Source organism: Ambystoma mexicanum, chromosome 5q, assembly GCF_040938575.1.
Source record: "Ambystoma mexicanum isolate Mex_15411 chromosome 5q, UKY_AmexF1_1, whole genome shotgun sequence".
NCBI lineage: Eukaryota > Metazoa > Chordata > Amphibia > Caudata > Ambystomatidae > Ambystoma > Ambystoma mexicanum.
The window spans coordinates 549321520-549465698 of NC_090933.1; positions in this window are offsets into that span (position 1 = coordinate 549321520).

Below are 144179 nucleotides of genomic sequence, written 5' to 3' on the forward strand. Positions count from 1 at the left end.
AGTATTACTCTAGCCGCGGGCACCATTATTGGAATGGCGGTTGATGACCAACATTTCTCCATTGATTTAGGAAATGAACTGGTAGGACCAATCCCCAAGGACTGTTTTGATGGTGACAGGGATGACAATACAACACCAGACAGGATCTTTACCCGGCATGGGGGGAACTTCCTGGTGTACACTTCCTGCCCTTATGGTAAGGAAGATGTGACTTGTGACTTCAGGAGGGATGAGGTGATTTTCCAGGTCCATGAGGGCTGCCTTTCCCACCTGAAGCCTTCAGTCCAAATCAGTTCTCTGACCAGGGACTTCTCCACCCAACTGGAGGAGGCCGCTGAGATAGCCAAACCAGAAGTCTTTCCAGGCTTCAGGCAGATGGTGGAAGAGAGAGTCAACCTAGCTGATGCCTGTGTGACTCTGGAACAGAAGCAAAAGTTGAAAAAAGTTTTCTTGGATGTCCAAGATCTCTTTGCGGTAGACTCATATGACTGTGGTCGCACCGACATCCACACAACAACAATTCCAACGGACCCTGGCATGACTCCAGTGTTTGTGAAGCAATATCGCTTGCCTCTCGCATCCATGGAGTCCCTTACTGAAATAATTAAGAAACTTGAGTCCCGGGGAATAATCCGTCCAGTTCACAGCACCTTCAATAATCTGGTGCTGGGAATATTGAAGCCAAACGGCCAGTGGAGACTCTGCGCCGACCTTAGGGAGCTCAACAAATGGGTCCATACTTCCGGATGGCCTCTGCCCTACATTGACCAAGGGCTGGCCCAGATTCAGGGGTCACAGGTATTCACTGCAATAGACCTGACCAATGGATACTGGACCATGCCTGTCAGTAGGGAGGACCAATACAAACTGGCTTTTACCTTTGGGGGCCAGCAGTACACATGGACCCGGACTCCCTTCGGATACCTCAACTCCGGCAATGAGTTCAACATTTTCCTACACAAAGCCATGCCCGACCTGGGTGCGAGGGGTAACCTGGCTTATGTAGATGATGTCCTCATCAAAAGTTCACCGGTGGAGGAACATATAGCGGAGATCTGTTATGTTCTGACACAGTTTAGGGCCGCCGGAGCAAAACTTTCCTTTCAGAAAGCACAGTGGTGTAGAACCCGTGTTAATTTCTTGGGGCATGAGATTACTCCTCAGGGTCTCTGTCCCCAGGAAAAGAAAGTGGAAGCACTCCAGAAACTGAAAGACCCCACAACTCTGCGGGAACTAAGGAGCCTCTTTGGACTGACTAATTACAGCAGAAAGTTCATTGAGGGCTACACAGAGATCACCACACCCCTGATTCATCTCTTGAAGGGGGGGTCAAGTGGGAATGGGGTCCAGAACAATCCGAGGCAGTAAAACAGCTCAAAAGAAGCCTCTCACAAGCGCCCTGCCTAGCTTACCCTGTCAGAAACAAGGAGTTTTTCCTGGAGACAGAGTTCTCTAATACGTGCTTGACGGCAGTATTATACCAAAAGCATGACAAGGTCAATAAAGTAATCTCTTATGCGAGCAAAACTTTATCCTCTGTGGAGGAAAAATTCAACGATTGTGAGACGGCACTCCTGGCAACGGTGTGGGCATTAAAGAATTACCGCCCGTTTATCCAGGGGTAACACATCATAGTGGAGACTCCACACCAGCCTCTGCAATACCACCAAAGTGACAGAATCCGAGCCGGAAATGTGAGTAATTCCCGAATTACTTCCTGGATTCGGTCAATGCAAGGCTTTCCTGTGGAGGTCAGGTATGGACAAAACAAGAAGAGTCCCCTCGCGCAAGGTCTGGCTGACTTGCATGATTGTGCCAGAGAAAACTGTCTCGAGGACGAAAGTCTAAAAATTAAAGACAACATGGAGGCATACCTTAATTCCCCACACAAAGTCTTTGAAGAAGACAAGTGTGAGGGAATGCCCACTGTCTATGTGGATGGATGCTCTTACCATGTTGACAACAACGGGGAAAAAGAACTTGTGGCCGGCGTAGGGAATGCATTGGTGAATGAGTCCCCAGAACCCTCCGCTGGATACAAAATTGGTCCCCAAAATAGTCAGGTGGCAGAATTGATGGCTGTGTATCAAGCCATCCTCACTGCTGTCCAACATCAACTCCACGAACTGGTCATAATCACAGATTCATATTATGTACGGAACGGGTTTGTGGAGCACCTAGTTAATTGGAAAACCAGAGGCATGTTATGTGCTAATAAACCCTTGAAACATGGAAAGTTAATTCAAAACATTGATGATCTGGTCACCTCGAATGGGATGACCATCTACTGGAAAAAGATCAAGGGTCATTCCAAAGTAGAGGGGCCAGACAAAACTGGAAATGACTTAGCTGATCAGCTGGCCAAAACCGGGGCCATCGTAGGGGATCTAATAGAGATTGAGTCTCTTTTGGGGGAAATCCATGTCACTGCTATCACTAGGTCCCATACAAATGCTCACAATGATCTTTCAACTGCACAATGGAGTAAGGAGACCCCAGATGCTGATTTGATTACGGCTCAGAAGGGGGATCCAATAATTGGGACGTTTTACCAACACATTGAGAACCCTGAGAACTTTCCCCTGACGGATACCTTAGAGTGTTGATGAAATGTCCAAAAATGTTCCGAATCCAAGACGGTTTGTTGGTAAGGAAATCCCAAGCTGGCCAGGATCAGTGGGTGGTCCCTACCTCATTCCAAAGCCTGATGTTATGTCACACCCATGATGCAGCCACCGCCGGTCATAGGGGGTTTCATACAACACTTGAGATCTTAAGAGAGGTTGCTTACTGGCCACACTTGGGGCAGGACCTCGACCAATACTTGAAGGGGTGTCTTGTGTGTGCACAATTTCAGCCAACTTCCCTCACGCACCGTGCGCCTCTCCAAAAGAGGGGGATGACACTGCCATGGTCAGATTTGCAAATCGACTTCATAGGCCCCGCGATTCGCTCCTATAGGGGAAATAAGTACATGTTGACGGTGACATGCTTATTTACTAAATGGGTGGAATGTCTCCCGGCCCCAAACTGCAAGGCAGAAACAGCAGCTGCCGTGATGATCAACAACATCTTTTCCCGTTTTGGTCTACTTCAAAGGATTGAGTCAGACAGAAGTAGCCATTTCACCAGTGAAGTAATGACAAAGATGTGGGAGATACTGGGGGTTAAAAGGAAGCTACATATTGCTTACCGGCCAGCCTCTGGTGCAGTAGAGAGATACAACAGAACTATTGTGAGCATCTTAAAAAAGTTTGTGGCAGATTCTGGGCCAAGTTGGGATATCCGATAACCTTTGGTCCTAATGGCTATCTGATCTACCCCTTCATCTACAACTAAAATGTCTCCATTTGAGCTGATGACTGGACGCAAGATGGTGCTTCCCCAGCATTTGCTCTACAGGACCCAAGAGCCGACATTAATCAATGCCCCCACAACACATGAGTATGTGGAGAATTTGAGGAAACACCTCCAACATGCTTTTGCCTATGTTCAGCGGAATCTAGAAAGATCAGCCGAGAGTATGAAAATGCACTATGATTTGAAAACTATGAAAGAATACAATGTGGGAGACCGGGTCTATCTATACAATTTCCAGAGGAACCAGGCCAAACAGCAAAAATGTCTGCCTACATGGAAGGGACCTTTTGAAATTATAGACACGATCTCCCCAGTCGCCTACAAGATCCACATCCCCAAAGGCAGTTTGGCGGAAGGGGAAGACAAGTGGGTCCAAATCAATCAGTTAAAGTGTTGCCATCCCAGGCACACTCTGCAGCAACTGGAGGAGTCCTCTGCAATACCAGAGGGGGCCGCTCCAGAGTAATTCCGTTCCAACCCTAAAATATCCCACATATAGTCTCTAAAATATTTGATTCTTGAATGAAAATGTCTCCTGATTATATCTTGTCTTTTAAAATAAGAATGTAAATGTCTCTTGATTTATAAAATGTATATGCCGCCCCACTATATCAATAGTGGGGGAGAAATGTCTACGAATAGGTTTTTCCGCTTTGCTTTGTCATCCTAGGAGAGATGAAACCATGGAGACTGACCAAGGAGGACGACCCGGGGACCAAGAGCAAAGATCCGAGGGGCCCGGGGTACCGCCCAATACTCCCATCAGGACCGGCAAGGAGAACTGATCGATCGACCCTGATGATGGAAAAATGCTGTACTGTGCCATCTGCGGAATCGGAAGAAGATGATGCGGACATACCAGCGCGTGGATCAAAACATCCTTTGCACCCAACTCCCCCTCGACTCGAAATCAAAGGGCAGTCGGGCCGGGGGGCTTGTTGGGTGTCTTGACCCACGTTTGAACTATTATGCTGCAACATTTGGTGCTGTGGGCTTAGAAAATCCAAGATGGCAGAAAAGCCCATATTTGCGCCAGAATACGGGAAAATCGTGCAGTTTTGTGCACACCAAAATGGTCGCCTAACCTGCCACCCATCAGTGCGAGCGGGATGGGCCAGAAGCGCCATGAGTGAAACGTGTTGCCAAAGGAAAAAAAGCAGTGCCGGTTAGCTCAAAAAAGCGTCTTGAAATCACCTTTGTTTCTCTGAAATGCAAGCTAAAAATGCCTATTTTAAACATTGCAAGATATTCAAAAATCTCACTGAACACCAGCAGACATTTGGCAGAATGTGGTCTTGTGTGCATACAAAATCTGGAAAGATGAAGAGCCCAAAACAATGTTTATAACAAAACTGGCTGAGCTGTGGATGTCAGCAGCTTAACTGAAATTGGATTTAAAACCACTAAAATTGAAATGTTTAAAATAAATGAGTGACCTACTTTTGAGTGTCACATAGGTTGCAACTGTTTAAAGGTCATAGTTTTGAACTTAGAATCAGCGTTCTAGCTGCATGTGTAAAAAATTGTAAGTTTGATTTGAATGAAGAGAACTGGAACAAAAGTCACATTTAGCTGAAGCCTGGCTTCAAGAGATTGAATTCTGCCCGGCACCTACCCCCGACAGGAGTTGAAACCTGCCCAGCCACTGCATTTCAGGCCTTGCTGCCTTCTGCTGTTCCCACCAAAAGGAGATTACACCTCTCTGATTGAATCAGGGGAGGAGCACCTGGGAGCAGGGAAACAGAACAATGAGCCTTCCTTGGCTCAGGCAAATGTTAAATTAGGGTGGGGTCGTAAATGGCTTCCTCTTGGAAGAAACTGGGAGGAGCAGTGCCTCTGTGAGCAACCTGAGTTGGAGGAGGTGGACAAACCAAAAATTCCACCATGTGCTTTGGGAAACCACACCACTCTGGGCCATAGCATAATTTTAAAAAGATGGATAATTCATAGTACGGACTTGTCAAAATTATATAATTAATATCATTATTCTTGTGATTTTTCTGTGCACATTTTAAGAGGTGTTAGGACTCTGTGGTATGTTCTGGGGGGGTAGTAGCGGAAAATAAGGTATTACTCCGAATGTCTGTATGTTCAAAATCTGACACTTTATCATCTGATGCCCATATTCCTTGTGCATGTTTGTGTAAATTCTGGAAAAGTTTAGAGGTTGTGTTCTTGATGAAAAGGGCAGAATTCTGTCATAAGTGGACACGACATCTTACAAAGACAGGGATCGGATGGTTTGGTGCTACAGAAAATATGTTAACTGGACATATAATATTAGAAAAATGGTATATAGATAAATATGTATTTGGATCAAAAATAGATTTGTGTGCAAATTGACAAGGGGAGTGTTCTTTCTGTATGCCATAAAATTAATGCCTGATGACACTCCATTCCTTCCCCCAATCGAGGGCGAGAGGAGAGCTTGGCCAATGATAAGTTGTGAGGGGCAGGCTTAGTTATGCCCACTCACACACCCATTTTCAAAACACATAAAAAGAGACTGCTTTGGACAGGCAACAGACTCACTTTCCATTTTCTTGCGAAGCATTTTGCCGGACGACTTCAAGATCCAGAACTCAACTCCAGATAGATCCAGAACCAAGCCAGAACTTAAAGCAGAGAGGCCTAACCCAAACAGTTGAACTCTTCTCAGCTGGCCTCAGCATCCAGCAAACCTAACCAAACTATTCAACAGCCAGGCAAGCTGTTTGATAATGGCCTAGAACCCTGTGCCAGTACCCAGAAAGCAGTGCTGTATCCAGAATCCACTTGATCCAGACCAGCAGAACCAGAGACCCAGACCAGACCACAGTGCTGATAGCAGACCCAGACCAGATCGCTGTGAGCAGAACCGGTACTAAAGACCGTCCGTGGCGATAGAACCGCAGCCAACCTGACCAGATCCTGACGGTCTATTTCAAATTTATAGTGTGAGTACTCAGCTAGAACTGTGCCAGAACCAATCTCTTAGTCTAAAATAATCTGATTCAAACCATTTTAACCTGTCCAGAGCTGCATCATAGAATCGTGTGTCCCTTCTCTGATTTTAAACCTGTAAAAGTGTCATTTTGCCATTTTGAATCATTATTTCATTTCTGAAAAACTACCTTCACAAAATCGTCTGTATCTTTGGAACTGCGTGTGCTAGGAACGAGATTTAACTTTAATTTCAAAGCTAAAAATCTAAGCTTTCCATCAAGCCCTAAACTACTCCTTATAGTTTTTCTGTAATCGCACTCGACACATTCGAAAAAATTGCAGCGAATTGTCATTTCGCTCAATTTCGTTTTCTGTCAAAATAGCTGCTTTGGCTTGCATTGCCGAAATTCGTTTTCAACCTGATAATCCCTTATTAATCATTGTTAGGTTGATCTGAACTAATTCAAAATAGCTGGCACTTACCCTGAACCTCCTGCAGGGAATTAAAATCCTGTTAATCATATTTTTCCCTTCTTTGCATAGCACATTTAAAAGTACTTTTGCCTGTGTTTAAAACCATCCCTGTTTCTCTAAACTTGCTAAGGGGGGAACTGAAATTCGTATTGTATTGTGATTGTATTTCTGAAAACTGTGTGCTTTACTTCCATCTCCTTATATTGCATAGGGGGGAGTGAATTGCCACCAGGGGAAAAGGGAACATATTGTTTCTTGTGAAACCATATCAGTTTATTTCTGTACTGCATTCTTTCCATCATTGTTTTTCCTTGAAACCATAAAAGCATTCTCAGTTACCTTTTCCTTCCTATACCAACTCCTAAGTAATTAAATAAGCGTATAATTGTAATATTATCCATTGTTGATCACTGTCATATTCTTAAGTGTGATATCAAATATTAATTTATTATAAAAGTGTGATATAAATATATATTGTTTAATATTTCCAATAAATCTTTCGAATTGCAAAACAAACCTACTTCTTGGCTCAGTGAGGTCAGGGGGATTCAAAGAGAGGGGCGTTATATAAGGGTTTATCATCCAGAGTATAACTTGTCATAAAAATATATAATTAAGGGCTTCCCTTGGGCGTCCCAGACGAGGCACTGACTTAGTGGGATTGCTGAATTGAAATCACTTAACAACACAGAACACAGCATCTTATAAAAAAAAACACTATGCCTTCCAATATCGCATAGATATCCTTACCACTCGAGCGTAGGAGGTGTACAATACTTTCCACTACAGCACTGCTGCTATCTCTCTCTTCATCACTACTATGATTTTCTCAACTACAAAACCATCTTTCCCTGACTAAAAGAAGTTTCTCTTCACTACCTTCACTAACCAAGAAAATAGAGGTGAGGAGCTCTGCCCGTGTGGCAAATACAAAAGAATGCCAAGGCCTACTTCAGAAATGCATCTATGCTTGGATTTACCCTAAGTTACCACCCCACCTTCAGGTGAGGGCTCCAGCCAACCAGACAAGCAAACTAAAGGGTATCAGGACAGGCCTAACACTTGGCGTGCGGGGTAAGGTACCGCCTCACACTTCTAAAATAACAAATTAGGCAAAAAATATATATACAGGGGACTTACAAAACAGAACAGTTCAACCACTCTATCAAAAGATACAAATTTCCAATTCCAGCAGCCTCAACCAATGTCACACCCACACTCAAAGTCTACCCTTAAATTAAAGAAACAACCCCTTTTTACCCCTATTTCCCCTTTGCTTTATACCCCAAATTGTGCACTCAAGTGAAGTGAACCCGAAGTGCACCGATGTGTTACTTCATTAGTCGTCCAGCACTGCTAGGCCAGGGCACCATGTCTCTCGGGAGCAGACAGACCTTTAAACAATAATGCGTCCACAGGCCTCTTTTTCACTGTGCCTGGACGACTTGTCCACATCATGAGGTGCCAGAGCTGAGAGGTGTGAACAGAAAACCCATAATGTCTCAGAATGCCTGGGCTCCTACCCTGGCTCGCCAACTGTGTGGATGGGCCTTTAATCACCTTAAACCAGACAGGCCGACCACTTAGGAAGTGTGCATATGGTTGTACATAAAGCAAGTTTATTATATGATTTTCCAGGAAGCACTTAGATGGTGTTGCAGGGCCAAACTAACCCAATTCTCAACAAACCACATCATTTCACATCTTTTGTACAGTTTTGCAACAGTTAAAACACTCCTAAATACTTTATTGCAGTTCACCCCCCAATCATGATTGGACAAAACCCTCTTCAAAGAAATCCCATCTTTTCCCAATTCCTACATTTTCATTGGCCAGCTTTATCTAAATAATTGTCTTCAGATTATTTTCATAACACACCTTTTCTTATGATCTGTCCGTAGTAGGTCATGACGTCAACACATGGTTAATCATTGGTATTGAAAACAAAATGTGTTACTAGCAATAACTGGCCTAAGCAGTTTAAGCCCTAACTCTTGATTTGCTCATGGCTCGCGTGTACATTCCCTGCGATATGAGGAAGCTGGGTGAATGATTTCTCTTTGTTCGTGATGCTATCTCATTTCCCAGGTGACTGCTCCATTGAAACTTTCCAATCTACAAAAACTCCCACTTCATCGCACAATTCAAACTCCTAAATAGTGTTAGGCGCCAGTTTATCCTGCATTTTACCACTGAGCAAGATAAATAATGAAACTACTTCTGTCACGCTTTTAGGCAACAGGAGATTGCATCTACTATCTACAAGACGTATCAGACCATACAAATTCAGGCCTAATTCTGCAGCTGCTGACCGCAAATGTTGGAAAGTTACTCATTGACCTGTCCTCTTCCATCTGGAAACCTGGCAAAGTCAGTTTAAAAAGTCAAAAGTGCATATTGCAAAAGAGCCCCAACTGCTGCATTTTGATTAATTGTGAAAAGGCCACTATATTGAGAATCATGAATTCCCCATGTATTTATATTAGTGTGCATGTATCTTTTTACATTTGGTGGATTTAATATTGGGGGCCTCATCACGAGTAGGGCGGTAATTCCCTAAAAGCGGTCTTAATGGAATTAGCACCGCAAATACTGCTCTGCCGGATCATAAGACACTGTAAATACCACTGACTGCAAAACAGCCGGCGCAATTACAGCCGGCACAATTACTGCTGGTGCTATCACAGCGGCGGAATCTGCTCTGATACTATGACCACCGCATCACAAGTCCCTGCCCTGTACCACGGTATTAGCACCAGAAAATGGTGCTGATAGCACCGAAAAAAGGGCACAATTAGCCCCAGCCTCCAGGTGAAGGTAAATAAACACAGGTGGCAGAAATGAAGCCAGAGGTGATCCCAATCCACTCCAGAGGGTTACATAAGGCACACACCCACCCCAAACACAGTTACAAACATCATGCTGCCAATAATCATTGCAAGATGCGACATGAAGCTGCTCATGCTGTGCCTGGAACTACAGAGGCACAGGGTTTACCGGACAAGAGGAGAAGGAGGAGGATGAGGAGGAAGACGGAGGAGAGGCCAAGCAAGGTGTTCAGCAATCCCCAGGGTCAGGCCCTCACCATGGACCCTCACTGTTGGGCATCTGTACCGCCTCGACAGGAAGACCATAACTGAACTGCTCAATACAATCCAGGGTGACATAGTGAACAGGATCAACATCCATACAGCTGTGCCCCCCACTGCTGAAGCTAGTGTCTGTACTACAGTTCCTAGGAACCGGCACTTTACAACACTCTGTGGTTATGATGCACGGCATGGCACAGCCAACATTATGTGCAGTCCTGGCCCAGGTGCTGGATGCTCTCTTTTCTGCATGTGTCATGCCACATCTCACTGCCCACCACCTCAGCATAGGTGCACGATATGAAGGCACAGTTCTATGATGTTGCCCAAATGCCAAATGTTATTGCAGCATTGGACTTTACCCATGTGGTTTTGGTGGCCCCCCAGGCCCATGAAGAGTGTACTGCGACCATAAGCACTACTACTCCTTGAATGAGCCGGTGACCTGTGATCCCCACCTGTACATCACCCACTGTTGTGTCCACTACCCTGGTTCCACCCATGATGCCATGGTCCTACAGAAAAGTACACTGCCTGGATACAAGGAGAGGTACAGGAGAGGTAGAGAGGAGAACTGGCGTGTATTTGGAAAAACTGACAGCACGTACTTGACCACATTGGGTGGGGGCGGGTTATGCGCTAAACACCACAAAGTATGGCATGACAGGCGAATTTGAAAGTCGGACCTGCCCACTTCCCGCACCAATGTCACAGACCACCCCACAGAATATGCACTTGTCGGACATACCAGGATTGATGAGCTGAAGCACACATACAGTATGAACTCCAAATACACATGGCCACAGGTACCACAACGCAACATGCATAATCCCAAATCAATGTAAAATGAAGTGTCACATCACACAACATCAACCCTGCCAGTATCACAGCCAAGTACCCATGTACACTCAGCCCAGAATGCAGACCTACTTGCCCCAGAAGCCTATGGAGGTCAGATAGGAAACAAATCAGGCCACATGCACCAGAGCAATACACTGCCACTAGACAGCCACCATGTTGCAGTGAGATGGCACCAACAGACACATGATGTCACATCCGCTGCAAGGGAACAAGGTGCATATTAAGAAAACACATGCATGATGCGAGTGACACAACATGCACAATCATTGAAAAAACATATGCCACGCAATGAAGCCCCACATGCATGCACATGAAGTCCATTGCCCTGATGCCGTCTAAGGTGTGAGAATAATGAAGGTGTTTCACTTACTAGTCCCGGCGACCTGTCATCCAGGTGGTCAGGACATGGCCATCGCTATTGGATCTAGTTCCTGGTGGTGGACCAGTGCGGGAGGATCACCTGGATGGGGGATCCTCAAAAAGTGAAAGTGGGATGCCGACGGGTGAGAAACGGTACCCCCTTTCTTATAACACCTTTTCCCCATCCTACCGCGTAGGATACTCAGAAACTCTACCCCCCCCTTCCGACACAATCACTTTCTTACACCACGAAAGACAATAAACAGACACCAGAGCCATTTACCTGACATATCTGAAATACAAGGGTCAGGCAGAGTCAGGCAAACACACCTGACGGCCCTTTCCCTTGCCCACAGGGATAAAAGGTGTGGCACAAGAGCACACTACGAGCAAGGCAGATTGCATGACGAGACAGCTAATCCAGGATGGCAGTTAAAGAGGAGGAGAATAGTGGTGAGACCCGAAGGGACGACAAGGAGAGAAGTGGCCTTGCCCTTTTCAACCCAGACCCGCAAAGCCTCTGTGAAAGGAATCATGAGACTGTGAACAATAGCCAACATGTGCTGTAGCAGATGTCAACAGTACACGGAGCTCTCCTACACTGATAACCAGGACAGGGAGAGAGGCTGGATACTGTGGTACCGTCCAGGCTCCAGAAACAGGAAAAGCCAAGTGGTTCATCACAGCCATTGAGTCGGAGGGAGAACGAATAAGAAACCAAACTGTGTTGAGCGAAATTTGCAAATGCACACTAAGGGCAATCAAAGAACTGTTAATACCGCAGTGGAAATATCAACTGCTGAGGGGTCCAGCACCATTTGGGTGCTCACTCGAAAGACTCTGGCTGATCCCCCTTTTGTTGAAACTACAAATACCAGAGACAATGTAAGGGATGGCAGACTGGCGCACAAGGGACTGATAGACAATTTTAATTTTATACATTCACATGGCACATGCCATGCACCACTGTGTGACACTCAAGTCAATTAATGAAAATAACAATGACACACTGAGGAATGTCCTTGCAATTATGTAGTTCAACTGTTTTAATGAAATTACTTGCACTAACTATCCCATCTCCACCCTCCCACCACCAACTCCCCCACACACTATCCCCATCGCCCTTCCCATTACCAACTCCCCTACACACTATCCCCTCTCCTCCCTCCTACCATCAACACCCCAGCACATCCACTATGGGCAAAAAGTGTGTCAATGTCACTTCAGTGGTCTCTTTCCCCCAGGGCTGCCCGAGTGATTTAGGCCCCAAGTGGAGCTCAGACCAGCACCTGGGTGTGCTGGGCTGCAACCCATCAGTGTGTGTTGCCAAACTTGAGGGTATTGGCCCTGGCCCCCAGATCTGCTGAAGAGTAAGTTCAATGCTTTGTTGCATCGACTCCGCAAAGGACTGAATCCCTTCAGTCAGCTCCCTGACATGCTGCCCATACACCGTCACTTCAGCAGTACAAGCGGCCGCTTGTGCCCTGTTCCTCTCCATTGCCCTCACAATCCTACGGGTGGCCCCTTGCAGGCAATAGTGGAGGCCTCTAAGTGCAGGGAATGTGTGTGGCCAATGGACTCCATCTTCAGTTGCCGCCTCTCCATTTCAACCAGCCTCTGGAGGATGGATTGGCTTGGTGATGTGTGCTGAATGGGAGAGGGGCTATGCACAGAGTTAGGGCTGTAGGCTGGTGAGATATATGATGGTGTGTCCACGTCCGGCTTGGGTGTCTGGGCAAGCTGGTTGCGGGGAAGGTTCTCAGTGGTGTGTGACCCTATGTCCCTCTGTGGTACTTGACTTGTACCCTCCTGGGTGTCAACGGAGAACCTGCCAGAAGGTGTGGCCTCGGTGTCTGCCACTGCAGCTGCTGTTGTGGGTGCAGTGAGTGTGTTGGTGGTGGCACAAGGAGTTGGTGCAGGGCCTGCGCTGCCACCTGCAGGCTTAGCCTTGCCGGGTCCAGGTGTGGCATGGCAGTCCTTGCACCTTAGCCTGGCATGTTGCCACGATTGAAGGGTGGTGGTGGTGGACCTTGAGGGCCTGGAGGTGCCACTTCCTGACAGGTCGGCACCCTCGGTCCTCCTCAGATGCTTCCGGTGATGCATGAGTGCCTGTAGGGGACATATGAAATTATGCAAGGTATGGTTCTTTCAGGTGTGTTGGCATGCAAGACACATTTGCTATGTGACAGAAGGGCATAGTTGTTCAGGGGACATTGCATATCAGCACAACCTTATGGGAATGGTTGCAGCCATGTGTTTGTGACACATGGCCAGGTGGACTTTGGCCTGTGTGTGGTGAAGGCAGGATATCCAGGCAGGCACAGCTGATGTATTACATGCATGCTTGTTGTCCTTCATGCCCACCCATCCCCTCCCCAGTTGACGCATGCTGTGCGGAGTGGTGGCTAGTTTATGGCACGTCCATGGCTCTATGGGGCGCAGCTGTGGAGCCAGCAGTGTTGATCTGTGGTGTTCTTTATTTGGCTTGCTGCACCCGTGTTGATGTAGGGGGACATGTACTTCCATGGGGTTCATCTGCCATGCCAACATGGGGCAGGCCAACTGGACCCACAACATGTTGGTGTGACTGCTGCACGGCTTCGTGGTTACTCACACACCACAATCCTGCTGGCAAAGGGTACATCAGCAGGGGTGCTGTGTGCTCTGAACTTGGATTGGTCACTTGCCACCCCTTCAAACTGCAGTTCCACTCAGGGGTGCACTTGGTGCCCTGGCTGCTGTGGAGGTTGGCTGATGTGATGTCACTGTCCACTAGAGTGGCTTGTGCTACGCTGAAATGTATGCATGGTCATTCGCTGTGTGTTTGGGGGTGGAGTCACCTGCCTCCTTGCTGCTTGCATCCGCCTCTGCGCCTCCGACTCCGTCAATGCCCTCTATATCGAAGATGGTGCTGGATCTGTCCTCCCATGCAGTCAGGACTAGTGGCTTGAAAGTTCCCCCTTCGGTTGCCATGGACTCCTGATGGTGTTGGGAGAGGAGTCCCTGCCCCCTGACCCTGAGGTCGTTCCACCTCTTATGGCAGTCATCAGCATCACAGGGGACGCTGCCTGCTGCAGTCATCTTCTGGCTGATGAGAAGTCAGATGGCAGTTTTGGACTGGCTTGTTGTCTTCCATTGCATGCTGCCATAAAGCTCATCAGAGTGGGCCACTATCTCATCAGTGAGTACCACCTGTTCTCCGTCACTGAATTTGGGCTTCCTCAGCCAGTTCTTGGGCACCGTTCTCTGGTCCTCTCCTGAGGCATGTTTGCAGTGTTTTACGGCTCTGGTTGGCAGCAGGAAGTGGGTGATCAGGTTGGATTGAGTTTTTAAAGATGCTGATGCCATGCTTTACGTTATGGCGATGACGCTATTTCCACCAGCGCTAATAGCGCCGGATTTACCAGCAGTAGCACTATTAGCAGCAATATTTTGGCTGTTTCCACCAGGCGGCATTCATGCTACCGCCGGAGTGGGTCATGCATTCATGCCAGTTTGTGATTCGGTGCTAGTACTGCAGCTCGTCCCACCGGTATCGCTAATTCCGCTCAGTGGATATTGCACCAAAATGTTGCCAAACTTGCGATGAGGCCCTTTATCTTTCTGCGCACATGCAAGCTAATATGTATCAATTTCTAGCACTTTGATACCTTAGAAACCGCAACATGGCACTGAGCTCGCCGCCACCCCAGTCATCAATATGGTGAGTGCAATAGGAACCCTTGGTAATCATGGGGACCCTTCCTGACCATCAAAAAAAAACTCTTCTGAGACCTATCCTAGGGCTCAAGTCCTAAAAATAAAAGTGGGGTGACTCATCAACAAATGCAATGGGATGCGACGTTGGCAGAAATTAGCATATCAAGGTGAAATATGCACATTTCATTAAATTGGCTTTGCATAATCACCCAAATTGCACAGGACGAATGGCATTTGCCTTTCATAAAATCAACACACACACAAAACCAAGAGAGCATATTTTCTTCTAATAATGTTTTTGAAAACGTTAAAAAGTGTGCATGTTTTAAACTCTAAGAACCAATGCAAATGTTTTCCCTGGGACTTGCAGTACCAAAATGGGACATTTTACCTTTAGTTGTTTGTTATTTTTCATCAGGTTATATAGTTCAGTGGTGAAGTGTCGGCCTACAAACCTGAGGACTGTGGTTGGATCCCTGAGGTTGGCTTTAACATTTACATTCAAAGAGGACATTCAATGTTTCTTATTTTAGCTGGGGGGACGGAGTGGGTGGACTCCAAACCGACCCCCCCCCTCCCCTCCGTGTGTACCCTCGACTTGAGAAGTGACCTATCCTTTCAATATACTCCAGCATGTTTTTCTGGTACACAAAATAACACGTCAAAGTCTGGATAATCTAGATAGTCCATGTGTTAGGCTCTTTATGTGTGTCATGGAGTGTACTCCAAAGACATGTCATAGGCAGGTTGCCTTACCCATGTGCTCACTGTCTGTTTTCCCTGGGGCGTGTGTAATATATTTGCCATCCACATGGATGAGACACTGTGCATTGGCCACTCACACAGCTCCAAGTTAGAGGGCAAGATGCCACCATGTAAGGTGTCCGTTAGGTACCACTAAGCCACAGGGCCCTTCACTCATCTTGTGGCCATGGCATCGAGGCTTGAGGTAAGCAAGTGCCTTTTAGATCAAATAATACACATCTAGGGTCCTGTCCCTTGCCACCCCCGTGCCAATTGTACATCTACAAACTCATTCAAGATAAAGAATCCATGGACACTCGAAACCAAAAAACACACGTGAGTATATTCAGTGCGCTGACACTATGATTCTTTTATTAACAAACAGAAGATAATTCATAGACAATATTATCTTCCTCCAATAATGCTGCTTGTTCTTAATGGAAAGTTCAAGCGTTTCTTGATAACATGTCTATGTTTAAGTACCCAGCAAATTAATTTAAACTGTTTTCCTTTTCAAATGGTCATGGCTATCGTGTTTTGGCCTGTGGCGGATAACTTCGACCATCCGTTGTGCGTCTTCAGAGCTTCCTGTTCGCCGTTCAGTAACCACAGTCACACAAATAAGTCATTTTTGGTCAGTATGCGGGGGTCAACTACTTAAACATGTCCAAATGGTGAGACGCCTCTTTCACCAATTCTGCCTATGGGGAGAAATTGACTGTTTTGGATGTTTTTCCATCTGAAATTTCGTTTGTTCCCCAAAATGGTATTTTTCCCAAACAAATGAATGTAAAAAAAGAAATTTCGGCCCATAAAAATTGAACTTAAGCAAAAGCCACAACATCTGTATAAAATCGGCTTTGCCGGTGAAACAAAATTTGTGGTGAATGTTGCCAATTTCGTTTTGCCAGAAGTCATTTCGTCCACCTTTACCTACTTTTGAGGTGCCAGCGCAACCTACCCCAGCAGCAACACCCCAACACCTTGCTGGAGCACAGCACTCGACACCAGGGCACAGGTATCATCACTTCGATGTTCTGTAGAGGACATTCTACACCAGCTGTTGAGGTTCATGTAGACTGCCTGTAAGGCCACCAGGGAAGGCACACAGGAGGTGGCAAGGGAGGCCAGGTAAACAGTGAGGGAGGTGCTTTAGGTCGCAGCCCATACCGGTATGGAGGTTTCACCGGCAGTGTGGAAGGCAGTCAAGGGGGGCAGGCCGAATGATCCGAGCATGAGAGAGAGTATTGCATAGGGCAGTGGTTAATTACATGAGGTGAGAGAGGAAGTATGTGGCATCCTGCAACATCGTTTGATGCCACAGATAGCTTCTGCCTTTTTTACTCGTCCTCTGCAATTTTTCTCCCTTACACGCCCTCATCTGGAAGGGAAGCCCCCCTCGATGAAGAGTTCTTTTCCAAACACCACCCACCATCTCTTCCTCCACAATCGCGTCACACTAATGCCTCCCTTGCAGAAGTGAAGCAGGGGGAGATCGAGAAGGTGATGGTTGGTCACATTATGGCAGAGGAGATTAAGGTAGTTCATACACATGGTACAATCCAGGCCTTGTACTGTCCAACCTTCCCATTGTCTGGGTACAACAACACATAAGGAGGATACTGTTTCGAGTGGAGGTGTTTGCTTGAGGTGTGCTTGAATGAGTGAGGAATCAATGTCCTTGGAATGCGTGTGTACTGAACGGGTACGAATCCCATGTCCACCAAGCATCTAATATGTCTCTGGTTGATTAAGATATGAAATACATGGAGATGTGCCATTACTGGCTGGATATTGAAGATTATGTCAGACTGTCAGTGACAGCAATATTGATTATTGGTGATGAGGAGCTACCATGAATTACTTGTCAGGAGATGAACAGAGTACAATGTTTTAGGTTCAATATTATAGGAAGAATATACTTATGAAAATCCATTGAAGAGGATTAATATAATTATGTGACTAGGATTATTGAATCACGTGCAACATATTATGTCAAGCTCCTGAGGAACGTCTGGCATTTATCAGCAGTAGGGACAGAAACATGTTGAGCCATTTATACAGAACTGTGTATATGTACATATCTGTATGCATCTAGGTGTGATGAAGCACTAATTGTCGCAAACTTGCACAATAATTGGGGCATGATGAGTTTTGAGAAAAGTAGTTTTTTATGTTTATACATCCTATGTTTTTACTGACTGTCTATGTGTTGCATGATTTTGAATACATTATGCAGAGGAGTATAAGGGCCGTTGATATTTTTTGTATGCCCCCTTAAACCTCTTTCCCTGCCAAGATGGCTTTCTATTTTTCTTTAGGCCTCTGACTCCATTGGCTCGTATTTATTTTGAACACCATTGCCATTGAAGTTACCCTGATTTTCCAGGGTTTCCCTTTAAGCCAGGAAGGATAGCTCAGGGGCAACGCTACAAGACCAGAGCGTTGCCCTGAGCTATTCTTCCTGGGTTAAAGGGGATCTCGGGAAAGTCAGGGTGACTTCACTGGCAATGGGGCCAAGATTGTAAAACAAGGCCAAACTGAGCTGCACGGGTTCTGTGCCCAGGGCCGATACTGCATGCCCGCATGAAGCTCAATATTTTCTATTTGTTGAAATTACCTCTTACTTTGCCTACCTCTTGCCTTTCATATTCCGTCTTCTGTGTGTTTCCTTTGTTTCGTTTCCTTTGCTAGTACTTGTCCTACTGCTAGATGATAGGCCAATCTGTTTGCAATAAAAAGTTGTTTGCCACTATAACGTGTGACTATTACAACCATGATAGATGCAGTTTGCTGTTTTCTGCCCCCTATAATGTGCCAAGACCCAGTATATGTGATAACAAACTAGCACATTCATTGTCCTAATGATATGTCCCAGCCCACAAGGCAAACGTTCAAACCACCATTGTCATCTCTATATGCATTTCGAGGTGGCTTTTATAAGCTTTTTAAATTGACATAGCCATGGCATATCTGTTGTCACGTTCCTGTACATGTTCCTGTACATGCTAGAAAGTGGAAAGTGCTAGATTTGCACACACATTTCTCAGGTGTAGAGACATATAATGTGAGAGAGAAATCATTGTACTTATCAGCCGGGATGTAGTATGTTTACTGAATGGAGAAAAGAGTTTGATGATAGCGGAGCAGTGCTTTATGCAGGGGAGAGTAGGTGACACAGGACTGATCACTGCAGGAATGCATGGAGGCCAGATGAGGTGCAGCTGTGCCTGTAGATGGTGAGTAAGCGGGCAGACAGGTTTAATCACATTTACGCTATAGCGTGGTTCAATTGTATGCATTTTTTGACCCCCTATTACCTGAAACCCCCTTCTGACTTTCCTAATTTACTCCTTGTAGTACCATTGAGAGTTGTGTGCACTGCTAGGAAACATCTGCTGCAGTAGGTGTGGCATGACCCATAGTTAGTACAGATTGTTTATGTGGGGACATGTTCGTGTCCCTTAGTGATGTGTGACTTGTTATTTTGAAAGAGGATATTCCAAACGGTGTATGGGACAGCAGTGTTTGTGTAATTAAATGGGCTGTCCAAACGGCAGACGTTAGGGCCTCCTGTATTGCTCCATGCAAGCTGTCATTCTGTTGTCAGAACCCCCTTGTGAAATTGTGTGTGCGGATAAATGTGGCTATTGAGTCAACCCACACCAAGTCTAACTCAAGCCAAGCTTCATCACCCCATTCACCCTCTATCTCTCACCTCACTATACCTCACCCCACTCACCCACTATTCCTCACCCCACTCACCCAATTCTTCCTCATCCCACCCTTTCTCATCCTACCCTACCATACCCCACTCAACTTCAGCAAAGACTATGTCATTCCATTCTACTTTGCCCCACTCTGCCTCTATCATCTCTGCCTTAACCAACCATTCCTCACTCCATTCTCCAATACTACACACAACCTCTCCCCACTCTTTCACCCCATGATTACTCATCTAATTCCACTTCAACCTACACGTCTTCATCCCACTCACCCACTTGACTTTAACCCACTCTGCCTCAGCACACTATATGTCACCCCACAGTACCTTAACCCATTCTTCCTCACCCTACTGATCAGATCTTCCTCACCACGTGCTCCATTACTCTACTCACCCTCTAAACCTCACTACACTATATTTCCCCCACTATACCTCAACCACCCATTACGCCTCAACTCATTCTTCCTCATCCAACCTATCTCCCTCTCGACTTCACCAAACACTCAAACACTACATTACAACATTCATCCTCACCCACTCCACACTACCTCACCCAACTTTGCCTCAAGCAACAGTTCCTCACTCCATTCTCCCATATGCCACTCAACCACACTCTATCTGAACCCTCTGCCTATCACCCACTCTACTTCACCCTGCCCTTCCTGACTGCACTCACTCAACCCACACACCCACTCTACCTGACTGCACTCTTCATCATCAACCCACTTACCCACTATACCTCTCCTGGTAATATAAATATATCATCACTTACCCACACTATCTCACCGTACTCTACCTCATTCTATCTCACTCCACTCCATCTCACACCACTCTCACCACTCTTTCTTACCACACTCCACCTAACCCCACTTTTACTTACCCCACTCTCCTACTCTACCTTACCCCACTCTACTTCACCACACACATCACCCCAATCTATCTCACCTGACTTACCCACTGTACCTTAAACCACCTTTCCTCATTACACTCTCTCTCACCACACTCTACCTCACTCCACTCACCCATTCTACATCACCCCTTCTCCCCCACCCCACCTGCCCTCATTTCGCTCATTCACTCTATCTTTCACAGATTGAGTGCACCCAAGCACCCTATAATACCCTACTCTCTCAACTAACCTGGACTATGGTCCCTGAGGGCTTTCAACCAACAAGCGCATTGAGGTCATACCAAAAATATATAGAGCGCTACATAAATGCTAAATAACATAACATAACATGCTTAGTCAACCCACACAACCTTCCTACTTCAGCTCTTTAACTCGCTCAACCTCTACCCACTCTGCCTCACCCCACCCAACCACTCAACACCACCACACTCTTCCTCACCTTGCTCTATCTCACCCCACACTTCCTCACAACGCACTTTCTCACATCACTGTACCACACCCAACACTCCCTCAACCCACCCAACCTACTCTACTTCACCCATGTACCCACTCTACCTTACCTAACTCTGTTTCACTGCACATTTCCACACCCGACTGTACTTTAACCCACTCTACTTCATCTGACTCCTCCTCGCCCCACTCACCCATTGAACCTCACAAAACTCTACCTAACCTGACTTGACTTCTTCCAACACTGTCATCTCATTATACTTTGCCCCACTCTGCCTCTCCCATCTCTGTCTTAACTAACCATTCCTCACTCCTCACCCATATTCCACTCAACCTCTCCCCACTCTTTCACCCTATGCGCTTTGAAACACTTGTCTTGTGTATAGGCGCTATACAAATATACATTACCATACCATGATACCTCATCTCATTTTAATTCAACCTACACTTCCTCATCCCACTCACCCACTTGACTTCAACCCACTCGGCCTGCCTCACCCCACTACATGTCACACCACAGTACCTCAACCCGTTCTTCCTCACCCTACTCACCAACTCTTCCTCACCCCAAGCTTCATCACCCCACTCACCCTTTAGCCCTCAAGCCCACACTCTTCTATATATCACCCCACTATACATCAGCCACCCATTCAACCTCACCTCAATCTTCATCATCCCACCCATCCCCATCTGACTCTACCCTGCCCCTCTCGACTTCACCAAACAATCAAATACTACCTCACACCATTCTTCCTCACTCACTACCTCACGCAATGCTGCCTCAATCAACCATTCCTCACTCCTTTCTCCCATATGACACTCAACCTCACTCTATCTGAACCCAATCCCCCTCACCCCACTCTACCTCTTCCTACCCTTGTTCACTGCACTCATTCAACCCACACACACCCTCTACCTGACTGCACTCTTCATCAACCCACTTAACAATTACATCTCACCTGATTATATATATCCTTACTCACTCACTGTATCTCACCCTTTATTACCTCACTCCACATCACACTAATCCTTCTTACCACACTCCACCTAACCCCACTTTTACTCACCCCACTCTCCTACTCAACCTAACCCCACTCTACTGCACCACACCATAAATCACCCCACTCTATCTCACCCTGCTCACCCACTGGACCTTAAATCACTTTTCCTCACTGCACTCTCCCTCACTCCACTCTACCTCACTCCACTCACCCATTCTACATCACTCCCTCTTCCTCACCCCAATGTCCCTCATTTTACTCATTGCCTCTATATTTCCCCACTCTAACTCACCCCACACGACCTTTCTACTTCACCTCTTAAACACGCTCAGCCTCCCCACTCTACATCACCCCATCCAACCACTCAACACTGCCACACTCTTCCTCATCTTGCTCTACCTACCCCCACATTTCCTAACTCCACACTTTCTCACGTCATCTGTAAAGGATTCCAATCGGGTGTCACACACCGGACCAGAACTGTTGCCCTTAGCCTCTGATGTCGTGCTCAATTAGACTACTTATTGTTTATTTTCTACAAATTCGAATTGAGCTTGCACCCAACCTGTCTCACACCCCCTTTTACAAATACCCCAGGTCACAATGGACCATGAACCAGGCTGGTAGGTGGGAATAGAATATTTATTTATTTTAACGTTCAAATGAGATCACACAATTTAAATATTGGGCAGCAATCACCAATGGGGTGATTATGACAGAAAGATTAAATACACTTAGTTTGATTTTCTATTATAACATATCCAAAGCACAAAAGAATTGGAGCTCTTTTTATATTTGGGTAGATAGCACCCGAGCTAAGATTTCCCCCTGCAATGCTCCCTCAAACCCCAATCAATCGAATTTTGAGTAGATAGAAAGGAGCAGCAAGGCATCAGGGATATCACGCAGCAAAAAGAATTCAAATCCTACCTTCCCTCACAAAATAAGAAGCAAAATATTTTAAAACCCTAAAATGACACTCGGAATTGACAAATAATTAAATGAATGTGCGTTTGAATCAAGGAGGTAAATATGATTTATCACAGTATCAGGGATGTAATATCATTAGAAACTACAAGGCAAGGTATCAACAAAGGGCATATAGTTCACAAAACAACTTGAAAGTAAGAACAAAGTTTAGCAAAATCACACGTTGAAAAGTTGCATTTTACACTTTTTTCAGTTTTAAATGTCAAAACTTATTTTTTTCAATGTGTAAAATAGACAGAATCGGAATGCGGTTTTTGGGCTGGGTGATAGATGCACATCACAGGGAAAATAGGAAAGTGAAAAAGTGACTCTAGCTTGAGAACTGGATGAAATTTTCAAGGTGAAATAAAGCAGTTAAAAGAGAAAATCGGTTTGGAAAGAAAGGGCAATTTTTAGTTAAACTAGATTATCAAGAAGATAGCGCTGCCCGAGAAATAGTTAAAGCGGCCGCATTAACCCCCTTCACGCCGTGTGTCTCTTTATTTGGAAATTAAATACATTTTTCAAAATTTGACTAAGGATTTATGCAAGACAAAATGTAATGGAAGAATTGCTCTAAGAGTAGAAAATCAAGGACAGGATGTAGAGAGAATTCTGACAGTTTTGGACAAGTTACCAGTGTATTGATATGATTCCTTAGAGAATAGGACAAAGACAAGGGGCCTCACTACGAGGTTTTAGGTAGTCATGGCGCTATTAGCGCCATGACTACCTCCAATACCGGTACCGTGTCCGGTCCCGTTCAATGGGGACTTAGCGGTCTATTCCGACCTTTGCGGGACCGGTAAGTCCCCATTGAAAAAGCCATTTCCCATTCCAATTTCAGCCCCCACAGGACTCAATGGGAAGGTGCTAATAACGGTACTGCAAATGCGGTACCGTTATTAGCTCTGAAGTCCCTTAACGGGTCCCTTCCATAACTCCTGGTAAAACCAGGTGTTAAGGAAGGGACCCGCTAAGGGACCTCGTAGTAGGGCAGTAAGGGATTACTGGCACCGGTGCCCTTACCGGTCCCGGTAATCCCTTACCGCCCACCTCGTAATGAGGCCCAAGGTATCAAGATGTGTTGCTAGCGATGGGGAAATACTCACAATCAGCACTGGGGTTTGGAATTTGGGACAGCCAACCAGGTTTCTGGACTCAAGGCAATATCTGGGCACTGGTCACCGCAGGGTTCTCCTAGCAGAAAACAGCTGGGCCTTTCTGGTCACGGCACAGTGGCATGCAGGTAGTGGAGCAAAAAGCCAGTCTGGTCACAGGATACTCTCCAAAAGGGTACCACAGCATTTCCCCCTTCTCCCTGAGTTAGTGGGATTTTGTTATGGGGTTTTAGTTATGAAGAGTGGCTTTGCCTGGATAGGAGGGCCTGAACCAACTATACCTGGCTGTGGAGTCTGGAATTTGCAGGGTGGATCTTGAATGTCTGGATACGCAGGCAGTGGAAATTCAGGAAATAGAGTGCCCTGTCTATGTGAGCTCCCCCATATATATAAGACGGGTGACATCACAGGATTTATTGTTGGGCAGAATTAAGCTAGACCTTCCCCCAAGAACTGGATAGGTCAGCCTATGTTGGTCGCCTCCTCAAGGAAGGGACTCAGTTTATGGGGTTATGTTTTATGAGGTACAAAGCCAATCCACAGTCCATTTTGCCAAAAATCAATCTTAACATAAAAAACACATTTGTACAGATATGGCACTTTTGTAAATGACATAGGCAGATAACATATTTCACACAGAGCATGGCAGTCCAACTTCCAAGTTCTTAGGACTTTGTTTCATCCGTCTAATAATTTTTCATCATTTTCAGTGAGAAATATTATACCTACCTTTCTATAACATTATACAGGTGTACATATTATCATAAGGCATGTTAGTACTGAATTTCAAAGTGGCACCATATACACTTTCCTCAGAATATCCAATTCTCTGCCATTTCCATCCCCAATAAGCCAGTGAAGGCTACCACATCTTAATTTAAAGCCACCAAAAATGCATCTAAACTGTGAAACTTTTGCATTTCTGCATTGTCCAATTGCAGAGATAAAAGTCTCAACATTTTATTAATAAACTAGTCTTTTGAGCCAGATGGCCAGCATTGTAAGGGCATAGCTTACAAGGCTGTTCTGGAGTTGGCTTTGAAGCCCCCCAGTTGAAGTTATGGGTAGGTGTTATTTCCAAAAGTCACACGTAGGTGTCCCAGAATCTATTGTGTCAAGCTGGAGCACAGACACAAGTCTGACGAGCATGTGAGATGCATCCTCCTGTAACTTTCAAAGTTTCCAAAGGCAAAATTAACACATATGTGTCCCAGAATCTATTGTTGCTCTTTTTGGGGGAAGGCCACTCCTGTTGCCAGCACACAACTGTCCTTGTGAGCCAGCAGAAAAACCTGTTCTGTGGCTTCCACAGCCCAGCCAATGCATTTATTTACATATTTATTTATTTAATCTTCCTCAGCCCAAAAGGCCAGGTTGTTAGAATCAAACATTATATTATCTTTTAACCAAACACCCCTTACATTTTTAGGCAAGGACAGGGCCTTATTCAACATTACACTTTTAAAACAGGCATTTTTCTTGTTTGCAACAGCACAGTTTGACAAATAGTGAATTCTCCTGGAAGGTCCCGTTCAAATTCGGTTTTCTCTTTCATCTGGATTCCAAAACATTGTTTGCAGCCCTAGTCAATTTCTCTTATACAGCAACCTGTTCAAGGCACAGACCCACTGAAATGGACATATGCCCAGAGAGGTATCCTGTGATTTTAACAAACGTAAATGTTTTGAATGGCAAACTTTCACATTTTTTTGGTCAAAATGCCATTCTTTCGAATGATAATTTCTTTGAAAAGAATTTGAAAGTGCCGTCGACATGGGTAAGGGTTAGGGTTGGGGCTTGGGTTAGGGTTGGGGGATGGGACGGTGGCGTGGGGGTTGTGTGGGATCGGGGGGAACAAACCCCCACAATATACACTAAAACCTTATAATGTTACATGAGCTGTCCAGTGCTGAATTTACAGCACTGGACAGCTCCATGTAACGTTTCAAAGTTTTAAAAAAAGCATTGAAATGCCAATATACACACAAACTTTGAAACGTTACATGGAGCTGTCCAGTGCTGAAATTACAGCACTGGACAGCTCCATCTAACGTTTCAATGTTAAAAAAAAAAGCTTTGAAATGCTACTTTTAACATGTAAAAGTGCATTTCAATTGAAACCAGTCCATGACTATTGTCGACCGATTGGTTTCGAAAGAAATGCACTTTGCGTGTTAAATATAGCTTGTTACAGCTTTTTTTTCGAAGCTTTGTTTTCGAAACTTTTGTTTTTTGAAAAATGTTTTTAAAAATCAATATAAACCACCAAGAGAGCTAGGGTTTCTTTTGAAGCGTCTATTTTTGGAAATTCTTTAGCATACAAGCCAAGCATTTTTCCGTACTGCTGAGAGTAAAGTTGTTTGTGATTTTACAGATTTCTCCTGACACAGCCTGTCATTCAGTGATAATGCTCTCTTCTGCTGGACCACAATCTGAATATGGCTGGAGATAGTTGGGCCTTACTGATAAAAGCAGTGTAATAGTGAACAGATGAAAAGAGCATCAGGGCTGCATCATTTTGAATGTAAAATATTTCCCTTTTTCAATGGGAAACTTTGAGCTAGCAGCAAAGCAGCGCTGCTTTTCAATTCTCTTCTTTGGTGCACCTAAGAACACACACTGGCAGACTCTCTCGGTGTGCTCCCTGTTTCATCTTACCCAAGAAAGTGTTCATTTTGTGTATTGTAACAAAGTTTCCTTATGATCGGTGGTGTCAAAAGGGAAACTTGGGTGGCCCCAGTGAGGTCTGAATGGAGATAAGGAAAGCAGAGAACATTCTCAGGTCTAAGTCCTGATGTTTCAAGTCCACTAACGTACATCATATTATTGTCTAGGACTAAAAGTTATCCTATGAATTTTACTAATCATTTTCTTTCCTTTTTCATTCATGTAATAGTATTTAACCAATTATTGTCAAAATACTTTTGGGGTGAACACACACAATACATCAATTTATCAACATGGCAAAGTAGAATACGTTTATGCACAAACAATTTCATGAACCAAATTTGATGACCATACATTGCAAAAGATTTAAAAACATCATCCATTTACATGGGATTGAATTATCATGTACACCAAAAATCAGGCATTGTCACACCACATCATTAACGTGGACATTTCAGTCTCTGTACATACAATTCAATTATAGGACCAGTTCAAACCACTGAAAACAGTAATGTCTACAGATGAGTCGTTTGGCGATAAACTCCCTTGTTGCTGCATTTTTTCACAGCCTTCATCGAATTGACTGCTTCAAACTGATTCAAACCATTTTGTGACTGATTTGAACCCTGATTCCAGATGAGCATTTTAAGGACTCGATCATTGACAGAATGGATAGTCAATATATAGATTACTTAATATGCTAGTATATGTTATATTTGTATAAGCACATGGCTGAAGATCGAAAGCTCATGCGCCAAGCTTTAACTGAATGCTTGAACCCAGGGCATCCACCTTTGAAGTCAGTTCATACTGTTAGTAGACAAATCATGATTGCTGTCAATTAGTCTTTTAAAGAACACATTTCCCTCTGGATAATATTGGTTATTTGGGTATCAACATGTACATTCAGGGTTAACGTATATTTTATGTTGAAGAAGGGGGTGGAGTTTGTTCCTGGCTATCTTGCTTTTTGGTCTCAAAGAAAATATTCTTCCACATTATTAGCTGCAATAAAATTTCGCTTTTATTTGTGAAAGTGGTTGGTTCTCATTCGAATTGTAGTATACATGTAGGACATTTGGGGCTCTTGCGTCCCCTTGTTGTCAGCCGACACCTGTTTTGACCCAGAGGTCTTTATCAAGGCTGATTCATTATTCAAAACCATGTGTGGTGATAAGTTGTGACATTTGTTGTGACATACATAATTTGCATTGGTGTCAAGTGAGTGGTGTTGGGTGATAGTGAAGTGTTTGATAATGAAAATACATATTTATACATCAATACAATATATACAATACATTATGAGCCAATGTGGCGGCAGAGGGGAAAAAGGAAGGAGGGAGAGAGAATAGGTTAGCAGGAGTTTGGTTGGTCCTAATTGTATCATGTTTAGAGTTTATTAGGCCTCTTACCATTTGTACCAGTGTGTTGCCCCCTGTGGGGTCCTGGTTGTTAGAAGTGGGTCGCTTGTGCTGTGATTACAGTGGCTCCAGTTGGGCTCTGCAAAAGAAAGGAGGTTCTGTTGATGGGCTGTGTCCTGTCATGGTTAGGTTGTGCTGTAAGGTGATTAGTTCCTGGGATGGTGCCTAGCCTGTGTGGGCCACATGGCTGTCGGCATGATGTCGGTTGTGGCCATGGGTTGGGGGGTCCGCATGTGCGGTTGTGTGATTAAGCCAGGTGTGGTTGGGTGGCCGCATATGGCGGTGGGGCGGTGCTGTACCCCCCCTTGATTTTGTGGTTGCCTGTATTTGAAGCCTAATGAGTGTGTCTGGTGGATGACTGATGGGATAGCCTCCTTTGTGCAATCTCGCATGTGGGAGATTGCCTGGAAGTAATGGTGTCTGGGCGCTGTGTATTGCCTGGACACTGTGTGGCCTGCAGTCTAGTCTGTTGGTACAGATACGTGGTGCACAGGTTTGGGGGCTGGCCATTTGCCGTCTGTGTTGGCGGCTGGGTAATGTGGCAGGTCCTGGGCTCTTGAGGTGTAGTATGACCCGCATGGTCTCTTAGTGAGGTTTGGTAACCTGGAATGAAAGCTTACACTTACTTGGTTGATCCGCAATGGATGTCCTGAGTTGTCCATGCTGGTTGCAGGACCTGAGGACTGATTTCTATTTATTGCGCATGAGTGCTGTCGAGTCACGGGTGGTGGCCCCTGCGCATGTGCGAGGTGAGTAGTGTATGTCTGTCTGGTTGACGCGCATGCTCCTGGACGGTGAGTAGTTGGTCCCTTGTGCACGTGTGCGAATGGGAGTGTGCAAGGGGTGGCCACGCATGCGTGTGCTGAGCTGGCCTGGGAGTTGATTAGTGTGTTGTCAATTTGACCGTTTAAATGGGGCTGATTATGGGGAGTGCCATGGGGTGCCAGGTTGGCTAGCACATGGTGCATGTTAATTCATGGTGATTCCTGGAGAGATAACTGAGGCTGTTAACCTTGATGAATAGACATGAGTCCGTGCCTGAGTTGGCTGGCACATGGTGCATGGTAAGTCTATATAAAAGGTCATTCCTGGAGAGAATTGATGGCTGTTAGCCTTGGTGAATAGAATATGTGTCCCAGCACAAAACATGATTCTATGGTGGGGTGCATTGGGGTCTATCTGGGGATGAGGCTCACCCATGGAGCATGTGTTGGACTACGGCTGGCCTAATTGTCTGAGCATATAGTAGTATGCTGCTTTGGCCGTGTGGCGCAATGGTAGACTCTACATGGATCATATGGTGACTGTGAGGTTGTGTTAAGAGGCCGAAGTATGTCGGGTGGGTCTCCTAGAGAGCAGGGATTGGGGGCATGTTAAACAGAGTATTGTTTACAAGAACACATTAAAATCATGATCATTGTTCAGGCCATTCTTGACACATCTATAGTGGCAGATGAGTCTTGCTTCTTCCTGTCGTAGTCTTTGTACTCTTGACTCCTCCTACTCCCATATTTACTGTTTTTAGTCCGATAAATCGAATCTGGCTCTTGTCTTCCATCTGGTAGTTGCTCTGCCAGTGGTTGGTTAACGATAGCTTTGGATCCTGGGAGTGGATGCTGTTTAAATGTTCTCTTATCCGAGTTCGTACTTCTTGGATGGTGCTCACTATGTAGATTTTGTCACATACATAAATAAGTGCATAAATTACGTATTTTGTTTTACAGTTTATGTGTTCCATGATTTTGAATGGTGGGCAGCCTTTACATTTTGCACATTTGGTTTGCATAACATATTTGCACATGGAACAGGTTCCGCATTTGGTGAAGCTAATTGGTGTTTGGTTGCTGAGCCAGTCTTTCGCCAAGATGTTTTTCTCAGACAGAAAAGATGGGCTGAGTAGACTTCTGAGTGTGGGAGCTCTGCTGTATGATAGGCTTGGGTACGTTTTCAGACTGGGTCTGATATGGTCATCGATTAGTAGCAGGTCCCAGTGTTTGGCTAATATTTTTTGTAGTTCATAACTGTCCATGTTGTATCTGGTTACGAATCTGATTGTTGACTCTGTGGTCGTCTTCTTTATCTTGGGAGTAAGAAGTGTCTCCCTCTTGATGGTAGTAGCTAGCTTTCTTACTTCCGTAAGGTTCTCGAATGTATTCTGATTGTGGAATGTTCCGGATGACACTTTTCCTGTGGCAGGTTTTTGTATGTAATACCGAGTTGAACTCTGTTGGTTTACGGAAGGTTTTGGTTATTATCTTGTTGTCTTTGATTGAAATTCTTAGGTCCAAAAAATCAATTTGATCTGTGCTTATATGACTAGTTAGCTCGATACCATAGTTGTTTTGGTTAAGGTCGTCCACATATAGGTTTAGTTCTTCCTGTGTTCCTTTCCATATGAGGATGATATCCTCTATATAGCGTGCCCAGTTGACAATTAGAGTGGTACATCTTGTCTCTCGCATTGCATTTTTTTGTTCATTTGTATGCATGAAGCAGTTGGCTAGTGCTGGAACATAGCTGGCTCCCATCGCAATCCCCTTTGTTTGTTTGTAATATTCACCGTTGAAGATGAATGTATTGTTGGTCAATGAGAATTTAAGAAATTCTTTCGTCATCTCTACTTGTTCCAGATGTAAAGCCGATTCATATTTGAGAAGGCAACCAAGACTGGTTAATGCTAGTTCATAGTTGATGGATGTGTATAAGGTCTTTACATCTAATGTGGCCATTATAAAGTTTGGTTCCCATTCGATCTGTGACAGTATTGCCAAGGTATGCATTGTGTCTCTGAGGTACTTTGGTATCTTGGTGCCTAATGGTTGTATAATGTTATTGATATATCTTGCAAGTGTTTCAGTGATGCCTCCCATTCCGCCCATTATAGGTCTGGGATTTGGTCAATGTTCTTGTGAATTTTAGGCAGAAAGTAGAGGTTTGGCACGATCGGATGATCGGTTCTGAGAAAGTCATGTTCATCATCCGTTATGAGTCCTTCTGTCTGGTAGTGTTTTAGTAGTTCTTGGTGTTCCTTCAGGATTCTTGCTTGTGGATTACTATCTAGTTTTTGGTAGTTGCCTGATATTTTGAGGTGGTTCTCTGCCATCTTTATGTATTCCGCTTTGTCCATTATTACAATGTTACCACCTTTGTCGGCCTCTTTGATTATGATGTTCTTTTCTTCCCGTAGATTTTTAAGTATGGTTTGTTCTTCTTTGGAAAGGTTGTCTTTGATGTTTTTCTTGTGATTGTGTTGGTCTTCCCATCTGTGTAGGTCATTTGTAACAGCTTGTTGGAAAGTATCTATGTAATTTTCTGCAAAGAGTTGTGGCATAAATTTAGATTTGCTTCTAAGTTCTGGGATACTCATGGCTACGTTCTGGATCCCAAGTTCTTTTATGCTGTCTTTTTTACTCTTATGGTCTTCTTCCTGTGTGTTTAGGAGATGGATGTCTTCTAGATCCTGTATGGTTAGAGTGCTTGGCTGTGGTGTATCTTCTCTAGGTTTGTATGTTGTTGCTTTGGTGGCAAAGAATTTAGTCAATTTAAGATGTTGTGTGAATTTGAAATGGTCAATTTGAATGTCGACAAAATCCTTATTGCTTTAAGGCAAAAAAGAGAGTCCTTTGTTAAGTTCTTCCATCTCTACCGTTGTTAGTTCTTTGCATGACAAGTTCTTCCTCCAAGTCTCTTGCGTCTTTTGCCTGGTCTTCCTCCTCTCTCTCTTCTTGTTGGGTTCTTATATTTGTTAATGGTACTGCAAAGGAAATAGTTTTCTTTGATCGTGGTTTGATATGGCTTGCTTTCTTGTGTATTTGTATTTGCTCTAAAAAGGAGAGTTTAGTTGGTTGTTTATCTGTTGCATGTTTATTTTGTTCTGTTGTTTCATCTTGTTCACTGTCTACTTCAGAGCTTGGTGGTGAGCTGTTGGGTGTGCTATCTTTTGACTTCGGTATGTCTTTGTCATATTTTGCCTGATATGTAAATACTCTGTCCTCTCTATAATCTTTGTCGTCTCTGAAGAATTTGTCGAATTTCCTAATTTTTACTTCATCCTGGTGGGTTTTAAGGATTCTGTACATTGTTTTGAAGTTTTTCTCCTTAGTAGTTTTGGGAGCATCATAATCTTCTATTTCCTTCTTTAATTCTTCAATGAGAATAACAACTCTTGCATGTTTTCTTTTTGCGTGTTCTATTAGTAGTTGTATCATTGTTGTAGATCCATGTATAAGGTTTTGTTCCCATTTATCGGCTAGATCTCAGTCTTGTGGATCATCAAAATCAGGAAAGATAAGTATTCTCAGGCCTCTTGGTTTCTTTTTCTGATCTGCATATTCTTGCATTGTAGTTTTTTACAAACATTTGTTTATTTCTTTTCTTGATAGTTTTTCCAGTCTCATAAACTTTTGTTTCAGGTCTTCTTGTGGGTTAGTATCTATACAGGCATTGTCTGTGGATCCTCTTGGGGCAAAGAGTGCTCTAATGTCTTCATTTCTTGACATCATATATTCCGCCATTCTGTTTGTGATTTCTTCCGTTGTTTGGTACATTTCCAAGAGCTGGAGCAGTGGTCGGCGAAAGACTGGCTCAGCAACCAAACACAAATTGGCTTCACCAAATGCGGAACTTGTTCCATGTACAAATATGTTATGCAAACCAAATGTGCAAAATTTAAAGGCTGCCCACCATTCAAAATCATAGAACACATAAACTGTAAAACAAAATACGTAATTTATGCACTTATTTGTGTATGTGACAAAATCTACATAGGGAGCACCTTCCGAGAAGTACAAACTCGGATAAGAGAACATTTAAACAGCATCTACTCCCAGGACCCAAAGCTACCATTAGCCAACCACTGGCAGAGTAACCACCAGATGGAAGACAAAAGCCAGATTCGATTCATCGGACTAAAAACAGTAAAGATGGGAGCAAGAGGAGGCGACAGAGTACGAAGACTATGACAGGAAGAAGCAAGACTCATCTGCCGCTATTGATGTGTCAAGAATGGCCTGAACAGTGATCATGATTTTAATGTGCTCTTGTAAACAATACTCTGTTTAACATGCCCCCTCCCCCTGCTCTCTGGGAGTCCCACCCGACATACTTCAGCCTCTTAACACAACCTCACAGTCACCATATGATCTATGTAGAATCTACCATCCGCCACAGGGCCAAGCAGCATACTACTACATGCTCAGACAATTAGGCCAGCCGTAGTCCAACACATGCTCCATGGGTGAGCCTCATCCCCAGATAGACCCCAATGCACCCCACCATAGAATCATGTTTTGTGCTGGGACATATATTCTATTCATCAAGTCTAACAGCCATCAATTCTCTCCAGGAATGACCTTTTATATAGACTTACCATGCACCATGTGCCAGCCAACTCAGGCAGAGACTCATGTCTATTCATCAAGGTTAACAGCCTCAATTTTCTCTCCAGGAATCACCCTGAATTAACAATACTATGTGCCAGCCAACTTGGCACCCCATGGCACTCCCCATGATCAGCCCCATTAAAACGGTCAAATTGACTACACACTAATCAACTCCCAGGCCAGCTCGGCGCACACATGCGTGGCATCCCCATTCACACTCCCGTTCGCACATGCGCACAAGGGACCAACTACTCACCGCCCTGGAGCATGCACGTCAACCAGCCGCACATACACTACTCTCCGCGCACATGCGTGGGTGCGACCACCCGTGACTCGACAGCACTCATGCGCTATAAATAGAAATCAGTCCTCAGGTCCGGCAACCAGCACAGACAACTCAGGACGCCCATCGCAGATCAACCAAGTAAGTGCAAGCTTTCATTCAAGGTTACCGAACCTCACTAAGAGACCACGCGGGTCATACTACACCTCTAGAGCCCAGGACCTGCCACATTACCCAGTTGCCAACACACACGGCAAGCGGCCAGCCCCCAAACCAGTGCACCACGTATCTGTACCAACAGGCTAGACTGCAGTCCACACAGCGGCCACGCAACACACAGCGCCCAGGCACCATTACTTCCAGGCAATCTCCCACATGAGAGATTGCCGCAATGGAGGCTATCCCAGCAGCCATCCACCAGACACTCTCATTAGGCTTAAAATGCAGGCAACCACAAAATCAAGGGGAGGGTGCAGCACCGCCCCACCGCCATAGGTGCCCACCCAACCACACCTGGCTTAATCACGCAACCGCACATGCGGAGCTCCCGACCAATGGCCACAACCGACATCATGCTAACAGCCACGTGACCCACACCCCCTAGGCACCATCCTGCAACTAATCACCTTACAGCACAACCTAACCATGACAGGACACAACCCATCAACAGAACCTTCTTTCTTTTACAGGGCCCAACTGGAGCCACTGTTATCACAGCACACGTGACCCACCTCTACCAACCAGGACTCCACGGGGGGCAACACACCGGTACCAATAGGTAAGAGCCCTAATAAACTCTAGAAATTATACAATTAGGACCAACCAAACCTCCTGCTAACCTATTGTCTCGCCCTCCTTCCTTTTTTCCCTCTGCTGCAACATTTCATATAATGTATTGTATATATTGTATTGATGTATAAATATGTATTTTCATTATCAAACACTTCACTATCACCCAACACCACTCACTTGACACCAATGCAAATTATGCATGTCACAACAAATGTCACAACTTATCACCGCACATGGTTTTGAATAATGAATCAGCCTTGATAAAGACCTCCGGGTCGAAACACGTGTCGGCTGACAACAAGGGTACGCAAGAGCCCCAAATGTACTACATATATACTACAATTCGAATGAGAACCAACCACTTTCACAAATAAAAGCGAAATTATATCGCAGCCAGTAGTGTGGAAGAATATTGTCTTTGAGACCAAAAAACAAGATAGCCAGGAACAAACACCTCCCCCCCCCCTCTCCTTCTTCTACTTAACAAATGAGGTGGTTGGCTAAACCTCAAACAGTTACCTGCGATCTTGCAACCTGCTTTCCTGCCCTGATGAACAAGGAACAACATAGCCCAGCAAGGTCATTAAGGTCATTTCTAAATCTAGAGCCAACTACGTGTATTTTATGTTAACAACTATGTATCGGTTGATTCAATATGTTCTTGTACCCAAACCCAGAAAATAACTTTGTATTCAAAAACAATGACACCATATTGGCTACATGTGTTGGCCTGTCTGTTATGCTCAAACTACTGTCACGAAAAGTGTAAAAACCAAGGACAAACGGAAAAGGCTGGTCATGTTCAGGTCCCAATGGTGTTACTGGTTTAGTTAACATTATTGTAGAGCAATATCAATTATTACAACACACAAAACCTAGATGAGTCATTGCAAACTGTGCATATATATTGTAATTTCAAGTAAGCATCATATGTTGCATAATCATGGTACATCAACATTATTTGATTCCAGAATCGTGGAAGGTGATATAAATCAAAACTATGTATTTGCTGATATTGTGTTGTACTCCGCATCATCAGCAAGTCGAGACTTATTCTTAATGGATGCATTTAAGAATTGAGAAATGTAATATCACTGGTTTTTGTTATTGTTACTTATCCCTGAGAAAGCCCAGCAGGTGAAACGCTTGGCCATGCTGGCAAATACATACTTTTGACTTATGTGACCATAGACTATTCTGGCACCAAATCATGGTGATGTAGCATACATATGCAACATATGCTGCTTATTTTAAATCTCGATGTGTGTGCAATGTGTGTAGTTACTGACCCGAATGTGTTCTGTATATTTTGTAATAACTGATGCTGCTCTACAGCTTTTTGCCCATTCTTTGATAACGCCGCTTAGCTGCTCTTTTTCCTGCTTGTGACGATATGGGACTATTTCTGTTCTCACAAATGTTGCTCTCTTTGATTTCATGAGCATCTGACTGCAGTACGTGATGGATTGCGTGACTAACAGTCTGGGTACCCAGATAGGCCATCAGATGCTTTCTGTAATGTGCTCATTTCTCAGCATGAGTAAAATGGTCCTTGTACATGTGAGCAAGTTAAAGACATTGCACTGGCTCTCTAGACAGTGAATCATGTTATTCCTAAAAGCAATGCACATTCATAAACCAATCAATTGCTCATCATTTCATATCTGTTTCCTCACTGTGATTCCCAGCACAGAGACACATTTTGAACCGAAGGTCCAATCTGATCATTTGTCATCATGAGACTGGAGCGGGCATTAAGTGACTCAGATGTGATTTATAATGTGTCAGCATGTAGTATGTGGCCGCATCTGAGCTACAGCAGTCCTGAGATTTTTGCTTCCAACGAAACAAAGAAAACCAGTAGCATGACAGGTGCAAACAGTACTATTCATATCATAATGTGCAAATGCCGTTTTATGCATACGTTTATTAACTCACCTATTGAACTCACCAGTAGTATTATTCTTTAAAAAATATGACTATAACATTAAAGATTACCCGGTGCCTGTCAAAATACACAGACGTGATAAACTACCTACGGACTCTGAAGGGGTCCAGAACACTACCATGGATTAGGAATGTGCACATAGATTATTAAAACTCAACCTGGGCCAACCCTGGGACTCGCGCACACACGAAATGTGCAGGGGAGCGAGAGAGCTGGTGGAGAGAGCTTGTGTAGAGGCGCAGACAGTGTATGGAGAAGGCCTGTGTGAAACTAAGGAAAGGGTCGCCTGTATTTGAGAACTCTACTAGAGTACGGCTTGGAAGCCTATTTGGATGTTATTACCCTTACCCACTGCTACGATGCGGCATTATATGTTGAGTTTCTCACAAACACATTAAAAGTAGTAGTAGCTGGTTTTACGAAAACCTGGAACTGAAGCAACGTAGCAAAGTGTAAGGCCCGTGGAGCCCCGGAAGAGCCTGTGACCCATTTCCTGTGTAAGATATAAGGATGTTAGAGCCATGGGTCAAGTCCTAAACATTAAAGTGGGGGGACTCATCAACAAATGCAATGGGATGTGACGTCGCCAGAAATTAGCACATGAAGGTGAAATATGCACATTTCATTAAATTGGCTTTGCATAACCACCCAAATTGCACAGGACGAATGGAATTTGCCTTTCATAAAAAACAAAACGCACACAAAACCCAGAGATGATTTTTTCTTCTAATAGTGTTTTTGAAAACGTTTAAAGATGTGCATGTTTTAAACTCTAAGAACCAATGCAAATGTTTTCCCTGGGACTTGCAGTACCGAAATGCAGAATTTTACCTTTAGTTGTTTGTTATTTTTCATCAGGTTATATAGTTCAGTGGTGAAGTGTCGGCCTACAAACCTGAGGACTGTGGTTGGATCCCTGAGGTTGGCTTTAATGCATACATTCAAAGAAGACATTCAATGTTTCTCATTTTAGCTGGGGGGTACTGAGTCCACCCTCTGAAAAAAATGGGTGGACTCCGTCCCCCGCGTGTACCCTTGACTTTAGCCCTGGTTAGAGCACGCTACCGTGTACCACTATTTAGGGTGGCTAATATCCGATTGGATGAAGAAGTGCTGTTTCACTATAAGTCCACTGGTGACTCACACTGTTCGTTCTGTGGTCAAATGCTGAGGCACCTTAAAATAGAATGAAACTAATATCTAGCTAGTATGACGGGGATGATTACTTGGCAGGAATTATGATCTGTGTATGTCACGGGCCAACATTTTAAATGGTCACTTTCATTTTTATATGTGCACTATTTTGATTTTAACGAATTCGCCTTGCATCCAGCTTGTCTTTTAAAATATGTACGCACACGGATGGTTTTACAACCGATTAAAGTTTGGCTTGATTTCTTTTGATTGAAGATTACAGCGCACTGAGGCAGAACCGTTTGCAACTATTAATGTATGCTTATGGCGTACGTAGATGAGTGCCATGGAATTATGCTGAGTGTGTCCTGCATTGTTTGTCGCACCATTGCATGCCCGGGCTTCATTTATGGGTGCACCTCATGAAGGACAATCGATTGTGAACTCCTGCTCTTCAATATTGGATAGGGTTGTTTATGCAAAGTTATACAGGTGCGCGGATAAACTATACATTCATGCTTTCAATAGCTAGTGGTTTGTTGTTTTGTTTCTAGGTAAGATGAATGTATGTGAACCATTGGCAAATGTGCACATGGCATTCAACTATTATACTCCCCAGGTTTTTATACGCAGGCTATCCCTGGCACTACGCTTGCCCAGCATCCTATATGGTCCTCTAAGGATATCTGTACATTGGGGACTGAGCTTGTGCACAGCAATCCTTACCCTGGGATCCAGCGTTCCCTCTCAGCCCTTCCTCCTCTACAACTATGACAGCGGGGAAAAAAAACATTATCTCCAGAGACCAGAATCATGGGCCCCTCAAGTCCCAATGAAGTGAGAGGTTTATTTGTATGCACAGCACTTTCATAATCACGTGGCTGCCTCGACCATGCCCGCCACACTTGTTAGGGTCCCATGACTCTGGTCCCCTACATGTGCCCATATCACCGGCTGGTCCAAGAAGTTTGTTTCTCCTGTTCGTGTTGTTTGCCCATATGTGCCCCTCTGAGGTTATTCTATGTGGTCAGCTCATTGCAGGGCTTCTAAGGACTAGTGCTTCTCCCAGCCCTGGAGTCGTCATCCACTCCTAATTTCCATACTCTCTGTCTGTTTCTGCCACACCCCGCCTGCCTCAAACGTGTGTGGCCAGGGTGATTGGTTCCCATGATTACACGAGTTACACTTCTCCTGTACACATATGATTTTAGTCAATTCCAGACTAAGGTCTCTGACATGCTCTCTGTCTGAGAACTTTAAACAGGTACTGGGTGCTCACCTGTGCTCTGTTCTAGGACTGTCCTTCCAATGTGTCATGCATGCCCCTGTTGATACTAGGTTCTTTGTGGACATGTTTCAGGTCACTGTTCTGTTAAATCTTGTGTCTGCCATTTTTCACACAGGGAACCATTCATGTAGCATCCTTGCCTTCACTCACCCTTGATTGCTAGATGCTCTTAGCATGGTTCACTCTTAGGGATGACATCCCTGTAGCCACATTGCATGGTCTTCACAAGCGTTCATGAGTCATGTGCATAATCTTCTCTGCACACATGTTGATTTCAAACACTAGCTTGTCATGTGCCTCCTGTGAACACCTTGGTACCCAGCCGCCTCGCATTTCTGACGTCAATGCTTGTTACATAGCTGAGGGCTCAGCTTAGACCCTGGGCATCAACACGGTCAGACTGAAGCACTCAGCATAGCCAAGTTACTAATAGCAGATGTATTGTGTTTTTAGAAGAAAAGGTACTACACTTGTACTTAGTCAAAAGGCAGAGAAGTGTTCAAATGTAGTGAGAGATGCCACAGTCCTTTCATGCTAACATCTAAGTGCTGAGGCTATCTGAATCAGAGTATACGCTGAATGGCTGCAAACTCTTTAATGTTATGGTAAGTCTTGTAAAAAAGCAATGGTCACCTATCCCAGTATGCATTACATGTTTACGGATTGATGTATAAACCATTTTATCACAAATATATTCACAACAATAAAGATATGTGGTCATTTTTTTGCTGCAAAAATGCTATTTGATTTTATGCAAAGCAGCCACGAGTCATTTCCAAATAATTCAATAGGCACAGACGGTCAATCTTTGAATGATAAGATTTTTTTCAGAAATAATTTGTATGGCTGTTTTACGTTTTGCTAATAAATTGTGCTCGTTAAGCCAGTTGTTTCCTTCGTAATATGACGGAAATATATACTGTATGGGATCATTAGAAATAACCATTGCCCTTGTACAATTTTAAAAAGAGTCTGTTTGCAATGTTAGTAATATTTCCCTTTTTGCTTGATCAATTTCTTCTTTTGCAGCCGCTTTTGTGGTTCTAGGAAATGCACGCCTTACAGCACAACTTTCATGCATAAAAATGTAGACAGGCAGATAGAGTGAGACTGATGGAGAGAAGGAAAGAGTGTGTGTGAGAGAGAAAGAGAGCTCAGAGAAAGAGAGTGCAGCTAGTGTGAATATTAATAGGTTGTAACACACTGGTAAAATACACATCGGATTTGAATGACATTTTGCAAGACAGCAGCAGGTGTATAGCAACATATTGCCAGGCTAACTCGGCCAACTGTGGCATATTTGTGGCAAACCTATTGTCTTTGGTGGAGCACCTGCTGGTTTTACGTTCTGCCTGCAGTCGCAATTGTAAGTCAGAAATACAATTCCAGCTTTTGGAGATACTGGGCACTAGCACCGTTCTATCGATATAAAGACAACAACCCTTATTTTGATAAGAAGTATAACTTAAGAAAAGCAAGAATGTAATCGACAAATTAGGAAGAAGAAAAAGTATTTAGCAAAATCAACAATACGTTTTATTATTAGTGTTCGACACGGGTATATTTTATTTGGGGAAAGCCAGTGTGTCAAGATGACCTGGGTATTGTGACTTGGTTATACAAAAGGTGAAGGTACAAAAATGCTTACAAAGATACAAACCTAAGAGCGCCTGTGATTCAGTGATACAATTATCCCCAGAGAGGTGAAACCATAGAGATGCCACAGGAAGTAGCAGACATTCTACTCAAAGGCTACTATTTCATAGTGTGCCTGATTCTACATGTTTTCCATGAACACATATGTAAAGCTGTCATATGTTCTTGTACAAAATAGATGGTTGTCGTCTTTGTCAGTCCTCTATTTTTAAAGCGAATTTCCTCAGTGAGCATCCCGATTAGAAAGATGGCAAATGCCATTACACTAATCCTGCTCATTGTCGGTCATGGGAAGTTCCCCATATGCCCCAATCCCCACCAATGCTTAGTCTCTTGCCTCTCTTTCCCTCTTCTCATGTTTCTATCCGTATTGGGGTGCCCGCTTACCCCACTCACATTTCTAGCTTGCACCACAGTTTCTCTCTCTCTCTCTCTCTCTCTCTCCCTCTCTCTCTCTCTCTCCCCCTCTCTCCCTCTCTCTCTCTCTCTCCCTCTCTCTCTCTCTCTCTCTCTCTCTCTCTCCCTCTCTCTCTCTCTCTCTCCCCCACTCTCTCTCTCCCTCTCTCTCTCTCTCTCTCTCTCCTCTCTCTCTCTCTCTCTCTCTCTCTCTCTCTCTCTCTCTCTCTCTCTCTCTCTCTCTCTCTCTCTCTCTCTCTCTCTCTCTCTCAGATTTCATTAAAGTACCATTAAGCCCGCTTCCCCCTCCTCCTCTGTTCCATCCACACATGTGAACATTGAAATTATAAAGAGATTGTGCAGCGTTTGTGGCTTGTCATGAACTCATTAGCTTTAAAGATCTCTGGATACACTCATGGGTTGTCTAGTTTATTTTAAAACGAAAGATAAAATGGACCTCAAAACAATGTATAATAATCAGGTATGGATGATTCCAACGTTCACTCCAGAATTGTGGTTTAGTGGAAGCTGTTTTTTCTGTTTTTGGAATCCCAGCACAGTCCTTTCCAGCCCCAGGTCTATAATGATAGGACACGTTTTCTCCCATCTCCTGGGATATGTTCTGATTAGAAACAACATATTTTCCTGACCTGGGTTGGTCAGTATTCACTACACTTAAGCCAGCTCTGATGCAAGCTTAAAGTATCTTGCAGCTTGACCTTTCCAGACTAATTCCCTTGCTCACTCTGACTTCAGTTGTGAGGCTTTCCATCTGTTTGCAGAATATTTAGTATCTTGGCCCGGCCAGGGAACCTAAGCTCTTACACTTCTCTTTGTAGTTTGATTCTCTCAGCCCTGCACATCTCCCGGGGTCTTTAGATTCTCAGCCACGCATAGGCTATGGGTTTTCCTGCTTTTGTTTCTCACCCCCTTGTGGAGTATGTAACTTCTCAGCCCAATGTGGACTTAAGGCTTTCTCAGCCCTGCTGTGCTTGTCATTTCGTTATCCCCTACATGGGATATACAGACCGACATGGACTAGCAGCTTTGTCAGCCCGACTGTATGTGTCAGTCTTTCACCCTCTCTTAGAACATTTAAGTTCTCAGCCTGGTGTAGAGTTAAGGCCTTCACAACACGATTGGGTGCTTGATTTTGGCCCCCACACAAATATGTTTATGTCTTCTCCCAAACAATCTACCAAGGGGTGCAGTTCAAACTTTCGGTTTTCCCAATACCTCTATATTCTTTCTCTCCGCCTGTAGTAACAATCTCTATTCCTTTGGGTCAGCCTGTTATAACTCTGACCTGGGCCATATTATTTCTCACTTCTTCTTGGGTCATCTCTGTTTCCACCCCTGCTTGGAGTATATGTGCCTTCTCCCTGCTAGGGAGAGTTTTTATTTACAGCTTGCCTTGTGGTCCTTCTTCTTGCATCATGCCTCGGTGTTCGATTTCTCACACCACTTCTCGGGATCTCCTGTCTCTTCTTAGCCCTCCTTAGGGTTTCCTCTCTCACCCCACCTTGGTCTGTTTTGCCTTTCCTTCCACATTAGGGAATCTGGTGTCTCGCCCCTTCTTGAGCTATTGGGTTTCTCATCTTTTCTTGGGCTCTCTTAAATCTGGCCTCCTCTTGGGTTATGGTCAGCCCTTGCCATACTACTCCTGCTTCCAGGGCCGCAGTTCTTTTGGTGCTCTCTGTCGCGGTGCTCGTCACAGGAGGCAGACACTTTGGCTGGCGTGGGACCGTAACTCTGTCCTCACTCCAATCTTCTTTATTGGTTTGCTTGGGTAGGTTCCTCCCATTGATACACGACTTTGGAATCAGTGAACGCAGACGCTGGTTGACTACTTCTGGGGTGGATGCATCTCCTTTATGTTTGGTGGGCCACAGCTCTTCTGGCTCCTGGTGTTGGTCAAGGCAGCAGCGTACCACAAGCAATCTCACTCCCCTGTGTTTCTCCACAGGTATGCTTAGCTATAAAATACATTCATTTTAGAGGTCAATAATGATTTGTTGCATTCATTTTGTCCCCTCTGTTAGTCTCAGGTTTAGGCATTTCTAAAATAGGCATCAGGAATTTGGGACCCATTCCCAGAAATACTTCAACACACCCAATCATAGTCAATGCACTCCATGGAGCTTCCTTGCTCCTATGTGGGCAAACTAAGGAATGGTTCTAGAAGCTGCCTAACTTAGCTGCATGGGGATGTGGCACATGATTCGACTTGCCTAGACAGGGAAGAGGGGTCAGTGTCTGTAACTGGTGGGGTGGTAGGAATGCTAGCTCTGTTGGTGATGTAGAGCAATGTGTCCACCCTCCATTTCCCCAGACATTGGGCCGCTTTGTGCATGGTGACTCGTGACCTTTTGATGGGCCTGCTCTCCTACACTCCTGCTCACTCAGCTTCGTGGAGTAATGAGCAGAGATGCCTGGGTGAAGATTCCTTATATGCCACGTCCACGCCTAACACTGCTGCCCTCTTAATCCCATTGTCTTCTGGGAAGGGTAGCTCCTTGGCCTTTGTTTAGTCATAGGCATCTACTTTAGCTTCCCTGCTGCCACCACTAAATTGATTAATCTTTATTGGTCACAGACAATTAGTTGGGTCATGGGCTAATGCCTGACAGCACTCCCCCACCCACCCCCATAGTCCTATCCTTATTGCCTTGTTTTGCAGGGTGCTTGCGATGCAAAGCGCATAGGAGTCGAAGAGCAGGCATAGAGTGGCTGGCTCCCAGGAATGTTTCTCTGGTCCATACCCCTTTCAGTCCATTAGGTACCACAGGCCTACTCTGAGCAGCATTACGTTAAGTATTTGTTAGACTTTGTGTTTGGTTTCTCCTTGTACGGTCACTGGGGGTGGAGGTACTGAGTGGCAGAGTTTCCCAGCCTGAGGATTAAAAAGCGATACATGGACTATGGGATCTACAAGCGTTCTTTTGGCAATCCTTACATAACTTATGCTATGACTGGGTAGAGAGCAATAAATCATGGGCAGAACTTGACTGGCCCAGTCAGGTTCAGATTATTTGAGGATACCAGACCTGGACACCATTTGGTACTGCAGTGTCTCAGATCTGTGTTTGTAGGCTTGTTTTTTGTATTGTTCATTGGCTTTGTCTAGATTGTCTTTTGAAATTTGTAGCACTTGTGTGATGCAAAACGTGTCATACCTGCACTCGGAGACATGATATGGTGCTCTTATGGTTGATAGCAAGTGAGGGTGCTATCCATGTAGGAGGAACAAAAGTGTGTGGTTAGTGGAGCTGGAAGGTGGACGCTGGAAGCTGGTCAGAAATCGTGTTTCAATTGCTATTTCAATGCAAAGTGCCCTCCAAAACAATGAGGTAAACTGACTTCCTCGTTGGGATACTGCACACTATGGGACTCCATGTAGTTGCACTACATGTTGCTGGAAGAGGTCTGCCAGTCTGCTGCCTGAAGGGACATCATTCTATGGAATCAGATGGGCAATTTTTGTTAACATATCCACTACCACCCAAAATAATATTATACCCTCAACCATCCAGCAAGTCCCAAATGTAATCCATATAAACTGCATGCCAGGGTGTGAGGAGAGTTTGCAATGGATACAGCTTTCAGACCGGTTTTTGGTTACTAGCTTTAGACCTTGCGCAATATGAACAGGAAAACACATATTCAATAGTGCCTCGAGTTATGGTTATCTTTATACCAGGCTGCCCGGCAAATATTGAGTTGTGGCACCACTCTAAAGCTTTTCCTAGCTGAGTTTTCCTTCGGGAGAAACAATGCTCTTCCTTGATGTGGCAATCCCCACTTTACCATCCTGTTGGGATCATTTTTGACCACTCCACCAACACATCTGTCTCCGGCGCTTAGCGCACTTTTTTGAACAGAATAATTTCCCTGAAGACTCTCCCTGGGAGTAGGATGGGCATTGTCTTCTTTCTTTGGGGTTCAATTTGGTTGGTTCTAGGTATCTCGATACAATATCTTGTTCTCTGAGTTTGCTTAACCCGACCAATACATTGCTACAAAACTGAAGAATGTGAAATGCAATGGCCAATGCAGTTTCCTGGAACTAAGGTGAGCAATCTAGGAAATGTAGGTTCCAATGATCTGTAAAGACCACTGCTGGATGATGGGCCCAGAGCAGGTAGGGCCTCCATTCCTTAAAGGCAACTTAAATAGTGAGCAACTCTGTCTCTACTATTGAGTTGTATTCAGAGTCAGTCAGTATGCATGAGTAGGACATTGGATGGAGATCATTGTTGGCAAGGTCTTGCTGTGATAATGTAGTACAGGGAAAGAGATAGACGCATTAGGCTCAGATATAAATACATGGGAAATGTTGTGACAACCCTTTCTAAATGATTGAACGCTAATGTAACAGGGGCCATCTCATTGAAAGAAAATCCCTTCTGTAACAATCAATGTGATGGCCCTGTCTCTGCTGCCTTTTTGCTGAATGGAAAGTTGGAATTCAAAATACTGTTCTGGCAAGAACGTTTGTGGGAAGTTTGGCTCCTGTGTGAAACAGTCCATTTGTTCCTGTCTGGTCAGGAAGATGACTGGATTTGCTGCCAAAGCCTGATGCAAACAGTTTTCGAAAAATGATTCAAAAGGCACAGTCTTCTGTGTCCAGTGTATGGAGTACTAAGGTGGGGTTATGCCTGTCTAACCAGGGCATATCACGAATAACGCCAGATTGTGCTGCTGATATTTTATCAAATGCAATTTTTTATACATTCATAAGTGACATTGCAACTGCAGGGTTTGTGATTGCAGCGTTATAGGGAGTGGCAAAAGATTTGGCCTATGTATGGATTTAGTAGGTTCTGCTCTCGGTTTAGTCCTGTTTGGGACACCTAGTTGGGCTGCAAATCTTAAGTCCACAAAACTGAAAGTGTATGCACTAACAATCATGATAGTGTTTCTCTGAGTCTGATTGTGAAATGCAAGGGGTGCTAGCACTGTAGCATCTACAGCACTGTCCTGGGTTGCATTACCCGGAATGTGAATGATTTCTCCTCATAAACCTTGCCAAGGCCCTCTTGCAGATTGTCAAACCACTTTGTTTCCTCCTTTTGGATTTGCAGGCCACTCTCTCATGAAGAGATTTAGACTATTTATGGCGGTTTAGAGTGGTTTAACACAATTCATGCATGACTTTAGTTTCCTTCTTTCATCCCATTCTTCCTTTGTTAATGGCCCTCTTACTTCCCTATATGCATCTGCTCTTATTCATGGGCACAAGTAACCAGGGTCATTGTTTGAATCAGCCACACGAAAAGCGTTTTGGACCCCAACCTTCCCCTGTTCTGCTTGTGCTTCATGTATTCATCTGCAGAGCCTGATACATCATGTCAGTGGTGGAAGTGACCTGACGATCAAACCAGGTTGGGAAGTCCTTCAGGTCATCCCAGAAACCTTGGTAAAACCATACTCTTATCAGTGGACCATTTTGACTCTATCAATGATCTATCAAGCGTGGTAACATATGTAATCAGAACCTTGTTCCATTGTTTCAGTGACAGTAACTCACAGTCAACAGTTAAAGGAGTGTTTTATGGTCTAGAATACACTGTTCTGACTTGAATTTGGTCAAGTTGTGCAGCAACAGGCCAGGTCATCCTTCTTAAGTAGAAATCTGTACGGTAGATCTCCAGACAACCAGAGAGAAAAAATATAATCCTCCAAGGAAAAAGGCTCATTGAACCTTGTAGCAAGGAAAAACACATGTATTTTGTATACAAAAGTAAACAGGTGATGGAGGGTTTCATAGGACCCAACTGCCACCGAGCACTCTGTTAGTTCAAAGCAGTCACAATGTTTTTAAGGAGAAGAATCATCATCCGTGGCGTAAGCAGCATACCCTCATTGGATACCACCTCTATACATACTACCACTCCCCTATAGTCCCTGGACTGATTTGCCACATATTTGTCTACCCCTGCCCTCTAACATATGGTCTTCTACTCCATCATCTTGGTTCGCTGCTACCTGCTTGGTGGGTTGCCTGATATGTTACCGTTCCCATGGGTCTAGTCACACAGTGTTCACCTGGTCATTAACTTGAGCTCAGCAGATACCTTTGAGGTCAGGTTGGCCCTTCAGATTAAAGGAGTGCTTCTCTTGATCCCAGACATATGGGCGACCCCAACATGCTTCCCCGTCGCAGGACTACGTTTGTTGGGATCACCTCTTGCTTTTTATAGTACAAATCATGGGATGGTTCACTCTTTGCTCCCCTCTAATCAGCTACCCCTACCCAGAGCTTCTCCTGGGCTTCTCGAGGACCACACTGGTGGATTTAGGTGATCTTTTTGTGGGCATCTGGCAGTTCAAATGGGATGGCCATTATTATGGGGGGTGCTGGTGCCCTAAATCTAGACCAGGCATTTGGCAGCTCAAGACCTCTGCCCGACTCCCATGGGTTTGTCCTTTACTTTACTTTAAGATATTTGTAATGCACAAGCCATGGACACGTGGGCATCAGGGCACAAACAGACAAAAAGACATGACAATAACCCAGACCTATTAAATTATCCTCTTGAGCCAGAAGGTACCCAGGTATTGATTCAAACAATCTCATTTTCAAATTGTTTTTAAAAAAATCTAAGGATTTCTGGTATGAAAGGTCCAAAGGCAAGTTGTTCCAAGACCGTTGGAACTGCGATATAAAAAGACCCCTTTTCAGCCTTCACGCTCCTGCACCTGGGAAGCAACAACTAATCCTGGTTACTGGATCTGAGAATTCTCCAGTGGACCTTCTCAGAGAGCAGATCTTGCAAATAGAGGGGTATTAAGCACTGCTAAGCACAACTACTAACAGGTGGAAATGCAGCCTGGCCTCAACCGGAAGTGAATGCAGTGCTCCTCTTGCGACAGAAACTTGGTCTCTACAGGCTAATGCCATGACCAGATGCACATTCCCATTTTGAACCGCCTGCAGCCTGTTACAATCTGACTTACTCAACCCAGCAAGCAGGCTACAACAGTAGTCTATTTTAGACTGCGATTGTTTTAGCATTGGGTTCAGTAATAAAATGTATGAGTTGTGCTAAGAGCTTAATGTAATAGACTGATGCTGACACAAGGCTCCCAACATGAGCCTTCATTTTGAGGTGTTGATCGAAAATAATGCCTAAAGTTTTTACCTTCTTTTAAGGAGTTACTTTAACTTCACCAATTTGAAAGCTCTCATAGGCCGGTCCAAGCTTAGATAACATAGTATGGGTGCTAACAATCAGCAACTCCATCTTTTCTCTGTTCAACGCCAGATTTGTCCGCACCATCCAACTCTCAATGAGGGCATAAATCTTGATCAGCTCAGCTTCCTCCTGTACATGTGTTCCAGAAATGGAGATGACACATTGCATGTCATCCGCATAGTTTGTGAACACAACCCCTTCTTTTTCCAAGAGGACAAAAAAGGGCACCATAAATATATTATAAAGGCAGGGAGAAATACACAAGCCCTGCGGCACACCATATTTTAAAGTAACAAGCAGAGCTTCTGCCTCTTCATGATATACTCTGCTCTCCCTGTTATTTAAAAATGAGGCTATCCAGTGAGCTGATGTCGGTGTGAAATTTGCCACTTCCCCAACCTGGTGACCAAGATTGAATGGTCCACCAGGTCGAAGGCGGACGACAAATCAAGCAGCATCAGCATAGATAGTTCATTTTTGTCCAGGCGTTCCAAGAGCCTGGACTTCAATTCAAGTAGTGCAGTCCCCGTTCCGAACCCCTGCCTGAAACCAGATTGACGACAATTAAGAATGGGATGTTTGTTTAGGTGATCTGCAATTTGCCAATACGTTATACGATCCAATATTTTTACCAAAAAAGATGTTGTTAATTGGCCTATAATTAAGCAGCTTATCTCTGGGTAAGCCGGGGACCCACGCCTTTTTTAGATCCATCGGCACCTGACCTTCCATAAGGGAGGTATTCACAAACTTGCAAATGGCTTCAAGCAAGGTGGGAGGACAGGTTTTAATTATAGTGGCAGAGCACGGATCGCCTTTGCATTTTGTGGCCTTTAACTGTTCCACTACTATAGACAGCTCAGTGACCGTTAAAGTAGAGAATTAAATTGAGGAATGGATGGGCATCTATCATGAGCCTCCATCACAACCTCACCTATGGCTGTGAATTGGTTTTCTTTCTTATGGGTTATGTCTGACCTATTGCCATTCAACTTGCCCTGCCTGGCTTCCTGAATTTCCAAATGCCAAGCCCCACCCCTGCCCATGCTTGGCCATTTGCATTGCATTCTGGTTTTGCAGGCCTGCAGCACAGTTCAAATGTATTTTAGCTATCAAGCCTGAAGGCCTCTATTTCCGGTTTCGCTACTGGGGCTTCGGATGGAAAAATTATTCACAACTCATTGCTGCGCTGCTACTTTCACACGGCCTGCATCAAACTAGGACTCACTTTCAATGTGGCGGGGACAAGGTCCTACATTTACATTATTATTCACTACATTTCAACTATTGTACCATAACATCACGGATGCCCAATACTGGGGATTGCCTGCATTTGCACAACCGCTACAAAAAGCTATATGTGTTCTACCTATTTTGCATGTTTCATCCCCCTGCAGCCACGCACGTTTGTTTTCCCATGCACTAATATATTATCCTCAAAATAGATAATTTGGGTGGGCATGGGTGCTGGTCATGCATCCCAACACATCTTCATCAGATGTGCCTCCCAAGTGGTGACATCACTATCCATCCCCAACCATCTAAGGCTGTTCTTGTCTTGGCGGGGGCAAACACTGCAGTTTGGGTAATAAAATTAAATTGGTACTGAGTAATGAAGGATTGAATTTTGTCTGGTTCACTGTGGTATCTCAGGCGGGGCTAGATGGGTTACCCTCTAATGAGTGACTTAGACATTCACTGTTGCACTGTGTGCAGGAGGCAGAGACATCAAAGTAAGTGCCTAGGAGTGGGTCATTCAGGGCCACCTAGTTCTTGACATGAGCAACCACTGCTGCTGTACCCATCACACCACCACCAACCCCCTGTATAAAGTGGTGTAAACCGCACAAGAGGATGTTACCTCAGTTTGCAGAGTCTGCAGCAATTTCAAGACGATCTGAAAGGCCTGGGTTCCATGCTTGGTACTAGGATGGGATACAGTATGTGGGCTCATTATTCTGTCAAAGCTGTTGTTCCCTCAGAAGTGGCAAGTACCGTGAAGCCACTCTATCGACTGGAGACTGACAGTAAGGTAAAATATCACACCCAGCCATTGGCGCAAAGGGGTGAAAAGGATTAGGATACTTCATTTTGGTGGTAATGTGGGAGAGGGTACACCAAAAAGAGGGTTAGGGAGAGTTTGTGATAAGAGAATGTCTTAGGTGGTTCTTGGCTCCTTCTTGACAGAACCATCTGAAAACATACATTGTAATCCAGATTTAGTCACCACTAGAATGGGTTTCAGAACTATTGCGGCTCCGCCTCTTTATTGTTATCCTTCTCGCCTCCAGATTTACCAAAATCCATATTTTATGGCACTTTTATAACTCATGCACACTCCAACTGGTTCCAGGACGTTTGATCTCTCTCACAACCCAGTTTGACTTTGTTCTCTAAGGGTTTTCGCGCACTCATCCATTTACTCACACATATGCAAATTAGAGGTCAGCAATGATTAGTTGCTTCCATTTTTCCCCATCTGTTAGTCTCAGGTTTTAGTTTAGTCTGTTCCAAAAATCAGTATCAAGAATCTGGGACCTACATGATTTCAGCACACTTTGGCCATAGCCAATGTACCCTATACTCCAGTACAGGTGAACTAAGGAAAGTTTCTAGCACCATACTTTCTTAGCGATGCAGTAACATTGCACATGCAGCAACTTGCCAGGGCAAGAAAAATGGTTATGTATCTATAGCTGGTGCTTTAGTAAGAAAGCTAGCCACACCTATACTTCAGAGTGAGGCTTCCTGTTCCTTTGACATTGGGACTTCTGCATGCATAGTGACACATGATCTTTTGCTAGTGCCTGCTCTCCTAAAACCCTGATCATTCAGCATCATGGAATAATGAGCAGAGAAGAATGAAAGTGGTTTTCTTTTATTCCAAGTCTACACCCAACATTGCCATCTTCTCAGCTTCATGTTCTCCTTAGAAGTATAATTCCTTGGCATTGCTTGGACCCTAGACCTTGTCTTTAGCCTCCCAGCTGCCCCCACAAAGTCGGTTGCCCATTGTAGGTCCCAAGCAATGGGTTGGGTCATGAACTAATGCCTCACACAAGCTGACCAAAGTCCTTGAGAGGGCAGTATTAAACTACATCACTAACATGAGGATAATGCCATGTAGATCCAATCCAATTTAGGTTCCATAGCAAACACTCCACCAAGACTGAACTCATGAAAGTCTCCAACTTTCTCTCTGACGCCCACTACTTCAAACTGTCTTCTGTACTTTTGGACTTTTCTGCAGCTTTCGTCAATGTTGGCCACTCCTATATCCTTACTCTCCAGGGAATGGGGTTTTGCAATTCTGATCTCATTTACATTGCCACCAACCTTGAAGGTCGCTCCTTTAATATCTTGTGTCACTTGTAAACCTCTACCCACACCCATCTGCCTGCTCCTCACCCTTATGGCTCTGCCCTACGCCTTTCCCTATCGGCTAGCCCTAAGGATAAGTCTTTCGACCTCTGCTCTTCACCCTCTATATCTTGACCCTCGAAAGACATCTCATCATTTAGTTGTCACTATCAGCTCTTTGCTGATGAAACTCCAATCGTTTTCTACTTTGCCTACTTCACCTCAATAATCTCAGAATGGATTATCAAATGTCTCTCTGAAATCTGTAAATTCACAAGGGGGTTCTCTGAAATCTGTGACTAGATGGCTCATGGCTGCCTCATGCTGAACTCTTCAAACACAGAAGTCCTTCTCCTGTCTTCCAGTGCCAATCCTCCCCTCCTCTCTACTACCGCATCCCTGCATTCAATTCTTACTCCCTCGACCAAGGCTCCCAACCTTGGGGTCCTCTTTGATAGCAACTACAATGTATCGCTACCACCACCACTGCTGCTCATATTGACATTTTGAACATTCTGGAAATATGTCAATTTCTCACTCACCTCCCCTTCGAAAACTCCAATCTTCATCCTTGTGCTCGGGAAACTCAACTACTGCTCGTGCCTACTCCTTGGCCCGCCTCTCTGAATTTTCCTTCCTCTAGACAAAGTGCTCAAATTCACTACCAGCACTCTCTACAACCTACCAATATCTTCCCCCACTTTTACCATCAGATGCCATGATGATTAGCTATCCAAGCAAAACTGCTAGCTTTCATGTTCATTCTAATAGTTTACAAACCCTTATCAATGGTCTTCCTCCACAGTACCTGTCCGACTCTTTCTCTGTCTACTTACCATCTCGTTCTTTCCACTCATCCTACAATGTACAGAAATTGAATCTGTTTTTATCTGGTCCACCTAGATGCAGAACACAATTTATTAAGACAAAACCCCCAAACCCACTTCATATTAAGCACAAACTATTTAACACAAATCATCTTAAGTCTCAACGTACTTGTAACAACCTCTTTAATTTCAGCTAATCTCTATATAATCAGATACTTTTCTTTAAGAATTTACTTTAAGTCACTCACTCATTTAGTCATTCAGTCACTCACTCACACACTCACTCACACAAACTTCACAGTTAGAAAATAAATAAAATAGACCTCACTACCCTTGTTACCTAATACATAGAAACATCATATTCACCCTGCTATCATTTATTCACAGCTCACTCAAAGACAAACACACATAACAAATTCAGTTTTCAATATGTGCAACTATTCATTGAACATCAAGAATACAGCGTAACATATCCCAAACCTCACATAAATTACTTGTTCCTATGGAAGAAAACCAAATTTCAAGGCTTAACATAATAGGTAATCATCAACAAATATATAATGACATTCAATAACACAAATGTATTTACAGAAAGACCACAATTTTTAACACATCAACCAAAGAAAATCTCAAAAGAATCAGAAATAAAAAAAAAAGTGCCTAATTATAGAAATTACTTCAACACAATCATCAAATTAAGATACACTTATCATTTGAAAATTGTTTGACAGAGGCAGAATACTTAAAAAAGATCAGTACATAAAACCAGTCCTTTTATGCACATATACAAGGATAATGTCAGATTTCCGTACTGTTTGCAAACCAATGCCCCTCAATTTAAAAACTTCCTCTGATTCACAATAAAACTCAGTAATATAATCACCTAATGAACAACATCAGCAACTACCTTCCTCGTATGCATGCAATTGATAATTTAACAACGATTCTACCTAAATAGAATGCAATCAGTAAGTAAACGTTTGAACTTTTATTTTTTATTGTATTTGCATTTTATTTGATTTATATAGTGCTTTACTCCAAACCGCTGACCAGATGTATTTACAAAATTAGCTGTAAAATTGCATGTAGACACAATATGAGGATCTAAGCAGATGGTCTTCAAGACCAGAGCAGAACAAGGAATAGGAAGACAGGAATATAGAGAGCGGGAGTGTGTTCCATTGTAAACAAGCCAAGTGAGAGAATGAGCAAAAGCGGGACTGAGCACACAGTGGGCGACCGACAGTTAAGAGGAATAGAGACTGGGAATGAAGAGAGCGTGGTGGGAATCGAAAGGAATCAGGTAAAGATAGGGGGGCTAGGCTGTATAGAGACTTAAAGACTATGCAGAGAAAGGTGGATTTAAGAGAGTGAAAAGAAAACCAAGAGAGGGACAAAAGAGCAGAGGAAAAAGAATCACAAGGAGGTAGTGAACATAGAAGACAGATAGCTGATTTATAGATAGAGTTTAAGGGACATAAATGAGTAATAGGGAGACTAAAGACAAGGGAGAGCAGTAGAAGAGCCTGGAAAAAATGAGACAGGAGATTAGGAACTTTGTCGATTGAAATGTACGATAAGCAGTACTTAATTTATGGTGGTGTTGGCTCAGCCCTGGCACTTATTTCTGATCCCCAGCACTTATTGTCTCAGACTCAGAATTATTATGAATTAATGATAGCCAGAGCATCCATCGACCCCAATGAACAGGTGCAAGCTGAAGTTTAACCCCAAATGTGTCAACACTGTGGGGAGCAGCTGTGGGTGTTGGCAGAAATGGTGGGAAATTGCCCACCTGCAGTGTCTGAAGCTTGCTAGAAAATATTTGGGCCCTGGCACTTATCTTGCAAATTAAGCACTGAAGATAAGGTGGTTCTTTCAAAATGTTAAAAAGATGAAGCCTGTAGGAATAAGAGAAATAGTGGCAATATAGAGGGCAAAGGAAAGAGAAGAATCTAAGTGAACATCAAGGTTACGGGATGATGGAGAGATAGACAAAAAGGATGCTGGAAAAGAAACTGAAGCGGGAGACAAAGGGGGTGGAATGGTTGAAACAGGGAAAAGAGAACTTCAATCTTGGAAGAATTGAGAAAGAGATAGTGATCAGCCATCCAGGATTGGATGGCCAGGAGGCCTGTGATCAGAGTAGTATTAATAGAAGAGATGAAGGCTGAGAAGGACAAAAAAAGCTAAGTGTCAACAGAGAAGAAGTGGGGGGACAGACTAAAAGAAGAAATAATGGAGGCAAGGGGGGATGTACAGAGAGAGAAAAGTAAAAGATCCAAGAAAGAACCTTGGGGAACACTGTGGTGGAATTGGAGAGTGGAAGAGGATTTACCAGCCTTGGAAACAGAGTAGATGCAATCAGATAAGTGGGACTGGAACTAATTTAGGACAGCTCCATATACCCCGATAGAGGAGAGAAGGAGAGAATGGTTCAGTGTCGAAAGCAGCTGTCAGATCAGGAAGAATCAGGAGGGAGTATTGTTTGGCATAGCGTGCTGAGAAGAGTGAGTCACAGACAGAGAGCAGCACGGTTTCTGAAGAATGTCAGGAATGGAAACCATATACAAAGCAGAGAAGAACAGAAATAGAGGGAATAAAAAAGAGATTTGGGAATAAACAACACACGTTAAGAGCTTCGGAAGATAGGAGAGAAGTGATACAGGATGGACATTGGAGGTCATTGAAGAATCCAGTTAAGGTTTTTTAAGGATCGGGAGGATAGTGGCAAATTTAAAAGAAAGGCCAGAGAGTGGGCTTCAAAATGTGGAGACGTGATACTCAAATGATTAGAACACCGGAAGGGAAGGAGCTGTATGGGAAATGGTGAAAGAACAGCTGTAAAGAATGCCAACCCTCCACTGCCACGGCTGGAGGGACGAGAAGGCGTAGAAAGCAGGAAGATGAAGTAGACAGTGCAGCGGGTGTGACAGTGGTGAGGGCAGAGATTTCGGTAATGCAAAGGAAATGAAAATTCAGACAAAGCAAAGTGTCAAGATCAGAATGGGCTTTGCTACAAAGGGAGCGAGATTCCATGAGGGCCAGGTTAAGCCAAGGGGGAAGTTCAAAGCTAAGATCACAGACATTAGGATGCGTAGGGTGGAGTGGGTGGGATGCTAAGGATGAACTGTAGGAATATGAGAAGAAAACAGAGGGGGTAACGCGAGGGAGCAATTTAAAAGGCAGACACATTTTCAAGTAAACAAGCTCCCAGATGTTTTTTGAAAGAGAAAGCCAATACTTGAGAGAGCTGACTGAGCAGAAAGTAGGAGGAGGTGGGAAGGTTGGGACAAAATACAAATATTACTTTTTATTCCAAAAGAATTGTATTATTATTTATTCAATATAAAAACATTGTAGAAGTCAAAACTGTCAATTATTACTAAGCTTGAAAAAAAGTGAAAATAAATAAGAAAAGATCATTTCTCCAACCGATCATCTTTGATATGCCCAGAAGATTTGCTATGCTTTCCAGAAAGGAAATCCCGATCATAATAATTAACACATCTTTTGTAAGTTCCACTGTAGAGAAGACACTTTACTGTATTCACCGAAAAACACTGATGTATACATTTGGGCTTCCACTAAGTCCCATCTACCTTGTGCCCTCTTTAGGAGAGAATTACAGACACTCTTATAAATGGATCAGTCTCAGATATACTAAACATGCCAACTCTCTGTTATGCATGGCCAAATAATGCTATATGTGTCTATATTCAAGGGCATTCAGTGAGTAAATGTGTTTCACCGTCAAGCCCAGTAATACTACCCCAGGGTTTCAACAGGAGTGTATGCTTAGCACATCCAAGATTAAATCAAATTCATTTGACCAGAAGGGCTTTATCTTTGGGCATCCCCACCAAACATGTAACAGCATAACCACTTCTGGACTCTCCCTCCAACATTCTACAGAAACATCGGGCAAACTCCACGGCCATCTTATTAGAGGTCAGATACCTTCTCTATATCGACTTTCTCATTCACAACCAGTTCGCTGACCATTCTCTGTTCGACAGAGTATTTCCCTCTCATCATGGCATTTTTGCATAACTCCCTCAGTGAACTCAGTAATATCAACATTTCATAAACGTTTGAGATAAGACCCATAGAAGAGCTGCTTTCAGTGAACAATGTCTCCAATGAGAACAGAATCCTTGTTCTGATTCCTTATATAGTTAGTGTGGGTTTGAATGACAGAGCCGAAGTTACTGGACCCTATTGGACTCTTGCAGCCCGAAATCCTGTTTGCAGTCCTGAAAAGATTTGATGACCGCATCTTGAAGCAGATTTGATATGCAACATTGCCTATGATTTGATATGATATGATAAGTCATTTATAGGGGGAGTCAGATAGCACAGTGAGTAGTGCGCTCGCTTTGAAATGGGTGCAGAGCCTGCCGACGCAGGTTCGCGTCCCTTCAAGGCTGAACTCTGTTAAATGTTAAATGTTAAAGGTATTTATATCGCGCACCGTCACCAACGGAGTTAGTCCCCAGGCGCTCAGGCGGATCTGTAATACAAGAAGGCAGGTGGGATGGGTTGGTAGGGGGAAGAGTGAGTAGCAAAGTGAGAGAAGTGGTGTGCTGTTGGCGGCTTCAGTTCAGTAATCACTGTGTGCTGACCTTTGGTGCGAGTATCGGACTGAAGCAAGACCTTGTGTGCTGTTGGTGTGGTTTATGTGTTGTTTGTATGTTGTTATTTTATCCTTCCGAGGTCGATGAATGAGCACCACACATTGTGGCTAATAATAAGCAGCGCTCAGATGCCTGAGGGTTCATAGCGCTATATAAATGTGAATTATTAGATAAATGTGAATTATTATAACACACCTGTACACAAGAGTTTCAAGGCATGACAAGAGAGGGAAGACAGAGGGAGGACAAAACGAACAATCTTACTGGGCCTTGTGACATTTCCATCGTGCATGTGGATCAGCCAAAATCGCATGCTGGGGGATTTCAGGATTTTCCTGTATTAGATTGAAGGAAGACAGGGAAAGGTGACATCCCAAACTGCCAGAATAGATTAGATATTAATGTATTTATTGGTTACTTGTTAGGAGTTTATAGAGGACACAAATACTGTTTAAAGCACCCACAGGGCAACAGGGAGGGGACAGGAAATGATAGACAATGTAATTACAAGGTTAATTAATGAAATACAAAAAAAAGATACAATGGGCAGGGGAGGACAAACCTACTATGTCTGTGAGCGTTCAGAAGGTACAAGTGCAGATGGGAGAGGGGTGTGGGATAGGTGCTGTGATGCTCATGGAGAACAGCAGGTGAGGTGCTATGAAGGGTAAGTGCAACCTCCAGTGGTGGAGGGTGATTCGAGGCAAGTGAAGAGGACAGACAGTTGCTGGGAAGATAAAATGTGGGAGGTCAGGGCGCCAAGAATGCATAAGGGCCCTGCACACCAGTCAAGCTATTGTGAGAGAGTGAGGTAAGGAAGAGGTAAAGAGGAAGGTCTTGAGGCTTTTCCAGAATTTAAGGAGTTCCTGCTCAGGAGGAAGTGGGGGGGCATGTTCCAAAGAAGGGGGCCCACTATGGAGAGCGGTCAACCACCTGCTCTCTGTTTCACAAAACACTTCACCCACAAGGAATTGGTGCCACAGGAGTACAGGTGTCTAGAGGGGGAGTATTTGGTCGGAAAGAGTTGCAGGTAGAGTGGTGCCATGCCTCAGATAGCTTTGTGGAAGATGCAGATGGATTTGAATTTAATCCTTGTTGTGATCGGGAGCCAGTGGAGACTTTGTAGGGCAGGAGAGATGCAGTACCTGGACTTGAGGCCAAGGATAAGTCTTGCTGCCCTATTCTGGATTAGCTGGAGGGGTTGCAGAGTGGACAAATGTAGATAAAGGATGAGGCTATTGCACTAGTCAGGCCTAGACAGAACCAGAGCCCGGGTAACATTGAGTCTCTGGAGGAAGGTGAGGAAAGGTATAATTCCTTTCAAAAGGAAAAGCTGAAAGTGGGAAATCTTGAAAATGTCCTGAGTATGAGGGAGGAATGAGAGTAGGGCTCAAGTCAATGGTGCATGCGGGTGGACGCAGTCCCCCTCGGTATTTTACAGGTCATGTGTAAAATTAGAACATTTGACTGTTTTTCTTCGATGTTGACCTGGGGATTCGAACCACAGTCACCAGGTTCACAGTACAGGCACTTCACCACTGCACCTTATAACCTGATGAAAAATCCAACTAAAGTTGAAATTACATATTTCAGGACTGCATGTTCCAGGGCAATCATTGCATTGATTGTTGGAGTTTTAAACATGCACACCTTTAACATTTACAAACACTATTAGTAGAACATATTCTCTTTGTTTTTGGTGGGGGTTGATAAGCAAATGCCATTCATCCTGTGTAATCTGCATTGTCATGGAAAGCCAATTGAATAAAATGTGCATATGCCATCTTGATATGCAGAGTTTTGGTAACGGCACACCCCACTGTGTATGGTAAAGTGTCCCCCCACCTTTCTTTTTATGACTTGACCACTAAAGGAGAGAGAAGAGTTGAAAATGACCATGGAAGATGACCTGAGTGAAGGGAAGAAGATGGGTTCTGGGGTCCCAATAGGGAGGATCTCAGTTTTGCTGGCATTGAGGCAAAGACCATTAGAAGTACACCAGGCGTGGATGTCTGTGAGGCATTCAGGGATGAAGGAGGGAGCAAGGTCACCTGTAGGAAGTTTGGAGAAGAGTTGTGTGTCATCAGCATAGCACTGGAAGTCAGGGGAGAAGGAGGAAATGAAGCCTGCCAGCAGAGTAAGTTAGATTTTAAAGAGCCAAGGCAAAAGAATGGAGCCCTGGGGGATGCCAATGGTGGAGGAAGAGGTATGGGAGGAGGTAAGCCAGTCCAGTGCCCGCTCCGAGATACCAAGGGTTTCATGGAACCTGTTTATGAGGATGGAGTTGTTCACTGTGTCAAATTCAGAAGAGCGATCAAGTAGGATTAGGACAACAGGGGAGTTGGTATCAAGGGATACAAGCAGTTCTTCACAGGTGTTCAGAAGAGCAGTTTCTGTGCCTCTGGATGCTCGGAATACAGACTGATGGTCATGAAGACCACCAACAAGTTCAGTGTGGGAGTTAGGTTGGGGGAGGGCCAACTTCTCAAGCAGTTTCCCCAGGTAAGGGGTGATGGAGATGGGGCAATATTTGGACAGGCAGGAAGGGTATGCCGGCATTTTCTTAAGGAGGTGGCCCACAAGGGAGTGCTTGAGGTAGGATGTAAAAGAACCAGTAGCAAAGGAATAGTTACAGAGATCAGCGAGAGCAGGGGCGAGAGAGGAAATGTTGTCCTTGATGTTTCTGGATGAGCAAGGGGAAACCTGTTTTGAAGAGCTCTTCATGGAGTTGACAACTTTGGTGACTTCTACCGGGGAGACAGAGGCGAAGGAGGAAAAGGAGGAAGGAGAAGGGAGAGTGGCCAGAGGAGGCAAGGCGGGGGTTGGTTGGAAAAATGAGCGAGAAGGCTGTTCAATATGTCCTGGGTTTTGGAAGTGAAGTGAGTGGCGAGTGCATTGCAAAGGACCTGGTAAGATGTAGGTGCAGAGGGTATTGCGGTCGGGTTGGTTTGAATAGTTGAGCCATGTTGTTGGATGCACCAGATACTCATGCCTAAATGAGGGCCCTTTTTATGCACAGATAGAGAGTCTGTAGTGCCTTTGGAGCAGGCAGCAGGCCAGTTTGTCAGAGGGTGAACCTGAAGTTTGCCACTTCTGTTCTGCAGCCCTGCACTTACGTTTTAGTCTGCAAGTCCGGAGTCATACCAGGTAGTATGCTTGGAGGCAGGTTTCAGGCAGATTCTCATGACTGGGGTCAGGATGTCAAGGGTGTTAGTAATGGAACTATAGAGGTTGCAGAGAGTAGAATCAGAGGTAGAGTCTGAGTTGGGTGGGCAAGGGGAAATGAAGGTGGCAGTGAAGGCAGCATCTGATACTCGTTTCATTGGGTGGATGTTCGTGAATGAGGTTGGCAGAGCTTTGGGAGGAGTTGTCACAGGGCGATAGGGACCTAGGTGGGAGGTGAGAAGCGAGTGGTAAGACCAAGAGAGGGGGGTGACCCGGGGAGATGAGAGAGGGAGCTTGGGATGGATGAAGGTGTCCAGCACGTGTTTGGCAGAGTGGGTTGGACCAGAAGGAAGAAAAGAGAGGGATAGGGAGGTACAGAGATCAATGAAGAGGGTGGATGCTGTGTATGGGGAGTATAAGTGGATGCTGAAGTCACCCAGGAGAAGCAGATTGGAGGTGGTAGAGAGTAAGGAGGAACAGAAATCAGCCCACGCAGAGAGAAACAGAGAGGAAGCGCCTGGAGGCTGGTAAATGGTAGCAATGGTCAGGGTGGTTGAGGGAGAGATGGCCAATTTACATAACAGGCTCTCAAAGGACGTATAAAGCTGAGAGGGTAGGATGGAAGAAGGAATTCACTCAGGGAAGATTAAGGCAACCCCACCACCAGCCCGTTGAGGTTGAGGCTTGGAGGTGATCTTAAAGACGTTGTGTAAAAGTGAGTCAAAGAAAGTGACTGAGCTGGCATTGAATCAAGTCCCAGGCAGTGCGAGTGTGTCCAGGTCAGTGTCTCCAGGAGAAGGCAGGTGTCAGCATAGAGTTTGATGGCTGAGCGTGCTTTTAGGGTCGCCAAGTGGAGACGATTGCTTCATTTGAAAGTTTTTTAAGGTGGAATACAGGAGCATGCTACTTCAGTCAGAGGTGGTGGTGCAGAGCAGGTAGTAGGGGGAGAGGCATGAGGAAGGAAGTTGATGAGAGCAGGCAGGATCCGGTCAAAGAGAAGGAGGTTAGCCTGAGGGCCCTGACCAGGATTGTGCCTGTGAAGTAGACACTAATGCAGTAGCGAGATGGGTAGAAGCCCGCCAAGAGGACTTCCCACTTAGTGCCACCATTAATGGTAGTGAAAGAGTAAGGGAAGGGAGAAGAGAAGAGATGAGTTGAGAAACACAGAGGCCTGGTGATCGGACAGAGAAAAGGATGGCAGTGAAGACTTCTCTGGAGGATGCCATGACATAGGTGTCTGCCATTGGGAGGCCAGGGTTTTCAGCAAGGATGTCTCTTTTATGCTTTTTTGCCCACATTTTGTGAGAGAGGGAGGATAGGTGAAGTGTAGCAGTTGGAGTAGATTGGGGAGATGGAGAGGGCCATCCCAGAGTGTGAGGAGGCAGCAAGAGGCAGAGAAATAAAGAGGGAGCGTGGGGGCTGCAGTGCACAGTTCTGACCTTAATTTACAGGTGGCAAATGGACGTTAAGAGTAATAGTTACAAAACAATGCAGGATGAGAGCACACCTACATTCGACTTTTATATTAACAGACACAAACAGTGCAGGATAAGAGCACACCTACATTTGACTTTTAAACTATCAGACACAAAACAATGCAGGATGAGATCACCCCTAAATTTGTTTATTCATACACAGGTATTGCAGCACAGCAGTAGGGAAGTGGCGGCAGTGAGAGATTAGGAAAGGTAAAACAACGTAAGAAATTTGACCATGAAGTACAGAGGAGAGGAGCCAGCAGAGATGGAGCAATGGGAATGTCAGGAATGGTGCAGGTAAGAGTCAAGGAGAGATGAGGAAGGCAAAAAATAAACATTCAGAACACATGTAATGGCAGAAGGGGGGATGCCATAGTCTAAGAGCGCATGGATGAAGTACCCTGCATCAAGGCTAATTTCTTAGCCTGTAGTAGGGAAAAGGGGCCATAAACCCAGCTAGGCCCGGACAGGCACAGACAGGAGCCTTAGGAGTGGGGCCTTTGAAAGTGATATGCCCAGATGAAGGTAGGCTCAGCCAATCATTTGCTCTCTGCTTGAGTACACAAGTCACTCAGATGCTCTTGGTGTGAGCCCATCTTGGAGTGGCAACACATAAGAAACAGTACTGTATGTTATTGCTCCCTAGCAAAATGTCTCCACTCAATAGATTAAATGAATTGCAGATCAAAAGGCTTCTTCCTGGCACCTCAGTTTACTTAATGGGACCCCAGCTACTGGGTTAACATAAAGGATAGGGCTTCAGTCACTTTGCAAAGCCAGATGCTTATCCACAGACTTTAACCTGACCAGTCATGTCCACCTCCCACAATTGTTTACTAGAGTTCACCTTGCACTACTCCCCAAGGATCCTCAACTGTGTTGCCTGAAAGTAACTAAGAAAATGAGGGATCTGTACTCCACTATGATTTGAGGATGTCATGAAAATTGCTATTGCTATCCACGTTTTAAAACATAACTATAAATTCATTGGTTTTTCAACAAAAGGAAACCGAAAACATCAATTAAAAAAATGAATCATGAAGAATAACAATCACCGAAAAGACATCAAAACAACAACAGAGAGAAAATACAAGAGAGTAAAAATAGAGAGGGAAAAAGAAAAGGGAAAACGAAGAGCAGAAGGAAGATCAGACATATACATAGTTAAAATGCTTTTGTATCCCACAAATACATGCAAATTCCTCTTTCTGAAGCTAAGCAAGGTTCGTGTTTAGTGACTGAACTGGGATAGCCTGAACGAGATTAGGCAGGAGGAGAAACACTACTGTTTTGAGTTAATTGATTCTACATAGCCAAGGGATTCATAATTTCCTCCGTAAGGCAAGTTCTTTTCTGACATTATCAAAAAACTGTGGGAAGTTAGCTTTAAGGTGGTTGTATATATTTGTTCTCAAATTAACTCTTAGAAATTAAATAAAGCTGTTACCAAATTTAAATAACAATTAATACTGTACATTGGTTGTTTCTTCTCATGATAGATTCAGATTAAATATTTCTGATTTGGAGAGATTTTAAGGGAGCCTGATACAAGGGAATATTCTTGTATTTCCTGCTTACGCTGGTTCACTGATGAATGTGTGTTGTGTCAGAGACAACAGCGCATTTTGAAACTAGGATATCTTCTGTTCCGTCATCCTAAACTGTATCATCTGAATTTTGTGATTGCACCTGTTACATCCACAAACTGTTTAAAAGAAATCACAAACTGTTGAGGGGTGAGGGTCAATCCTACCTAGTGCCCCTCCCCAACTTCACCTCATCTGTCAAACCTGCATTAACCCTCATTCTTGAATTATGGCTCTTGTATATCACTTCTATAATTTTGAGAAACATTTTCACCAAACCCCGTGGCTCTGAAAGAGCTAAGAATAAATACCTAAATCCGCTCTATGATAATCTTTTTGTAGCTTCTAGAGATAACAGAATGGATGAGTTTCCAAGAAACCTTTTGGTTTGGTCCAGTGGGTGGGATATTAGTGGTTATTAATCTGATATTGTCAAACACCTGTGTCCCTGCAACACATCACACCTGTTACTGATGTTTAAGATCTGGAACCAGTGATTCCTCCTGGTTTACAAAGAAATTAGTAAATACATTGTTGTCTGCATTCATAAAGGCTAGCTATCTGTGTGTTTCACTGATTTTGAGAGGATGCTTATTATTGGCTGGTTCATAGATTTTGAAATAGTACCTGAGCCCAGGAAGAAGATGTTTAAGTCTTGGATCTAGAATTTCCCCAGAATGTCTAATGAATGTGTCCATTGACATTGGCTGCACTGGGGGAGAAAAGAGTTATTTGTTTTTAAGGAATGCAACATCTTCAGAACCTTCACATTTTCATGGTCCAACAAGAGTCATTGATCGAGGGAAAGGGCCATACAATTGGCTTCCTATGTATCACACTTTTGTCCATAGGGCAAGAACTTCTTTGGGGAATAGACATAATGATAACATTTGTTAAATTCCTACATGTAATATGCCTCATCATTGGGCTTGTGTCCATCCCTTTTCTCTGAGCTCTAACACAGTATAATATAACTGTTTTATATATTTAATTTTTCGTAAAACATGTCATAAATTGAGATGGGTTATTTCCCCCCTATTGATCAAGATGGAATCTATTTGCCGACTAATCACAATGAAGCTGCACCAAATGGTCTCTTTATGTTTACCTTCAAATTCCTTCAGTTATTTCATGAGTTTATTTCCTAATTACTGTCTTTAATGTGTCCCCGTTCATGTTAATGCAGGCCTCTATTTGTTTGTTAATCTGGACAAATAATGTAACATATTTCACAGTGTGCACAAATACACTGTATTTCTCAGCATATGATTAAGCCATGGCAACTGCTTTTGGAGGTTACTTTGCGTAACCAGGATAGTCTACTGTGGTCAGAGATTATACAACTCTCTAAAGTTACATTCTCAATATTTTGTTGCAAAGCATGTGATGTTAAGAGATAATGTTACGTGGTATATGTGGAACGAACATGTACAAATCTAACTGTTCCTTTCCGGCTCGTCGAGTGAATGTGAGATATATTAAATCACAACTTTTGGAAAAGTTTGCTTCAATGGTTTGTTTCAGTTCCATTAATGTCAATCAAGTGTGTGATCTACCCCACCCTGGATACTGGCAAAATATACTATCAATTATCATATTTATCACCTCCATCAGCAATGTGTTCTTCGGCATAGCCAAAATCACTAGAATCAATGAACTAAGAAAAAATTCCTGGCCCACGTTGGGGGCATTAAATAAGACTAGAGTAATTCATCTTTTCCCTAATTTCCCCTCAACTATGACTTATTTCCTGTTAGGGTGCCTTTTAATGGCCCCTATTGAAATTGAATATTTATCTGTACCAAAATGGCAATCCCTGATATAGATGATCTTGATTCAAAAATCTGTTTGGGGGAGTTTTTATCTTTTAATTTGCTTTTGTGCTTGCACAATATGTGTTTTTTTTTTCTTTGATAACAGCAATCCCGTTATCCAAGATATAAAGAAGGGATATGAGCCTTACGTGTTTACTTGGTGAGTTGAGATCCTGAATGTTCAGCATTAGACTCTTAACTGTACCCATGTTTGTAACTGATTTACAGGTTTATCCTATCCCCCCGACCATAGGGATTCCATGTTACACCATGCCAGATCTTTCTTCAACCCTTTAGAAAAATAGGCATGGGCCAACATCACAGAGAAAATAACTAACTAAATTGGTGTTGTAAAGCCTCCTCCAGCTCGAAGTGAACAGTCATATAGCAATTTCTTATACAAGTAAAACAACTCCAATAACTCAAGTATTCATAAATATCATCAGACATATGTGGTGTAAAATCTCCCATCCTCTCCCTTCGCTTGACATTTAAACTTAAAACCTTTAGAAAAGTGTCCCTGCCACAGGTATAACCAAAACAACATATTGGTAAGCAAACATCAACAAGAGAGTAAATAAAACACTCTGCCTTTCTATCTAAACATATTAAAAGACACAGCTTCACATGTGCTGCATAAATATTGGGAAACAGTCTCCAGCACAGTCCTTGACACACTACTTTTGCTTATTATCAAGGAACTTTCTTTGGGACCATGAAAGAGTTCTTCTCACCCATTTGGTTTTTTGGTGATTTTGTGAGGATCCCTGTATCCGCTTATGCCCCTTCCGCACCACACTCGCACCCCAGAGGTGACAGCCCTTCAGTTTGGGCATTTAGAATTGGCTGCCTCCTCCTTCCACAGATCTGGTGAGGTCACAAGTTGTAGTGTGCCATTGATCTGAAATTGCAATCCTTCCAAAAAGGTCCATCTTAAGCTGAAATTGCCATTTTGGAGTTTAAATGTTTAGCAATTAATCAGAGAGTTAGTCTCTGTTGTAGAGTGGTGGGAGACAGATACTGAAGCGTTTCTGAATTCCTTCCTCACATAAGAGCTTCTCTTTGAATGTATATGAGTGAGCTTTCAAAAGTATGCATCTCTGGTCTTTTCCTGTTCATGTCCTGAAGTGGTCCCACACTGTGTGTTTGATTCAGTTCCATGGCTGCTGCTGTTTCATCTGGCAATAATTCCTTAATTCAGGTATTCTCATTGGTACAAATATCTCCATCCTCGGCCCACTCTGTCAAGTAATTTAATCTTATATTCCCACTTCTTGGTCTATGATCAAGATATTCATCTCTCACCACCAGATCTTCTGACATTCTTTGGAGATAAAGCATGGCTTCTTGTGCCTTTGGAAATGTTTCTGTCAGGGCTTGCTCATTCAATTCAACCTTGTCTCCAAGGCTCAAAATGTCAAATCTCAACTCAGTCATATGTATGTTCATTTTAAATTTCAGTCTTGATATCCCCTGTTTTGTGGAATATTGTAAATCTTTAATGAATTCCATAAGGTCCTCTTTTCTGAATGTTGTAGTAAATATTCACTGTAAATGGGACCCAGTTTATTGAACCAAACATGTTGTGCATAGCGTGTTCATTTCTTGTATGCAAAACCTCCCATATTTGCACGCAGGCAGACATGACATCAAATCTATCACATCTAATAGAAGTGGTTCTGGGTGAATAAAACAGTATTCTGTCTGTGCAACTCTATTGCACAAAAATGATGACAACTGCATATAATTGCACCAGAAAGTTAAACCTGTACTTTACAATTCACTAATCAATTATATATATTGGATTAACTTACATTACAGATTGCCATATACAAATAAAAGAAAATAATTATCTGATTTTTCATTTCCATGTCACTTTATGAACACAAACTGAATTCAGATCTGTTATCAGAGTATATGGATTTATGGATCTGAGGCCCAGCTGTCAAGGCAAAGGAGTTAATATTTCAACCACCTGCCAGAGAAAGGCCTCTGATTGTTTGATAAAACCATTAAGCTAGACTTAATCTACAGAAATACCATTTCATCCTTACAAATGTGAAACAATACATATAATACAGTCCACAAAGTGTAGATTCACAGTGTCTCCAGGTTATATGGATGAACCTGCATTTCACATAGAGGAATATAGCATACAGCTTTTTATCCTGCTAGTACTCAACCTTTTGACATATTACATAGCAATAAAATCTCATCTGTGCATGTTTGTTTTCATGGCTTGCAGCTGTGGCGGGGTGGAAGAAGTAGGCAGACACGTGATGGACATTTTTACTGATGTTTATTAAAATATTAAAAAGAAGGCCTATCTGTCCCTATTGCTATAGGGCTACCTCTGCCTATATAAATGACTAATGGTGATTGTCAGTCATCAGATCATCCAAAATGAATATGTCTCCAGTCCAAAACTAGTTCTAACTGACCCTACCACTACTTTAACTAGCTTAAATTATACTACGAAAATATCTCCCCTCTACAGGTATTTCCTTATGGCAAATTCTCTTCTTGAGTCAAAAGTTCTCTTCAGTAAGATATCTTCAAATATTCTCTTGCCACCTTCTGGACAAGGTCTTGTAATTCTTTTGCAGTGCACTTGGGTTTAGGCTCCCATCTAGGGACAGTTGTTCCACAGTTTTTTTATCACTCTTTCTGGTACTTTGATTCAAGCTTATATCCCTTTATGCTTCTTGTAACCTAGGCATTTTAGGTTGGATATCATTCGTAGAGACTTGACCTTCCCCCTCTCCATGTTTTCTCAGTTAGCGTATCTCTCCTTTTATCTATTTTTCTTGATTTCACTTACCATTCATATTTAGATGCTTCTGTGTCTGGTTTCCTCCATTCTTTATTTCTTAAACCATGGCATTATTTCCCTTATTCCCAGGGTGTCTGTAATCAGTTCTTAACACCTTCCCTTTCATGTTTAATCTTCCTCCACTTTTTATTTCTTAAACCATGGGGTACTTTCCCCCATTTGCAGGATGTTTTTGCCCAGTTCCTTATAGATTCCTTTTCAGGCTTATTTGTTATTCTCTTCTTCACTTCACCACAGTTAGAATTAAATGGCTTTATATATCTCGTCACTTTCATTGGGACAAGCTTCTCGTGCTCCATAACGATGCCCCAGTGGCCTCACATCGGGCTAGGCACTCACTCAGGTTCCCTTCCTCTACTCTGGGTTTCGTGCTTCTCCTTGTTCTCGGTGTCTGACCCTTAGTCCTTTCTCTTGTTTTGACTGGGTCTGGATTTGGGTCATAGGGCGTCTGGTGGACTCTCCAGCTAGATGGTTCAGTGCTGTTCGATGGGCGCATGGCCAATCACAAAGTCTTTGTGGTCACGACAGGACCAAATAAGGATCCCCTTCTCCACTGGTGCTTTGTAACCAGAAATGCAGAGCCTCCAGCATTTCCCTCTGCTGCATAGTATTCTTCCATAAAATGTGCAGGCTCCTCGAATCTCCTCGACTCTGCCTCTTTCAGGCATTCAGTCATGAAGGGGATTTCCCTGCTTATGATCTTCTCTCTTGCTCGGTGCTTCGTCTCTCCTCTGCGTGCTCTCTTACACCAGCCTCCTTGTCTCCGTTAAATTAACATCTCTTTTTAAAGAGACAGATCCTCCTGTTCGGTCATAATGGGGTACTTTAGTTGTCAGCCAAGTCTCTGAAGTTAATAATGTTCTTCATATCAAATAGTCCCATATATGCTACCACAGGACCAGGAGCCCATGTCGCCTAAAGGGGAGTCTCTCGCAGTGAGGTCCAACTTGGCCCGATCCCTAGAGAAGATCTTGTTGAGCAAGTTCAACCCACTCTGCCTCAAAAGGGGAGGCTTCCCCTTGGGGAGAAAGGACAAATACCTTTGATGCATTATAAAGCAAACACATATTTGGTTTAATAATTAACAATGGGGAACTCTAAGGCACAATAAATAATAAAATGAAAATTACAAAAGGCTCATTTGCATTACATCAAGATGAAATAACATTTTCACTTATAACTTTGCAACACTTTGGTCATTTTAAAAGGTGAAAATAGATGTGTTTTCAATCAACAATTCTCTGTAGTATAAGTCCAAACATGTTATATTAGTATATGTTGCTGGTAAGATAGCTCCATGGGTTGAGCGCTCACTGCTGTGATCTGTGTGTGATCTGCAGGTTGCAGGTTCAAATCCTAGCAAGGACAACTCAGCGTTTTATCCTTCTGAGTTTGATAAGTGAGTACCAGCTTTGTTTGGATGATATTGTATGTAAATATATTTTCTGTAAAGTGCTTTGGAGAAAGCGCTATATAAATAACACATAATTATATCAATTACTAATAGATTAACATAATTCAATATCCTTATCATATTTCATGCTATTGGGTCCTGTCACCTAGCAATGCATTTGGGGATTTGTTTTTCTAAAATTGTACACCTCAATAATGGGAGAAATTCAGAATAGGAGTTATTAGGAGAACACTGGATTTGGGTCCAAACTTAACCAGAACCACCCCTTGTCATCTAGCCAAATATTTTGGACCTATTCTACTAGAGGTGTATACCACTGGGAGTGTCAGTATGATACAATGATATATTCTGCCCAATGAAAAAATGATGCATCAAATGACACTGCATTTGTGAAATGTATCAGCTATTTAAGCCCACACACTCAGAAAGTAGGCAGAGTGCTGGATTCTTGGGAAGTCCTCAGAGGGGTGACCGTGCCCGACAGGTGACGTGCTGAAGTGGGATTATATCTACAAGATAGTTAGAGGATCTTCTAAGAAAGCATTGCCCACAGGAAACCTGATGCAGAAACATTGGCTAAAATAGGACCAGTCCCTAAGGTGGATTTTGATAGCAGAGAAAATACCAGAGGCATATCTGACTGGGTGAAGTGGCCTGGAGCTGAAAGTGCCCCACGTTCGGGGCCTTTAAAAGCCAAAAAAAAAGTGAGTGTACAAATCATTGAGCAATTAGATATATGTTCTGTATGGGGAGGCATGGTATCACAAGTATGAACTGACACAATGGGTACAATTTGTAAAACCTTCATTGAAAATGGTCGGGGTTGGAGAAACTCCTAATCTGCCCTTTAAATAAGATGGGGGTAGTCTCGACCATCAAATCATAAATAGTGCAGTGCTGGGGGAGTTTGTCAAAAACAATTGGCCTATGCTAACAAAACCTAATGCCTACCCTATTTCTTGTACAAAAAAAGTGTAAAAAGGAGAAATGAATGCAAAAGGCAAAAACAACGTTCAAAATGAATAAATGTGGTTGAACAAGCTCTCCTCCCCACGTTGCTCAGAGAGACACAGCTCCACCTCACTGAAGAGGCCCAATAAGGCTGAAACACCTTTATGTGGTTGCTGTTGGTACTCTTGTTCAAAGGAGGTTTACCTGGCATTTTGGTGCTGGACTGCCCTTGTGGGTGGAACAAAGACTGATATGCAAATGGATATTCCTCCTTTGTTAAAAGTACAGTGAGCAAAAAGCGTTGGCTGCGGACTCTCACAGTGGGTAAAAACCACAGAACAGGTTATCATGCCATGTTCTTTCGCGAGAGGGCTTCCTGCTACCGTTTTTGCACACCTACCCACGTTAGAACTCATGGGGTATGGGTGTCCCTGTAGGCATGATGACAACTCTGGCTCAGATTCCACCACAATAAAGTATTCAACACTTCGATGTAGGCCCGCCTGTCCATCCATGTCTAATGCTCTTTTCTTGAACTTCAAAAATAACGTTCAATCATAACAGTTTGCAAAGGTCCCCCTCTCTCGGGCTCAGACCTTGTACCACACAGTTGTAGACTCCCCTTTGCCGGTCTCCAAACGTGTACCATAAAATTCTCATAGGTCCCCATCTGCTGGGCTCAGACCTCTCAAAATCAAAGTTCAAACACAAACAAGCAAGCGAGCTCACTTCCCCAAGCTTATCTCACTTCGGGTCTCCCTATGTCGGGCTCAGGCCCCTTTCGGTTTTAATTCAACACAAACAAGCAAGTGGGTTCCCTTCCCAAAGCTTATCTCACTTCAGGTCTCCCTCTGCCGGGCTCAGTCCCCTTTTAGTTGTTGAAGGCATCCGAATGTGCGCTGGATTTTGCAAAGACCTTCGCAGGACCACTTAGACTAACTGTTCACAGTTCAATATTCACTTTGCTCCTTCTCTGGGATTTAACCTCTTTATTTCCCTTTCATATGCTTTATCGCTTTAAACAATTCACTTTTCACAGAGTCTTTTGAGTGGGCTACTTCCTTTCACTGGACCACTCCATTAGTTAGTATCGCTGTCTTTGCACCCCCCCTTTTTATTTCAAAGCTCATTCAGGGTCTGCCATTCCTCACGTTTCATTCACACGTGCGCAGCCTCCACTTGCAATATAATGTTGATACTTTAAAACTGTTAACACACACTGGGCTTTCAGATCACTTTCCCAACTCAATATCTGCGTGTGTCTCTTTACAATTCACAGGTCACCAGTCAAGGTTAGTACTGGAGGCTTGGCCTCGCCTCCACAATGCTGCCCTTCACATACAATGCAATCTTCACTTGTGGTATCTGCCATCATCTACTTGTCTTTCTTGTCTTTCATGGCCTGGTGGTGGCAGCGACCTCCAGTGAGGAACCCTTGGGGTTTCCAACCCACTGCTCTTGTCCATTGGTCTGTCGCTCTGCTTCGATCGGTTTTCCTTCTTCCCAGAAGCCTTGCTCATTCTCGTGTTCCACCTTGCTCAGAGTGTGTCTTTGGTTTCTGCCTTTTATTCATGTGAGGAGAGCTTAAGTGCCTGATTTTGCCTGACCTGATTATCGGACATGTCCTGTATGACGTATGTAAGTGAATGTTGTTACTCTCAGTCACCCTCTTCCTCAGCCCAGTGTAAAAAGCGGGGTGGAAGGTGCTGGGACCTTGGAGCATCCTAAAACACAGGATTGGTTGGATAAACAAAATAAGGGGGGGATACCGCATATCACCATCAGTGGTCTTACCCCCACTCATCCCCACTCCCTGAAGACCACCCCCAGGAACTGGATCCAAAAGCCATGGCCATGTCTTGACCGCCTTTATGACAAGTCCCTTAGGACTAGCGGGTGAGACACGCTTTGGTTTCTCACAGTTCCCAGAAATCCTTTAGCAGCTAGGCGATTAAATGAGGACTGTGTTGTTAGGCAAGCAATTGAGCAAGTGATTTAAAATAAAACACCATAGACTTGTGAGCATGAAATGCATATTGTCTTTAACAGTAGCCAAGTGAATCAAAACCTGCGTTGTTACAGGTGTATTCAAAACTGTAAAATGGTGTACAATATAGTTTAATTTCTGTAGAAGATTATTCCCCTTTTGACCAGCAGAAGTCATAATTCTATATAAATAGAGACATTCTGATTAAAGCCACACCATTCCTGTGGGATGAGAGGGAGATACTTGTCAATATTTATGTCCAAGAAAATGATGTTGATTTGAACGACCATTGCCATATTTCTAATAACATTGAGCAGAAAAGAAATGACTCTGCATTAAGTGGACTTCTAATGGCAAGTAGGATGGAGGGTTTTACGTCCTATCCCCTACGAGAATTATATGTTCATGTTTGTGTGCCATTTGAACCCAAGTCAATATATAAATAATTCAACACACCACACTTTGCATTTTATGTACATGCCTGCACTAGAAACTAACAAACTATATATAAATATATAGTAGAATGACTGAGCGAATATGATATATTTGTATTCATTGCATTTAACATGGTTTCCACTGAAGCCAATCCTTCTCGATGATGTGAGAGAAAATGCAGTAAAATGCCTATTTGAATTGTTTCTCTGATAGCAACACTTGTAATTGATGTTTAACGTTCATGAAATTGCCATTTGTTGATGACGTATTTGAAGATATGGAAGCCAACAAGAGGCAATATCTTGATTATTCATAGTATACCTGTGTCTAAAGTAAGCTACACAGTATTTATTTATGCACATGGATGTTGTATGCATTGCCAATTAGGGCCCGATTCTTAAGTTGGGACAGTGAGCGTCTTAAAGAGCATGATTAACTGAGCCAAATGAGGATGTCCAGGCTCCACCACTATTCTCAATTGGCCTAAGCGTCCTCATAGTGCACTGTGGGCATTGCGCCTGTTTATCGGCGCAATGCAGAAATCTTGGCAGCACTTTTGTAAAATAACGACATATTTGTTATTTTACAAAACTGCTAGCGAGAACATTTAGATGGACACTTTCATTAAATAATGACATATGTGTTACTTTACGAAAGTGCTGCCGTGAACATGGGGGCATCCGTAGAGGAAGTACGTGGAAACCCATGTGCTTCTTGAGAACGAAGTCTGGCACCAATCACAGGAGAAAGCATGGGACAGGGTGTAGAAGGTGTCAAGGACTGGTTTTTATAGTTGAAAGTTGAAACTTTCTGGCTAACACTTCTTTTTCACTGGTGCGGAAGGAGAAGTGTACTGCACAGCAATGTGTGCATGAAAATAAAGGTGTGAAGGAGGGTATAAAGCAACTTTCACTTTTGCCAAGGGATTTCAAGGTGCCCTAAACTAAGGTGTCGTTACACTGTGATGCCGTGAAAGAGGGCAGTGTTGTGATGGCTGGGCAAGATGTGGAAGTTCATATTGGTGGGCGTAAATGGAAGGCAAAGTTAACTGATACCAGCCCTGGGGGTACTAGTGGATGAAGTACTTCCCAATGAAAGAGTATTATTTGGAGCAATGGAACACCTAACATCTCTTTCCTTGAAAACTAGCCTTTGGGAAAGCATTGCAACCAAAGTGAATGCTGTGTCCAATACTTTGCGTACAGTTGAAGAAATTAAAAAAAAAGTGGCATGATGTGCGGCACAGGGTTCGAGAGAAGTATCTTGAGAGTAAAAATTACAGCAAGGGCACTGTTGGAGGATCGACCTTTGACCCAAATGATTCGCCCATAGAATTGAAGGTGCTTTTGGTCATGGACTCTGGGAGCCTGGATGGCATGGGAGGCATGGACACACTGACCAGCGGTAAGTTCAAATTCTTGTGCCACCTGTACATATGCAGTGGTTGTGTGTTCATGTTCCTTTGAGCAGCATGCCTTTTCCATGATGTTAGGTAATTGTGATTGTTATTGTTTACTTGTGAAGCACTTCTTCCCAAGTGAAGTGCTGCACAGGTCGTCAAGGCAGGAAAGGTAGCAAGGGTGTGCATGTGGCATTGAAACATCAAACTAGAGTAACTGCCATGCTAGGCCACAGGCATCTGTACTAGTGCAAGAACGTGTCACAGTGAGAAGAGAGAGGGGCGGGGTGAGTGAACGTATGGTCCAATGTAATGCAAGTCAAGTGATAACTAGGGATGAGAAACAGATGGAGGAGTGGACAGACAGACAGACAGACACGAGAGACAGGACGTGCAAGGGAGCGGGAGGAGGACAAGTGCTTAACAGGTCGTCAAGGCAGGAAAGGTAGCAAGGGTGTGCATGTGGCATTGAAACATCAAACTAGAGTAACTGCCATGCTAGGCCACAGGCATCTGTACTAGTGCAAGAACGTGTCACAGTGAGAAGAGAGAGGGGCGGGGTGAGTGAACGTATGGTCCAATGTAATGCAAGTCAAGTGATAACTAGGGATGAGAAACAGATGGAGGAGTGGACAGACAGACAGACAGACACGAGAGACAGGACGTGCAAGGGAGCGGGAGGAGGACAAGTGCTTAACAGGTCGTCAAGGCAGGAAAGGTAGCAAGGGTGTGCATGTGGCATTGAAACATCAAACTAGAGTAACTGCCATGCTAGGCCACAGGCATCTGTACTAGTGCAAGAACGTGTCACAGTGAGAAGAGAGAGGGGCGGGGTGAGTGAACGTATGGTCCAATGTAATGCAAGTCAAGTGATAGCTAGGGATGAGAAACAGATGGAGGAGTGGACAGCCAGACAGACACGAGAGACAGGACGTGCAAGGGAGCGGGAGGAGGACAAGTGCTTAACAGGTCGTCAAGGCAGGAAAGGTAGCAAGGGTGTGCATGTGGCATTGAAACATCAAACTAGAGTAACTGCCATGCTAGGCCACAGGCATCTGTACTAGTGCAAGAACGTGTCACAGTGAGAAGAGAGAGGGCCGGGGTGAGTGAACGTATGGTCCAATGTAATGCAAGTCAAGTGATAGCTAGGGACGAGAAACAGATGGAGGAGTGGACAGCCAGACAGACACGAGGGACAGGACGTGCAAGGGAGCGGGAGGAGGACAAGTGCACCCAGCCCGGCAGGGGCCAGGGTTACGTGCCAAGTGTGTGCCAACTGTGTGCTCCTTTGAAGGGGGATAATGCAGTTATGTCAGCAAAGTGCGGAGTGCTGAAAGGCAAGTGCAGGAGTGGTGGGAGCTTGGGACCTGAAGTGCTATGGCGGTGCACCACGGAACCAGTCCGTGAGCACTGTAGTTTCAGGAAGAGAAAGAAGGAGTGCAAGATAGTTGGAGTAGGCCAAGCACAGTGCTGTACAAGGAGAGTATTTGTGTTCCGGTACCATGTATTTCTATGAATACTTACCATGCTGCTATGGCCCTTTGGTAATATTGTTTTGTCATACTGTCCTTATGTGTGCAGGAACTTCATTGTCAGGGACTGTTGAAGCCACAGCAGAGTCTATGCATGACCTACCTGAGAGAGAAGAAAATCTGCCAACGCCAGAGGAGCATCAAGTGGATATAGAAATTACACTGTACCAGTACTTTGAGGATGACAGTACTGCAGTGAACATGCCGGATGTGGTGGAGGATATAGCCACAGAGTGCTCATTTGTGGAAGACACCCTGCTCACCCAGCCTACACTCACGGATGAGGAGCCAAGTGGAATGACAGGTCTGGCCATGGATGATGATTGTTGTCTCCTTGCCACCACAGACAAACTGTGGCACTCTTGCAAATGCGTTCTTACTTGTAGACTCAGGTGTGCACCCTTAAGATGAGGAATGCAGTTGCACATGCGGATATGGCATGTTTTGCTGATGTCTTGAATGACATTCAAAGAAACATAAGCACCCTGTGCTCATCAATTTAAAGAATGGCAGTAGTGGTGGGCAAAAGTGTGAAAATGTACATTGAAATGTAGAAGCAAAACTCTGAAATTAGGAATGCGTTGATGCAGGAAGAGCAAATGTGAAGTGCCACAGTGAAGGGCAATGCATTGTGCTTGCAGACACTGGCCGATCTATTGAGAGTGCAGGAAAAGAAGTACTCCCTGTTGACGGCCAGCATGGCTGTGCCAGTTGTGCCAGAAGTGAACACAGCAGTGGAATCGTTCAGTTCCCCTAGTACCTCTACCAGCAATTTAGCGCATGAGGCTGCACTGCCAAGTCAGCCACAGAGAGAGTGTAGACATAAGCATGCTAAAAAAGAGCAGTAGTTGAGAACATATTAAAAAATGTTGTATTGTTTGTTTTTCTTCATGTTGACCGCAGTTTAAGCAGTGGAGAAACGGTTATTGATGAGGAAAAGTACTTATCGTCAGGCTTGCTCATTAAACATGTTGATGCATCACCATTCAACATTCATGAAAAATTGCCAAGTTCTAAGCAAAAGGCCCATTTACTGTTGGTTAAGCAAAGACAATGTATACTTTACATAAAGCAGTTTAGGACATTAATGTGCATGGTTAAACTTTTATTGAACAAATGTTCATTTGTTAACAGTTGTGAATAAACAATAAAGTCCATGGCATTAACGTGTGGTGTCCGATAATTGCACTTGTTGCAAAATCATAACATACATCTATATAACCAAACTTATGTTGAAGCTTTGCAATGGGCACCCGCCAGTGGTGTTACACCAAGAAATTGGCAATTACATCACTACGAACTTTCCGCCCATCGTCTTCATACTCGTTTATTTTGAATGTGAACCTTCTCCTCATCCTCCTCCTCCTCTGATATTGGCATCCACTGGGTCTGGCAGTTGGCATTGAATGGCCAAATTATGCAGCATGCAGCACAGAACTACAATTTTGCAAACTTTGTCTGGAGCATACATGAGATCCCCTCCAGACACATGCAAACACCTGAAATGACTTTTCAGGAGTCCAAAAGTCTGTTCTTTTGTGTTCCTTGTCGTAATATGTGCTGTATTGTACTTGTGTTCAGATGCAGTGTTTGCATTCAAGATTGGTGTAATTAGTCATGGTTTCAGTGGGTATGCTCCATCCCCGAGCAGCCAGTTTCTGTCAGCCGACAAGCCACTCATTACCTCCGGAAATTTGCTACTACGCAGAATGAATGCATCATGTGACGATCCAGGGAAGTTTGCATAGCAATGGCTGATTTGTAAATCCGCACGACATGTCATCTGAATGTTCAGTGAGTAGTGCATTTGCCGATTTCTAAATATTTGCTCCCTTTCATGGGGTGGTACTATGCGCACATGAGTGCAATCTATTGCCCTTACAACATTGGGGAAGCCAGCTAGTCCAAAAACCCCACATTTCACAGCAGCAACCTTGATTGCTGTAAGTGGGAAAGTTATGAACTTGTTGATGTGCTGCAACAGTGCAGCCAATACCACTTGCAAGGCTTTACAGAAACTTGGCTGCGACATCCCTGCTGCCATTGCAACAGTGCCCTGGTATGATCCACTTGCACAAAAGTGGAGCACAGCCAGTACTTTCACATAATCGGCAATCAATACTCCACCTTCGCTTTCGACAATATTCCCATTGCCGTCTCCCAAACGATCAAAACACTTGGCGTCTACCTTGATTCAAACCTGACCATGGATGCCTAATTGCCTCACCATAGCTAGGGCAATTATCGACTCACGACTTGATTACTGCAATGCCCTCCTGGCAGGGACCTCCAGCAAAAACATTGCCAAACTACAGGTGGTCCAGAACAACGCACTCAGGGCGCCACTGGGATCTCCAAGAGGGACCACATCTCCACTACAAGAAGGCAGGTGCACTGGCTGCCAGTTAAAGAAAGGATAATCTTCAAAACCCTCTCACTTGCCCATAAGTGCCTCCATGACCTAACTCCTCCCTACCTGGCCTCCAGAATTCAGAAACTCTCTTCTCAAAGGCCTACTAGAATGGCTGACACCAACATGATCTCCACTCCCAAAAGTAGGAGAGTGCGCGCAGGTGGCACTAGCTTCCCTTCCATGGCCGCCTCATTCTGGAACTCCCTTCCTGCTCACCTCAGGATGATTGACTCCCATCTGGCATTCCGTAAAGCCATTAAAACCAGACTATTTGTTTGATCTGTCAATTGTAAACCTCAGCTTATCTTTTGCTTACTTAACATGCCTGTAACTAAGACTGTATCACTGTTTTAACAATTAAGCTTTCTTTCATTGACTTACAAGCGCCGAAATGCCTGTGGGCTGTATGTTGCGCTATACAAATACAAATAAATCAAATAAAATAAATAATGTGGAATTGCTGTAGTCTTGTTGGTGCTTCCTTCGAAGTCCCCTTTCATTAGTTCCACCAAATACAAAATTGCATCAGCATCCAGCCGGTACAGCAGAATGATGAGTTTGGCTGACATGTTGAATATATTGACCCTGGTAATATATATACACTCTTTATTTGGTTGCCTTCTTCTGTGTCTGGGAGGTGGGAGCTCAGCCATCACATTCTCCACTGTTGCTTGCACAGATTCCTTAGCATAGGCACACTTACGATGAGCTAAAATGTATTCTACAGCAGCAGTTCACATGAGTGCTGGAAATGCATGGCCCACTGCTGTTGGTTGAAGCTGCAAACACTTTTGGTATGTGTACACTAGCAGTCGCTGTACATGAAGCACCTGCACAGAAAACAATAAAAATGTAAGCACAAACCAAGATCCGCACAGATAAAAAAACACATTCAGCTCCCAGCATTGGGCATTTCTGTAACAGTGCTCCTAGTAAATAGTCCAATGCCTACAACAGCACCCTTGCTGAACCAACCCCTGACAATAAACAGCTGCACTCCAGGACAGTATCATATCAGCTTGGGTCCGACAACCCAATTATATATGCTAATGTTCATGTTGATACTGTTGGCAAGCTGCCGACTGGATCACTGCCACCAAAGGTTTGCATGCCTGTAGGTTCACTGTGCCCTCGGGAATTCACCTACTCATGTTGACCCCCCTCGCAAGGCTGCTGAATCACTCACCAAACAGTCCCAATCCACTCTGCCCTTAGAAACATTTCAGCCACAGCTTCTGCTAATGCAGCCCGGACACCCAGCTGCCCAGTACACTAAACCCATGTTTACTGAAGCCAACAAATCTAGTAGTGGCCAAAAAGAATGCTCCAAAGTTCAAATTCAGTGACAACACTGGTAACATGGAAAAACGTCTCAAAGAATATCTTGTGCTTATCAGGTAGCAGTTCACATTCCACCGTCAGCTGGCACAGGGTTTCTAACACTTCAGTAGGGTTGTTTCAGAATCCTGTCCCTGGTGCAGATCCAATCTATGTTCCAAAGTTGCTTTCTTAACCTCCATAGATATCATCATCCCCATTGACTTTATCAACCAACAAGTTAATTACACAACTCTTCCCACCCTTAGTTTCCTTTGATCAATGGTGTGCAATTATAACCATGTGGCTGATCCTCGAGCTCTTTGTCACAGTGGAATGAGAGCAGATTGTGCTGAAAGCAGGGACAGCCCTTAAATAGGCCTAATGTTTGAGGGCCCGAGTCCAACTGGACTTTTACACTGGAGGCCATTGGTGGCCCTCACGTTTGGTGTGATGTGAACAGCCTCTTTGCAATAAGGCCTGGCCACCTAGTTTTGTATTCTTTGCATACTTCATTCAGCATGGGACAGGTAATGCAGAGCAAGCATAGGGGCACCTTTACAACCCCTTCCTGGCTCCCCAATTAATTTGTGTGTACTCTTCTGCAAATTGGTACCACCGTCAAAGACTACCCTCTTCACTGCTCCTGTAAAGTGTTAATGTTAATGTTAAAGGATATTTGTACCGCGCACTATCACCACCGGAGTGGTCCCCTGGTGCTCTAGCGGCTCAGAAAGAGGGAGAGGAGGGGGGTGAGTTAGTGGGAATAAGCTGGAAAAGTGCAAGAGAGCAGTGATGTGCTGTGATGGGCTATGCCCACTATGACCCCAATTTGAGGAGCAGGATCTCTAGCACTGGGTCAAATTGGACCAAGAGCAGACGGTTTTGAGTCACAGCATTTAAGAGCAACAGGGCAGAAGTCTATACTGTAGTGTTAGGAAGAATCATATGCAGTATCCTTTGGGAACACCACACACAATTAAGACTACAAGTGTAAGTACAAATTCACCTTTGGTACAAGCCTGTACTACACAGTAAAGGGATAGAAATGGCTGAGCAGCCAGACTTATCTCAAGAGTAACGTGAGCAGTATCAGAAGTTACACAAAATACAGCAATTATTCAAACAAACACTGACTCAAGGTTTATGAGTAATAGAATATACATTTATTTACACATCAGTTGTAGAACAGTTCACTAAGTAAAGCAGCAGAAAAATCACACTCTGAGTATACTACACAACAGCCGCATTAATTCTGGACAAGTTAAGCTCAAAAACTCAAAAGCTCAAAATGAAGTCTGAGCACAATGGCACTCCAGCAATTTAAAAGGGATGGAAAGTCAAGGTTATACAAAATTAAGGAGCACCAACAAGTATTTAGGCAGGGCAATCTAGAAAAGGCTTGCTACAATGAGGATTCAAATCAATAGGCTTGGGCCAATGTTAATGGTACAAAGTCTTTGCAGAGGATCACACAGTTCAGAGTAGTTCGCGGTTAAGTCTTTGCCAAGAGTTTGGAAGAAAAGTTACCTAAAAGAGTAGAGAAGGACAAGCCCTCGGATTGGTGAAAGCTTTCAAACACTTTCATCGCGGTCGGACGGAACGAACAACCAGGTTAGAACAGTATCTTAAATGAAGAAGAAGGCTGTAGCTGAGGCAGAAGTTCCTGGCAGGTCCTGCAGGCTCACGGTTCCTGAAGCGACTGTCAGACTGACACGAAGTAGGAAGACTGGAGGGTCCTGTACTGCCCAGGGAAGAAACCAGCAGCAGAGCAAAGCAACAAATAAAATGTGTGTTTCTTAAAACCCGAACAGGGTCCGATTCACTGCAGCGATGCACAGCAAATTCGACCAGGGGAAGGAAGCCTTGCTTAGTGTTTGGCAAACTGGTTGGTCACACCAGCTCAAGGGAAGAAGATTCCTTGCAGATCTTCTCTGTCACCGAAGTTTGGAGATTCGGACCCGCAGCAGGGCTAAACCGGGAGGTTCAGTCATGGTAGTGGTCCTCTTATTTCAGCTTCTCTTCGGTTCTCTTGATCCAGTGGCGACTCTGCCTTCCTAGTCCCAGAGACCTGCTTTTTATGCAGTTTTCCCCCATTCACACAGCCTGGCTGTCAATCACACAGCAGGGTGGCTGTCCTGGTAGGCCAGTCACCACAGCCAATCATACAGAGTGCGACATGGGTCTCCAAGGAGACCCTGTGCAGGGAGTCTCAAACCCCTCCTTCACATCCTGTCCCCCTCAGACATTCAGCCGCCTAAGGAGGGCTTCTGTGCAGAAGCCCGCCAAAGGACGGCGAACAAAGGAACCAAACCTGGTTTGGCACGCAGAGTAAAACACAAGAAAGACCTTTACAAAAAGAAATGGTGAATAAACCCAGCCGGAACCAAATAAAAGTAAATGGGGTCCAGCGGATTTAAGTTTGAGGCTACAAACTTAGCCTAAAACAGTACCAAGGCTATTTAAATAAACCGTGGTAGAAAAAATATGGTAGATACCACTGCCACCAGTCAAATGTTAAAGAAAGGGGAACAAACTAATGTTCCATGAGAGACAGACAAAAAGTGATAACCATTAACCCTTTCCAGTACTCTATGTAAGATAGGTTGTACTGGGTCTGTGAATTTAAAAGGACTAATAAAGTCAATGGCAACTTTACATATTCTGAGAGACAGTAGTCAGTCCCAGAATATGGAGATTAAAGTGGGAAATCTGAAAAAGACAATCCTGTGTCACTGCACTAAAGGTGCTGTGTGGCACACAGTAAGAAGATGATGCCTATGGAGTAGGTGAGGCTCCACAGTCTATGAACACAAACATGTAAAACACACAGCAAAACACATGTAAGAGTGGGAAAAAAGGCTCACACTCTTACCAGGTGAAAACAAAAAAAATCCTAGAAATCCAGCAAAGCTGCTGATGGACTCAGTAGGTAAGGGGAATTATCCAATCTGGAGAATTCTCCCTAACATGGAGTGGCTAAAAATCTGTCAAGACTGGACCCCGGCTTCCCCGGAGCTTACTGCTGCCACAGATCTTGAAAATTAACCACAGACCACTGGTTTATGCTTCCACTCCTTGGCCTTGTCGGAAAAATAGTGGGGAAACATGACCCCCCCATACCAGGTGAGAGTGTGAAGGGTGTGTGATGCACAAAGGGAGAAATCAACATCACATGTCTTTCACAAAGTACACCAGATCGCAACACAACACCTTTCTGCCAGTTTGTAATATTTTTATAGGAACAGTGTACCTTTTCAGACAACAGTGAGATCTTTACCAGTAGAATACATTACATTTGTCTGAGAAAACATCTGCAGTTAAATGAACATGTCTCCTCGGATTGGGCTCCACTCTACTGCTTTGATAAATGATTCTACAAGTAGACAAGTCCTTTGCATTTCAACTTCAGAGCTTAGGGTACAAGGACTTTCCCCAATAATACTGCTGCAGCTTCAATGTTGTATCCTGCCCTGGCACAGGATAGAACGTTGAAGCTGCTTACTGTACTGGTTTACCCACCCACCTGCACTGCGACCGGCTTCCTGTGGCACTCATCCACAATACCGGCACCAAAATGGTACCGTATATGTGCGCGACCTTAGAGCAAATATAAAACTGAAGGAGTCCTACAAGAATTCCTGTCTAAAGTGGCAGGTAACGAATGTGATGGTTGCCAGTTTGGTTTCCAACCCATCCTAGCAACCGCCACATATATTCTGAAAGTGGCGCATTCATCACGATTTCGGAAGAATGCGCCACCTTCTGAATAGGTCCTAAGTACCGAAAAGTTTGTTAACGCCTTTAACAATCTTTTTGGTACTTAAAACCCGCTTGTGAATCGGGCCCTCAGTGTGAAAAAACAGGCAGTTATTTTTCTATCGTGCAGACAAGGTATCTGTTATGTTAGATGACGACCTTTAGACTTGATTTACTACTTCAATAAAACTGAATATTCAGATTCAAAGCAGCCTGTTTCTTGTCCCGGTATTTGGGGGTGGGGTTATTGTGCTAGAAGTGATATATCTAGGTATGCTACTGTGTACAACAAGTCCTTAAAGTGAAGACATATATTTGCATAAATCATTTCATTCATAACAATATTAATCGGGTTTTTGGGGCACCCGAACCCCCATTCACTGTGTCTGTCATTGCTCCCTGTGACAGAGTAAAGCAGGGTGCATGTTTTACAAAATGGTCTATTAATCGTTTTATTTGCTGACTTACTCATGGAAGGTCCCATCGTGCACCGATTAGGCCTTATATCCAGCATCACTTTTACATGCTGACCCAATCACCCAGGGACAGACTAAAGGTCGCCAGGCGCTGATATGACTGCACTACGATCATAGGCCAGACCACAGCTCTTTAAAATAGGAGACTATACTTAGTCAGAGGGTGACTCTGGAACTGCGTCAAACCAGTCAATTGCTTATATAATGGAGGGTTTTGCCTCTCTGGAACCTGAGATATCTTGCATTCCCATAAAAGCGTGTAGCCAGAACTCACCATTTTTAGATGCCATCCATGGAACTCTCTGTCTAGCACTTTCACTTAATTGCACACTGGTTCTCCTCACCTCCAGCAGTCTGTTTCCCTCATCAGTCAAATCCCGTCAAAGGGAATGCTGCACCTGCAAATCCGTGTAAGTGAGTTGTGCTCTGACACAATCCGGGCACACCGCCACCCATCTAGGAATTGGTGACCCCCAGAACTCCTCTGCCCTGTGTGAGGGAGGGCTTCAAGTCTCAGCCACAGTCGCCTCACTGCCAGGATCATACCCTCTGAAAGGCAAAAGCCCCAATTCTTCATTTCCAAAGAAGCGTGCACCCTGACCAGTAGACAAAGTGCTCCATCGCCATCTTCTCCACAGGCCACATGTTCCCCAGGCCTTTGTCTCTTCAACTGATTTGTTCAGCAGCATTGAGACATTGACATCCATAGTCAGGTCCCTGGCCCTAGTGATCTCCACAGCCTCAGTCATCAGGGCCCAGGCATAAGTGCAACTTTGCTGTTTTGCCCCTCAAAATGTCACCATTGATCTTGCCGGCCATCCGGAGTGTGACTGGAAGGTGGCCGTCACAGGATGATGCTAGCCATACCTTCTACCCCCTATGTTGAACTATTATTTAATTAATCAAAAGAACTTGATTTATGAACATGTAACATTGTATCCATACCCACCACTTACCTGTCCAAATTCAATCTTTCATTTACTGGCACATTCAAATCAATTTCAAATCCTGCTTCCAAAAAGATGTCCACATCTAAAAAAAACGAAAACAACATATTGCACTTGTTTTAATCATTACACATTTAAGAAACACAACACAACTTAATTAAAAAAAAATCATAATAAATAAGCACACGTTTGTAGTGACTACATAAAACACACACAAAAGAATCCATCCATCCTGCGCTCTGATGTTGACAGATCCACTGCCTATGTGTGCCCTCATAAAATGATCAATAATACTAGCTTATCATTCACAAGCATGCGCAATACTATAATAGTTTTAAAGTAACCCTGATAGGTTGCATTACATTACTTTAACTTTTGCCCAGGTATTCTTCAACACGATTCTACCCTCTGATCTAAACACAAATACAACATCCTCAAAATTAAAAATCCCAAGTATCTTCATTGTTTCCCGTATTTCCCAACACTATCTCAGTATATTACCAAAAATCCAGCCCATTCCACAGCATGTTGTATAAACTGCATATACGTCGATTTTTCGAATAATAATCCACACTCACTAATACAAGAATATGGTTCAGTAACATGGATGTAGAGCTTATCCCATAACGTCACTGCACAGAGCCATCACTTAAAGTGATACAGAATAATGTTAGTGAGATCAAATGTTAACAAATGCAATAAATCTGCAAATTAGTAGGTTCGACACCCAGAACGCCCCATGTCCCTGCCCTTTCATAGTTTGTGACTTGCTGTGTGGTTGTTGTCTACTGAGGTTTGAGTCACTAAACAGCTATTCTGTATTAGTCTCCCTGTGCAAAGGGTCGTGATCTTTCTCAATCCCCTTCAAAAACATGGAACTATCCCAAATGCTACTTCTAATATGTATCTGTCCCAATGATTCGATCTGCTGCTCTGAGGACATAGGCATTAACATTTAGGCCCGGAGAAATATATGTTTTGCTTACATGTTGCCCTCCTAGGCGAGGAACAAACTCCCAGACTGGTGACCTCCATCTAAACCTCTTGCACTAAGCAAGATGTAGGCTCAGTCTTGACATTAAAATCAGCTATTGTGATTTATGTGTGCGTTATCTTCCTTGATCATCACATTTATGTTATTCACTTTGGTTAAAGTGGTTGAATCCTACCTCTTTGAGGTTACTCTATAATATACATTATACAGGTGAACGGGCAACCCTCTTTTGGACTGTACCTTCTACAGTAATAGTTGGAGGTGAGCTGAGCCCTTGCCAATCCCGCGAATATGTACATCTGTATGAACAGTGACCAACACTAGTAAGCAAGCCGAGTGGCAGCTAGCGTATTCCTTCATTTTGCACATATGATATGTAAGGAAGTGCTTATATGCACTGACCATGTTTCTTTTAGGGAGCAAATGTCAAAAAGGGTATGAGCTCCACACAATCGATTTTATCTGATATAATCTTTGGCTGATTTTCCATACAGAAATCTGCATGCAGCAGTGTGATGGACTCACCAAACTGACCAGCAGAACTTTCCAGGGAGGGAGCAGTGAATGCACAGATGCAGTGGCAGGCAACAACAAGCCAGACAAGACGGCAGGAACACGCCAGCAGCAGACACTGACTTTGGCTGAGAGGGAGGGAAAACTACCACTAGTAAGGTTTTGGACTTTGCAATCAAGATTTAAACCTTATCAGACACTAGTTGTGTGTCCTCATAGTGCAGTGTGATTGCAGTGTGATTGTGTACTTCTATTGCTTAGCCCCTTAACTAGGACCCATGAGGCAAGGCGGCCTTACTCACACCATTACTCGCTGCTTGGTTGAATGAGCATAATTAGTTTCCCAGTAGTTTTGGTTTCGTTTTGGATGTGCGCAAGTGGTTCTTCTCTGATAATTGCCTCAAACTTGTTACTGTACCACTACTAAGTACACCGCTGGCAGGCAAGATAGGAAAGCTGAGGTGATCCCAGCAAACCGGGAAAACAAACAACTAAGTACTTGGCTATCAGCACTGAAAGACCGGACTATCGCCAGGGGAAAATGGGCTCACACTAGTTTACCGGGGCGGGTCATTACTGGGTCGGGCAGGATGAAGGGTACCACACGCCACAGAGTCGGAGGGGGAGGGGTTTCTGGCGAAACTCTGAGTGATTGTTGCAAAAAGGTAGGTAGTTGGACACAGGGGAGGCTGTCGGCGGTACACTACGCCAGGTCACGTGGAGGGAATAGAGAACAGGGGCAAGGAATGCAGTCAACCAATGGGGAGCGAAGAGGGTGTGTAAAAAGGGTATAGACATGCAAGGAGGTTATATACTGCTTATCTTTGTTGCAGGAAGGTGCTGAGGAAGGAGAACCAATCAAGTGAGTATACTGAGGACATTGACCAGCAGCAGGAGCAGAGACTCAGACCAGGACGAATTCGGATCCCGCGACTATGGGTGTAGTCGGAAGGAGGGTGGTGAGAGCAAAACAGCACCTGAATATTGAATTAAGGAATGTATACGAGACAAGGATACCTGCCTACTGAGTATAATTTCGCACCAGAAGGTGACATTCACACCAAGTCAGGAGGTTTTTGCCTCTTTTCATGCAGGTGCTGATAGATCAATTGACATAAAAAGGGTTCTGATTCACTTTTCCCCATTAGCTCCATGTTTTATGATTGACCCTTTAGCTAAGAGGTGACAAGTAGGTTCTATTCATTACTTTTATGGCATGTTGACTCTGAGTATTACAGCCACACTTTGAAAAACCTCCTGCTTCTTCAATATCAAAACATTGAACATGGGAACATTAAAGAATAGGCATACAAATATGGGCATGTGGTAAAATATACTCATGCAATAGTTACCTTTAACCCAGGTGTATAAAAACAGGATGCCTGGCAGCAGCCAGTTTGAAAATATAATCCATGTCTATCATTCATTTACTTCAGCCATCCAAGCAACATATATGGAGATGATGGACGTAGTGATGGACATCTGTGCCAGACCAAATGCAATGTTCAGGTGCTCAGTGAGCTAGCAGGGGAGTTTGAAAAGTAGACACATGCCTCTTTGGTAACCTTGTCAGCAAAATTCCTATTATAAAAGAGCAATGCTATGAACAGCATCAAACACCTTTTCAAATCTTTCTCCAACCATAAGACTTGCGTCCACACAGCAACTCTGAAATGGAGCACAGACACTTGAAAAGACTTGCAGAATATAGAGATCTGGGTCCATGTGCCACCGTGTTTATACCATTTATATGAAAGAAAGGTTGAACTACTAGTGACCTCTATTGCGGTGTCTAGGGAAGAAACATTATATAACATATATATTAAAGGGTGGGTATACAACACAATCACATAAACCCCTTCTGCAAAATAAATGTGTCTAGTTTGTATTAAATAATCACACAACACATGATATCAATTCATTCCACATAAAACCAAGTTAAAAAACCAAGAAGGGTGTGCACGGAGGGAGATACCCTTGACCTTTCTGGCGAGAAACCGTTACTTTCCAGAATCCTTCAGATTAAAAAGTGTAAGGCCAGGAAACTAGACTGAAGAATCCTGCATTGTGTGTCGGAGATACCCAGGGCCCTCCTGCATTGCTGACCGAGTCAGGGAGGAGCAGCAGTCGCTGTGGTACCGTCCTTGGCTCCAGGATCAAAGCAGCATCAGAGAGATCAACACAGCCGGTGAGTTGGGGAGACCGATGCAAGACCGGTCTGTGTTGAAGTCAAGGTTGCAACTGGCAACATTGTATAAAGAGCGTAAGAACGAAGATTGGTAATGTTATTTATGACTCCTATTGAAATGCGAACTACAGACCACCTACAAGCTACTTAACCTTGCCCACGGGGCTACCTTTATATCCATAAAAGAGGGATTTCTTAAAGGAGTAGGCCAAACCTGTAACTTCTATCGACAGAAATTAAGGGCCATTAGATCAAACCCTGGTAAAACCCCTATGGAATTGGGGGAACGAATTAAGAACACAGTATTCCTTTGGATTAACAACAATATCATGGAATAATTGGTAGAAATTATTATTCTGGAACAATTCACCAATCCTTTACCTCTGTTTTTACAGAAAGCAATATTGCAGCTAAACTGAACCACACTTGTCATGGCTATTGAGACTGCCCAAAACCACTCAGACACAATAAAACACTTTCCCTCTGTACACAGAAGCGAGGAGCGGAAAGATCACAAACCCACTTACCGCTCCCAGTGGCAGGTACTAAATAGCAGGAGAGAGGAACTTTAGGAATTAAACCGTCACCCCCTACTTGTTTTCATGTAAAGCAACTGGCCATATGGCCCGACATTACCCTAAAAATCTAACAGAACCTATGGAAATAGGGTGCCTAAAAGGGGACAAATGGGAAGAAATAGAGGCAGATCTAGAAACCTTCACCATATGTCTATGCCAGTCTTCAACTGACTTGCCATATGAAAAGGCCCTGGTGATTGGAAGACCTGTAAAGGCGCTATTTGATTCAGGCTGCAAACAGACAGACAGACATAAGGGCTGATTTGGTTACAACAACAGACCTAGAGAATACGACTTTAGTTAGAGTCACATGTGTATACAGAGATAACAACGTCTATCCCAAGATACCAGTGTACGTTAACATTAGGGGGGAATCAGGGCTGCTGTCATCAGCCATTATTCCTGGGCTCCCTGAAGAAGTCATTTTGGGAAGCATACATTGTGGGAATCCAAGGTTCGGACCCTCTGCACCAAAGCTCTCACAGGACAAGGCCCAGTGTTGAATGACACAGGTGTTTGGGGACGAAAGGGTCTGCAGCGTAGACAGAGAGTGCAGACGATTCACCTTCCTGTCTGCGGCCGCCTGATAAGAAGTTGGGGAGTTTGCTTACCTGCCCTTCACTTCTTAGCCATTCTGACTGTGCATCGTCCCTGATTGTTTCCCCCCTGCAACCTTCGCCTCTCCCCCTGGTCGCCCTGATTGTTGCTACCCGTCCCCTGCGAATATTACCTTCCCCTCTTGCCCTTCCTTCCTGTCCCCCCTGTGCCCTTCCCTGCATTGCCCTAGCATTCCTTGTTTGCGTACCCATCTGCGCCTTTATGCCTGCTTGCCACGTGTGCAATCTCGCCTCCTCCATCCTCGCATTGCTGGCGCTTTGCCTCCCCTACCTGTGAGGCCCCTTGCAAGCTTCCATTGCATTGCCTTTGCGTGCGATGCTCATCCCGGACTTGCATGATCCCTTGCAATCTTTGATTGTGCGCACATATGTGCCTTCTCCTTCCCTGCTTTCCTGCGCACCTGCAACTTGCATGGTCCCTCGCAATCCCGCAATTGCGTGTGCTCTAGCACCCTCACCATCCTTGGCCACGCTCACATCAGTGTGTTCCTCTGAACTTCTGTGAATGTTGTGTGTCTCAGCGCCTTTCCACCCTAAGCCTCGCTCACGCCTGCACGCATTTAGCCGGCATGGTCCCTCACAATCCCTGATTGCGTGGTTCCACGCACTTCCACACTGGTTTCGCTCTCAGCGGTGCGTCCCTGACTGCGTGGTCCTTGCAACTCCCTGGCCGAGTGTTCCGCACATCTCCCTACCGTGTGTTTCTCCCACTTCCATCCTTGGTTCATTGCATCACGTGTCCCTAACCGCTTGTTCCCTCGCAATTCCTGACTGCGTGTGCCTCGTGCCCCCTTCTCCATTCTCCTGCACCCACGCTCTGCCTTGCTCTTCTTCATTGACTGCCCTGTTTTGCATTGTATTGCTCTGTGTTCTACTGTCATCTTCCCTCCTCTCGGTTATCTTTTGTCAACTGCTCTTGCCCTTTGTATTTTGTTTTGTTTTTTTCCTAACTGACTGCCCTGTTTTGCACTGTATTGTCTTGTGTCCTGTTGTATTCCTCACTCCTCTAGGTTTTCATCTGTCAACTTCTCTGCTCTTTGTATATTGTTTCGTGTTTTCCTCATTGGCTGCCCTGTTTTGCATTCTATTGTTTTGTGCTCTGCTGCACTCTTCCTTCTTCTAGGTCTACATTTGTTGATTGCTTTGTCCTTTTGTATATTTTTCTGTGTTCTGCTTTGCTCCACCCTCCCCTAGGTTCTCTTTTAGCTACTGCTCTGTTCTTGATGCCCTGTTAACCTGATTTGCTTACTGGACTGCCTTGTTTCTGCCTGCTCTCCCATCTGAGCTCTTGTCTACTTATTTAAATCGTCTGCTATTGTCTGGTCCCTTTCTGTCTCGGCTGCTTGAACCCCTCTTTGTGTCCTCCCCTAGTGTCCCCCCCTACCTTTCCCCTCCAACCCTTTTCATCTCTCCTCTTCGCCCACCTTCTCTATGGTGCTCTCAGTTTTTCCTATCTTTTCAAACTGCATCTCTTTTTTTTTTGAAAAATCTTTATTGGTTTTTCAAGACATATAACAAACAGCGCTTCGGCTTGGCGGTGTAATATATGTAATAACAAAAGAAGAGGAAAAAACAACAACAACCTTAACAATCCCTCCCCACCCATCCCACCCCCCTCCCCTCGAGACCGCAGGTTAGGCCTCAGTTTTCAATAGGCTCGTGTGCCGAGCAGGGACCGCCAGGACTGTTTGGTGTGCTGTCCGTTGTTGCTGAGCGGAGTAGCGGTTCTGTTAGCTCTACCCAGCGGAGAAGATCTGCACTGGAGTCAAGTTTTTGTACCTGGATGGCCATTTCCCAAGCCGCCGTCTCCGCGGCGGCCCATCTCTTGAGGTCGTACCACCAAAGGGCCTCACTAGGTCCCCTTGTGCTCTTCCAACCCATGGCTATGCGCCTTTTTGCTGTTATGTAAATCAAGTCCAGAAGTCTATTTAGGGGCTTGTTCTTAGTGCTTCGCCTGTATGTCCCCAGTATGCAAGCTGCAGGTTCGTGAATTTCAACTTCAATCCCGGCCAGCGCCACCCTATCTCGCACCCGGGTCCAAAACCTCAGGACCGCGGGGCAGCTCCAGAACATATGAGTCATTCCTGCTTGTGGCGCATGGCATTTGGGGCATGTTTGTGGCGTGGCCCCCTTGAACTTAGATATGGCATCAGGCGTAAGGTAGGCTCGGTTCGTGATGTATAGCTGTATTAATTGGAGGCGAGCGTTCCTGGAGGTCTTTTTATGGTAGTGGGTGATCTTTTCCCATGTGTTGTCCTCGAACACGAGGCCCATTTCGCTCTCCCATCTCTTTTTGCATTTTAGTTCATTCGTTGTCGTTGCCTGTAATAGGGCCTCGTATATTCTGGAGGTTTCGTGGCCTCCTTCGGCAGTGTCCAGCAATGTTTCGATGGTTTCGTTCTCAGTAAATTGATTGTCTGCCTCAGGCCATCTCTTCCTTAAGGCCCGAGTTACTGCCCCGTGGAGCAAGAACTGCCCGGTGGGCAGGCCCGTCAGCTCGCAGAGGTCGGGGAATGAAGAAAGTTCGTGTTCGTGCACGAGGTCGCCCAGTGTCGCCACCCCGTAAGGCTCCCATACTGATCGAGCCTCGGTGTGCCCCCAAGAGGGTGTCGCCATTACTGCAGCGATGGGGATCTGTGGGGAGTAAGGGTCTCGCAGCCCCACAGCCTCACAGGCCCTCTTCCAGAGCTGAGTTCCCAACTTGGCCAGGTATGGGTGACGCTGCGGGGCCCCTTTCTCGACCCACAACAAGTCTCGAAGTAGCAGTAGTGGCAGAGCCGGCTGGAGAAGTCTGGTGTCAGTGGTGGTTTCATCCGCCATCCAGTGCATTACGTGTTTCAATTGGCTGGCCAGGAAATATAGTTCGAAATTAGGGACTTTCAGTCCGCCCCTCTCGTAGGGTCTCTGGAGGATGTCAAGCCCCACCCTGTGCCTTCCTCCCTGCCACAGGAATTCTCTGCAGAGTTTGTTCAAGTCTCTGAAAAAGGCTGAGGGGATGTTGTAGGGGACATTGGTGAAGCAATGTAGCAGGCGTGGGAGCGCTACCATTTTGAGGAGGCCTGCCCTTCCTGCCACGGAGAGAGGAAGTTTTCCCCAGAAAGCCATGGAGTTGGTGAGTGCATCCTTTGTTCTGACTGTGTTGAGGATGTGTTCAGTGTTCGGGCTACGGTGTATGGCAATGCCCAAGTATTTGAAGGACGTTACCTGCCACTGTAGAGCCAGTGGGGGCAGGGATCCGCCCTCATTGCTGTATAGCGCTGCGAGGGGGTAGAGACACGACTTGTCTTTGTTTATCTGGATGCCTGTGTGTTTTTGGAAGCAGTCAAGTGTCTCCAAGATGTAGGGCAGGAGGTGCTCAGGGTCGTTAAGGTAGAGGAGAGTGTCGTCCGCGTACATGGAGATGAGGTGTGTCACTCCATCTAGTATAATGCCTCCTCCACCGTATTCCTGCCGGATGTACGCGGCCACAGGCTCCGCAGCAATGATGTAGAGCATGGGGGATAAGGGACATCCCTGTCGTGTGCCTCTGTGGAGGGGCCATTTGTCGGAGTACGTCTTGTTGGTACGCACTCTGGCCTCGGGGTGTGTGTAAAGCAACTGGGTCCATTTGAGGAAGGCGGGTCCAATGCCCATCTTAGCCATGGTGGCGTATAACCATTCCCACTTAACCGAATCAAAGGCCTTGGTGGCGTCTAGAGATGCCACCGCGTATTTCTGGGTGTCTTGCTCGGTGCGGTATATGATGTGGTGCAACCTGCGTAAATTTTCAGTGATAGAGCGCCCGGGTACATAGCCAGTTTGGTCGTGGTGAATCAGCAGGGGGATCACCTTGCGTAGTCTATTAGCGAGGAGTGCCGACAGTATTTTGCAGTCGACATTTAGCATAGAGAGAGGTCTATATGAACCGCAATCCGTGCCGTCTTTGCCGGGCTTCAGCAAGGGGATGATTATTGCTTCCCTCATGGAGTCAGGGAGTATGCCGCAGTCAAAGGCCTCATTGTACACTTGTGCCAGCAGAGGGGCCAGGGTCTCCTCATATGTCTTATAGAATTCCCCCGGGAGACCATCCATACCTGGGGCTTTCCCAGAGGGTAAAGATCTAATGGTTGCCTTGACCTCGTCTGGGGTGATTGGGTCTTCTAGGGCTACGGCCAACTGTGGGTCTAGTTTGGGTAACTCTATGCAATCTAGGGCGTCCTCGATCCCGGTATCTAGCGAGGGCGGGGTTTTGGAGTACAGGTCCTGGTAGTATTCTGCGAAGACCATGTTAATTTCAGCCTGGGTGTGCACCGGAGTGCCATCTGGTCTGAGGATGTGGCAGATGGGGGTCCTAGGGGTTTCCCTTTTGTACAGCCAGGCCAGGAGTTTGCCGGGCTTGTCTCCTAGGGCGTGTGTCCTTTCAGTGTGTTTGGCGTAGCTTAATTTCCCCAGGGACTCCCAGTGCGACAGACAGGCCTGTCTCTGTATTATTATTTCCCGTACCTGCTCGGGAGTCGGATTTGCCTTGTTCTCCAGCTCCCCCAGCCTACTTTCTGCTTTAGCCAGGGCATTCGTAATGACCTTTTGAGTCCCCCCTACTGCTGCCAGCATGTCCCCTCTCATAACCACCTTATACGCCTCCCAAGCGGTGCTAATGCATTCTACGCTGCCTAGATTGTGTAGCCAGTATTCGTCTGTGCTGTCTTGTACGTGGTCCCTGAAGGCCGCGTCAAGCAATGCTTCTGCTCGCAGTCTCCATGTAGGGATCGGGGGTCTGGGCGGGTGTATCTCCCAGGTGACCGACAGGGGTGAGTGGTCTGATAGTACTCTGGGTAAGTATTGTGCCTCGCTGAAAGTGGCCTGCTGCTCCTGGCTGACCAGTATGTAGTCCAACCTGGTGTGGACGTTATGTGGCGGGGAGAAGAAGGAATATTCCCGTCTCTCCGGGTTCAATTCCCTCCACAGGTCGCTAAGTGACAGGTGGGAAATCAGTTTGGATAGTATCTTGGCAGGGGGGGACGGGCGGGAGTGTTTGTTGTCTGACCTATCTTTGAGGGGGTCTAAAGTGCAGTTGTGGTCCCCACCCCAGATCATGGTGCAATTTACGTGGGGGCATAGTCTAGAGCTCAGGGAGTGGAAGAAAGCCGTGGCGTCATGGTTAGGCGCATAGGTGCTAATCAGGCATAGGTCTCTTCCCTCCAAGGTACCCTGCACCAGTGCCATCCTACCTTCGTTATCCGTTTTGGTGTCCGTGACTTTGAAAGGGACTGACGGGTTAATCCACACCAGGACCCCCCTAGCATATGAGGAGTAGGAGGATCCCACCAAGGTCCCCCGCCAGGTTTTGGCTAGCGCTGTCAGTTTAGCCTCTGTTAGGTGTGTCTCCTGAAGCATGGCGATCCCTACCTTGCATCGTCGCAGGTATGTTTGGATTCTTCGTTGTTTCACGTGGCTATTCATGCCTCTGACGTTCCATGTCATAACTTTTACTTTCTCAGCCATAGTCGTGGTGGTGTTCTCTCACTTGTTCTGGTCCTTGGCTCGGTCTCGTTAGAGATGCTGTGGTATTGAAGGAGTCCTGCGGTCTCGGTATTTCAACTTTAGGGTTCCCAACTAGGGTGCGGATTTCTGGTTCCCCTTTCCCTAAGAAAAAACTTTCCCAACCGATAACTGGTCTGACGAGGTATTCCTTGTCGTGACTGTCCCGTTTCCGCTCCCTAGGACCTGGCATGGTCTTCGGGTGCCCTACAGGTGGGTAAACGTACCCTGAAAAAACAGAAGAAAAGAGAACAAGCTCCTGGGGGGTTGCGGGAGCTAAAACCTCGGTGTTCCGCGTGATAGGATCCTTCCAGCTGCTTCGGGGTTGTGTTGCAATGATCTTATGGTGCGATGCGATACGGCAGTCTAGGTGGGTGTATCAGTGCGGCTTGCGCCTCTTGCCTTCTATGTCTGGAAGTTGCTGCTCATCCATCCAGTCCCGGGCCAGTTCCGGCGTGTCGAATAGGTGGGCTCTGTTTTTATGTATTACTTTCAGCCTTGCAGGGTATAGGAGCATGTATTTCAAACCAGCGGCCTTCAACCTGGCTTTGGTGTAGGTGAACTGAGCCCTGTTCATCTGCACTTGAAAGGTATAGTCTGGGTAAATAGCGATCTTGGCCGAATTTCTCAATATCTGGCCCCCTGACCGAGAGTACGCCAGGACGACCTCGCGATCTCTGTAATTTAATACTTTTGCTATCATAGGCCTGGGTGGGCCTCCAGGCGGGGGCCTCTTGGCAAGCGACCTATGAGCCCTTTCGATGGAGAACCCCTGCGATAGTTTCTCTGCGCCAATCTCCTGTAGCAGGAGGTTTTCCACGTAGTTGGTGGGGTCCGAGCCTTCGATGCCCTCAGGCATTCAAACTGCATCTCTATCGACTATCTTGCTCTCCTCACTAAGTCTGGTAGGAAGAAATTCAAAAAGGATATCCTGGTCCCCAACCAGACCTCCCTATCGCTGAAACCTATACAGTGCTTCATCCAGACAGACTTTCACCGACATCCTCTTTATTGTTCCCTCGCCAGACCTATAGACTCTTCATATGGTCTCTGTGCTCTCTCCTTTGTATTCTTCTCCCATTAATGGTGGCACCCGGTGGAAGGACCTCCTGGCCCCCTTCCACTCCTCTAAGGTCATCATTAATGTTTACTTGAATGGCAACATCTTGGTCCAAGGCCCTCAGGCCAACCTTCTAATCTTTGATAGACTCTTCCTGTGCAGGGCGTACCTCTGATTTGTACCCTTCCCCGGAATTCTTTCAAGGTTGGCAATTTTCTCCATATTGCCACTCTCAACTCTCGCTCAGCTGTCAAACACTCCTGTGACATCTGCCACCGCCTGGAAGAACTTGACCTTGATGTCCTCTGTCTCACTGAGACATGGTTCACGGCCAGCTCTGTCACAAGCTTTGACACTCTCCTGCCAGACTGCTACAAGATCCTCTCTGTGCCCAGATCCAACCGTTCCGCAGGGGGTGTAGCCTTGATCTTCCCAGAGTGGATTCCTGCCTCTGGCATGCAGGTATACTCTTCTTTCAAATGCCTTGTCAGCAGGCTTTTTCTCTCTTCTGGCCACTCTCTTACCCTAGCTACTATCTATCGGCCACCTGGCCAGATCACTCTCTAGCCCTAGGCCAAGCCAATTCCAGCACTGCACCTACCTTCTCGGTCATCCGACCCATGAAGCGTGTGTCAGTTGAGGCTTTCCTGCAACTTTCTGTCCCACTCCTCCTCCTCTGGCTGACTCACATCCTGACACAGCCCTCTCCATGCTCCACTCTTCTATCTCTGATACTCTTGATGTTCTTGCCCCTGTCATGAGGATCCACTTTAAGCCCAAAGCCAAGTGTAACTCTTGGTATGATTCTCACCTCATCATCCTTAAATGCAAGTGCAGGTTGGCTGAGAGGTAATGGCTAGCTTCTTGTGCATCCTCTGACAAACTGGCCTGCCGTCTGCTCCAAAGGCAATACCGGCCCACATCCAAGCCTGCATCTGTGCAGCACCTAACAACTCAGCCATACTCTTTAAAATCTGCAAGGAGCTGGCTAATCCTGCTGCAGTCTCTACCTCTCCCTCTCAGGCCCTCTGCACGTCCCTGGCTTGTCATTTCATCTCTAAAACCCAGGGCATCCTCTCCACCGTCTCTTCCTCTGCCCCTCTTCCCTCTACTATCTCCTCTACCTCAGGCCCTTTGCAGCTACCCCTCCTCCGTCTTTCTATGCCTTTCCTCTGTTCTCCCCTGATGAGGTTTCTAGACAAGTCTGATCTATGAATGTCTTGTCAAAACAGGTTCTTCCCTGTTCTTACAAAACCAATAAGGACCACATTGATACCCTGTCTCCTGCCCTGGCTGACTTCTGCCACCACTTCTTCACCACTGGAGCCTTCCCTTCCCCCTTGAAGTACTCTCTTGTGCACCATTTTCTCAAGAAACCCTCTCCCGACTGCTCCTGCCTGGCTAACTATCACCCAATCTGCATCACTCCTTTTCTAGGCAAACTCTTGGAATATATGGCCATCTCCCAGCTTAATCTACACACTGAATCATTTGGTTGTCTCCATGACCATCAGTCTGGCTTCAGAGCTGCCAGAAGCATGGTAACTGCCCTCCTGAACATCTGTGAAGACCTGCTCTCTAACCTTGACTCTAATCTCCTCTCTGTCTTCAACTTACTCTCTTCTGTCTTGGATACAGTCAGACATGCCGTCCTGCTCAATCGTCTCCATGATAACCTGGGTATTACCGATCAGGCCCCGGCCTGGCTGACCTGTTTCCTCTCTGATCGACCCTCTCAGGCCCAACGTGGGTCCTTCCTTTAGTCTATCTCACTCTCTACCTGTGGTGTTCCCCAGGAGTCTAACCTCTTTCCCTAGCTGTTCAACCAATACCTGGCACCTCTCGCCCACTGCATTGCTGCTCTCTTCTCCAACTTTCAGTGCTATCCGGAGGACACTTTTTCAGGCTTCCCTCTGCCACCTTTTCTCCTTCTCGTCATCTCTGACTGTCTGTAGGCTATCCAGGAGTAGTGTGCCACCATTGACCTCTGCCTTAATGCCAGTTAGACATAGATTCACCTCATCAGCACACCTGCACCCTCCTTTCCTATCACTCTCTGGCCGGGCTCCCTTTGTCCCCTTCCTGCTTACACGTGTGAGGCTAAGAACTTCGGGGGTATCTTCAACTCCACACTCTCCTTTGCTCCTCACATCTCTGACATTTCTAAGAAGTCAAACTAACATCTGCACCTCCTCAGAGGTATTCTTCCTTTCCTCTCCTTCCCTCAGAATCGCACTGCCTCTAGAGCTCTGGTTCTCTCTAGGCTGGACTACTGCAACAACCTCTTTCTAAATCTGCCTGCTTCTACTCTCCACCCTCTGCAGCTTATCCAGAACAGGACTGTGAGACTTGTCCTTGGACTCACGGCCAGGGATCGTATCTCTCCAGCACTGAAGTCTCTGCACTGGCTCACAGTGGCTGTGAGTTCAAGACCCTCTGCATTGTCCACAATGCCTTCTGCAGTCTTGGTCCTCAATACCTTCGTACTTGAGGTATTCGCTCCTCCACCTCCAACTCCATCAGGGTCAGTCGCTTCTCCAAGCAACAAGTTGGTGGTAGATCGCTTTCTTCAGCTGGGGCCTCCCTCTGGAACAGTCTCCCTGCCTCTCTGAAACTTGAGGAGAACTATCTCCAGTTCCGGAAGCACCTCACAACCTTCCTCTTTGCTTCTGCCTTCTCTCTTCCTCTCCCCTGATTATTTCCTGTCTGATACTGCACTGGTCATCTGGCTACCCTCTGATTTCTGGCCCAGGTCCCCCCCCCCCAGTTGCATACCTGCATTGCCTCCCGGCAACCCTTGCACTTGGGTCTGTATCTGTAACCCCACAGTCCCCCTACCTGCACTCTTGGACACCTGCTGTCTGCAGTACCCGTGCACCTGCTACCTGCTGCTCTCACTTTTTATTATAGTTTTGATCCCATGTGCAGCACTGCCTCCCTCCCCTTTCCCCTGGCACTTTAATCCTCCCACCTCCACTGCACTTGCACGATCTCAGTGTCATCTGGCCTAGTAAGATCGTTGTCACTTTCCTCCATCTGATCACCCTCACTTGCAACTTCGCACCTTGAAACACTTGTGTATAGGCGCGTTATAAGTGCCATATCATATCATATCATATCAAGGGATTTCCCTGCATTCTCTACTCTCTTACAAGAACTTCCAAAACCCCATAGGGAATGTATGCCCCAAGTCTGTTGGCAATTTGACTGTTACTCCCAAACCTCTCCTGTGTGGGAGTGAACAGTAAACAGAATCTCATGAACCTACCATTTGCCAAGAGCTAACCCCAAAGCAAAAGGAATACCTAACAACAAAATCACCACCTCAATCTGGGTTTGTAGGATACATTCGGGAGACAAATAGGAACACCCTGTCTCTACAACAACAGAGGAAAAGAAACCCATGGCATATGCGTGATTCCATGGATATATCTTTCACTTGGTCTCTCCAAGTTCCTAAAATTGGAGGACCTTGGAAAAGACCAAGTATATCCACCTCGCAATAGGGGAAGTGTATGTGAGAAATCAGAAGGTGTCTCACCAGCTAGTGCTTGGGTGTCTGTCATCTAGGTGGCCAGGACACAGCCATCACTTTTGGATCCAGTTCCCTGGGTGGACCAGTGCAAGAGGATCACCTGGGTGAGGGGTCTTCGGGGAGTCGAAGTGGGACACCTGATGGTGTGATGTGGTATCCCCTTCCCTGTAACCCCTTTACCCCATCCTACCGGGTAGGATATTAAGGAACTTTACCCTCACCCTTTCCCTCCATGAACAATTTCACACGAACAGCCCGCTCTTGGAGAAAACAGACTCACACCTGAGCATTGTACCTGACATCTCCCACTATGGTCAGGCAAGGTCAGACAGTTAGTTACTGGTAACCACTCACACCTGACTTCCATTAAGCTTCTCCACATGGATAAAAGGTGGAGCACGAGAGCATACTCTGAGTGATGCAGAGCACACAAAGGAACAGTATTTTCCAGATGGCAACTGAATGAGGGAAGTAAGATGGCATACGAAGAATGGTGGGCAAGGACAGAGATACCGTAGACCTTTCCGGTGAGAAACCGTTGCTTTCCAGAATCCTTCAGATTAAAAAGCATAAGTCCAGGAATCCTGCATTCTGTGTCAGAGATACCCGGGGCCCTCCTGCATGGCTGACCGAGTCAGGGAGGAGCAGTAGCCACCGTGGCACCGTGGCTCCAGGATCAAAGCAGCGCCAGAGAGATCAACACAGCCGGCGAGTTGGGGAGACCGATGCAAGACCGGTCTGTGCTGAAGTCTAGGTTGCAAGCAGCAAAATTGTATAAAGAGCATAAGAACGAAGATAGGTAATGCATGCAATGAAAGATGCAAGAAAAGCATAATTGCTGATGGATGTTTGAAATGTATCCAAGAAAGATACAATATCAGTGACAGAGTGGCCCAACCCTGCAAGTGTGCTCAATCAAAGGTCTCTGTGAGGTATCCGGCCAAGAAGTGGAAGAAGTGAAAGTAAAACATACGAATAAGAACTGAAATGAATCTAAGTGGTCCTGTGACGCTTTTAAGCACAATCCACCACACAATGGAAAGTCTTTGATTTTTGATAGAAAGAGGAAAGCTTAGAAAGTGAGATTACATGGTCTGAGCCCGAACGAGGGAGACCAATTGGGAACATTGTGTTAAAAGGGGGTCCAAGACTGAAGGAAAGAGACCCACGGTCAACAGTGAACCCAAGAACTTTTGAATGTGAACATTCTGATAAGAAAGTCCTTTTGGTGCTTGTTTGTTACGTCAGGCCCTTTGCAATGAGAGACTGTCATTGGGAAAGAGACTTTGGCAGAAGTCACTGATATCAATGCTTTGAAATGTATCCTGTTGGCAGAGAGGACAGACTGTGTGCGAAGCTCGAGTGTGCTGCCTTGCCCTGTGCTGAAAACTTGGGGAAGGGAAGCCAACTGCTCAATTATCCAGACATATAAATTCTTGAACACTTTTCTTTGTTGCAAACATTGTTGTCCCACACCATTTGTATTTAGAAGTAAGAATTGGCAATAGATTTATTAGTACAGGACCTTTTATTTGGACAGTGACTGAACTAGGACTGCATAATTATGTTTTGATTGTTGTAGCTTGCTCCCATCCTTAGATTTAGGGTTAGATAGGCGTTCATCCAACCCGTTTAAGTTCAATAAATACCCTTGAACTGTGATCATTTGTGTCTCTCTTCACTGTTTGATACCATGCCGTCCTTACACATTCCTCTTAAAAGTAGTGGGATGAGGAAGAATAATAGTCACCTCAATGAAGGTGACTTTCTCAGTACTTTGATGAGGGAGAGGAATGGAAGAAGGGTGATCGCTTCTAATGGGAACCACTGTCAGAAGTCTAGTCTCTTTCCAACAACTGAGATGAGAAAGAGGTTATGAGCAACAATGGTCACTCCTAATGAATACCACTATCAGCGTTCTTGTCTTTCCCCAACTCCTATTAGCAAGAGCCAATATAAAATCCCCAGCCAAATCAGGTAGAAGAGTGAAGCCAGTCCAGAGAAGCCAGAATAGGGAAACCGGGACACTTACTTGGAGGCAGTGGAATCATGACAGAGGCAAGGTGGAGAGACTGGCCAAGCAGAAGGAGATGTTGCTGCCCAGCTGACCAGGAGAACTGGTGCACACAGTTTGCTGAACCTGCACAGACCGCAGGAAAGACTGGCCCAGCAGAGAGAGAAACAGCCAGCCATCTGAGGAGGAAAGATGGGGCTCACAATCTACTGAGTTCTCTAGGCTGGCAGGGAGAGCTCATTCCTTTACCGAGTTGGGATGAGGCCTTATAGAGTCTACAGAGAGTAGGAGGAGACAGCCAGAAAGCTGGGGCTACCAGTCTACTGAATTCACCAGACTGGAGGGAGTGCTTGTTTCTTTACCCTGCATAGATGAGGCGCATTAAAGTCAACTGAGAGAGAAAAGCAGCATCAACAGTGAGAGGCAGGTGCAGGTCTGCCTGCTAGTCAGTTAAAGCAGCTAAACAGCATGTTGGGGGAAGATGCACTACAGCAAACAGCAGAGAATTTGACCCAACCTCACCAAAGCAAGGAGGGGCTTCCAGCAGTTTACCGCAAGCAAGGGAAACACTGCAGGAACCGCATATCGAGGAGAGGCATGGTTGGAAGACAGCACTTACTTGGGCTCACATCGAGCCACTTCTATGAACCAGATGGAAAAGATGTGACACCAAAAGCAACCGATAAGCATAGGGAAAGAGGGCGGGTTACCAGGTGGCTGGCACACCGATGCTGTTACTTAAAAAGCAAACTAAAGGAAAGAAATGTATACTAAGTGAAGCTGTAACTAGAGAAAATCGCAAAATACAGGAAGGGGAAGACACAGCCTGTGAGAGGCCAATGAAAGAAAACATCCTGTTTGGCCTTGTGAACATTTGTCAAGACAAGTGATGGTGTTGGACAGGTTAGTGAACCCAGCCTATCAAACATCAGGGGAAGGGAGTAATGTCCTCCTGATACTACAAAGCGTTGAAGGTTTTAGATAAAAAAAGTCCAGAAGGGATACCAGGTGAAGACAAATGTGTCTGTTGTATAAACTTCAAAAAGGAAAAGCCATTTATGAACTATAATGATGTGGCTCAAGGGAAAATCATGTCTTGGAGACCTTGAGTTATGGTTGTGACGTTTGTTTGTGTGTTTGTTTATTCATTAATATGTCGCTGCCAACCCTGAGGTATCTGGGCAAAGGTACACGTTACAAGGTTACCGGCATTTACATCAGATCATGATCATGTACAACCCAAACGAATGGTTACATCCTGGGTAATAATTACATCATAGGTCATATGTCATGGACAGTGGAAGTGGTAAACATCATAGATTATAAATGAATGCATAAAAAGTCCAGAATATTCACAGAGTATTTACAACAATCAAAATATACATAGCAGTGGTCTCAGATGAGTAGTTATTGGCAGTTGAGTGACTATAAGACATCGTCTTGGTGGGAAGGTCTAACAGGTGCTATTCAAGCTCAGAAATCATTCTGGTGTGAACGCCAGTTTAGTGATCAAGAGAGAACGGCCACGATTTAGCATCTTTCCTAAAGGTTTCAAAGGAGGGGGCTGCTCTAAGGGAGTAAGGCATGGAGTTCTAGAGTTGGGAGGCCATGACTGTGAAACTACTCCCTCCTGCTTTCCTGAGTTTAAATTTTGGGATCCTAAGGCTGTTAGTCTGCGCAGTTTTGACGTATTAACAGAAGAAGGTAAAGGAAAACAGTAGCATTGCAAACTTTGTACAAAAGCGTATACAGAGAAGGAAAGGTTCCTAGGGAGAAAGGCGCCTTTGAAACTAGAAGTAAAGAGATACCTTGGGGAAGGGAGCAAGATCCTCAAGCAATGTGAACACTCTAAGAGGAGAGAAGAAGTCCTATTGGAAACTTGGTGATTCTTTGGAAACTGGATGTTAAAGGCAAAGAACCTAGGTGAGATGCTGGAAATGCATCGGAGGGACAGGGCCTCTGTATTATTGTCCTTTACTGCCTTTTATCATGTGTTCTGACGTGTTTTCCGTGCAGAGGTTCATGTGGGAAACCTGGCGGTGCAGCTCTCTCCTTTGGTTTTGGTGAACGGACCCATGGGATACCCTTATGGTACCCATGGGTGAAGGTACAACCCTGTGCCCCTAGTGTATGTTTTTGGGCACCTTTTTGTGGCCCACAGAGCAGGGTACAGGCTGGTGGCAGCTCTGTGCTGAACTGACTGGTGCCCTGAGCATCCTCTATTTTGGGATGTCCAGGCCCTGTCATTGGAATCTGTAGATTCCTGATGGAGACAAGATGGCCCCCATGGCCTCTTGCCTTCCATCGCCTGTTACCTTGATGTTCCCGAAGTCCCGGGAAGCCCTGACTCTGTCCCTTCCCCTGACTGTCTTTTGAGTGGAAGTTCCATATATGGTAGTGTGGGGAAGTGCTGACCAGACTGGCTGGAGCCTTCCCAACGACCATATGTTGTGAGTTTCTGAAGAGAAGTGAATGGCCTGAATGCACCGTGTGCCTGATTGGCTGCTTGCCTACATGAATGCCCTTCGCCGTGATTGGATGCTTGAGTATGACCCAGAATAAATGAATGGGAGATCAACAGTATACTTGGGGACTTCTCACTGCTAGGAATCATGTTCAGAAGCTGAAGTCCACTACGACAAGTAACTGGAGTAACTGAAGCTTGACCTTGAAGCCCTGCTGGATGAGAAGAATTTCTGTTGCTCTCCTTCACATTCTGAAAGCTGCTGTGTCTCCAAGGACTGACCCAGAGAGAACCTGGTAAGGTGCCCTCTTCCCGAGCTACGAGGGACCATCGTGCACCAGCCGATCTTTGCCAAAGCTCCCTGGTAGACAGACCTTCGACAGACTGCCGACCCAAGACGGGGTCTGCTGCGGAATCCCAAAGAGAAGCGGCCGGATTGTTGTCCGCCACTGTCGACGACTGCTGTCACCGACCGGAGCTGCCGCGCTCTGGTTTGCCGAAGAACTTTTGAATCCAAGGACACTCTCATCCGCATCGTCGCCGCTGTATCCCGCTGGAGAAGGCCTGACCTTCAACGCGCTGAGGAGCATCCACCGGTGGGTTTCCCGCCACCCAAAGACCACAGAGATGCTGACGACTCGACGCCCTTGCTGGGCCACAGTTCTTCAAACTATTTGCAGTCCAGAACTATCGACACCAAGGTGCCCCGCATGCCTCTTCCTTGCAGGACGTTTACGCTTCCCCGTCAATGAGCACCGCTAGGAACGAAGCTGCCACTTCACAGTTGTAGCTCAACCTGTTCTCCGTCGGACCTTCGACGACCCGTGACTCCTGCCTTAAAGGGAGGCCACTCAAGAAGGGCTGTCGATTCCACAACGAGGAACGCTACAACGCCAGGTACTTTGGGGTTGCAGAACTATTGGGAAGTCTCTTGTGAACAATATATGGACTGGGCTTGTATCTTTATTCTACAGGTTGCCCAGGTGGGGGGGATCTCCACACAGAACTGTGTTTAACGGTAGTGACCAGTATTTCTGCCAATTGTTCTTACCAACTGCTTTCCTCTTACCTTTACTGTTGGTTTCCTTTACAACTTGATTTGTGTGCCATTTAACCGTACTGTTGATGCACTTTAAAGAGATCTAATAGTAATTGTGGTACCACGTAGAACTGTATATTTGCCATTATAGATAACCGAGTACAAAGTGCGTTATCGTGATATTGTATATAACCTTGAATATTAATTATTTAAAGACTGTTTTAACCGATACAGTGTGCAGACATTCCTTTGTGGGTGCTTGGGGACTACACTGTACTTAAGAACCAGCCCGCATCACCTCCTGAGAAGCTAGGCCTTGATTGCTCGTCCATTGCTACCTTATTGAGAATCTTGGCAGGGGTCCTCTGTGCCTCTCCTCTACCAAATAGAGAGCGGAAGTACAGACCCTCCAGCTGGTCCTTCACACTGGTGGCAGCGGTGGGATGCTTATGGTTTTAAGAATCAGTGTATAAATGTGCCACTTACGAAGGATATCTGCACTTTGTTAAATTGAGGTTTAGTTGTGTACAAGATAACTGCATTACAAGCAATGGAATCTATTGCAAATGGTAAATTGACTCGGATGAGCTTAGAGGCTCTCCAGAGTACTTGTGAAGCCAGGGAGTTAGACTTTGTGGATCAGCCTAGGGCTGAGCTGATAGCTGCCCTGGTGGACTACCAGATCGATTGTGAAACTCTTGAAGGGGGGGATGCAACCAATGAGGACTCTACCCCGAGAGTTGTCGCCGAATCTGATTCTGGGAATGCCACCATTCCTGCTGCCTCTGTTCCAAATCCCAGCACTTCCTTGGAGCTTGAGTTATTAAGGATGAAATTGGCCTTTGAATATCACAAGTTGGAAATAGATGCTGAGCTTAAGAAAGAGGAGTTGGCACAGCAAGTGGAACTCAAGAATAGGGATCTTGAACTCAAAGACAAGGACACTGAATGCCAGCGAATCCAGTTAGAGAAAGCTCGAGTGGAGACTTCAGCTAAACCAGTTGAGAGTGTCAGGTACCCAGCAACCAAGTTTATGAAAGATTTGGTTGGTGTGTATGCGGAGGGTTCTGATATCCTCCAATGGATTGAAGCGTTTGAAATGGCTTGTGCAATTGATGATGTTTATAAGAGAGATTGGGCTAAGTGATTGTTAATCAGAGTGCCTCAAACTGGATATGACTTTATTCTGAAACTGAGTGTGCAAGAAAGGGGTCACTATGAGTGCATGAAGTCTGCTTTAATTGCCAAGTTTGGCAAGACACCGACCCAATACCTTAAACGGTTCAGGGATTTTAGGAAACAACAGAATGTGTCTTGGATTGACTGGGTGAGTGCTGCATACATGAACATGATGGGGTGGATTGATGGTTACAAAGTGAAAACGTTTGTTGAATTGTCCCACCTTTTGTTTTTTGAGCATTTTTCAGAAGCTTGTTCACCAGAGCTGCGTCAGTATGTTGCTGACCAAAACATTTTGGACCCCTTTAAGCTGGCTAGGCTGGCTGACAAGTGGTCTCCCACCGAGTTTCCCCTAAGGACTCCAGTGGGAAGGACAAGGACAAAGAAAAGGGGGCCTCTCAGAAAGCTGAGCAGTCCCAGAAGCAATCACAGTCAGGTAAATCAAAAACTTCCTCTCCTAAGACCCAAAAACCTAGTGGGGATAGGTCTTTTGTGGGTGGGAGTAAGAGTAGTGGTCCGCCTGCTGCAAAGCAGGGTCACAGTGGTTCCAGTACCGTACCCCGCACTCCCGGCACTTGTTGGGATTGTGGGGCTCTGGATCACCGAATGGGTGACCCCCAAGTGTAAGAGTAAGGCACTTGGAGTCCAGGCTGTCAGTCTGACCGACCCCTACTCCGTACCCGAGGTGAAGGTCACTGTCCTCCCCTCCTCTACTGGGATCACCTTCGGGGATCCCGTAGAGATTTGCTTAGTGTCCCTTGGGGCCTCGGACGAGTACGCAGAAGTGCTGGTGACTATCCCACAGAACACTTGTAGGTTTTTGAGAAGTGTCCTCTTGAATGGCCAGCCTTCTACTGGTTTGAGAGACACTGGGGCAAGCATGACAGTGATGGACAGGACCCTGCTCAAGCCAGAGGACTATGTAGGTGCTCCTCTGAGAACCACCAGGTTAGCTGGTGGGCCTCCCAAATTATCACCTGTAGCCTTTGTCAACATTACGATTGGAGACAAGACAGCAAAGCTTCCGGTCCTGATTCAGGACAACATGCTTGCGAACATTTTGTTAGGAAACAATTTGCTCGAGTTGGGGATGATCACGGATGGTCTACCCATGGCTGCTGTCGCGGTCACCCGATCGTAGGTCACACAGGGTCCGGCTGTGAGCCCGGTACCCTCGCTGACGGGGAAACCCAAGGCGCAAAGGAAATGCCAAAGCTCCCTGGTAGACAGACCTTCGACAGGCTGCCAACCCGAGATGGGGACTGCTGTGGAATCCCAAAGGAAGCGCCCGGACTGTTGTCCGCCACTGTCGACGACTGCCATCACCGACCGGAGCCGCTGTGCTCCCGTTTGCCTAAGAACTTTCGAATCCAAGGACGCTCTCGTCAGCATCGTCGCCACTGTATCCCGCTGGAGAAGGCCTGACCGTTGACGTGCCGAGGAGCATCCACCAGTGGGTTTCCCACCACCCAAAGACCACAGAGACGCTGATGACTTGACCCCCTTGCTGGGCCACAGTTCTACAAACTCTTTGCGGTCCACAACTATTGACACTGAGGTGCCCCGCACGCCTCTTCCTTGCAGGACGTTTACGCTTCCCCATTAACAAGCACCGCTAGGAACGAAGCTGCCACTTCACCGTCGTAGCTCAACCTGTTCTCCGTCGGAAGTTCGACGACCCGTCACTCCTGCCTTAAAGGGAGGACACTCAAGAAGGGCTGTCGATTCCCCGATGAGGAACGTCACAACACTAGGTACTTTGGGTTTGCAGAACTATTGGGAAGTCTCTTGTGAACAATACAGTTCTGGATATGAGATAGATTTGATCTGGATAGGGATGACTATAGATAGTACATAGGCTAGTGACAATCCTGTACTTTGGATACTCACTACCAATGTTTTGAATGGACCCGTCAGGGATCTGGTCACGGATACTTTCAGGGACAGACTGCTGGGCACACCGGACTGGTCTTGTCAGCGATCAGCAAGGCCCCCTGGACACCGCACGGCAGGACTGGACTGGAATGGCACTCTGGTCTGCACAGCACGGCACCAGACTGGGATTTTAATCTGCCATTCTGGTTATGAAGATGATTCTTTGGCAGGCAAGCAGTTACAGCACAGCCTGGCTGCTTCTTTTTGGTTTCCCCTTCAAGTTGAGGGATGGGTTCTGGAAGTTAGGCCCAGCTGAAAGTTGTTCAGCTATGCTCTGAGCCTTTCTGCTAGTTTTTGGAGTCTGGAACAAAGAGTATGGATGTATCTCCTTCAAAGTGCTTCACTGAAATCGCGATGGTGGATGGATCAGTCTGTTTTTCTAGGTCCTCAGCTGTCTCTATTTATGTGTTTGATAAAGGGGTGGGTATGCTGAATTATCCTGGCGCACCCCCTAGGTATTCTATTGGCTAGGGTCTTTCCTCTCCCCTGATTGGAGAAGAAAACAGAGTGTCATCGTGATGAGGTGGTTTATGAGGCAGGAAAACCCTCCCCTTTGTTTTTGCACATGAAATCTACTTTTCATATAATACATATTTACAATTTTACAAACTTGATAGCAATTGCATATCTAGATCACACATTTTGTGGAGCAAGTATTCATCCAAGCTCCGTCTCTGTAGGATCTTGGGTCTAGGTTCGACAGATTGTTGCACTTTTTGTCCGGGATACAATATCTATGTTTTCCAAACTTGGTACACATGTGCACATTGTATAGGAGCATGAGTGTGTGAAGTTTCATACTTCTGACATCAATGCATTTGCTATAAAACCACAATTTCTACAGTTATATCCCAGATATAGCCAAGAGTTATGGCACCTCTTAAAATGTGCACCCAAAATTTAGATTCAGAAGTCCGGGGTTTCTATATTTTTAACAATTGTCCACAATACATTATCAGTCTTATTAGAAATCTGCTTTTTGTCCATTTGGGAATCAAAAGGTTTTTTGTAGGTCAAGAGCAATCCCTGCCTTCTTCCTCTGGCAGAGAGGGCAGAGAGCACTGTTGACACTATAATCTGCATATCCTTTCAGCCCAAGAAGGTCCTTTGTCTCTCCCAGGAGCAGAAGCCCAAATCTCCTCCCCTCTTCATCAACACCCGAATGTGATTTCCTGGCCTTTTGGTGGGAAGCAGAAGGGAGGTGTCTTTCCCAGTGGGGGAAGTTTCTTTGTAGTTTTGGCTGAATCAGGCTTACTTTAAAAGTGAATTTGTTACATTTTTATTTGTTGAAAATAAACTTACAATTTTAAAACAAACATCTAGAACACTGATTCTAGGCTCTAAACCATGAAGTTTGAATATTAACAACCCAGTTTGCTTTTGATAACAAGTCACTTAGATTTGAGACATTAGATCTTAATGGTACAACTTTTACAGTTTTAAAACAGGCTTTTGAAACAGTCACAGGCGGCCGCTGGTACTGCGCCCAGATTTTGACAGCTTTCCCAGGCAGGCAAACTGGCTCTGGATGTTTTTGTGACCAATTCAATTTTCCTGGATATTGAAAATGCACAATAATTCCTTGTATTCGATAGCATGAGACACCCCACAAGAAGATTGGATGTTTGCGGGTGTTTGGGACCAGCATTCTGTATTTTTTAGCAACCAAGAAAAGATTTAAAAGCAGATTTCGGATTTCTTTCAGCAAGCACTGCTTTTCATCTGTGCTCCATTTTAACATGTTGGACAGCCCAATGACATGTTTCAGAAGTGCAGTCTCATTCCAGTACTGACAACAGGCAAAGTAGCTTTGGCAGCCATCTTTTTGTGCTTGGTAGAGCGCAATTTCCTTAGGTTTTGGCGCGCATGGGATTTTCACGGACATTTAGCAGATTCTGGTGCCGCCAGCACACAGTGATGTCACAGGGCAGATCCTAGTCGGTCAATACATCCCACACACCACCATGCTGCAGGTCTATTTTTTATACCAATACATGGTTTTAGAAATCATTTTCATTCTCATGCTAGTAAAACAAACAGATTGACAGTTATGTATTAGATCAGAAACCTGTGAAGTCTCTGGATACAATACAGTCCATTGTTTTGGTTACAGTAGTAGGCATGTTAGTAGTAGCACTTGTTTCTCTATCTCTAAGGTTTGGTTTGTGCTTCCTTATGGGCTCTTCCAATTCAGAGTTCAAAATTTTCACATGATTTTCATAATTTATCCAATTTTGTAGCACCTCAAGGGAGATGGTATTACCCCCACTAGACATTTGGCTGGCTATGGTATATATCTCAGCCAAAGGTCTACCACACATTCCCAGCATCCATTTAGACCACAGGTTCCCCCTTGCCAATGCACTATCCAGCATTTCTGATATCACAGCCAGAACCTGACATCAGCTGATGTCAAGACTTAGTCACATTTTCCATAGCGTATATAGTTTGCACAACAGAGTCCTTTTCTCCTGTAACTACATTAGTGCAAACCAGCACAGATAGATAAATAAGCAAAACAACAGTAGCTACACTGTGTGGGCTACCAATCATTTGCAGTGACTCACATGCACCAATATTGGATTCCCCTGAACATTTACAGCTGAGTTTGAGGTGAGTAATATGAGGAAGGGCACCTTCCACGTGGGGGCTAGAGGTGTTCTTCTTTGGAGAACCTTTATAAGGACACTGTCACAGGGATGTAAGGAATGACTTGGAGAGCCTGGTTCCCATGGAAGAGCCTCTTGAACCTCATTGTGTATCAGACTGACAGACAATATTAATCTCTTGGCATATTCCAGCAATCAATCACCTGACAATTGCAAATTACCTGCTACGGTTTTCACTGGCGGTACTACAGGCAATCTCATAGGTCTTCCATGAAGAACTTCATAAGGATCAAACCAGTTTTCTTAGTAAGTGTATTTCTCATACTAAAAAGAACCAGTGGGATGGCTTCTGGCCACTTAAACCCTGTCTTCTGACACCCATTGGCCAATTTATTCAATTTATTTTTCAAGACCCCATTTGTCTCGATACTGCCCCTTTTGACTGGGGTGGTGAGGGCAATACAAATTGTGCTGAATTTTCAAAGTGGATAACAGCGTATTAATTATGTTGTTGACAACGTACATTCCCTGATCACAGTTGATACATACAGATATTCCAAACCTGGGTACACATTCTCAAATCAATATTTTTGTGACAGTCACTGCATCAGCTTTTCTGCAGGAGTAGGCTTCTACCCACCCTGAAAGCACGCCCACTATCACTATCAGGTATTGGCACCGATTATACGTTGGTATTTTGAGACAATCAATCTGTAACCCCACAAATGGGCCATATGGGGGAGGATTTGCCCCCGGTCTGAACAGCATACTTTTTCCCACGTTATTCTATAGACAAATTACACTTGTTTGAAAGTATTCTTAGGTCATAGCGGTAAACTCTGGCGTGAACCATGAATGACCCACTAATTTTGTCATTCTATCTCTGTCAACGTGAGCCTGCCCATGATATATCCTGACAAGGTATGAGAGTAGTATTTTTGGAGCCACTAACCGACCCTACTCATCTCACCACAGAGAGTCCTCATGCTACCGGAAAGCCTTCTTGATCCAATTGTCCTTCTCATTAGACGGCGCATACTCTTGCATATGCGCAAAGTCTTAGAATGTTTTGTATGGGGTCACTTCCCGCTCGGTTTGCACAGGTAAAACATAAACATCATTGTCCTCTAAGGTAGCAGCCAATTCGGCAGTTCCATCAGCAACATCATTCCCTCAGCTAATAGGATCATCCAGTGCCTGGTGGACAGTACACTTACTGATAGCATATGAGCTGACAATGGTTGTCAGACCATGGGGCTGTGTATGTCTAAAGGATTAAGGTTATTATGGAGCAGTTAACTGCAGGGTGAGTAGCACACAACCAAGGGCTATGTATACCTACAGTGAGTGAAAACATTCACCCCCGGGCAGGCCTTCCATATTGAAAACTGTTTTGTCTTAATTCAGTTTTTACGAGTTAATTAACATCATAAACTGGTAAGGATTACACAGTTTGCATATGCACTAATACCTTCTTCGGGTGAAAATGTTAGTGTTACTCAAACATCAATTGCTATTATAGGTATAAATCATTCAATGTTCACAAAGAACTGCCATTAATAATAGAAAAGAAAAGAACTTGCAACTACATGGCCACGAGTTTAGACCATCTGGATTTTATCAAGGCAAGAATCAAAATCAATGATAGTAGTACTGTTATTTAAGCAACAATAGGGGACAGATGTGAGAGAAGCAGTAGTCCTTAGAGGGAAATAGAGGGAGAAAACAATAAAACAAAATATAATATGATCACCCACAGTCTATTAATGAACAGCAGAAAGTGCAAGTAAGTTGCATTGAAAATCTATATATTGTCAAGTAACTGGAGAAATCTGGAACTTACTTATTTATACTTGCAATCCCAATAGTGTCAGGCTGAGTATGGGTGATGCTGTCAAAATTGAGGGCAGTTCCTGTTTCGACAAGGAAAATTGTATTATGGGGCAGTTTGTGTTTCCTTTTTGTTGCCCCATAGGCAATGTGACTCTTGGTGGCCTAACTAAACAAAATCTTTCTAAACGTGAGTACGCAGTAGGCCTAGACAAGTTGTGGAAACTCCAACCTTCAGAGGGCACAATGATTCACAAATGTAGATCTCACAAATGAAGATCTCTGTGTGCACGTTTGTGTGCAGATACATTCACTCTGGAGCAGTGTTCATGCAGAATGTGGATAAGGTGATTGCTGCATGATGGTTTTCAGCAAATGCAATCCCAACTTTGTCTGTCCCCTTGCTCATTCTACTGCTCCTGGAAGAGCTGACAGAGGGAAGTGTACAGTGCTGCTAGGGACTTACAGTTGGGGAGGAGGGGCACTGCAAGCAGCCCTTTAATCTCACTCCTGGGAGAGGAGGGAGCCATTTAAACATTGTTCAGAACTACAGGCAGTGAGACTGGGACAAAACCTTGCCCTGTCCTTATCCACCCTATGATGCAGACAATGGCTAAGTATTCTGCTCAGAGGCTTTTTTCAGAAGTCTCCCACCCAAATTAGCATCTCTTCGTGAAACTAAGCATGTTTAAACTGTGTGATTATTTCAACAAAGCACTGACTGCTAAGAATGATGGGATGGGCGTTTAGGATGGAATGAAGGGATGTTTATTTTTTGTTGGCTTAAAATAAAGGGGCCAGAGGTAGCATGCAAGAGTGGGGGAGTAAAGTAAACAGAAAAAGGAAGCCCCCATTAGATGGGGTGGAATTGACATTTGTTTGTGATATTTTAACTAGGCTCATTTTCTTGTTTGTGGGATGTTTTCGGGCTATCAAATGAGTGACTCCATGTTATCTGAACATGTTTCTTTTGAAATGCATTATCTTTTGGTGTATTATACCAGCATCCAGAAAACCAGAATCCATTGATATTATGCACAAAAGCCCAGGGCTGGAAAGAAGTGTTCAGGTCACATGGAATCACCTTGCCAAACTATGCTCTTTACTGGGGCAAAAACAGTTTTAGTAAGTATGGAAAAAGGAAAATTTGTAAACAATATGTTTGTTGCTGCTCTTTACAGTTTTTGCAAGGCCAGGAGTTGGAACAATAGAAGAGTTGAGGGGGGTGGCGGGAGTGGTGGTCGTTTATGTGTGCACGTTTTACTTACTGTGAAAAAAAGGTATGTGCAATATAGAAAACAATTACTGTAGCTACTATGAATGACAAAGTCAATGGTTTTGACATGTGCACACAGAGAAGTTCACACGGGGTCTCACCAGTGTCCTTAAAAATATAAAAAGCTTTACCTTGGTAAGCTCGTTGCGTTCTTTCGTTTTGCCAAGCGTTGACACTGTTCTCGTAAACCTCTGTCTGCTGCTCTGCGCATTGCTCTGATTTGCCTTTTCTTTCCATTAACTTGCTCCTGTTTCATTTCAACATTCTTCAAACTTACTTTGCTGTCTTCTGCTGTCGCATACTGCACGTGACAGTACAGAGGCTCCGGATATCTACTTTCCTTCTTTTCCACAACCTTGAACTTTATTCATCCTTCCTCACAACTTGCTTTCAGCCTATCAGTAATAAGCTTACCTGCTTTCTGCTCATGAGAGGTTGTTTGCAGGACTGCTACTTTTCCGTGGGAACTCTGCATTGTCAACAACATCCAGCATCTGGATCCATTATTACATATACTTAAGAAAAGTTTTTTTTTTCCGCTGTGTCCATCAACTCAGTGAATGCTCATTGGTGCTTTATATTATTGTCTACTGCTCTTTTAAGGATTTGAGACTGGAGATCAACATATCCTTCCCCTGCAACCACAAACAAGTCAGTCCTTGTTAATCTTAACAGTAAGCAACACCCAGCCCATCACTATGGATCAAATACAGCAAGTAATGGCTGCATACCAGGACCTTAGGAAGTACAGTTCCTAAAAAATGAAAATGCAGCACTCAGGCAAATGTTTGCAACAACTCCTTCCAGAATTGAATTACCACCCACTCATTTGGTGTCAGGTAAATATGAAGGAAATCCAAAAAATTTAAAGAATTCCTGGACACTTGTTTGGTTAAATTTACATTCAAACCCTCATTTTTCCAACTGATCACTCAAGGTTGAGCTTTCTGGTTTCAAATCTAGCTGGTAGTGCACTAGCTTGTGCCACTCCATTGGTTACTACTAATAATCAAGTGTTGGATTCTTAGTTTGCATTTGTTAATAGCCTACAGGCTATGTTTGGTTGGCAGGAATTTACTATGACTTCAAAAGAAAAAAGAAATGTCAGCTGCGATCATCAGAAACATTTTGTCAAAATCCCAGATCAATGCTAGATGAAGAACCTATGCAAATCAGCACAGCTTGAGGACCATTAACTCAAGAAGAATGTAACCGCTGCAGAACTCATTGACTGTGCATGTATTGTGCATCAAACACACATCTATTTATAGATTGTCCAGTGGCCCCTCCAAAACCATTGGGAAATGCCAATCCCTGTTCATAAAGGGAACTACGAATAGGGTGCAACAACTAAGTTCCCAGCCCCATACACTCAACACTCAATAATGTTGGTAATCAGAGTCACTCTCTTAGTGAAGGAGCAATGGTTTCAGGATATACCAGACCTTATAGACTGTGGTGCAGCAGGACATTTCCTAGACGACCAATGGGCTAAAGAAAATCAGGTCTCCTGGATGCCTACATCCATTTCGATACCAGTGGAAGGAGGGGATGGTAGACCTGTGTCCTCTGTGCTGATCAAAGAACAAACATCACACATCACTATGAATATCTCAACACACACAGAAACAATAAGATTTGATCTAATCAAAGCAGCCCACTATCCAATCATCTTAGGTCGTCCATGGTTCAGCTGCAACAATCCATACATCAATTAGACGGCGGGAACGTTTTTTGGGTTGTCAGAATTTTACCTTTCTCACTGTTTAAACAAATGGTACTATTGGATTCCATAATCCGCTTTGCATAGATAAAAAGATAAATACCACATTGCTAGCCTCTCTTCATTTATCACCTGAAGAATATCAGAGTTATCAGAGGAGGAATACAAAGAACTACCGCCTCAAAAGACCGACAATTGTGCAATAGACTTGTTACCAGAGACGCAAGTGCCATTTGGCAGAATGCACTCTCTGTTGGAACACACACACACACAAACACACATCTATTTATAGATTGTCCAGTGGCCCCTCCAAAACCATTGGGAAATGCCAATCCCTGTTCATAAAGGGAACTACGAATAGGGTGCAACAACTAAGTTCCCAGCCCCATACACTCAACACTCAATAATGTTGGTAATCAGAGTCACTCTCTTAGTGAAGGAGCAATGGTTTCAGGATATACCAGACCTTATAGACTGTGGTGCAGCAGGACATTTCCTAGACGACCAATGGGCTAAAGAAAATCAGGTCTCCTGGATGCCTACATCCATTTCGATACCAGTGGAAGGAGGGGATGGTAGACCTGTGTCCTCTGTGCTGATCAAAGAACAAACATCACACATCACTATGAATATCTCAACACACACAGAAACAATAAGATTTGATCTAATCAAAGCAGCCCACTATCCAATCATCTTAGGTCGTCCATGGTTCAGCTGCAACAATCCATACATCAATTAGACGGCGGGAACGTTTTTTGGGTTGTCAGAATTTTACCTTTCTCACTGTTTAAACAAATGGTACTATTGGATTCCATAATCCGCTTTGCATAGATAAAAAGATAAATACCACATTGCTAGCCTCTCTTCATTTATCACCTGAAGAATATCAGAGTTATCAGAGGAGGAATACAAAGAACTACCGCCTCAAAAGACCGACAATTGTGCAATAGACTTGTTACCAGAGACGCAAGTGCCATTTGGCAGAATGCACTCTCTGTTGGAACCAGAAAAGTCAGTATCGAAGACATACCTCCATCCGATTTGCACAACAGGTTAATAGCAGAATCTAAATACCCAGCAGGAGCATATGTATTTATTTTATTCCAAAGAAGGACACAGCCATAGTACGCCCATGTATCGGTTACAGAGGGCTTAATATGATCACTGTGAAAGATAAATACCCCTCCTTTGATACCAGCCATATTGGAGGCAGTGAGAAGCATATACATATTTACAAAACTGGATTTACGAGAGGCTTACCATCCTCTCTGGATTTGTATTTGTGACAAACTGAAGACCGTCATTCGTACAATATTCACCCACTACGAATACTGTGCTATGCCCTTTGGTTTGGCTACCGCTCCTGCTGTATTTCAGCATTTCATTGACTTCCTTTTTGCTGACATCATGCTCCATTTGGTCGTCATATATTAAGACAATATTTTTGTTTTGTTTTCCAAGGACTTGCAAGAACACTATCATCATGTATCAGAGGTTCTATCACGATTACAAAAGAAGTATGAAACTGTTTAATTCCATCAAAGCTCAGTAAATTATGTAGGCTTCATATTTTCCTCACAAGGTGCTAACAAGGATCCAGCAAAGGTACAAAGGTAAAGGCTATCATTCAATGTAAGAAACCAACTTCTGTAAAAGATATAGAAAGAAGTCATGGTTTTTCTAATTTTTACTGAAAGTTTATCGCTAACCTTTTCCTTGACGATCTTGCCTTTAACAGCATTGTTAAAGAAGGGAGTATGCTTCCATTGGAATGACACAGTAAAAAAGGCTTTTCAAGAGCTTAAAGGGAATTTCACCAAAGCACCCATCTTAAGTCTACTGGATCAGAACCGACCTTCATATTAGAGGCAGATGTTTCCAACTCAGCAATAAGTGTTGCTCTAAAACAAACATTTGAAGGTGGTTTATGAACATCCAGTAGCCTACTTATACAAAACGTTAACAACCTCTGAAGTGAATTACACCATTTTGGAGAAAGAGCTATTGGCCATAAAAAGGTCATGTAAGGAATGGAGACATCTGTTATTGGGATCCAAGTACCAGATAACAGTAAGAACAGACCACAGCAATCTGAAAGTCTTACAACACTACGAATGCCAAAACAGCCATCAGGCCAGATGCACTTATTTCTTTACACACTATGACATTTCTTTTACGTTTTTACCAGGAGTAAACAATCAGATGGCAGATGCATTATACAGACCAGATCAATAAACTGGGAAACACTGTTTTCAAGACAGACTATTTCCCAAAGTATCTTTTGTGTTTGTAGTTGCTATTCGGTACAAGAAGAGATGGAAAAGCATGGACTGAAGGAAGATCAAGGCCTTCTATTCCATGATCAGAAGGTGTACGTAACTACCACACACCTACAACAGGAAGTATTGTATATGTGCCTTGATGCAAGAGCTGTAGAACATCGAAGAGTATGTGTCACCTTGGACAATATCTCAAAACATTTTTGGTGGTCCAACCTTTACAAGGACGTTCAGGACTACATTATGACTTGCATTATCTGCCAACAAAACAAGGCACCTCAACGACAGCCATTGGGTAAGTTAGTACAGCCTTCCTTACCAAATCAACAATGGTAACATATTAGTACTAATTTCATAATTGAATTACCTCTCTATGCTAATCAAAGCACTATTATGGTTACCATAGATTCTCTAACTGAATTGGCTTGTTTCATAGCATTGCCACAAGTGTCATATGCCTTACACATGGCTAACATCTTTCTGAAAACCATCTTCCGCATTCATAGATTGCCATCTATGATATTGTTTGATTCAGGGCCTCAGCACACTTCAACCTTTTGGAAACAACTATGCAAGACAGTGGGTATTCAAAGAGCTCTGACCTCAGGCTACCATCCACAGGTGAATGGACAAACAGAACGGTTTAATCACTCTCTAGAACAGTACTTATACTGCTTCATTTCCGCTTCTCAGGATAATTGGACTGAACTGCAACCTTACACAGAATGTGCATATAACAACTCAATACACACAGCCATTGGAGTAAGCCCTTTCTACTGTATTTATGGGTTTCATCCTTCCAGTGTTCATTCAATCACTCTTCCTTCTACCACGATTTCATTGGTTGATGAATGGTCATACAAGAGCCCTATCTGCTCTTACCACATCTAGAGATATCAGCAAAAAAAAGCAGACAAGAGACATTTACAGGCACCTTCTTTTGTAGTTGAAGATCTTGTCTGGCTTTCATCATGCTTCCTGCCTAAACATCTAGTACCGTCAAAGTTTTCTTTAACCTTAAGGTTGCACAAATCATAAGTCCAGTGGCATATACAACTTCGCTACCTAAAACGTGGTCCAGGAATCATCCTGTATTCTATGTATTGTGATTGAAACAACACATATCTGACCATTTTCAGAGATGTGACAAAAGACCACCTCTACCAGTCGATACTACCAGAGCACCTGAATATGAAGTTGAGGCTATATGCGACTCCAGATATTTAAGAGGAAGTTTACAATATCTACTGGACTGGAAAGGTTATGGTCCTTCTGACCACCCCTGGGAACCAGCTTCTGTGGTCCATGCTCCCGTTCTCCTCTGAAAATTCCACAGATCCCATCCATGGAAACCAGGACCTTTGCCCCCACATAGGGGACATACTTTTAGGAATCACAAAATAACAATTGGTCAGTCTGGCAAAAGTGGAGAAAGAGACATCCTCATGGAACATACTACCCTTCAAGATGACACCATGTTTTTCTGAGAAATCAAGTCAGAATAAGCTATATTCCAAAATGGTGACCGGGAGAATGAGGACGTTCCCATGGGACTCGCTGGTGTCATTAACAACACAAAAAGCTTCATGGTGGTAAGCTCTTTGCGTTGCTTGGTTTTGCCAAGCATTGATGCTGTTCTCATTAACTTCTGTACATTGTTATGCAAATTGCTCTGCTTTGCCTTTTATTTCTGTTACCTTGATCCTGTTTCATTTTGACATTCTCCAAACGTACTTTGCTGCCTTCTGCTGTCGCAGTTCAGCCTATCAGTAATAAACTTACCTGCTTTCTGCTCATCAGAGGTTCCTTGCTGCACTCCTTCCTTTCCGTTCAAACTCACCATTGCTAACATCATCCAGCAACATGATCCATTATTTCTTATACTCAAGAAAAGGGTTTTTACGCGAGAAGGTTTTTTTTCGCTTGGGCTCAGCCCATTGAGCACATGCAACCCTGTATCCATTATGGTGGCAAATGCTCATTGTGGCTTTGTCTCATTTTCTACATCTCTTCTAAGGATTTCACACCGGAGATCAACATATCCTACACCTTCAACCACAAACAGGTCTGTCCTTGCTAATCTTAACAGTTCCTTCCATTCCCTCTCTGCTGTCTCATTTCCTTTGTCTGCCCCCCTCAATCTTACTTTCCTTCGCTTCGCTGGGCTGTCTCATTTCTGTTACCTGCCCTCTCCAGTTTACTTTCCTTCCATTCTCTTGGATGTCTCATTTCCTTTGCCTGCACTGCTCCAGTTTAATTTCCTTCCCTTGGCTGTCTCGTGTCCTTTACGTGCCCCTCTCCATTTTACTTTCCATTCATTCCCTCTCTCATTTCCTTTACCTGACCTTTTCCAATTTCCTTTCCTTTCCAGGGTTGTCCCATTTCCTTTATCTTCCAGTTTACTTTCCTTCTCTTCCCTGGTCTGTCTCATTTCCTTTACCTGCCCCTCTCCAGTTTACCTACCTTCCCTTTTCCGGCCTTTCTTGTATTCCCTTTCCTGTCCCCTCCAGTTTTCTCTCCTTTCTTTTTTTCTTTTTAGTGTTTTCACCTGGAAGGGGGAACCCCCTTAAGCCTCTTGCTTTCCTTGTGTCCCCCATCTCCAGTCTACCAGTCCCTTACCTTTTGACCCTGTGCATAGTGCTTGGGTGTAGTCTCGGACTTCAATGCCTCAGTCTTGTGGCAGTCTTTATTTTATTTTATTTGAATTAATTTGATTGAATTGTTATTTTGTAATGCACCACGTGCACATGACACAGCATAGGGCCATGGTTGAGGGAAGGGAAAAGGAAAAACACAAGGGAACGGGTAAGAAAAAGGGACATGGAATCAAGGGAGGGTGAGCGAGGAAGAACCGAAACATGCAGGTTTGGTTAAGGGAGTTGCAATACCATTGTCAAAAACTGCATGTTCCAATAGGTCTTCCCATGTAATTGGTCCCTTCCAGCAGCGCAAGAGAGGAGCCACACAGCCCACCACTGCACAGCCTTGCTATGTGCTGCTTGCCATAGCAGCAAACATTTTATTTTTCTAAAGATTATGCTGATTGATATGTGTTATTATTTGGCTGGACTGACATTTTGGGGTAGCCAGTCTAGTCCTTTCTTACTGTGGCATGATTTTTTTTCTGTAACCAAAAAGTGATTGGTGGAAGGTTTTGAATACTTCTGACCCACTGGCACTGCTCTGGGAAACCTTTCACACCACCGTTGTTTTAGCATACCTGCATTTTGCAAAAGGGGTCCAGCCACATGCAAAGCAATCAGGTACTGCCACCAATGGGAGCAGCAAAGCCTCAATTGCTATGCCAGGTCCCTTCTGCACGGAAACACAAGCAACCCCATAAATGTTTAGGCCTTGTTGGGCCTCATGTTGAGGCCAAAACATGTCTGGGATGCTTGTGGTCTTATGCAGAACGGGTGTGGCCTAGCAGTTCGAAATGGACTGTCCCTTTAGGGGTTGGGCCAAGCCTGATTTGCATATGCTCTTTCCACTTTCTGTAATGGCTTGGCAGGCGAAGAAGGATGGTCTGGAGTGTTGCCCTGAGATGTGCCAGAGGTTGAGATTAATTCTAAACCTTCCAGACATCCCCTTTTGTTTTGCTAATTGTATTCTGGGCATGCATGATAAATCAAGCATAAGTTATTACTTGGCGAGACTGGAATTTTAATGCAGCCAGTCCAGCTGTATTTGTTATTGTGACATGCCACTTTATTCTGGGCCTTCGATGAGCATGTGTGCCAGAACGGGGCGGGTGGTGGTGGTGGGGGGCACACCCAAAGGTCTACACAGGGTGCTGGGAGACTTGAGGCTAGCTCGGTACATATTCAAAAATCAATACTGAGCTTCGTACATGAAGGGGGGCTGTAGCAGACTTGAACATGAAGAATATGCAAAACTATGAAAAGACCCATAAAATGGCCATTTGTTAAAGGACCAGATTGCTCCCCCATTTTGCCATCTATTAAATGTCTAATACCTTTTCATTTAGTGTCCCCCAAAGAAGGCACTAAATGTACGTAAGAAAACATGTGCCTTCTATTAATGGTCATTCTTGAATGCCACAGGCCTGATAATCCTCAAATAAGGTCGCATGATGAAGCCAGCCAGAATTAAGCCATCCATTATTTACTGGGACTGTAAATCAGGTCTGCAGGGACCTTCTCTATCCAGGCCACCGTGCCTCAAACCACTCGTATTTCTCGCACTGATGCGAAGATTTGTGACGCCCCTGGGGCTTCCTAGGTCGCGCGCCTGTGATGAATGTCACCTCTTTACTAGTGCGCTGAAAGTAATATTTCTGTTTTATGTATTCTGGCAGAGAGGCAACGGATTCGAAAAAATAATACACAGAGCGTATATGAGGGCAAACCAAAACGGCATGCAGTCTTCTTTTGGAGGAGTTTCCCACCCGTCTATCCCCGTCTGCACAGAGGATCATGCGTGACCCAAAGTCTGCTGCTTGGCACAGTGTTCACATCATTCCCAGGTACGTATGCACCCTGTACTGTAAGTACCAATATAACTTATCAAATGACCATATGAGGCACAGTCAAAGAGGTAAGTAAGCATCCTTCTGAGAATGATCACTCTTAAAATCAGAAGTCACTGTTAGAGTCTGAAATCAACTCAAGCGTATCATTTGACATAGGGGCACTTCACAAAGCCTTTTTGCTCCTGCAAATGCAGTTCAGGAAATGGACATACAGCTGGCAACATTTTCACATTTCAGCTGCAGCACATTGTATTTGTGGCCATCCACAATGAAAGGATCTATGCATGCCACTTTCTGGGCAGGATGGACAGTACCTGCATAGACAAAGGATTTAACACGATGTAACATACTTTTCACTGGTGCAAAATGACTCTCCACTGCCAACAAACACCCTGATACATGGACAGTGCAAAGTATCGTTTTGCTGTGCAAAGTCACTTTGCACAGACAAAGACACTTTGCACTGTTCCATGATTGATGATGTTTGTTGGCAGTGCAAAGTTACTTTGCACCAATGAAAATTCCTTTGCACTGTGCAAAATATTCCATGAATCAGGCCCTAAATCAGGGCCTGAACATCAATTGAAATGACACACACACACACCCACTCACTCAAGAAGAAGCCGTAATAATCTGTTCTTTTCATTGTTCAGAAATGACTGCCAAACACCAAGGACCTAGTTCACAGTTAAGATTAAAGGGGCGCTGTCTTTAATCATGTTTATTTTAAAACAATTAAGTCATAACCAGTGTATATCTGTCAGAACAGCAACAGACCTGCAAAACAATGTCAAACAGCTCAGAGAATCAGCCTTATGGGATGTGTTCAGCGTAGCTGCCATGAACTACTGTACAGGGCCTCATTATGAGTTTGGTGGTAATCGGGCATTAAATATGCTTTATTACTGCCAAACGCAAGTACTGTTACTGCCACTTGGTCTGGTGGATTTACTGAGGGACTACTACAAGTGATAGTAGGGCAATCTACTTCCCCAATTTTGGAGTCCATAGGACTCCAAGGGGATTTTTGTGGAATTACCACTGGCAGTGATTCCACCACGGAAATTCTGCTCATTTTTGGCAGCAAGGTGGTGGAATCATCTCCAACATTTTGGTGGCCCTAAATCCTTCTCTACACTGCCAAACTCGACAAACTGCTGTGTGCTAATGCATCAGTAATACAGCAGTAACTGTCAAGTTTCCTGGCCTTGTGCGCAGGTAGCACATACACCTGCCTCCCCGTTGTGTTTTAGTGCCGGGACTATTACCACCAAAGGCCTCTGTAACCCGCCGGGGAAAGAGGGTTAGGGTCTGCTGGATTGGATAGTTGGGGGGAGGTAGGGTAACCAGATTGAGGGTTAGGGAGTGGTATTGGATGGGTTGGTGTTTTGTGGAAAGGCTTGTCTTCTTGCCCCCTCCTGGGGTGCCTGCAGTCATCTATCTCCACCCACACACACTCTTGCATACAGTACCCCTGAAACACTTGTCTGCTTGGGGAGGTACAGGTTTACCACCTGATACAGGACACTTGGTAATGTGGATTCTTCTATAGGTCCATTAGCATAGTACTAGCATGTACCCTTCAGCACATCCCTACTGCATTGGTTGTTTAGAGTTCACAAACACTCAAACATGTGCTTCAAAACAGGATTTAGACATTGGTATACAGTGGCTGTTAAAGAGTCACAACCACACAAACATTGCAAACAATATTAAGGAACTTAGCTTCATATTGTGCTGCGGTAGATCAGCTACAGGCTCTGGTCCACTGCTCGTATTGAAACGACGGGGTGCCGCTACAAGAAAGCAAAAGCACGTGTGAGTCTGCGTTGCCATACAATGTAAAAGTTTCAGTCTCTGAGCCTACTGCATGCGGATGTAGGCTAATGACGGTGCCAGTGCCCCGACACACACACACACTCCTTGCGGTGCCGATGGGCGCTTCTGGGCTCCCAAGATTTCTCAGTCCTGTCATTCAACAATGAGTGTCTCTGTGCTCCATTTACGTTATGTTTTATTCCTAAAATGCCTGCCCGAACGCCATGTGTTCGATTTGTTATAAGTCTCCCCGAACACAATCTCCCTTCTAACGCTGACCGTGTTCTAAACTGCAGCCAGAATATTTTAAGAGTTTGACTTATCTGTTGCTATATGCGGGGCCTGCAGGATTGGCAGGCGGGGAATGGCCCCACGGTTCGCAGCCTACCGGTGCCCTCAGGATAAATGTCTTGTCTCTTCAGCGTCCATGAGCGCAAGCGGGGAACGGGAACTTTACTCGCATTGCGCGCATGCACGGATGGCTGGGCATCGTCCCGGATGTTGCACGCATGCGCGGATGCCTGGGCGTTGTCCTAGGGAACCCCGGAGGCTTGTGGACACGCGAGCTCCCTGGGAAATGTAGTTTCATGGTCCTTTTTCCACCCCAGAGGGCCTTATGTCCATATTTAGCCTCTTCCCTGCACATAACACAAAGCAAAATCTTGTAATAAAGGATTCTTCTCCTTTTTCTACCCCCATACACATGTAATTCACAGTTATTCACCACTTGATGTTTCACACTTGTGCCAATCACCTGTGAGTCCCTGACAGTAACAGAATTATTGCTGCATTACTTGCATTTCTATCTGTTCCACCATACTAGTAATGATGTCTTGTATGTTAGATATAATGCATGGATGTGTGTGTTCTGGTTGAACATGTCCAACCACTCCCCAAATCCCTCCAGTCAGAGTGCTTTCTCAGAAAATGTCCTTTTGTAGCGGCAGAATTCCCGGCTTTATGTTTACTGCCTGATTTTATTTAGCCTATTTCGATGTATTGTGTCTTCCCCATCAGCTTCTTTTTTTAACCCCACTGCCGTTTCAGAATTTTTACCTTTATTTTTATTGGCTAATCTTTGGCCCCTCAGCCCACTTGGTGACCTTCCCCTTCCTCACCTTATAGGTGTACTGTTACTTGAAGGGGGATAACATGTTTCCCCTTTTTTGGTTGCATTCTAAATCTTCTAAGACCTTGTCCTACGGCTTTCTGGTATTTCTGCCTCCATCTTTATTGTTCGACATTTGTGCATGCTTGACCAGTACCCCTCTGCCTTCTGGAGCAATAGCATTTACTTACACACTGTTGATGTTTGCTCAACTTATAAAGCTTTTTGCATAAAAGCTCAATCTTTAAAAAAAATCATATTTTTGTTATCCTTACTACTAGGAGTGATGGGACTAGTTAGAATAAGATGTAATATTATCAAAACCATCTCCATGCGGTGGTGTAATATCACGAACACTAGAAAAAATACAACCCACTAGTGAAAAAGGTCTATCACACCTCTTGCAAGGAAATCAAAGTTTTATTTCCACATAAATAGAAATGCGGCAGCAAAGGACTCTACTGCCACACGTCCTTCTGCCAAAATCGGTACAAACAACACTTTATGAAGGCATACAGCATCATCAGTGATGTAAATTACATAATGTGCAAATCCACATGGCTGGTGGGTCGAGACCCTATACTTAGGCTACCTGCTCCATAAGGTATTCCAGGCCATTGGCCCTAGCCACGTCTGTCCATCTTCTTCCACATGGGCTCCTCTTTGCACATGATCAGGCATAAAGTTGCAACTAATTGACAGTTATATGAAGAAAAACAATAATGGCTCTAACCTCAGGTGCACCTGGTACTGCACAGAGGGGCTAAAATGATACTTTGAGGCAATCGCTTCTAACAAACTAAAGCTCAATTCCAGACACATTGGCAACCAACCAAAGGTCCCCATCCCCATTTTAGCTTTGTTGTTTTATCCCTACCAGCACCTCGCAGCACAAATCGCGCGACCTATGATGAAGGCAACTGTTAAGGATTTGAATCAGGCACATACCCAGGTCTCGCCTAGCATGTAGTGCACAATTGAATACTTATTTATTTGTGTCTATAAGTTCAATATTCTGAACGATATACCACTCATATCACACCATTCTCAAAATACCACCCAGGTCACACTGGACCAGGTATAAGGCTAGTTTGTAAAGGTAAATATGTATTTATTTATTTTAAATTCAAATCACACATATTATATATGTATGTATATATATATATATATATATATATATATATATATATATATATATACTACACGACCACGGTAGTGGCCGTGTAGTTATAGTTAAGTTGCTGTTTCCATAGGAAGAACACTTTTTGGGCAGTTTATAACTTCACTCCCCCTGGACGAATCCGCACCAAACTTTCCAAAAAAAGTTATGGGCCACTCTGAATTTTTTTGCAAAGTTTGGTGATGTTTGGTCCTGGGGGGGGGGAAGTTATAGGGGGTCCCAAAACGTCTTTTTTTCCCATAGACTGAATGGGGGAAAAACTTTGCGCACCGCTACAGGCCAAACCGTTGGCCGGATTTTCACCAAATCTGTGGCAGGGGCGGGGGCTTGGACCCAAAAGCGTGCTTTAGTAAATTTGGTGACAATCCGTCCAGTACTTTCCTTTAAAACGACCAAAAAATATGTCTCAATAAATTAGTCATATCTATGTCCGCTCCGCGGTCACATTTCCCTGTTCGCTCCGCGGACATGATACCGATTGGCCAAGGGGGGTGCGTCATCACCGCAGACATGCGATGTCTGCGCCGATTGGCTACAGCGAGCCGTGATGTACATCAGAATGTGTGGATGCACCCGACATCTTGGATCCGAAGACAGCATGCTACTTACCAGAGGCGAAATGCTGTTTTCAAAACTGTTTTGCTCTCCTACAGTGCGTGGGAAGGATCACAGTGTAAGAGATGGATGAAATACTGTGCTTGTTTGGTCAGCAATTGTCTATTATATATTCTGCATTGGCGCGTTCTTTAGGATGTTTGTACGTGCAGAAAATGAGGGATCTAATAAGGCTACTATTTGAGTCTGTGCTGTGTACAGGCACCTTGAAAATGTTTGCAGGACACGCGTTGGCGTTAGTGACCATTAATTTTTAGTGTATTTCCCTATTATATTACATTTTCTTATGGGTGTGTTATTGCTTAGTGAGCCACCATGGTCGTGACATGCTGCAGTGGTTGTGGGCAGGGCCTTGATAGTTTGCATTGGCGCCTTCTTCAGGATGTTTGTACGTGCAGAAAATGAGGGATCTAATAAGCCTACTATTTGAGTCTGTGCTGTGTACAGACACCTTGAAAATGTTCGCAGGACACGTGTGGCGTTAGTGAACATTAATTTTGAGTGCATTTCCCTATTATATTACATTTTCCTATGGGTGTGTTATTGATTAGTAGTCCACCATGGTCGTGACATGCTGCAGTGGTTGTGGGCAGGGCCTTGATCGTTTGCATTGGCGCCTTCTTCAGGATGTTTGTACGTGCAGAAAATGAGGGATCTAATAAGCCTACTATTTGAGTCTGTGCTGTGTACAGACACCTTGAAAATGTTCGCAGGACACGTGTGGCGTTAGTGAACATTAATTCTGAGTGCATTTCCCTATTATATTACATTTTCCTATGGGTGTGTTATTGATTAGTAGGCCACCATGGCCGTGACCTGCTGCAGGGCTTGTGGGCAGGACCTAGAGTCTTGGATGCATGGCCGTAGGCCGTAGGCCGAAGGCCATTCTTCCAAGACTGTCAGCCCTGACCACAACCACCGCTGCATGTCACGATCATGGCTACGCGTGTAGTATTGATTATCGCTTACATGGTTGAGGGGAGAGTGTACAGTATTGGGTGCATGGGCAAAGGCCATGCACCCAACAACAAAGTTATAAGCACTGGAGTTATAAGCCAGTGCACATCATCACATTGCAATAATATCTATGTACAAACAGGTAGGAGTGCAGTGTCTGGCCAGAATAAGTGAAGCATACCACATCTATCAATACACACGTACTACTGTACATCACTGAGGTGATTGTGGGCAGGATATAGAGTTTTGCTTCCATGGCTGCAGCCCGTAGCCCATATATCATACTCCTAAAACCCTAGGCCCTGCCCAGAAACACCACTTCATATTACTGCAGTGCATACACTCGTCCTATAGGTTAGTATGTCAGATGGTTCTGGGGAGGGTGTACAGTCTTGGCTGCATGGCCAAAGCCCATGCACCCAGAAACGACCTTGTTAGTGGTGGAGGTATAAGCCATTGTACACCTGTACATTCAAAGGTACGTGGACATATATCTTAACCTCTAGGACCTGCCGTCACCCACTGCACCACATTCGAGAGGTACGTTAGTGACTGTGTTGCTTTGGTGGAGTGGCTATTTCCATAGAAATAACTGTTTTTGGCTGCCTTATAACTGTCCTACCCTTGGTCGAATCGTCGCCAAACTTTGAAAAAAAAATATATCGGACACTTTGACTTTGGTTGGAAAGTTTGGTCATGTTTGGTGCAGGGGGGCGAAAGTTATAAGGGGTAGGGGTTCTCAAAACATCTTTTTCCCCTTACACTGAACGGGGGAAAAAGGTTGTGCTCACGACCATGTGGCTCTTTCCCAGATTGTTTGCAGAACAGCATGCAGAAAGGTAGCTTTGTTCGGTGGCCCCCTATCTTTTACTAATGTTTTCGTGTGCGCGGATACCGCCAGAAACAGCTCCAAAATCAGAGAGCATTAGACTTCTCACACTCAAGTAATAGTATTTCACAAGGTGACCTTTGAGGGGGCCCAATGAGCTGTGGAAGTACAAAGTGAAAAAGTGCAGTTTTCTTGTCTGCAAAATGATACATTTAAATGGAAGTTTGTGCTCACTGCACCACGACCAATTACAGCGTGTGGATTAAAATGCGTTTTGCACTAATATTTCCCTCAGATTGGCCTCTTCAGTTTTGAGAACTAAGGCCATCATCTGCACTGTTTGCTTGAAACAGCGCTTCTGAAGCTGTATGGGAGTACAGGTTCTGATAATTAGATTTCATTATGTTGCTTCAAAACAAGAATGTATTTGCCTTCTGAGTGAAGGCCACACGAGTTGCTTTTTTGGTTGACCGCTCAGTACGTCTGCGCATCCGAGTGAATGTAAAGGGGCAATTGTTTTTTGACCTTGAGCCCAAGAGAAACTTGCTCACTATTCACAGAATGAAAGGGTAAAAAATACAGCAATTGATAAGGCTATGTTTTAAAAAGTTTGTAAGTGACATGCATATCAGTCAACAAAGATTCTTCGCTGCAAACACATTTGTGACTGATTTGCCGAAAAAGAATGGAGGCTGTAAATATTTTGTAAGTTTACTTTGGCCCACTGTACAGCGAACCGTGCTTTATTTTTACATAACTGCACATCTAATTATGCTAATATAATTGACGTATTATTTTTCTGCCCTTGTACAATTTTCCTGTAATGTTGCAGAGTGCACAGGTTGCTCATTTGCAGGGTATGACTGCAGTCAACCTTTTTTACTATTTATATTTCTAATCTGAAACGCTTACTTTGTCCACATAGCTTTGTGTATAACTTTGCATGTTTTTTTGGTCTTCTTTGAAATGACGAGACGTATTTTGTTTTTATTTGTCCACTCTTTTTTGTTTCATGCCTAAATTATCGTCTTTCTGTATACTTGTCATTTTTGTTTTCTTTTACGGTGCACGCAAAATCACGCTGTTTCTAACCTCCACCTATAGGTACAGTTGGAGATTAGTAACATATTACTAAAATGTCAACTTTGAGCACGTATTTTTGTGTAGCACTTTGCACATTTTCTATTTGATTTTTAACAAAATTTTGGTACAGGTTGGTTACTAACACTTATCTTTTGTAACACTTCCCACCCAGGTATCTTTTTCCGTACTGTGTGTGCCATGGTTTTCAAATCCCGAGTGAGGGCTTCTTCGGAAGGCAAATACAACTGCTGGTGAGCGGTTTCCTGTCCATAACAATAATGTGGAATGACACTGTAAGCCCGCTTTGTCCGTTCGCTGAGCTCGTTATTCGGAGTAAAGTGACATAATTTATGGTGCTGTAGGCTCAACGTCATGACGACTTCTGGGAAATAACAGTGGAAAGAAATTGACTGCTTCAACGAAGACCCCAAAATGTTTCTTTGCACAAAAAAAGGCCTCCTTATCTTCAACATTTGCAATGCCTCCCTAACCAGCATTGTAATCATTGCATTGATTATACGATTATTCTGATGGTCTCTGCAAGTTTGTTATTAAATAAATCTAGTTTGTAACCTGTAAAATGGTCACGTGTTCTTTACCATTCCACTGTTTTATTTGCAAATTTAACTTATTACCTTGTACGTCGCTGAATGTTTATTTACAGGTTCTGCGTCACGCCACATACTTGTGCTTTTTGCAACCTACAATGGAAAGGGAAGAAGGGCTATGTATACAATAACCGCCTTCCCTTTCTATGGTGGCCATCTTGAAAGAGGATTTTCTTTTGTGATCCTTACTGCCAAAGTCGTCTTGGATTACAACAAGTACATGTCCTTTTTAGTAGCACACGTTACTGCATTCGTAATTTAGACTATTGCTGGCAAAGATAATTGCGCCTATGTACACTACAGAGAAATAAGGAGTGCGTGGAGTGTACTCAAGTTTTTTTTTTTTTCAATTATACTGTGAAAGGTCGTTATTAACCCATTATTAACTTTGTTTGTGGGTGGCTTTATTTTTTGCCACGGCAGGCAATAAGTTAATATGCGACCGGCGTTGAGCAAAAAGGCATCAAACAGTAATATGAGTGACTGTATGTGTGGCAACACATTTTTTCCATCTGTTATGTGCAAGGTAGCAACACAGTTTCTTATGCTTTTACATTACACCTCTACTGCTGTTTCTTATGGAGGAAGGCTGCATTTAGCTGATGTCTTTTTCAGATAAGTACAACTTTAACTACCAATATATAATGTGTAGTGCATTCGCAATCGCTGCATACCAATACATGTTGGCGTTGTGTAAGGGAAATGTTGAAGATGGACGTTCCTACATGAATATAAAATCTATTTCCACATTGCCCAACGGGCATACTTCATGCAGGTAAGTGTGTACTGATTCTGGGACATGTCACGGTTCTGTATGACAGTATATTTTCATGTGGCATTCTTCGGAAGCTATATACTGTTTACCAAACGACCCTTCCTAAAGGACCCTTTTGGTTATGTTGCACTACTGAAAATCTGTGCCATGCAGTTCAACATTTTTTTCTTAGGTACACCGTATACGTAAATTGTACTACTAAAAACCCGTCCAATTCACTAAAAAAAAACTTTGTTGAGGGGACGTTATGGTTAAGTTGCCCTAACAAAAACTTGTACACTTCACTACAAAAATACTTTCCACCTCCCCTTTATGCTTCAAATTAAAATCGAAAAAACCCTGAAATTCGACAGTTATGGTAAACTAAGCCCCTAACCCTGCCACCGCCCCTGTGCACTGCTAACACTAACACCCAGACCATGAAAGATGTCATCTCAAATGTCAATGATGACATCAATGACAACATCACTTGTTTAGCCCCTTTCTTTTCCTTCCCTGCCATACATATATATGTACATTCAGTAAAAAAATGTCACTAAAGGAATGTTAGACTTCACAGTGAAACCAAAAAACACTGCACATTCCACCATTATGGTAAGCTCAGCAACCATAACTCGCAGCATCTACGTGCATTGCTAAGACTAACACCCAGGACATTAAATATGACATCACAAATATCATTGATGACATCCACCATAATGGTGGAATGTGCAGTGTGTTTTGGTTTCACTGTGAAGTCTAACATTCCTTTAGTGAAATTTGTTTACTGAATGTACATATATATGTATTGCAGGGAAGGAAAAGAAAGGGGCTAAACAAGTGATGTTGTCATTGTTAGCAGTGCACAGGGGCGGTGGCAGGGTTGGGGGCTTAGTTTACCATAACTGTCGAATTTCAGGGGTTTTTCAGTTTTAATTTGAAGCATAAAGGGGAGGTGTTAAGTATTTTTGTACTGAAGTGTACAGATTTTTGTTAGGGCAACTTAACCATAACGTCCCCTCAACAAAGTTTTTTTGTGTGATATATATATATATATATATATATTACATGGAAGCGGTAGCGTCCATGTAGTTATGGTAAAGTTGGTGTTTCCATAGGAAGAGCATTTTTCGGGTGGCTTATAACTTCGCTCCCTCTGGACGAATCCTCACCAAACTTTGTATATGGCCCACTCTGAATCTTTTTGCAAAGTTTGGTGAGGATTCGTCCAGGGGGGGAAAAGTTATAGGGGGGATCCCAAAACGTGTGTTTTTTTCCCATAGACATAATGGGAAAAAAACGTTGCGCAATGCCACAGGCCAAACCGCTGGACGGATTTACACCAAATTTGTGGCAGGAGCGGGGGCTTGGTCCGAAAGTGTGCTTTTGCAAATTTGGTGTGAATCCGTCCAGTAGTTTTTTATAAAATGACCAAAACGTAAGGCAAAAAAATTAGTGATATCTGTGTTCGCTTCGCGGACGGACTTCCCTGTTCGCTCCGCGGACAGCACCCTGATTGGCCCATGGCCTTGCGTCATGTCCGTGGACATGCGACGTGTTCGCTGATTGGACGGCGAGGGGCGTGAAGCACGTCAGATTTTCTGTGGCGCCCGCCATCTTGTATTCGCCGTCGACCGCGTACAGCACGGTGAAACGTGGATAAAAAATTGTATTTAGTGCCGTGTGTTGGTGTGTAAGAGTATTTGGGGAGGGTGGGGGAGTATGAGATAGGTTCAATGTTTTGTTTTTTTATGTGCTAGACGTTTCTGTTGTGTTCGATTTGTCTGTGGAGAACACAGCTTTTCTGACATTTTGTAAATAAACTAAATGGTGCGGTGTTTAGAGGACGGAGTATGTGTCATTTTTGTTCGCAAGGAAGGTAAAAATTGCTATGAACACTCGCGGTGTACTTAATTGTTCATAAATACACAAACTGGGGGTGTACTCAGGACGCTGTCCGTATTGTAATCTGTCTAGTTGAATGTGTTCCAAGAACACTTGCGGTGTCCCGAAATGGTTGCAATTACACAAAATGGGGGTGTTCTGAGAACGTTGTTTGTATTGTTCGTTGTCAGGTGAAAGTGTTTTAAGACCACTCCTTTTGTCCGCTAATAGTACAATTTCCTATGGGCGTCAACTGACTTTTTGTCCACTAAAGAAACGATAAATCCGGCTGGTGTGCGCCAACATTATGTGATAATCCTTTGACTGGCGCTATTGACCTGGCTGACTTGCTTTTGCGACACTAAATCATATCTCCCGCCCCTAAGCCTGATATTATCAAAGCATTCATATTCCCCGCCTCTCTCCGTGACATTACAGGGTGCGTCATCAAACGCGCCCAGTCCTCTGCAGTCCTAAGTGACTTTACACAGAACCCGGAAGAGAACACATATTATGTTACAAAACAGCGCGCCACAATTCGGAATATGAAACAGTGATTTAAAAGCAAACAGCAAGATTGTAAATTTTGTAAAGTACATTTATTTGACATCAAATGTTTAGAGAATATTCAGCAATTTGCATTTGTCTTTGTTGACGATCCGCTAAAGTTCATGTTGAGGCACGCGATGTTCCTTTCCACTACAGAGGGTTTTAGATCAGCTTACAACTCAGTGCGCCACAATTCGGAATATGAAACTGTGGTTTAAAAGTAAACAGCAGGATTGTACATTTGGTAAAGTACATTTATTTCACATGAAATGTTTAGTGAATATTCAGCGATTTGCTATTGTCTCTGCTGTCGATCAGCAAAAGTTTATTTTGAGCCACGCGTTGTTCCTTTGCGGTAGATAGGCTGTTGGTTTATGATAAAAGCAGTAAATGGTCGCTCTGATAATCGGAAGGTTGCTCCAACAACGAGCCATTAGACCACCCTATTGGTTGGTATGTTGTTTGTAGCCGCTAGTACTGCTTAAGGGCATATTGGTCCTTGGCGATTGTCCCATAAAATGGTAAGGGTCATGAAGTTGCATATTTGGACCTGCACCTGGCAGTTGAAGACCCCATCCGCTGGAGTCTGTAAATCATGACATAGGCAAAATGGGGCCACATACCTGTTTTAAAAAACATAAATTAGTCTCACCAGCCGATCTTCATTAAAAATCATCATTTTATTTATTAGGGCGTGAAACTATTTGCTCTCGAAGATTGTGCAACGGAGTATGTTAATAATAAAATAATAATATTTTCCCATTCATATAGCGCTAAGAACCGTGAGGTATCTAAGCGGTGCTTATTATTAACCACGGTGTGTGGTGCTCAGTTATCGACCACGGAAGGATGAAAGGCTGAGTTTGGCCTTGCCGGGATTCGAACTTGCGTTACCAAGCTGTGCACGGATGTCAAAGCGAGCGTTGTACTCGCTGTGCCACTTGACAGGCTACAGTGAAGAGGCACAGTGAGTAGAGCGCTTCACCTCCTATAGACCGGTTTTATTATTTCTATTAACCCACCCTGTGTCGTCTGCCTTTTTCAGAGCCCTCTAAATGACAAGGGATCAATTCGGCGGTGATAGTGCGCGGTACTAGTTCAACTTGAGCGGTCTTTAATGCTACGCTATTGTAATTATATTTGGTATAAAATAATCTAAAGGGTTACTTACAGTACAATTGCAATTTCCATTGTCTATGAGTAGTGCAGTCCCAAAATACGACTCCGCGTGTGCGAACGATCTTTCGCATAGTGATATAATATATAAAAGTGGTTTCGTTTCAGAAATTTCATCCTTATCTTCTCTTACGTTTTAGCAACACTCCTTCAAGAGAAGTCTTTCATCACAATCTCTGTCGGTCAAGGTCAAAACATAATACAACCTTATAGTCCGCTTCGTGAGCCTCTCCGGGGCCCGAGAAAAAAATGGAAGCAGCTGACCTTCACTGTGAACGAGCATAAATTCTTACTTTGCAACATTCTGTGCAAAGCCATCTGTGAGAAGTTGGTTTTTGCACGCCATGTTTGTTTATTGTTTGCGTGATATTAAAAAAAGTTTGTTTAAGGGATGTTATGGTTCTAAGTACAGCCGAAAGACCCCTGAAAATCGCAAGTTATGGTAAGCTATGAAAAATAACTCGCGCCACCACCGTGCACTGCTGAGACTAACACCCAGGACATCAAAGATGACATCGCAAATGTCATTGATGAAATCACTGATGACATCACATGTGTATGTACTTTTCATGGAATTTGTGTACTAGGGATTTTTATTATAATGTTGCGAAAAAAGTGTCAAGGATATTGCAATAAATATCATACCGTTATTAGTGCTTTGAACGATGCATTTATATAAATAGCATTGTATTATGGGATTCTATCTAGTATACTGAGCTACTAATGGAGAAACATAGCATTGTGTGCAGAGTACAAGATGAAAGTATAATATTTGTAATGTTAATATGTTGAATAATGAAATGATAATTGTCCTGAAATGTTCGAAAATTCACAAAATGGGGGTGTTCTGAGGACGTTATTCATATTGTGTGATTGCTTAGCTGTATGCAATGAGGGAATGGTACAGAGAGTAAAGTGGACGCCGTCGTGGACACCGCGGCTGTTCGTGGACAGGGCGTGCTACATCTGGGTTTTTCCAGGAAATCCAACATGGAAAGAAGACTGTACGGATCAGCCAATCAGATGTCGAGGTTGTGGATCTGTGTTGAAAGAGACTGTGTGTGGTGAAGATGGCAGAAGTAGAGAAAGTCAGGGTGTTGGTGCTTGGAGATATGTTTGTGTATGGTTTACAACAGTACGCTCAATGCAGGCATGTTGCAAAGAACTTTGATGTGAAAGGAGTGGAGGTGGTGTGGAGCACTGTGCCTGATTGCATTGTACAGGGAATTGTACAAGTTTGTGAGGATATGGCCACGATGAACAGTCCGCATGTGGTAGTTTTGCACTATGGTGCTTTCCATTTGGGCAAAGTCAGTGCCCCTACTTTGTTGGCTGATTTGGAACGCTTGGTTCAAGCCGTAATGAAGATCCTTCCAAATGCGAAAGTAATTTTTTCTGGATTACTACCTAGGGCAATATGGGACAATCGTTCAGTTTTTTGTCCTCAGCAAAACATTGCTAGGTATGTCATCAACCGAGGCATGTGTGCCTTCATGCTTAGAGCTGGTATGTTCTTCTATAATAATGAGAATATTGATGCCAGTAATGCTGTTAATTTTAAAGAAGATGGCATTTCTTTATCTTTTACGGGAAATGCCTTTCTATTTTGGAATGTAAGGGATGCTTTGGAGAAGGGTATGTGAAGATTTTAGGAGTAAAGTAAGAAAAAAAAACAAGAAAAAAAATACAAAATAACAGGTGTCTGTCAAGCATCTGTAAAAAAAAACAAAAAAACGGCTCTTTTCAGAGCCAACTTCAAAGGGGAAATGGGGCACACTATTTAAATTTACATTCACCACACTCAGATTTTCGATAGGCCTGTGGACATGGCGGTAGTCCGCGGACATGAAAATCACTACGAGGGGGTTAGTATGTTCTATGTTACATGTATATGAAGTCAGGGATATTATGGTTAAGTTGCGCTACTAAAAACCTATGAAATTCAGTGAAAAAACTTTGTTAAAGGGACGTAATGGTTCAAAGTAAAACCGAAAAACCACTGAAATTCGGCAGTTATGGTAACATAAGCAACCATAGCTCGCGCCACCGTGCACTGCTAACACTAACACCCAGGACATCAAAGATGACATCACAAATGACATTGATGACATCACTGATGACATCACATGGCTGGCTCTCCCTTTTTATCCTTTACTGACATATCGAAGCCACATAGTTTTCTTCAGTAACAGTCAGGAAGTAAAAATTGAAATGGTACTATATTTGTAGACTTAGGATCAAGTCACATCATATGAAACATATACATAGCAGAAGACACAGGCTTGAAAGAGAGCAATTCTTTCAGTGCATGAAGATATTCATTAGGGTTATCAGCACTTTCTCAAAGTTTTATTTTTATTACTCTACCTTCCCTGTATATGCTCATATTTGTATACATTATACTCACTCTCCTTTCCTTTGGGTGCAGTCACATCATGTGATACACATACATATGGTAAGTAGCAGCTTTGAAACAGAGCAATAGATTCTCTGCATTAAGACAATCAGTTAGGTTATGAACTCTTTCTGCTACTACTTCTGCTTTTTTGTTTACTTCACTGTCCCTGTATATACTCATATGTGTATGTGTTGTTGTCTCTTTGTGTTTTTTCTTTAATAATGATGTATTAAGTGGGTTTTATTATCTACTTATTACATGTTTCACAGTACGCAAAACTCTAATAAGAAAGCAGTTATCATTTCAGTATTCAACATGGCAAGATTATGAAGATGGCACCTTTGTCATGTATTCTGCACACACTGCCTATGTTTCTGCATGAGTAGCTTAGTATACTGGATAGAACTTCATAATAGAATGCTATTTACATCAATGCATTGCTTAATGCACTAATTAGCTCATGATATTTATCCCAATGATCCTTGACAGTTTTTGGTCATCATTATAAGAATCCCTTGTACAGAGTTTTTATCAAAAGTAAATGCACATGTGATGTCATCAGTGATGTCATCAATGACATTTGTGATGTCATCTTTGATGTCCTGGGTGTTAGTGTTAGCAGTGCACGGTGGCGCAAGTTATGGTTGCTTATGTTACCATAACTGCCGAATTTATGGGGGTGGGGGTTTTCGGTTTTACTTTGAACCATAATGTCCCTTTAACAAAGTTTTTTCACTGAATATATATATATATATATAAATATATATATATATATATATATATATATATATATATATATATATGGTAGCAATCACCAGGTGGTGACAATACAATTAAAAAATAAGGAAAGCAATTGAATTCACATATGATAATGCAGAATATAAAACACAGGAAAAAGAACAGTTTTGGTTTGTGAACAGATAGCGTTTAGGTTAATATTTCCCCCTGCAAAGTTCTTTAAGGTACAAATGAGCAATCCTACACAGATGTTAGTAATAAGCAGGCATTCAGGAATGAAAGACAATTTCTACAGTTTAAATGCAATCTTCCCTCCCCAAACAAGAGAGAAAACCGTTTTTGGAAATTGACACCTTTAAAATGACAGGTGAAAATGGCTTTGTGAAATAATTCAAAAGGTCAAAAATGCTTAAATAGAGAAAAATTCTTAGGAAAACAACACTAAACAGGTCCTAACAAGCATGAGCTACAGATAATCAACAGTGCACAATTTAGATCAGAATGGGAGTTGAGAAACACTTTGAATGGGAAAAAGACACGTGTACACTTTTGTTAAAATGTCAATTCGCGTAAAAATTTCAGTATGCAATTCTTGATAAAAACAGGTCAAATACACTGTTCCGCGATGCGATTTTTGATTGTGGATGTAGCTAAGGGTCTTAGGTATCGTTTCTATCTATAAAATTGAAGAAGTTACAGAGGTTTTAGTGAGAGGCGTTTTTGAAAAATAGACGTGAAAATGAAAACAGAAATTCGGTTTTAAAAATGATAGATTGGTTTTATTACACCAGATTAATGACTATGAAAAAGAGAATGCCACCTGGGAATCTCCACAGTTATCTGGCCACCGTAACCCTTTACGTGGTGGATACTCTATTTCTTTCTGGGATTTACTTTCTGGGATTTACTTTAGTTATTCAAAATCACTAATGATTTATGGTTTTGTAACACAAATGAGAGAAAATCAGCACAAGAATGGTTCTGACAATACTAGGGTTCTGAAGTTAAGGATGGGATGGCTTGAGATTGGGATAAGACAATGCAAATACTATGGATCACTGTTCTTCCTATTGATACTTACAGTCCCTTGTAATTAAATTGGACCATCAGCGTTCTGGTCATTGCATCGGGTCAGGTCTACTGGCAGCAGGGCACTTCTGGCGGGATTGGATAAGCTGTGCGGTTCTGGTCAATTTTGGACTGCACCTCAGACTGGATTTGGATGGGCCCTTCTGGTCACTGGACACGGCATGATGCAAGATTCAGCGGGAAAGCCTTAATGGTAGCAAGCCAGACTGAATCATAATCAAATCCCCTCAAGTTTGGGATGTTTGACTTTGGATCTAGCTAGAAAGAGTTCAGCAAGGCTAAGTCTGGATTCTGCAAGAAATTCTGGAGTCAGATGCAAGAATTCCGGACAAGATGAGGAAGTCAGGAACAAAGCGCAGCACGGAAATCTGGATATGTTCAAGAAGCAGTGTGTTTTATGTGTGGTGAAGTTCCTATATTTATCTTACCAAGTGACATCACAACGTTTAGGGTCTGGTCAGAATTTCAAAACACTCCCCCACAGCTGTGAGTGGCCACAGGCACTTTCCTTGTTCGGGTTGGCAGTTAGAAAAGAGCTGTCATCTTTATGATGGAATTTAGGAACTCAAACATTGATTTTGACCAAAACCTAACTTTTGCACAAATGTACATTTCCAAAATTATGTCCCCTAATAAAATCGGACACATACATTGTATATTTGATGGGATATGTTCACCTTCAATCCTCATCTCTGTGAGAGCTGTCTTTGTCATTCTACAGAATTTTATCAATTTTCATCCTAACAGTTTAGACTAATCATTTCTAATTCAGTAGATATCTGGGCGACTATCACTGGAGCATAAATAGACAATCTGGGACTTGTAACATCAAGAGTTTTGCTACAATTAAGTTTTTCTATAACCTTGGTTCCTTAGGTGGTACATGGTTCATTAATGTCTTCAAAGCAAAAGCCTAAAATTAGGTTAACATCTACCAATTTTTAGATGTATCCTCATTCAGGTTGTACAGTTAAAGAGTTTCCAATTTAAACACAAATACATATTTAAACATCCAACAGTTCCAGCAGTTTTTGTTTTGTTATCCTTTGTAACTCCCCTTCACAGGCAACAGCTGTCACAGTCCTTTGATCAGGGAGGTGTGCTCTCTTCCTGGAGAGGGAAGATCCCCTGTATAGATCAGTAGGCAGCCTGATATTGTTCTTGGCTCAGCCAAAGACAAATGTCTAATGAGTCCCTTGTGTTCCTTGTGGTCAATATGCGGGACCCATTAAGGCTTCCTGTAGCAAGGGAGTGCCAATTTTGAAGTTTCAATCTTTCCCAGGCTGTCACTGCCAGGTCAGAACTAAGTATTTCCTTAACTCCAATACTGTGTTGCTTTAAATTCACTTTACAGTTTTCTCATTTCACACATATAAAAATAAGCAAAGTTTACAAGGGATTTGACCCTTTTAAAGAATTAATACCTTCACAAAAATGCTTTAAGTAGGCAAATTTAGCAATTTCTTCAGGAAAAAGGAACACATCTGATCCCTGTTTTCAGATCTTTTCTGATCCATTGGGGGTTTAACAGTTTTATGGTTGGTGGTCTGGGCTGACATGTATCTTGGAATTCTGGGGGTCTTGGGGCTGGGACTTTTGTTTGCTATTACTTAGTGCTGGGACAGGAAGGGTCAGAGGCTTGTGTCCTCCTTCTCGCGGGATTGATTTTTACAGTGAGCTCTCAATCCCCTCGTGGCCTTGCAGGACGCATTCATTCTGGCATACAAGATGTTGGCAACATGAGACAATGAAGTTTTCTATTCATCTCTGCATCTCTGGCCTTTCTCGCTGGTGCACAAGCTACAACCTATTCCCGCTTGCATACACGTTATTTCTGTGTGTGGTTTGGGCCTTGTGGCACTGCTGCAGCACAAAACTAGTGCTTGATTCCAATATGGTTACTACTATGTAAGATGGTGTTTGATTCCCCATGTATACTATGGCAGAACCACACACAACCCTCCCCATACTATGTCCCCTAGTGACATCCCTCTTCCCCCTGTAACCACATCCCTAAGCCTCTGTTTCATCCAAAAGCACTGGGTGACCTGGGACAATGGTACCTCCTTCCCAACATTCCCCCCTTTATTTAATACTACATTAACAAACTCCCATGTGAGCCCCTTGCCCTTTTTACCTCTTTTTTCCCATTCCAATTTTTCAGCTTCCAAATATGGAGGTGACCCTTACTTTGGTGCCTATGCCTTACATAAACACCTTGAACTTTCTCCCACCTGTTCATATTGCTCAGGGATACATGTCATATATATGCATCCTCCATCCCCTGCAAATCTACCCAGTTTTCTGTGTAGTTCTCGGGGTCAGGTGGGGGAACTGTGTTGATAGCTGGGGGGGTGAAGACATTGCTCTATCCCAACCATGCATTTATTTAGATCATCAGTCTGAACTGATCCTATCCTTTGTACCACAAGGTGCCACCTGTTCCCCAATTGAACCCATCATCATTACTCTGCTAGGGATTGCTTTGTCCCAGCACCGAAGTCCCAGCCGGCAGGTGCAGAATATTACCAATACAAACACGACATGTGAAACAACATCTTCACGATTGCCCCATCCAAGATGGGGTCAAAGAAAAAAGTTTGTCAAACTAGTCAGTCTCTTGCATTCCTGCTTCTGTTTGCATATGGGTGCTGAGAACGTGCAGGGCCCCTATTATATTTTGAAGGGACACGTTTTCTGCATAGTTAGGGGGTACGCAGATACCACATGAATCACCAACCTTTTTGCAGACCCTCCATCTATGGCAGTGAGGAGGTCCAGCACATATCTATTTTGCAGCGTCATGAGCCTTACTGCATGCATTTCCATCTTGATCACATTGAGGCCTTGCTCTGTGTCATTAGCCAGCTGAATCACTTCCTAATGCACAATCTGGAGCCACTTGGAAATCACGGCAGTCTGCACTGCCAATAGCAACAGCGATGCAAAAAATGTTTCTTCTTTGCTCTATTGTATAACCGGTATAGATCTGGTATTTCTTTTAGTAATTGTGAGGAACTTGCAATAGACAATTCCATCTTGTCCTCCTCTGCAATGTTTCTCTTTTTTTCTTCTCTGGCAGGATTCAAAAGTATGCTTCTTCGGTGGCACTGTGGTGGAGATAGAGTCAAAGGCTTCCCAAGCCAATAGCGTGACAGGAGGTCGCTATAGCCTTGCAAAAGGAGCTAGATAACTGCTAGCTCAGAACAAAGAATCACCGTGGATGAATAAAACATTATAAATTTATTAAACAGGAAGACATTTTTGTGCCATAATCTGGCATATATGCATACATTAAATCTGCATTGTGAAGGATTAGTATACAGTGGTGACAGTCTATTTTCTGTGTTGTTTTTTATCACAACACATTGACGTTGTCTATTTTCTGTGTTGTTTTTTATCACAACACATTGACGTTGTCGACACTTGAGTTTGTGTTTCTGGTTCGGTTGATAGCTGACAAGGGCAGAAGCTGATAGAGATGGAAAAGCGCTGCACTGAAAATACCGAACTGTTTTCAGGACTTGGAGGTCGAGTTCAGACCGGATGAATGAGTGAGGTGTCGTCCGTGTGGACGTTGATAGGCGCCATGGCTGTTTGAGTAAATCGCGGCTGCTGGAGTTACTGGCGCAACCGACAGCAGTGACACAGCTCTTTTTCCTGTCCTTCGTACAGACTGGGGCCTCTGACATTTGCAGATCGTCCCCCCCCGGCCGCTAACTCCAGCAGCCGCGATTTACTCAAACAGCCATGGCGCCTATCAACGTCCACACGGACGACACCTCACTCATTCATCCGGTCTGAACTCGACCTCCAAGTCCTGAAAACAGTTCGGTATTTTCAGTGCAGCGCTTTTCCATCTCTATCAGCTTCTGCCCTTGTCAGCTATCAACCGAACCAGAAACACAAACTCAAGTGTCGACAACGTCAATGTGTTGTGATAAAAAACAACACAGAAAATAGACAACGTCAATGTGTTGTGATAAAAAACAACACAGAAAATAGACTGTCACCACTGTATACTAATCCTTCACAATGCAGATTTAATGTATGCATATATGCCAGATTATGGCACAAAAATGTCTTCCTGTTTAATAAATTTATAATGTTTTATTCATCCACGGTGATTCTTTGTTCTGAGCTAGCAGTTATCTAGCTCCTTTTGCAAGGCTATAGCGACCTCCTGTCACGCTATTGGCTTGGGAAGCCTTTGACTCTACCCCCACGTATCTGTATACTTCTCAACCCTCTCGAGTCAGGCCCCCTAAAAAAGAGGGTTCGCCCATTTTCTTTCTCTTCACTGTGGTGGAGATGCCATACCTGTAGTTGTTGGAACCAACAAACTCTGTGGTGCCTCTATTAAATGTTCTTCATGGACCACCAAGAACGCTGAGTACAACGAGGCCAGCGAACAGGTGCCCCTCCATGATGGCGGGAGGTGCAAAAACGCCTGCTCACCACACAGCCAGTAGTTATCAATGACAACAGTTGTCCCTTTTTTGAGCTCTGCAATATAAAATGTTGTGTTGCTCCTACTATTGACCCCCAGGAGGAAGCTCACTTCATTGTAAAAGCCAAGTTCGTATTCTTCCTGCTTTTGCACTTTGATGTTTTTTTCTTTGCCTCAAACCATGTGAGTTTTGCCACTTGTTCATTTCAGTATCTGCCACACGCACTGTTCACTTTATCTATCACTTTTTCTCCAAACCCTACTAGTCCTCCTGCCATGCAGCTCATTGTAGTTTCTTGCCATGTATTTCAAACAAACCTGACTCCTCCCAGTCTTAGACATGGTCTGTCTTTACAAGTACTGCAGAGTCTTGGGGTTTTGGGCACATTGCAGTTGATCAGCATCGGCTACTTCTAGTTGTATGCTTCATGTCTGGAAAGTGCTTTGCAGCCTGCTCAATGTCAGATGAAGTAAACATTGAGCCTCCACAATCGGAATTTCCTGTGGCATTAATACTTTGGGGGCTCCTGGCATGTGTGGAGTTAAGGAGCACACATGAGAGTTTCCATTAACTTTTGTTTTCCCCGCAGAGGACATGTCTGCGTACCAACCTTTCCTTACCTCTTGATGGTGCACATCTCCTATCGCGTCTAACCCAAGTCCTTGGTATTGATCGTATTTAACCCTTCCAATTTGTCTTTTGAAAATGTTTTGATCCACCAAAATGTAAAACACTAGAAAAAGAAGTGCCATTTACAATTGAGTTAGAGAACACATTAGGACATAATGATAACATCAACACATTTGCAACACTCCCCATACATTGCTGGGCGACAAGAGCATAATTTAGAACTATATAAAACTATTTATCATGGACGGCGGCCACAGTATTTTTTGTGTCAGTTGTATTTGCAATTGC